The sequence below is a fragment of the Scatophagus argus genome, chromosome 13 (assembly GCF_020382885.2).
Source record: "Scatophagus argus isolate fScaArg1 chromosome 13, fScaArg1.pri, whole genome shotgun sequence".
In the NCBI taxonomy this organism is placed as follows: Eukaryota; Metazoa; Chordata; class Actinopteri; family Scatophagidae; genus Scatophagus; species Scatophagus argus.
The window spans coordinates 21,743,080-21,887,258 of record NC_058505.1 but is presented as its reverse complement, the minus strand read 5'-3'; the positions used below and the strand labels follow the sequence as shown (position 1 = coordinate 21,887,258).

General features: G+C 39.9%; 1 protein-coding gene across 1 annotated transcript; it reads left to right on the top strand.

The window, feature by feature from the left end:
- The first annotated feature begins 70,583 nt into the window (after window positions 1–70,583).
- Window positions 70,584–143,966, top strand: cdh6 (cadherin 6). Its single transcript, XM_046408512.1, has 12 exons — window positions 70,584–70,715; window positions 96,131–96,474; window positions 110,983–111,277; window positions 111,397–111,516; window positions 113,646–113,819; window positions 122,177–122,364; window positions 124,978–125,228; window positions 128,499–128,635; window positions 129,118–129,242; window positions 134,500–134,617; window positions 135,846–136,097; window positions 140,352–143,966. The coding sequence occupies exons 2-12, from the start codon at window positions 96,253–96,255 to the stop codon at window positions 140,897–140,899; spliced, it is 2,430 nt and encodes an 809-aa protein (XP_046264468.1). The 5' UTR covers window positions 70,584–70,715; window positions 96,131–96,252; the 3' UTR covers window positions 140,900–143,966.
- The last annotated feature ends 213 nt before the right edge of the window (window positions 143,967–144,179 follow it).

The following is a 144,179-nucleotide window of genomic DNA, read 5'->3' as shown; positions in this document are numbered from 1 at the left end:
AACAGGTAAAAGTGATGATTGTGATTGTGTCAGTTTCAGATAGTGTCAGTGGCATTATTGATTTTATTGTCTTTCCAGACATTACCTATTTGTTATGCTGTGGTGAACACTTCAGAACACCTGCTGAAGTTGTATTATGATGATGATGTGGATGATCTGAGGACTGATGTCTTACTCTCATGTGTTGCTGTGAACATGCTGATGCCACTAGAATGCACCAACAAGAGTCACTTGAGCAGGAGAATTTCACATAACAACTGGGTGGTGCAGGATTTTATGGCCCTGGTGGCAGAGCCTACATTTGCACCTGTAATAGTAACCCGCAGGCCTCCATGAAATTTTCTTGGGAGTTGGGGACATTGAAGAGGCTATGCTTTATGCATTGAGAGACAAGCCACTTGTGCTGGTGAGCTCAGTGGTGCAAAATCTTGGCATCAAACATTGTCTCTTTTAGCCACTTTTCATTTCTCTAATCAAGAGGAACGTGCCTGCTCTCTCACACACAGGTCAGTGGTGCTGCGAGGAGGGGTAGCTGTGCCTCTGTCCATTGTTATCATACTGACACAGGCGTTATGTTTTCATGTTGCCTATCTGCCCATCCCAGTGTCTTCAACACAATATCTCCGGAGGACCTTGAAAGAATTTCTGCACAAACATCCGCTTAGACTTGAGGAAGAACTAATAACATTTTGATGGTCAAAGGTCACCGTGGCCTTGTTTTTTAATCCATGTGTTCGTGTGTAAATTATGACACAATTAAAAAAAATGATGAAGTGATGACATTTTATATCCAAAAGGTCACTGTGACAGCATGATGTTTTCTGTCCATTACTGAGCAGCAGAATTCAGGAATGATTGCGGAGATCTTCTGTGTGTGAATCCGTAGCCTCTTTGTGCTGTATCAGAAACAGCTTTATTGTCCAAGTGTTGGGAAAAAAACATGACTATCTTCACTCAGTCAACTTAAACACTAATAGACACACAGCAGTAGTCCACCACAAGGTTATTGGTTTTGATGATATTGAGCTTCATGTGACTGTCATTGCACCGTTTAATGAAGCTCTCTATCACTCCTCTGTACTCTTACACTACAGATTATTCATTGGAATCCTAAATGTCAATATAGCAATAACTTCCATTTTGGCAAAACTGCACTTATTACCTTTTATCATGTAACTGTAGTTTTTCACCATAAATTACAATACTAACAGGTCAGTTTTTCCTCTCTGCTTCAAGTCATGAAGCAGATGTTGACATATTGTTCATCACAATTGCTTTTAGAGCTCAAAAAAAACCCCAAAACAAAACAAAGCAGGTGAATCTGCTTGAGGACTTTCCTTTCTTCTCTGCTGCTCGTCTGTCATGGCTGGGTGATGACAGCTGTTCTCAAAGCCAGTCTCTTTCTATCTGCTCTTGTTGTAGACATCATCTCCAGACTCCAACTCAGTGTTGAACAGAAACCTCTTTACAATGAATGAATAAATGAATGAAGTTAGTTTTTACCACCAGTTTCACAACATGATTTCAGACGTCTGGCACACAGAACGTAACGATAAATAATACAACAACAAAAAAATGAAAATATATTTTAAAAGTTTTTTTATTCTGTAATGATTAACAGTCACCTGGACAGGATGTATGCTTCTTTTATTAAACTTTCACAGAAATAATTGAATAGTACCATATATTTTGGGGTGAAGATTGGGGACAGTCGGTGATTCAGATGTGATGCAACCCTCATTTTTTTCTCTCCGGCCTCTATGTATAGCTTCACTGGGCCTCATTAAAGCCTCTATTTGGCATCATGACTCATTCTTTAGATTGGGAAGTGTCAGTCATCCAGATGGTCTCGCTATGAGTCAGGGAACAGAACTTTCATCTCGTGCCTCCTGATCCAAGAGGACTATTACAATTCTTCCATTTTTTTTGTTTTTTTCTTATTTTTATGAGTTGAATATCTTGATGTCAAGATCGGACATCTTGACATCTTCCTGTAGTGGGAGCAAGCCAGCAGATTCAGTCAGAACAGAGTTGGCCAATTATGTTAGCAACACAGAAATAAACATATTACAGCAACATATTCCAATGCATTTCCATATTTAGTTGGCTGTGTGCTTGAAGGAATCAGTATTTACAGGATAATTACAATTTATTTCAACTTGTTTGTGGTGGAATATGCTGAACTCAAGGTTGAACTACTTCTTACATAAGGATTACGACCCTCTCCACTAACAATTCAATTCAATTCAGTTTATTTATATAGCGCCAATTCACAACAAACAAACAAACATTTGATATCACGTGACTAAAGTTTCATGTGCTCGATGAAGCTAAGATTAAGAAATAAGATTAAGAGCTCTAAAAAAAAAAAAAAACAAACAAACAAAAAAAACACCTGAACTTTAAAATATTTTACCACAGATGTGTACAGGTGTGTTCTCAGATTTCATCAGTTACTTGGTGAGTACAAGGTTATTATTAGTAAGAGAGACAATGGCGAAATCCAGAGCTCACTATCACCGATGACAGTGTAATCATGTCTTTTGTATTTTGCTACTTTTTGTGGAAATCGAGTGTTTAAATTTTCTTTCACAGTGATAATGACAAATCAAACTGCATTTTGAAATTTAGCCATCCAATACATCCTGACTGGTTGGCAAAAAGGAAGAAACATAACAGTTTATTTGATGGGTCCGTGATTTCCAAGCTGTTTCCTTGAACAAATGTCATTTGCTACTAATTATGTAGTGCTGTTAATTAATTAATTAATTAATTAATTAACACACAGCATCCAAGTTCAATATAGTTCAATCTAAAGAACGTGCGAAATAAACCTACAGACGAGCATACAGTTCAGCGTAGACCCAGATTAGTTCCACCTAATTACCACTAAACACAAAATACAGCAGAGGCTGATGGGAACTTTGATAGTTTCAAAGGTATTTGGTCACAAACTAAAATATTGGACAAATCCTAATTAACTCCTGTAGGAAACAAGTGTCTATACCATATGACACGGCACTCCATCCCATAATTCTCCAGACATTCACTCTGTATCAAAACTGTGAACCTGCTGATGGAGGAGATCACCAAAGTCTTTAGAATACTTTATCAAGGAACCATGAATGTCCATGAAAATTTGGTGCCAGTACCTCAGGTAGATTTTAAGATGGGTCACTTAAATAAATGAAAAAAATTGACTTAATGGTGGCACTAGATTTATCCTCTGGGGATAAATAAGTGTGCTGACAATGTTTGATGGCATTCTGAAGATACTGCAGTTCAGTCTGATCACAAATGTCAATCTCACTGTTTAACTGAAGGAAAGCTCAGGGGGTCATGTGCGGTTCCACCTCTGAGGACCATGAATGTCTATTCAAAATTACACAACAGTCCTTGAATGGGTTTCAGTCTGAACCAGAGTAGTGGACTGAAGAACTGACTGACTGACCTGGCCATGCTAGAGTCCTGCCAAATGGCTAAAAATCATCTTAGGATGGGCTCTGCTTCTATGTTTTCTTTTGTCTCTTTCTGTTTCCCTTCTCCAATCACCTTTATGTAGTGCCTGTGAGTGTGTGTGTCTGGTCTTACCTGATCCAATCCGGAGCAGCGCTGGGTGGAGTCGCTAGTCCTTCCTCTCATCCTCTAACATGCACACCTGGTGGTCATCTCCTCCAATCAACACCTTCCTGCCTTTAAAAGACCAGCCCTCCTGCTTCAGCATTGCTACATGATACTGTCAGCTCTAGTGGTATTCATGTCAGGACAGCTTTGCAGTTTAACACTTTGCTTGTGCATTTTGCTTGAGTCTAATTCATGTTTTTGTGTTAGGTTTATTACCTTCTGTTGGTGTTTTGTTGGTCTCACCTTTGTTTCAGACCAGACGCACTCACCTGCCATCCAGACTTATCACTGAACTTTCTGTATAGATTAATTCTTTTGAACAGCTTTGTACATAGTTTTAGTGATTCTTGTAGTTAAGATTCTTTTGAACTGTTGCTTTTTCGAGTCTACTTTTTTAGGTCCAGTTTTACTTAACCCTCACAAATCTTGATACCAACCAAAACTACCAAAATAAGGCTGATGTTGTCATCAAAGGACATTATTTCACTGTTAGCATGTTCAGTTTTAGAATTGTTCAAGCAGAAACACAGCCATACACATAGATAAACAAAGTAATCCAGAAATGACATAAAAGAGGTCCAGGGAAGATTAACTCAAATAACTTGAAATGTTTGCAGAATGGTCCATACCTTCAGGGTTGACAAACCAACTGTGTTCAACAAATAGTTTGCTACTGAGATAGGTAAAATAGAGGATATTAAAGCTTTGGCTGAGGTTGAGTGACAGGAAAGGGATCCTATTCCCACTCGTACTCATCTAGCCAGCTATTCACTGTTTTAAACAGTGTTAGAAACCCCAGATGCCACCTCAAATTTTCTGCCAAATCATTCATTTTCACCTTGATGTGTGACAGGTGTTTGGCCAGCAAGTTGGTCTGGCTACTTCGCCTTTAGGGAGAGAGTTAACATAAATCAAACAAAACTTTGTGCAATTAGCTGAACTCACTCAAAGTTAAGAACAATTGGAGTTTAAGCTGTGTATGTGTTTTGCCTGGTTGTAACTTTTCCAGTTAGTACGGCACAGGTATAAAATAATAATAATAATAATAATACAACCAGAAAAGAAAAACTGCGATGGGACAAACCCACAGGACAAACAGCTGATTGACAGGTTTTGCTTTTGGCAGGTAAGCCTGAACAGAACACAGCTTTTCAGAGCAAGGTTACAGTGCAGTTTACACATGATGTAGTATCCCGCAAATAAAGTTAGTTGCACAGCAGATTCAGGTAATCGCTTCCCTCTCAGTCCCTGATGTTGTCACGTTCTCTTTCCTGTCTGTCTCTCTCTCTCTCTCTCTCACTCACACTCACTCACACACACACGCAGGTGATGGTGATATGAACATGATTGATCCAGATGACAGAGCAATACAAATACTGTACAATGTTCTCACAGTATGTTTCTGCAGTTGTTGATTGGAGTGCAGTCAGTCACAGGGCCAACACACAAAGACAGACAGTCACCCTCACTGACACCTAGGGACAATGTAGAGTAGCAAATTAACCCAATGTGAAGAAAACCCAAGCAGGCACAGGGAGAATATGCAACCTCCGTACAGAAAGGCTCTTGCAAACTTATTTCATTGTAGCAGAGCTTTGTCATTATGTATTATAAAGTTTTGAAGAGTGCATGTGTTTTTAAAATATTGATCTATCTGTGCTTCCATGTAAGCTGCATTTGTATGCTTTGACTTTGCTTAATATTTTCTTTTATATACTGTATATTTTATATATATGTAGATAGATAGATATAGATATATATTTGTCTTAATATTTGCTCTCTCAATAGTTGTTTTTTTATGTTGCTCCTGAAATGAGTGCTTAATGGTAATCCCCAGATAGCTGAAGCCTTTTGGTAAAAAGATCAAAGAGTATTTGCTCCTGTATGAGCTGTTTGGCTAAAGAGTTTATCAAGAAAAATACTGTTTTATGAAAATTGATTTTGTAGCCTGAAAAGGCTGCAGAATTTTATTTCTTTTTTGGCACTGCTGAGATGGCCTGTTAAATAATAATAGGTCCTCCATGTGAGACTGAATGCTTCATGTTTTACTTGCAAATGTGATTTCAACACTAAAATGGGTACAGTACTTTAAGGCCAAATAGCTACATAACTAATTTCTATCAGCTTTAGTTGTATTTTGTATTTGTTAGCAGGCTAAACCAAGATGGTGAACTTGGTACACCCAGGTGTATAGTTACACTAAATACCAATCCCAGACATGGTGCCTTTTCAGTTCAGTGAGAATTGTTTGCCTGGTGCATGTGCCAAAAAAAAAGGTTGCTGAGTTTTTCTTCCTGGCTATGCGGCACGTTGAATAAATGCATATAGTGTTTCTCTCAATGTCCTCACCCCTGAGTTCCCGCTCAGATCAAAAACACAATGGATCAAAAATTCATAAAAAGAGTCAAAATTGACCTTGTCTGCAGTTTGAGGTGTCCTATCAATGGTTTCACATACTTCTCTTTTATAATCCTGCTCTATGGGGGGAAAATGCTTTAGGGGTTGCAATACTACAAGTGGCCACCGGGCTGAGAAAACTTTCTACCTGATAAACATCAGCATGTTAGCACTGTCATTGCGTGCACTTAGCGCAAAGGACTATTACTAAATCTAACCACGAACATGCCTGTAGACTGCTCAGCTGGTTATTGTGCAAAACCTCATTGAGTGGGTGCATTCCTCTAAGACACAAAATGAAAAACCCTTTAAATGCCGGTCAGTACTAGTCCGAACTCACCCAGACCATATCGTCAGACATAAACGGAGATATCTGCGCCTCCTCGAAGTCAGTCACCTACTGTGATGAATAGCTAATGAGTGCTTTCCTTCCATTCTCAGCTCACCAACTGGTGTTAAGGTGCCCTTCAGCAACGTACTCGAGCTGCTCAGTGTGTGGTTGGATGCGCTGGGCAGTGATTGTGTTATGTAGAGTGCAAAGCAGGAAATAGTTGGGGTGGACTTGGGAGTTTATTTCATTAAAAATAAAGAAAGCAATAACAAGAGAAGTGTGGTGAAGTGATACAAAACAAGGTGGTCACAAAGAGCCCATAGGAGGCCATGTTTTGAAATATTGTACTGTCATCTATAACTCTGTAAGAGGTGCCATCCAGGGGTTAAATTGTATTTATTTGCTGACTTTATTCATTTACCCTGTGTGTGTGTGTGTGTGTGTGTGTGTGTGTGTGTGTGTGTGTGCGTGTGCAGGCTTCTTATTAACACCATAATCGTGGTCTGTTGTTATTGCTCAGTGAGTAAGTACTGTAGTAATGCACGAATGTTACAGTAATATCAGATTTATTTAGCTGTTGCTGTTCATAACACTTGTCCTAACATGACCTTAGTCCTGGTGGATTAACTAAAAAGAACTTCATCACATTCATTTACACATTTGTTTGGTGAATCTGCTACGCATCAATGACCTCTCTAACAAACATGTTATACAATCCCCAGATGTTATAGATTTTATTTATCATCATGGATGTTGATCAAGGAGAAACTGCAGCAGCAGCTGTCTGAATACAGAGCTACTGTGAAGGTTATAGATTCACTTCTGTTTGTTGTGTAACAAAAAAATAAAATGTACGTTCAGTTTGTACTTGTAAGTTGTTTTCCGAATTGTTTTCCGACTTTTAAAGCCGGAAGTGGCAAATCGAACCCCACCCGAAGTCAGAATTTCAAATCATCAACTCGGTAGACCTCAGAGGACACAGAGCTCGCAAACCAAGATGGCTGCCCACAGCGCTGACTGTAAATAAAAGCTGTGGTTTTGCGTGTTTTTAGTGCTTTTGTCTTTTTTGTGTCCAATTTCGTAAGCCGTGTACTGTCTTACAGCTGCATAAGTTGCAGAATACGCTGCAGAAATATATGTGTGGTCTTGTTAGGCGTGAAACACCGCGCACTGTGTTGTTTATGCTATAGTCAAGCTGTCTCGTGTTGTGGCATACAGAACACGTCACTCCGAGTCTGGAGTTACGACTTGCGAATACAAATCAAATGCAGCATTAGGCCATGCAGCGTTTGTGTTCTTGTTTGTGTATAAATCTCCCTCCAGGTGGATTGACCCTGAGCAGGTGTGCTGGTGGGTTTAAAAGAAAGACATGAAGGGCACGATGACCTAGTTGCACAGAGACCTGGCAATAGCGTGGCTTTTTCTAGATGAGTGGCTGTCTGGTCTCTAGGACTGCTGTACTGCCCTTTTGCCGCTGCTCTCAGATCTGCTGCTGAAGGGAAGAATATATGCATGACTCAGTCCATGTGAGATGGACCTCATGTCTTGCTAGTTGGTTTACTTTCTTGTTGCTTTCTTGTATTCCTCATCTCTTGTGACACTGAGCAGCATGTCTCAGGGACACAGTATGGGGCAATTACCATACTGAAAATATATGGAGGTAATACATCCACCCACATTTTGCTATTATCTTAATAGTGATATTGTTTCAAAGGAAGCTTGAGTATCGAAGGACTGATCTGATCATCCTTACCCCTAGCAGACTGCGGCCTCAAACCACCGCCTGTTTTGATTGTTCACAAGCTTCGATGTCTGAGCAAGAAAAAAATAACATGGACCAGCAGTTGAAATTCATCCACCAAGGCTGCACAGTATCAGCTAGCAGTCATGTTTTGCCCCTGTCCCAAAATAATCAACCTGCCAATCAGCATGCTGGCCCACGCCACATGCCACTGAAATACATAAGGAGGGCAGAGAAACCCTGTGGTCTGCTGATGTGTTTTCATGTTCTTGCTCTCCCCCCAATTTATCCAAACCTTCACACAGAGCTGTGGACCAGATTTCTCCCACCTTTATGGAATGTTATTTCTCTCTTTAATTTTACTTTCTTTTCACTGACAATCAAAGCTAAAAATCACCACTGATGGTTTTTGCAGCAAATTATTATTCCCCATTTTAATTACCATACTGGAAATGTGATATTCTTTGATTTATTACACTGGCTTCCACTGCACCCAATCAATCTAGATCATTGAAGGAGCTGTAGCTCTCCTGGTGGGTGGTGCAGCAATAAATTATGCTTATTGTACAGATTCATAACTTCAAATTAATTCCCTAATAACTTAGGAGGGGTTTCCTGTAAAGAACAGTGTATTTTGGTACTAATTAGAGTAATAAAAGAAGTGTCCTTGAAAGGATATAAACCATAGCCGTAAGTAAATATTCATTCATATTCATTTATCAAGAGATACTTTATTGTCCTTATAATTTATAGGGTATGTTTGCATGTAGGTAAAAAGTTTTTGCATGCTTAGCTGACCTGCTGTGCAGAAATTAAGAGTCTGTTCAGACCTTGTATTACCATCTATCATGAGTGATGCCATGACAACTGGACAGCTTGAAGTCTATTAATTCACTCCTGGCATTATAATGATTCTCTACATGTGTCTGTGGTGATCAGCTGTCACTTCTCCACTATTGCAAATATATGCAAAATAAACATGGATATCACTGAGAAATAACTGAAAGTCTACTAACTCAACAACTCACAAAACTGAACAATTTTTCAGGGAGTCTGGGGACTTTCCACATGAGCCACAAACAAACAGCTTGGTTACCCTTTACTCTATTTGTGACATTTGACATGTTTACAGTCAATAAAATGTTGTCTTGGTTCATAAATATGGTGTAAATGATGAAATCAGTTGAAACAGTGTGTTTGAACAGCTGCTAAATGTTGTCAGGTAAGACATAGACACAGAGCAGCAAGGCTGGTACAGTGATGCTGCAGCACTTTTTACAAAGAAAGAAACAACTTAATGTTTTGCATTTAACAGCAACTTTACAGCTGATATAGACTCTGTTTCTATAAAATCTTCACATTCCCAAAAATATTACCAAAAACATGTCTTCTTTATTGATCCCTGTGGAAAAAATAACAAGCAAGAAGATAAACTAATCTAAAGCTTTAAACCACCTTCATCAACTTCAACAAAAAATAACTTAAAGTGATGAACACATCAATGTAGTAATATGTAATATAATATATGTAATATAGGCCTACGTCACTTTAAAATATACCATTCTGCAGAATTGGTATTTTAAGTATATTTGTATTGTGTTGACTCAATACTTACATGAAAAATTGAAATGTATTTCTTGTACTTGCAGCAGAGTAGGTCTGCATTGTGGTTAATACTTCCACCACTGCTAAAGACAGGCCAGAAGCCAGGGAGAAATGCTCAGGATCATCAGGCACACTGTATAATTAGATAACACTGATTAAATGAACTGTCTTTTACCCAGTGCATGCTGGGATGAGCTCTAGACCCCTGGGACCTCAACTGGATAAGGAGTATTGAAAACGGATGGATGATTGAATTAATAAGTTTAAATGAAGCAAATTAAATTAGTCATTAAAGAAGATTCAGTATGCAGAGCAGCAATCAGAATACTGAGAGGTATGCATATGAATGATAAAATCTGATAAAGTCTGATGTGATGGTAGAGTTTCCTTCACATGAGCCAATCACATTCAAGATAATGGATTGCTTTTTCAGAAAATAATTTCTTTTTCCATCAACCTTGAAAACATAATTGAGTCCTTGAGGCAGTGAACCAGGAGTCCATTCAGAGATTTGGGGCAAATGCTGCTTACCAATTTCATCTGTGAGAGGGTGTGCTGTACTTTGATATTTCAATAACAGGAGTTTACTTTGGGACTATTCATTACATTTGCACTCTTTTAAAAGGTGGAACTTGCATTTTCTTTTCAGTGCTGCTTAGTAGTACTAAATTACTAAATGAAAAAATTATTTAAAGTTGGTACAAACAAAACAGACAAAATATGGCAGACAAAGTCTGCCCTTGGTGTGAACCAAACACTAACAAGCAACCTTGAAAAGGTCAATTTATGTTCTTGAAAAGACAAAAAAGAACATTTTAGGACGTTATTCCCCGTGCAAGTTGTCAAAGTATTTGTATTTAATGGGCAGGCCTTCAGTGTGCTCAACCCAGTAATGTATGCATGTAATTTTAATAGAGCACACATAAGTAAAGGGCTGTTTCACCACTTGTTGAAATACAGTGCAGGTGAACTTTGTAATTCTTACAGTATGATGTGGAATCACATAATATGTTGTATCATCACGCAGAAAAATGTTCTTGACAAAATAACAGAAAGCAAGAAGAAGCTCTTTTGATGCAAAAATGTATCAATTTAGTTCACATCCAAAATGGGACGGTGAAAAAATCCAAAAGAAAGTCCTTAAAGGACCATCATAAAGACCATGAACCTAGAGACATTAGTGGTCAGTCATGTGAATGTTGAAATGTGCCAAAACATACCTCTCCTCAGCCACAATTTTTGGCTCCTCCTGTTAGTTCCCAGGGTGTTCCTGAACCAGATGGGGTATACTGTGTAATGTCAGTTCAGCATCCTTATGTAGCACCTGCATTCAAACTTAAGCTACTTTGCTACTTTATTTGCCTACAGGTTCTGAGGAGTACAGGCCTATCGTAGCAGGGACTTTTCTGGTAGGCTGCATGGTATGATACCCAAATAGCTGGAACACCCTTGGGTCCATCTTGTTTGTCATGCTGAGTTATGGCTGGCATTGTCCATCTGTGCATCCATCCATGTCACTGTTGTTCAGTCCACCATTTGGGTCAAGACTGAAATATCTCAGTAACGACTACCATGATCTCTTGTACAGACATTTGCCGTTTCCAGACGGAGGGGTTAGGGGGGTGGGGCTCACATGACTTTGGTGATCCCTTGAACTCTTTTCTCAGTAGCACCACATGCGGGTAAAAGTTTTCAATTATTTTTCGTATCTCTGTGATGCAATTCTCTGGAATAAACCAGAACAAATTTAACACAGAGCAATAACCCCCAATGTCCATATGTATTATTTAAAGTTAATTAAAGTGTATTACTCATGAGAAAATATATAAATAACTCTTGAGATTGCAAAGCTGGAAATTAACGTTTCTTGAGCCATTGCATTTATTTGAAGAGTTTAATGAATAATAATCATTCACTTAAGATGAAGTTTGTTGTTAATGCTTAGTTTTTATGTTGTTGTTGTTCATTTGACTCATATTCCATCCATCCATCCATTTTCTATACCGCTTATCTGTCAGGGTCGTTGGGGGGACTGGAGCCTATCTCAGCTGACTACGGGCGAGTGGCGGGGTACACCCTGGACTGGTCGCCAGTCAATCACAGGGCCGACACACACAGGTTCAATTAACCTCATTGGTATTGTGGGAGGAAGCCGGAGTACCTGGAGAAAACCCACGCAGGCACAGGGAGAACATGCAAACTCCACATAGAAGGGCCCAGACTGGGATTCAAACCTGGAACCCTCTTGCTATGAGGCGACAGCGCTAACCACTGCACCACCGTGCCGCTCTGACTCATATTCATAAATCAAACTACTTTTGACAACTTGAGACGAGGAATCGATGAACAGACTGTGGTCCCTTAAGCTGCCTATTTAAAATTTCACCTGAACGTAACTTTAACCTTATTAAAATTGTACTGAAGTTACAGTATGAGCAAGAAGTCACAATCCTCTGTATCACTGTCTGAATAATGATGGAGCTGCCAGCAGCAGAGAGAACTAAATCTGGATTTATAGCATCTAATAAACACAGGCGGGATAATAGTATTGATTTATGGCTGGCTTAATGACACAGTGGAACAGAGCCTACAGGCTTGTGGAGGATTTGGCAGTGACCTGTGTTTGTTGCTGTCTTACAATAATTTGTTGTATTTTTCTTCTGTCAGACAGGTCCTCTGCCAGTAACACACTGAGCTGAAGACAACTGTTTAATGAGGGCCGAAACCCGATAAACTCTCAGTGTCTCGAAGAAAAGAGGAAGGGGTGGAGACAGACGGGTCACTTTAATTCTCTGAGCGTGTACATGTATGTGTGTGTTGTCCCGTGTTACCACAAAGAAGTTCATTAACTTGTAATCCACTTTGTGTGTTCTGTGTGTTTGTGTGTGTGTGTGTGAGAGAGAGAGAGAGAGAGAGAGAGATTATTTTTGTGTCACTGCTATTATGGACCTGCAGGAGCTCTAAGACATCAATAGACCCCTTCAATAGACCTAACCCGTCAATAGAATGACTTAACCAGAATGGCTTAGTGAATAGTTATATAAGACTGTGCCTCTATGTGTGTGTGTTTTATGCTGTGTTTATGTGTCCTTTTTTCCATTCAGGAAAAACTAGAGCAACGCTCCCCTTCGACACAGACAGCAGTATCAGGATAGCATGTTATATAAAAACCTTATTCTGACAAAAGCAACTTTTAATAGCCTCAGAAAATCATCAAATCTTCAGACACTTCCTGGTCTTGCTTTCTCACCCTTCAACTGCAGCAGAGCACAGGAACTGAAAGTTATTCTGATAGACTTTGAGTATTTGACGAGTATTTACTCGTACATACATACTAAGAAGTATGTATGTATGTACCTTTCGCAGGGCAACATCACAAAGTTCTTCACAAGAATAAAGACATAAAAACAAGAAGAAAAAATGTCAGGAAAGTCACAAAATGACCAGACAGCATCAGCTGAGACAGAGGACAGCTTAAATAAATGAGTCTTCAGCTACTACTACTACTTTTTGAGGGCATCAACAGAGACCACAGAACAGAAGTCTAAAGGGACAATGTCCCACAGTGACCTACTTGGAACATACAGCATGTCCTCACTCCCAACAATCTTAGGGCCATTGAAAACCTGCTGTATTTGATGAGTTGGGAAAGAGAATGTATTGCCACATAAGGTTGGAGCAAGTCAGATGTGTTTACTGGACTCTGTAGAAAGAAAGAAAGAACCTTGAAATGAATTATGAACTTAATGGGCTGCAAGTGTGGGGAACATAATGATATGGATGTTACCTGAGTCTTCCTGCTGGACTTGTAGCAGCATTCCAGCAAACTAGTGTGATCTATTTCCCACCAATTACTCCCCAAATATGGAATATTTGGAGCCTCCAAAAGTAGGAGTAATTTAAAATAATTATGAATGATACAATTTTATCATAAAGTTCATCACTGAGTAAAACTTATTTTGTACTTGGCACTTTTAAATCTTTGTCAAAGAAATCATTTCAGAAAATTTGAACATTGATGCCTGGTCCTGCTTTGCATTTAACTCAAGTTCTGCCTCTCATTGTGGATATTCTGCATATTATATGGGAAGTGTCATCATTGTCTATTATAAACGCTCACAAAGATGGAAAAGAGTATAGTCAGTGTGACTTTGAACATCCTTTAGGCTGCATTTCAGCAAGTAAGAGCAAGTGGATCGCTTTGGATTGGATTCAGATCTGTCAAACCATTTGGCAGGTGTCTGACCTCACACTGTAGTTAGCACTGCTTGAAAACAACCCAGTCAGCAGGCGCGTCTTCATATACGGTTTTAACTTCTACAGACTGAGGAGGTGCTGTCACTGGAGGTCAAATTTTGATTGACCTCCTTCAAGCACTTACTACTGCAGCTGCTTCACATCAAAAGATGCATTTTCTTTTATCACAGTCTCTTTCAAAAATAGTTCATATAGTAATACATAAATAATGGAACTTCATTTGGATAAAAGGAAACCCAAATTTACCTGTAGTTATGAAGATCATTGGATCATGTAATCCACTCTGCTACCACCTGATTTCAAAGCTCAAATCGGACTGTCAAGTACAGATGAATTTCAACAATTGTAATTGCTAAAAATGCTTTTCTGGAAGTTCCATGAACTTGTTTTCATAAACCCGTTCAGGTTGGTGGTAACTGCAGCATTATTGTGTGGTATTTCTATACTTTATGCTTCACCTAACATCTGTTGTAAATCCCACTTTAACCCTGGACCAAAGACTTAATCTTAAACTATTCCCTTGATAAAAAAAAAATTAGTGCTGTGTAAAATGTCTTCACGCTGAGGGTCTTAAGCTTAAACCAGTTTTCAAAAGAGGTATGAGATCACACATCAGCCACACTTATACGTCCTCTATTCTTTGCCTCTGTCTCAATCCCTTCGATGTAAAGCCCGGAGTTCATTTGTGTCTCTGTCCAGAACGCAGTGGGATTTGGAGCAGCTGGTCAGTAACAGCCATTTGCATTGGTCTCAGGCTGTTAGCAGAATAGAGGGAAGCAGTGGGAGTCTTAGTTTCTCCTCAGTTGCTCATCCAGTACCACCGACCTCTCTCTCCTCTCAACTCCCCCCCATTTACCTCATTCCAATTTTCACCCCCACCTGTCAGACCAACACAGGATGTGAGTTGAATGAGCAGTGGGAATTGGGCGAGGGGAGGGGGATTAAACTTGTGAGTGGGAGGACGGCAGAGAAAGAAAGGCTAAAGGGGGCTGAGAGGGAGACAAGAGTATGAGACACAATCTGTGTTTACTGGCTTTCAGTGTTTTTGCTAACAAGTCGTGTGCAAAGCCAAGTGAGCCAACAATGCTGACCGACTTTAGTTGATGCTAATTAAACTGAATACTTAATATCAAGAGCACATTTTCAAGTCAGCACATTTTCAGAGTTTAAAAAGTGAGTCAAGCTCTGAGACCTAAAATAATGCAGATAGAGTACACAGAAAACTTCTCAGAGTTCATTTTTAAGCAAAGTATAGTGTTGAAATGACACTGTTACAAGTTGATTTAAATCAACTATGTAAAAGAGCTGGTGTCATTGGGCAGTGTTTGGGACTCAACTCCCACAGAGTTATGAAACCACACCTCTCCTAATGCATCCTCATGGGTTTCTATCTCTAGGGTTACAGAGTTCATTTTTAACTCTGGATGGAGTTATTTTAACACTGAATCTGAGTAGTATTAACACGAGAGCTAAACTGCTATATGAACCAACAAGTCCTCCACATTAAACAACAAAATACATCAACACCCACAGTTTCAAACCCCATGAAAATGGCTGCTCTCTCGGGCTACTGCCTGTTTTTGTCCTGTCAGTGATTGCACCAAAGAGCCAATCAAAGGTTATGGTCAGCATTCAGAGTGAGCAATCAAAGGTGAGGCATCAGCCGCTGTCTATTCCATCCCTCAAAAGTCTCAAAAATCAACGTGACAAGTGAGGGTCAAGCTTGTGCTTGCTACAGCTTTTGTGCATGCTGAACAGAAATGCGCCCTCACAACTGTCTCTGCTCACAGATACTGTTCCATGCGCTCATATCACATGCACATTTTATATGCATACGTTCAGAGACAAATTAAATGCCATACACTAAGATCAATTTGTGAATGTAAACAACGACAGTGTTGGCAGCAGAAAACTGAATTTGCAGTGACTGCTGGGTTGATCTTCCCACAGACGCTTTAGTTTTTGCCAACTGAAAGCAAAACACGGACCTCAGACCCATGAAAACACTCTGCCAGCTGCTTAAATCTACAAGCTAATAAATCAGAATCAGAATTCCCTGGGGGGAAATTCGTTCTTTAAATGACACCTGACGGATGAATACATTTCTGAAAATACCCATATATGCAGGATGAGTCATCAAAAATTTAAAAAAGTTAATTCTTGATTTCACTGGATCATTAAATGAGCATTTCACAGCTAGAAACAAGAAGATGAAGTAAAGAATGAAAAATCTCATTTCCACTGGGTGCATGGCTCGGCTCAGCTCAGCTCAGCTTATTAGTACCAGATACTAGTAAATCACTATCATCATGATACAATTTAGATTTTCTGATCTCATAACAATCCATCTTTGATTCAAAATCCAAAATATTTCCAGATTTCTGATTTATTCTCAAGACGGGAGTAAATATTCTCATCGTCTTCCTCTTGGCTCATTGCCAGTGGTTGCCTGGTGCTAGCATTGTTTAAATGTTAAATGGAATGAGACGCATGGACCAAATATTTTAGATGATTTGATGTTTTCACTTTGCTTGATCCCAATAAATGAAATAAAATAACAAATAATAATACCAAATACCAGGAACCAGTACTATCCACAACTTTTGCAAATGGAAAACCGAAAGCAAAAGAGAACAGTTTCAAGCAAGTTGATTCTAGTAGAGTCAAGCCAAGCTGTACACTGCAGTGGAAATAAGGCAAAAGAATAAATTATATGTCTCAGTTTGTATTTCTTAAGGCTTTTCCACTGGTGCACATCACGGTAACATCCGAGTGTGATCATACCTTTATAGTCTCCTGTTTTGTAGACATCGCACCTAATACACATTGTAAACTATGTCCATCCATCCATCCATCCATTTTCTATACCGCTTATCTGTCAGGGTCGCAGGGGAGCTGGAGCCTTGTAAACTATATTTTGCAAATGGGGTCAGGTGGTGGGTGATAACATTCCTTTCTTAAGTATCATCAAGCAATGGAAAGCAAAAACAACCAACAACTTAAATTTTAGGTAAAGATTTGCTTTCAGACATTGTTGGATAGCTGCCAATATTCGGCATTTCTTCCTATAACTTACTCCCCATTGGTGAAATGTATATGGACAACACAAGGCCAGGGAAATTTAAGACTGTGTAACTGCATCAAGTTTTTTTAATGTTCCTTCACTAAACCACCCTGAGGCAGTTATTGGCGAGAGCTGGAGGCATAAACTGAGCTCTTCGCCGAGGAAAGTTTTATGCTGGGACACTACACACCTAATGACAAGAGGACGGGTCAAGGGTTAGGGTGAAGAGAGCAAAATGAACACGGTGCTTGTGGGTGACGAGACTTCTGAACTATTCTACTACCGCCTTAGCAAAGGGCACACGCTGTGCAGCGCTAACTGAGTGCCCCGGTCACTGACAATGACTGCTACAGGCCTTATCTTCCCACCCTGCTGATAAAAGACCTGATTCGATGTGAGTACTTTTTTAGCATGCTAAGATGTGAAACAGACCTGGAGGATAGCAGTGAAAGTAATGGATGCAAGAAGAATTAAAGAGAGAGAGAAAACGAGAAGAAGACAACACACACACACACACAGTCAGTGACACCCAGCATGGTCTAGTTAATGAGACCAGATAAGTTGGTGTGAAGGGACTCTGTAATTACAGCATGGCTCTCTGTCCCTGTCTAACCTGATAACCCAACCCCCTCCCTCATTACACCAGCTTCACCTCAGTGAACTCTGTGTCTCTTCTTCTATCCTGCATGTCAGTTATCTCCCTCTCACTTAATTCATGTTGCTAGCTTCATAATACATATTTTACAAGATACACATGCTGTCACCCACAGTTAAGCGTAATCAGACAGCATGTGGTTTATTTTACCTCACATATCTACAGCATACTTTTAGCCCATATGTCTGTAGCTGCAGACAGCCGAACATACTGTGGCTATGATGTGATTATGACATGTTGCATCCCCACTTCCTTCCTCCTACTCCTCACTTATCACTTCTGTTTTCACATGCTCCAATAACCTTTCCATTGTCATATATTTTATGCAGATAGTAATGGTAAAAAAAGTCTGGTGATATTCCATACCTTTTCCAAAAGATCCAAACCAACGCTGAATATATTAATCTAATAAGTATTGTGTGTGTATCCAAAGTCTGATAGGTCACAATCCCCTGTGTCATAGCTTATTACATTTATTTTGCAGGGACCATGCACAAAAACATCAATTTCACACAAGGAGAAGAGATGCACTATGCCAGATTAAGCTACTGCCTAATGTCTGTCTTCAGTCCCCGGGCAGAGAGACACAAACACTAATACAACTAATAGAGTTTCACTGTTGATCCAAAACTACTGAAAACACATCAGTGAGCCACGCCGTTGCATTGGCTGACATGTTTCTTCAATATAATGAATATAAACTGTAGATTATTTTTATTCAATCCCACATACATCATCCTGTTGCCCCAAATACTTTGTTTTTTTTAAGCTGTCAACATGACACAGAACATAGACAAGTGTGCCCGCTGTGTTAAGGCATACCAAATGCATGAAAAGTCACTATTCATTTTATCAGATAACTGTAACTTCTGTGATCGCATCACTGGTCACCTGACATTTTTTAATGAGTGGTATTTAGATGCATCTGTTTTCCACAGATGAAAATGGTAAGGATTGGATTATCACCTGTATGACAATCTGAACTTTGGACATGCAAGTTGAAATTCTAAAACTGTGTTATTTTGACGCAAATTAGAGTCAGTGGGCTGCAGTATATACACTATATTGCCAAAAGTATTCACTCATCTGCCTTTACACGCATATGAACTTAAATGACATCCCATTCTTAATCCATAAGGTTTAATATGATGTCAGCCCACCCTTTGCAGCTACAACAGCTTCAACTCTTCTGGGAAGGCTTTCTACAAGGCTTAGGAGTGTGTTCATGGGAATTTTTGACCATTCTTCCAGAAGCGCATTTCTGAGGTCAGACACCAATGTTGAACAAGAAGACCTGGCGCGCAGTCTTCGCTCTAATTCGTGGATCAGCGGTTAGGGTGTCGGACCCGTAACCCGTGGATCGCTGGTTCGATTCCCCGTACCGGTGTCCATGGCTGAGGTGCCCTTGAGCAAGGTACCTAACCCCCACTGCTCCCCGGGCGCTGCACGCGGTCGCCCACTGCCCCGGGTTTGCTGTGTGTGTGTGTGCACGTCACTTGGGTGGGTTAAATGAAGTGAGTGAGTTCCCTCCAATGACAAAATATGTCACTTTCATCTTTCATCTAACACCTTTCAAAGGTGTTATATCGGGTTGAGGTCAGGACTTTGTGCAGGCCAGTCAAGTTCTTCCACATCCATGTCTTTATGGACCTTGTTTGCACTGGTGTGCAGTCATGTTGGAACAGGAAGGGGCCATCCCCAAACTGTTGCATGGAATTGTCCAAAATCTCTTGGTATGGTGAAGCATTCAGAGTTCCTTTCACTGGAACTAAGGGGCCAAGTCCAGTTCCTGAAAAACAACCCCACACCATAATCCCCCCCTCCACCAAACTTAAAACTTGGCACAGTGCAGTCAGACAAGTATCGTTCTACTGTCAACTGCCATACCCAGACTCGTTCCATCAGACTGCAAGATGGAGAAGAGTGATTCGTCACTCCAGAGAACACGTTTCCCCTGCTCTAGAGTCCAGTGGTGGCGTGCTTTACACAGCTGCATGCAACGCTTTGCATTGCACTTGGTGATGAATGGGTCGGAATCAGCTGCCCAGCCATGGAAACCCATTCCATGAAGCTCTCTATGCACTGTTATTGAGCTAATCTGAAGAACGCACGAAGTTTGGAGGTCTGTAGTGATTGACTCTGCAGAAAGTTGGCGACTTCTGCGCACTATACGCCTCGGCATCCGCTGACCCCGCTCTGTCATTTTAAGTGACTGTCTTTCCCAATCACTTCCACTTCGTTATAATACCACTGACAGTTCACTGTGGAATATTTAGTAGTGAGGAAATTTCACGACTGGACTTGTTGTACAGTTGGAACCCTTTCACAGTACCACGCTGGAGGAATTCACTGAGCTCCTGAGAGCGGCCCATTCTTTCACAAATATTTGTAGAAGCAATCTGCATGCCTAGGTGCTTGATTTTATACACCTGTGGCCATGGAAGTGATTGGAACACCTGAATTCAATTATTTAGATGGGTGAATGAATATTTTTGGCAATGTAGTGTATATATGAGCTCAGTAATTTTTTAAGTGTTACTTTGACAGGAAGAAATAGTGCAATCCACTTTTGCTGCTTTTGGGCTCTAATTTGATGTCACTGCATGGTGCAAAACACAGGAAACTGGCATTTCCTTGGGGCACACTGAGATTATGTCCTTGTCTGTGCTAGTGCTGTATCTTAGTTACTCACTCTGCAACCTGCTAAGAAAATAGAAGAACATAAGAATAGATGTGGTATAGAGTGTTGAATTGCCAATCAGGTGGGTGCCAGTAATGTAGCCCACTCACTCTAATTTGCATACAAATAACAGTTTTATAATATATGTATGTAGGTATATATATATACAAAGCAATAAATCATACCCTTATTCAATACATTCAGAGGTTTCACTGCTACAGCCTCATTTGATATAACCACTAGCTAATGGTGGTTAATGGTAGCTAATTCTCAATTTCATTGTACCATGTACAGTGACAATAATTCTATTCTATTCTAGTAGTCTGCTACACAGTGTCAGTCAATGTTTTGCCAATTACAACTTTTGCAGAATTGTCTCTTGGAGCTGCATTTAACTAGTGCCAAACCACCAAACCTATCAAGCAAATTCTACACAGACTGTCTGGGTATTGTTTTAAAATGAACAATAAAGAACTGATAAAAATTGCTTCATACAGCTCACCCAGTACAATCCAAGATACAGAAGTCCCACGATCCCAAACTGACTTCATACCTTCTTTAAAACAAAACATTAACTGTGGTTGCTAAGCTAAAAGTGGAAGCACACACCCAAGACTGCTGTGGATGAGATCGTTGCTTACTACTGTAACCCCTGGTTCTATAAATTCTCATTGATCAGCATATTGATTGAGCATATATAAGCACCCACTTCACATGGCATACAGTTTTTTGTTTGTTTGTTTGTTTGTTTTTCCTTTGTCATTAACTGTCTCCTTCCGTCTTTCTCTTTATGTCTCTCATTATTAGTTTCACTAAAGCTCTAAAAGGCATGATGATCTTTAAATTTACTGTAGATAAGTCAGATATAGAAACACATTGCACTTATTTCAAAAATACCGCTGTTTTATCTTGTGACTTATCTCATAACAATGGCTTGCTTTATCTCAAGTACTTCAGATGTTTTTCACCTGAACAAACCAAATGACCTGTGCCATTTTCACATACAGTCAGTGATTGTTGTTCATCTGATCTGATCTGAGTCTACAATTCATCAATGAACCCAGCTCAGCAGATGACTTAAGTGCAAAAGCACTGTTTGAGGAGAGACTACTGGACTGTCCTGCACACACACACACATTACTACACAATATTACACTAGTTTAGTAACCCCAGGTAGCCACTGTCTATATTTAAACACTATTTAATGTCCATTTCACCCGTATTTTTGTATAGCATAACTTATCATCTGTACATTTCCTCTTGTAAATTATGTCTATAGTCCCTGCCTATAGTCAACTACATTTAATGCACATATCCATATGTATAATATCAGAATCAGAATCAGAAGCCTTTATTGTCATTGTACAAGGAATACAATGAAATTGTAATTGGAGTGGTGTTATTCTAAAAGACAAGACAACTTTATTTGTATAGCCCATTTTTACAAGCAGTTTGTCTCAAAGGGCTTTACATAATATCATAGCAACATCCTCTGCCCTTAGACCCTCACATCGACTAAGGAAAAACTCCCACAAGAAACCTTTAACAAGGAAAAAATGGGAGAGACCTCAGGGTGAGCAACAGAGGAGGGATCCCTCACCCAGGACGGGCAGACGTGCAATGGATGTTGTACAGGCAGGAAAGCAGTTAACAATCATGAAAATATGGCAGAGATGGGGAATGTTCAGTCAGGGAAGAGCTGATGTTGAGATAAATAAGAATAAATTAATACTTATAAAAACAGAATAAAAATAAATAAGTAGAAAACATAGTGAAAGAACAGAGTGTTAATATGGATATAAATATTGTCTATGGATGGATGCAGATGTTTATAGTACCCAATCTGTAAATAACTTGTAAATTATTGACATAATATAGCATGTACATACTGTTAATTTATCTATTATATCTGCACTTGCTGCTTTTTGCACTTCTGGTTAGATGCTAAACCGCAATTCGTCATCCTGTACCTGTACATGTGTAATGACAATAAAGTTGAATCTAATCTAACCTAAAAACACATGTCACATGTTGTAATCTACACAAATCTGTATCTGTAATTGTCATCAAAGTTATATCTATATAGCATGCATACATTTTCTGTTCTATTCTGTACACATAACATTTACTGCATGTCTAGAGGTATCCCTTCTCTGTTGCTCTTCCTGAGATTTCTTTTTATTCTAGTTACTTATTTATTTGTGGGGAGGGCTTCCTTACCCAAATCAAGAGCAGAGGGTGTTGTATGTTGTACAGATTGCAAGGTCTCTTGAAGCAGGAAACTGTGATCTGTGATTCTGGGCTGTATAAATAAAACTGACTTGACTATATACATGAAAAGCTCTTAGTGAGAATTGCTTGCCTTTGTTCTTTACAAGGGGCAGTAAAAAGAATCTGATCATCTGGGACCAACTCATCGTGAGTGAAGGCTCCCCTGTGGTTTGATCTAAAACATGTCTGTATCGGCTTTTTCAAGGTGAATTCAGAAAATCACCAATGCTAATAATTTGGCTTTTGAAAAACAAATTCAGTATGAAGATTCTCTGTATACCGAATATCTCACGTTACGAACGTGGTTTGACCAAGCACAAACCCGATGACTGTATTTTGTGAGTGTTCAAGGTCACAATGTTTCAAAAGACAGCACATCAGGACTCTTCACATCACATCTGAAAGACATAAAAACTGATGGATGTTAATAATTCACCTTTGTTATGTGAGGTAAAACTGCAGTACTGTGTATGTGCAGTATTGTGCGTCTGCAGCTGTACAGCAAGCAGATGTCACAATGTACTTTTCTAAGGGGTTGTGTTTTTGTAATTTTTGTTATTCAAGGCAATTTTTCTGGTTTGAATGAAGTGACCCTCCAGATTTTAATTAAATCAACATAGTCATGATGTTCTTCTTAGACCACCAACCACCATACTGGCTAAATTGTTTAATAAAAGCTCCAAACACTGTACAGTAGAGCAGAGGAGATTTTGTACAATACATGGTAGAGCGAGAGTTCTCTCATACAAGAAGAGAAAAGTGCTTATAACGTCCTCTGACCAGTGAGTTCTCCAGTTCAAAATTATGCTCTGCCCCCACCTGAGCCACCAAGACTGCAAGGACAGATTCACTTAAAAAAGAAAATTTTTAATAACTATATTTTCTCAAACGAAAAGAAAGCAGTCAGTTAGCTATGATAATGGAATGGTTATCACTAACAAATAAAAACTGGCCCCCAAATATTGGTTCTGGAAAAAAGAGGGGTGGGTAAACTCTTAGTCATATAATGTACCTACCAATTGTAAATTTCTACCACTTTAATGAAATTAATTCAATAGATAGATATTTTGGCACTTTGTTGTCCTGGAATACTCAGTGACTTTCAGTTATTGCAGGAGTTCGTGCATTCAGGATAATCGTTTTGAACTTTTTATTTTGGATGACTTGGCAAAACACCTCAACTTGAAAAAGAATGTTGTAAGTGAAATATACAATGTCTAACCTTCCTGAAATTGCACATGTTCTGGAGTCCCAGCATGAGGACATGTGCAAACCAATTTGCAGTCATAGTCATTTATCACTGACTGGCCACTGGAAGCAAAGTCTAGTGTGACAGTCACACTTGATTTTCCTTTCACAGGAAGTGATGCTGACCTCCATTCAGTGTCCAAAAACTTTCTGTGCTGTATCAACCAGTAAGTGGTCAATAACAAGGCCTGATCTACGACACGCTGTGTGTGACGCTGTGTGTTTGTTTTATTTGCAGCTAAATCTGATCATTGTTTGATATCTGACTATGCTGCAATTACTGTAGTAATGACTTCAAATTTCTGTAACTGGAGTGTTGGTATCTCAGATTTGTTTTTGTTGTGACAGAATATAATATGGAAAATAATTCTAAAATTAATGGTTCAATGGTGACATTTCATTCTGATCCACTTTGAGTTGTTTACATCAATGTAAACAATGTTTCGCAATAAAAGCCCTGTGAAGAAATGAATGAATGAGCCATTTTTTGCTGGAAAGTTTTTAATTTGAAACAGATACAGAAAGTCTTGAGATCATATTAATGGAGTAACACAGTAACTTTATCAGGGTAAACAGGAGCAGAGGGATTCGTACTAAACTATGACCAGTTATACTCACCAAATAGAGGTTGTTAAGCAGAAATAAAAGCCTGCCTTGAATAGCAGCCTGCTTCATATACAGGCCTGTTCCCTCCTGCAGATGAAGTAAATAAAAGCCCTGGTGGCTACTTGAGCAAATATGGTAGTCAAAAAAACCAACTCACCACACATACCATAAGCTGTACCTTTCATATATCAGAGACATTTTTGGAATTCTGGCTGCAATCAATAAATTTAAATGAACAGAGGATCAACTAACTGCCTTTGTGACTGGGTTGACCCTGATATATCCATATCTGTACTCGCCACGAGCAAGGTTTAACCAGAAGTGGACGGACCATATGTGAAATTAAGCCTAAACTGTTAACTGTTAAAAATAGAAATGATAAAGATTGAGCATATCTTATTTGTTTCTCCAGATGCACTAGAGCAAAGCCTCATACAAAGTGCAAAGAGTAAGAGGCAAAACAGTGGCTATACAGTGTATCATTTAATGCAGTTAGCATAGTCTTCCCCCCTATGGCAAACCCTGACGTTGAATGATTCAGCATTCACTGCCAACTTTATTTAAACTATATCTGCATGTGGCAGCTAAGGTATGATTGTGATGATTGTGGCAACAAGGTTTTGGATAATATATGGTTAGAGGTAAACAAACAAAACATTCAGTAAAATTCAAGGTTAAGGTTAAGTTTTGGTTCGTGAAACACTTGGTTAAGAGTGTACTGTGGATTAAAAAAATGCAAACATTAACTGCATAACAGTCAAATGGACTACACATCCAATAACAATCCCAACTTTAACATCAAACTTAACAGCCTGATTGCTACAGAAAGTGGAACAGCTAGTTTAACTAACTGCCTACAGCCTAGCAAGCTGGGAAAACGATATTTATCTATGGTCACTTCTTTTGTTAGACCTAGACGCCCGTTTTCCCTCAAAGGTTAGGTTTTTGTTTTTTGTTTTGCTAACATTAAAATGAAGTGATTTAGCAATTTCGATGTAATACATTGCAGAAATTGTGATTTTTTCATCTAACCTACTTTCTGCATAACAGTACTACATAATACCTTGTTTGATCATCCAATATGAATGTAACCCAAGAATACTGGAAAGGATATTCTTTATTACGAAACCTTTTTGTGGTTTACAATGAGCAAACAGCTGGATTTTGACCTAAGAGCTTTTGCCCAGATGCCAGCAGTTTCTTTCTAAAGGAAGATTTATAAACTACCTTTAGAAAGAATCATCCATCCATCCATCTATTCATTTTCTATACCGCTTATCCGTCAGGGTTGTGGGGGAGCTGGAGCCTATCCCAGCTGACTACGGTCAATGTCAATGGCAGGGCTGACACACAAAGACAGACAACCATACACTCTCACACTCACACCTAGGGGCAATTTAGAGTAGCCAATTAACCTAATGTGCATGTTTTTGGTATTGTGGGAGGAAGCCGGAGTACCCAGAGAAAACCCACGCAGGCACAGGGAGAACATGCAAACTCCACATAGATGGGGAACCGGGATTCGCACCTGGAACCCTCTTGCTATGAGGCGACAGTGCTAACCACTGCACCACCGTGCTGCCCTAGAAAGAATCAGCTTTAGTTTTATAAACAGTTTTGTAAACTTCTTTTTAAAGTTCATTTTAATTTTAGCCCCCTTAGTGGAAGCTCTTGACTGCATCAGCAGTTTTCCCATTCTTGTCCGAGGCTGAGTCTGAACTAACGCACATCCACACATTTGGAGGGGCTCAGCTTTTTGTTGTTTGCAAAAGAAAATATTAATATAGTGAAGAGGGTTGTGGAGAAGCCAAGGGAGAGCATATTTGCATTATTACCTGTGACTGACTGTATGAGGCCTGGAAAAATTTTATTTGTGAGGGATGGAAGCTCATTCTCACCCCTTTTTCTTTCACTCTACACAACAGTCTCCCACATCTTGACTTCAGCTGTATTTTCAGGATGTGTTTCTGGTAGTACAGCATTTTGTTATTGGAACACGTGATGTAAGCTGTTACTAATACTTAATAGATAATTCCAGCGTCTAACTGAAATGAAAGCAAAGAGTCTATTGTTCCTTTCAAATGTAATGTGTGAGTATGAGTATAAGTCATAATTTTTCACTAGAATCAAAATTGTCTTATAAAATGGCTAAATTTGAACTAGTGGTCTGGGTCCAGACTCTAATCTTTTTTGTGGATGTTCACCACTTCCTTTTCCATTTGCTTATGCAGTCATATACCAGACTGTTTCTCCTGATTATCTTATCTTATCCTGGTAATGATTTTTCATCGCTTAGGGCAGGTATGATTGTTCAAAGTTATATTAGCAAGATGGTTTATAAACTGGAACTGCCTGTGTTTTTGCAGGCGTCCATTGGGTGATGTTGCCACATTACCAGCCGAGGCAGCTGAGATGTTTTGGTGGCTAATGTTTTTAAGAGCCCTTGATGCTGAGCATGCAGTCACAATGTCACTGTCAAGTGCGTCAGTCTATAAATTTAACCTCGACCAATGCAACTTGTGAATTTCAGGATCAGATGAAAGGAAAAGAATGCACCTCATGGATCACAAACACCGACAACCATGACATCCAAAGCACAGAGCACATTCTCAGTGAAGGAAAGAAAAGCAAAAAGAATTTAGACATGGTATTCTTTGAATCTGATCCTTGTGAGACATACTAGATTTAGATTTGGTTGTTCCTCAATAATTGTTGCCTTTTCATAATCGGGTGAATTGTATTCTGCTCTTATTGTTTCACAAACACAGCATCAATATTCTAATTTGCAGTCTCATTTGTTTACTTTGTTAAGTCTATCATTACATGAAAAGAGTTCTTACAAAGTTATTTTCCTGTTTTGCTCTGTAGTGACAGTCTGATGATTGATGATGAAGTAAAAGTGAAGAAGTGTCCGAGACACATGAAATAAGTAAACAAAGAGAGAGGAAGTAAAGGAAATGGCAACGAATGGAACTAAAGGATCACGGGAAAACACTTGTGACTTAAAGGGCATGTGCAAAGAGGTAGTCTTCCTGTAATAACTGAGCTACTATCGCTTACCTCCAAGACTGGAACTGGGACACACTGGGACAGCCAAGTGAACTTGTGAAACATCTGCTTTGCTTTGTTTCAACCTGGGTCACTACTACTTCCACTTTTTCGGTTTGATAACGCAATCTCTCATGTTCTTCCACAGCCTCCGGGACAGAAATCTTTTTCCGTATTCAGGGTGGTGGTCTCTTTCCATGAATTTAAGTGGTCTGTGGTCTCTCAATGAGGGGCTATACAGATGCAGATACCAATCTAACTTCAAACTCGTCCATCTTGAAATGAAGAGCATCTGCTGACTGAAGCACAATAATAAGCTATTGTTGCCTTTATCCACATTATAACCTAAATATATGGCTCAGTTGTTTTTGGTTTCAAATACAGTAAACAAGCTATGTTTTTGATTATGGATGTCTAACATGCAGCTGTCTGATAAAGTATTTAAATATTTGTATCATACAAATGTTTTTGGCAATTTTGATGCTCATTTACAATTCACTTATATATTCATCCAAGCCAACAACATGCCTCTTAGACCCCATCCCTACCAAACTTCTCAAAGAAGCTTTACCCTTACTTAGCACCTGTCTATTAGACATGATCAATCTGTCCCTGATAACAGGCTATGCACCCCAGTCTTTTAAAGTAGCTGTTGTCAAACCTCTCCTTAAAAAACACACACTTGATCCAGAGGTTTTAAGCAACTATAGACCAATATCTAACCTTCCATTTCTTTCCAAAATCCTTGAAGAAACAGTTGCCAATTTAGCTATGTGACTTTCTTCAAAATAATAACTTATTTGAGAATTTTCAATCTGGCTTTAGAGCTCATCATAGCACAGAAACGGCATTGCTCAAGGTGACAAATGACATCCTACTGGCATCAGACAAGGGACTCATCTCTGTCCTTGTACTGTGCAACCTTAGTGCTGCATTTTCTATCTTATTGCACAGATTGGAACACCTAATTAGCATTAAAGGAACTACATTAAGCTGGTTTCAGTCTTGATTATCAGATCAATCTCAATTTGTTCATGTTAATGATACGTTGTCCACACTCACAAAAGTTAGTCATGGAGTTCCCCAAGGTTCTGTCCTCGGCTTAATATTATTGACAATTTATATGCTCCCCATCGGTGATATTATTAGGAAACACTCCATACATTTTCATTCTTATGCAGATGACACACAATTGTACTTGTAAATGAAACCAGAAGAAACAAATCAGCTAGTCAAGCTTCAGGCATGTCTTAAAGACATAAAAACCTGGATGACCAGCAACTTCCTACTTCTAAATTCAGACAAAACTGAAGTTATTGTTCTGGGCCCCGAACACCTTAGAGACAAATTATCCAGTGATATTGCAATGCTAGATGCTCCACTGTAAGGAATTTAGGAGTTATCTTTGACCAAGATATGTCCTTTAACCCTCACATATCAAATATTTCAAAGACTGCATTCTTTCACCTCCGCAATATTGGAAAAATTACGCACATTCTGAGTCAGAAAGATGCACAAAAATTAGTCCATGCATATCTCCAGGCTGGATTACTGTAACTCCCTTCTATCAAGCTGCCCCAATAAATCTATAAAGACTCTCCAGCTAATCCAGAATGCTGCAGCAAGATTACTCACAAAAACCAGCATGAGAGATTATATTTCTCCTGTTCTGGCTTCTCTACATTGGCTACCCGTAAAATTCAGGATAGATTTTAAAATTCTCCTCCTTACATATAAAGCCCTGAACAGTCAGTCACCATCATATCTTAAAGAGTTGATAGTACCCTATTATCCCACCAGAGCTTTGCGTTCCCAAAATGCAGGGCTACTTGTGGTTCCTAGAGTTCTCAAAAGTAGATTGGGAACCAGAGCCTTTAGTTGTCAAGCTCCTCTACTATGGAACCATCTTTTGGTTTCGGTCCGGGAGGCGGACACCCTCTCTATATTTAAGAGTAGACTAAAAACTTTCCTGTTCGAGTTAGTTATGCTGCTATAGGCTTAGACTACCGGGGGCCCTCCCATAACGCACTGAACTCTTTCTTCCTCTCCCTCTCCTTCTGCACACATTTATGTCACATTAATGCATATCACTAACCCAACTTCTTCTCTGCTTTCTCGTCTCGCAGGTTCCCATAGATCGTGGTCAGACCTCCTGCTGCGGTCCTGCTCGAAACTTACTGCGATTACTACTGTTTAGTCATAATCTATTTTAATTCGATTAATACTCTGTTGCAGCTGCTACCATTATTACTGTTACTAATATTGCTATCATAATCACCATATTATCTTCTGTATGCTTCACTGTCATTATCATTATCTACAGTTCCAACACTTCTGGTATTATTACTGTTGCTATGCATCTCTGCTTGTGTGCTCCTTCTCTCACACCCCACCCCCTCTCCCCCTCTCTCTCTTTGTCTGTCTATCTTTCTCTGTCTCTCCCTCTCTTTCTCTCTCTCTCTCTCTCTCTCTCTCTCTCTCTCTCTCCCTCTCTCTCAACCCAACCGGTCAAGGCAGATGGCCGCCCATCTTGAGCCGGGGTCTGCTCCGAGGTTTCTGCCTTCTAAAGGGCAAAAGTTTTTCCTCTCCACTGTCACCAAGTGCTTGCTCAAGGGGGAATGTTGGGTTCTCTATATTACAATTTAATTAAAGAGTTTGGTCTAGACCTGCTCAAATTGGAAAGTGTCATGACGGAGCTTTTGTTGTGAATTGGCGCTATATAAATAAACTGAATTGAAATGAATTGAATCTACTGCATCTACTCTCTAAGTTATTTATCTTATAGGGTACAGTGGGATTAGTCAGTATTGTTACATGGGCCACATTTAAAATATGTCAGAAGCTGTGGAAGCACTCCAGCCTGCACCTGGTGGGCATGCACATGGGTTTAGCTCTTTTCAGCAACCATGAGGCCTTCTTTTTTAACTGCCAGCAGACTGACCTGAAAGGTGCTTGGAAGCTTTCTTACAAATGTGAGGGAGATGGTGATTTAACTGATCTCCACGTGCTGTAAATGTTGAATGAGTTTTGCCACTAGTCTCTGAAGAAGCTGGTAAGGGCAGATTCGAATCTCTGTAACTAATATATTATTCTACTGCCTTGGGCAGATGAACATGAACATCAGTGAACATGATCTATGCCTTTAGGCAAATATTAGGAGCTTCACAAATCCTGAAGGGCAGCATTGACAGTGGATCTCTACAGTGCTGGGTGTCATAATGTTGAAGGTTTGCTGCAGCATTAGGAGAGGACGGAGCACAAAATAATACAATAAAAAATGGTTTACTATAGGCAAGAATATGCATATCCTAAATGTTAAAATCATACCTGCCATATTTATAGCCATGCTGGTGGTGTGGTTTTAGGATGCCAATGTCAGTTGAAGCAGAAATGACAGCAACAACTATGTCAGTTTGTAAGCGGCCATTGTGTTCAAGTAGAAAAGCCCTCCAGTGACCATTGTAATTATGACAGAAGAAAAGGAGGAAGTCAGGTGACATTGTGGTCAAACAACAAAGTCTGCAGTAAGGTGGTGGATGGGTCAACAAAACAATGGACTTTACCACAGGAGACTGCTTTTCATTTCCCATTTCCTACTGAGAGTCAAGGTTGATTTTTTTAATAGCATGACCATGACCATTCCATAATCTTCACCACAGACGAATAATGTCCTGCCAATAGGGGTGTCACATCAGAAAACATTTCTGTGTCCCTTCCAGATAACATGGACAAATTATGTATTTTGTAATTTAATCTGGAGATCTTGGAAATTTAGAAATTATATAGACCTTCATCCCAAGCAGATAAATCCCAAAGACTTTGGCAAACCCTCTGACCTGTTTTTTACAAGTCAGCTGGCAGCTACGGAGTATGTTGTTTCTATTTCTAGCTGTAATCATTGAGGCAAGGGATATAATATACAAAAGGGAATCCCCAAAAACTACAGTTATGCTCTTTTCCTCCACAGATGTCAGTATCTATCACAGCAGGTAAATACCCGATATAATGACCTACCACTGCCTTGCTTCCATCACTAGTCAGTCCCATCTCCCGTGTCTCTGGTGGACACTTGGACTTAGACCTCCAAACGATTACATTAAATCTGTCCCCGCTAACCTGGCAAAGGTTACCTGCTATACCCAAAACCTTTAAAACTCAGAGTGTAAATAATGAAATAAAAATAATGGGAGAGAGGCCGGGGAAGAGCCACAGAGAAACTGCCATTGTGGCTGAGCATTGAGTAGTTTGAAGGTTTTTGTGTGTGTGTGTGTGTGTGTGTGTGTGTGTGTGTGTGTATGTGTGTGTGTGAGACCCTGTTCCACAGTAAATCTGTTATCACCACAGATGGTTCCTGATGAGCAACAGACAACACAGATTTTTCCAACAACAGTCAAAATAAGTCAAGGGCACCCACACACAAAAGGTGGAGCTGAATGGCATTCTCTCTCTCGCACACACACACACACACACACACCCACACACACACATGCAAACATTTGCTTAAAATAATTATTAGTATTACTGAGAGCAACCTGTTTTTTATTAGAATAAATTAAGTTGAAAATTTGGAATGTAAGTTAACAGATGTTGTAAATTTTACCCAATGACTTTATTAAAATATAATTAAACCGTTCTACTGCTTTATCTATCAGTTCTAAGCCATTATTAAAGTTTGAAAAATCTCAAGCTCATCCTAAATAAGACTGATTTTACTTTCCAGAAGGTGAAATGATACCCACATCGACACCTATTCATTGCCACTGACATCACAGTGGTGCCACCACCTGGCTGCAACCCTTGACAAACTGATGTTTCCCGTATCAGTAGCCCAATCCCAATGGCCACTGTACAACTTCGAGGGAAGCAGCCCACATGCAATCTTGCTGTAGTTTATCTCAGTCGAGGCTCATCTGTGCTCTTGTCCCAAAATGCTGGAATGTGACAGATACACTGCCCACCCTGAAAACTGAGGGCTGAGAAAGGCTTCAAACTAGCTTCTAACACTACACCCATCTAACCAAAGTAACAAATGTTTAAAGCGTTAATAAAAACTAATTAGTTTCTCACTTTCTGCAGTTGTAATTTTAATGAGTCATTAAAAGGTGGTAATAAGAGTATCTTTCTCAGTCGAGTCACTAATATTAAATCATTTATTAAGGTACACAAACTTTTCAGTCATCTGCAATTTTAGAGGTCAAAGACTGTGCAACAATCAATCAGTTCTACAGTTATCAATGTTAAGTCATTAATTAAGGGTTCTTGCAATAATTCATGAAGTCTTCAGTTGTAAGTGTTACAAAGACAAAACAAGTGCAATGCTGAAGTCGGATTGACATTAGTACTCTAATACAAACTCCCTTTAACAGCTTTACATTTTTATGTAAGTGAAGAGCTATATTTAATGTAAACTGACTAAAAAAGACCATCATTGATCATTCTTCATTATAAAGCTGAGGTATTTGGTCCAGCTATGTTTAAACTAACAAGAAAGCACAAGTAGTTGCAAGAAAACTGGGTGTTATTTTAGCAGTATACTATTATACCAGACCAAACACACAAGGCTGTGACTGGGCTATTTGTCATCAGTCAAATCTGGTAACAAGTATTTTCTCAGTGCTTTTAACCTCTGACTGATGCAACCCATCTTTATACACACTGTCCTAGCTCCTCTCATAAATGTGTTTTGATGGCTTCCAAGAGCTGCAAATGACAGATGGCTCCTGATATTACTGCACAAACTACAATTTCAGATATATTCTGAAGAGGATCAGCTGCATTTTAGCAGACATAATTTGCTGATTTCCAGATACAGTTGTTTTAATGTTTGGTACAATCCATACAAACTCTTTTAATTTAAGTGATAATTGTAGTTTCTTGACCAGCCCAATGCATATAATGTAGAAATCACTCATAATGACATAAACGTGGCTGTGAACCGGCCACATGATCTGATTTTAGACCAAAGATAGTTACAGTACATTTCTCACCCTGATACTTTTATACATGTACTGACTGAATGACAGACGGGCAGGTAAGTATATGCAGACAAAATGATTGACACTTGCTATGACAATGCCAGACTAATCAGTGTGTGATTGACAGGAGCAGTGGGTGTTGTATTCCTCTGCAGGATGGATGGATAGATGGATGGATGGATGGAGGAGAGACAGTCACACTGACAGGCTGACCTAGATTGTCGAGGGGATGAGGTGAAGAGTAAACTGGAGAGAAAAAGAGAGGAGACAGACAGAGAGAGAAATAGATCACAGTTTCACCTCTGCTCTGTTGTTTCTCTGTGTGAGGGATCATTTGCTGTTGTCATCTCTGCTGACGTTTTCCATCCTGTCAGTAGGCTGCAGCCATCAGCAGCTGGAAACAAGCAGTGCCACACGTACCGCACCAGCCCCACTGTCTGACACAATCATGCTATATCATGTGAATTTCTGCCTCAGCCGTGAATTTAATGAGAACTTGAGGAGCTCCCCAATGCATCTCTCACACCAAGCAAACAAACTTGTTTATCTTTTCTCAAAGCAAAAAAAATGAAACTGTTACATCCATATGGGGTTGATGTGGTTGCTGATTAATTCCTGTACTCAGACCTGATGGAGATGGAGCTGGGAGGACACAATGTGATGGCATCTGATACATGTCTAAAACTGAGACCCAACTTGGCGGCGTTTATGTCTTAAAGTGTGTACCAAAGCGGTGTGTCGTGGTATCTGTTGAGTCCTCATCTCCAGATTGTTTTCCATTTTCAAACTTTTGTCCCAAATTAGTGACATAATTTGAGGTAATATATCAGACATAATACATAATTTCTGTCCTTGGGCCAATATTATTCAGCCTGTATATGCTCCCCATTGGTGATATTATTAGGAAACACACCATACATTTTCATTGTTATGCGGATGACACGCAATTGTACTTATCAATGAAACCAGATGAAACAAATCAGCTAGTCAAGCTTCAGGCATGTCTTAAAGACATAAAAACCTGGATGACCAGCAACTTCCTACTTCTCAATTCAGACAAAACCGAAGTTATTGTTCTGGGCCCCGAACACCTTAGAAATAAATTATGCAGTGATATTGCATTGATAGATGGCTTAGCCGTGGCCTCAAGCTCCACTGTAAGAAATCTAGGAGTTATCTTTGACCAGGACATGTCCTTTAACTCGCACATTGCAAATATTTCAAAGACTGCATTCTTTCACCTCCGAAATATCGCAAAGATTAGGCACATCCTGAGTCAGAAAGATGCAGAAAAATTAGTCCATGCATTCATTACATCTAGACTGGATTACTGTAACTCCCTTCTATCAGGCTGCCCCAGTAAATCCATAAAGACTCTCCAGCTAATCCAGAACGCTGCAGCAAGATTACTCACAAAAACCAGCATGAGAGATTATATTTCTCCTGTTCTGGCTTCTCTACATTGGCTACCTGTAAAATTCAGGATAGATTTTAAAATTCTCCTCCTCACTTATAAAGCCCTGAACGGTCAGGCACCATCCTATCTTAAAGAGTTAATAACCCTATTATCCCACCAGAACTTTGCGTTCCCAAAATGCAGGGCTACTTGTGGTTCCTAGAGTCCTCAAAAGTAGACTGGGAACCAGAGCCTTTAGTTATCAAGCTCCTCTGCTATGGAACCATCTTCCGGTTTCGGTCCGGGAGGCGGACACCCTCTCTATATTTAAGAGTAGACTAAAAACTTTCCTCTTTGATAAAGCTTATAGTTAGGGCTGGCCTAGGCCGGCCCCTAGTTATGCTGCTATAGGCTTAGACTGCCGGGGGCCCTCCCATGACGCACTGAGCTCTTTCTTCCTCTCCCTCTCCTTCTGCACACATTCATGTCCCATTAATGCATATTACTAACTCAACTTCTTCCCTGGAGTCCCTGTGCTTTCTTGTCCCGCAGATTCCTAGCAATCATGACTGGACCTCCTGCTGCGGTCCTGCTGTCGTCCTGCTCAAAACCTACTGCAATTACTACTGTTTAGTCATAATCTGATTTAAATCTGTTAAGACTCAGTACAGCTACTACCATTATTGTCACTACCATTGTTATCAAAATCACCATAATACCTTCTGTATACTTCATTGTCATTATCATTATCTACATTTCGATACTTCTGGTATTATTACTGCTGCTATGCATCTCTGCTTGTGTGCTCCTTCTCTCACACCCCACCCCCTCTGCCTCTCTCCCTTGCTCTCTCTGTCGCTCTCCTGCTCTCTCTCTCTCTCTCTCTCTCTCTCTCTCTCTCTCTCTCTCTCTCTCTCAACCCACCCGGTCAAGGCAGATGGCCGCCCATCTTGAGCCGGGGTCTGCTCCGAGGTTTCTGCCTTCTAAAAGGCAGTTTTTCCTCGCCACTGTCGCCAAGTGCTTGCTCAAGGGGGAATGTTGGGCTCTCTCTATTTTACAATTTAATTAAAGAGTTTGGTCTAGACCTGCTCTAATTGGAAAGTGTCATGAGATAACTTTTGTTGTGAATTGGCGCTATATAAATAAACTGAATTGAAACTGAATTGAATAATACTTATGTTTCCATTTGAAGTTCTCCTTAAACTAACCAAAGGTAGTCTTTACAATTAGGCAAAGGTCAGCAACTGACTTAGCTCCAAGCAATAGAGGGCACCATAAAATGTCTTAAAAAATACAGCTAAGAAAGATGTTTTTTCTTCTTTTCTACATTCTGCTAATTAATTGTGTCTTTTTTTAAAAAGTCAATACACTACTATTGCATGAGAATACTCATTTATGAGTGTCTCAGGAGCCACCACGCAGTCCCAACTACATTGTACTATTTCATGATCTTACTGTGCATCTGCAGAAATAATTCAGGAAGACAAGCAGCCAAGAAATGGCTCTGCATGTCTTACAGACTGTAGAAAAGTGAAGTGAACATAAGCCAGCAGTGCTGAAACAACGGGGAATCCAGAGAAAAGTAAAACATTTTTAGCAAAACTGACAAATGTAACAAACTCATTCACAGCAGCTATTGATGACACTAACATGAACAGCAGCAAGAAGTCACCACTTGCACTAGCACTGGTGTTGCCATCTTTCAGCTCACTTGGGAAAGAAAGTCTGCTAAAAACATCATACCACAATCAAGATTAACTACATTTGCAAACAATCTGGCAGAGTATAATCTTGTATTCTGCAGCCAATCAGATAGGTTGCTTGAGTCTGGTAATGGAAATTTTGAATAAATATGATATCTCAGTTTGAACCTTTGACTCTACTCCAGACCTCACGATAAGCACCTGTCAGTATTGCTTCAAATTAAAGTAAAAAATTAAGTAAATTCAAAAGGTCTCTCCCTTCATGAGCTCTTTGTTGGTTTTGATGTGAGTCATTCTTAGGGCACTTCAGCTTCTTTGGTCTGTTACAGGTCCTCAGTTCACTGTTGGACCATTGTCACAGAACATGTCGTGAACTTTACTCTGTAGTCATTGTCAACAACCAGGTGAGAGCTTTAACAGCTTCAGCCCTACGCTACCATCTGTAATTGTAATTGTGAAGGCATTTACTGCACTATGCCACAGAGAAACACGACTCACAGAGAGAGAGAGTTTCTTTCTATCCTATAAGATACAGTCCTCATCATATCACAGTAGAGATTTTTACCCATGGAAACCTAGCCATATGCATTTCTTTAGTCCACTGACATAATATGAGGAGAGGTGAGCTGAATGAATGTCGCCACAGACAGGAGGACGGAATGGATGATATTCATGTAGATGAAGCGGAAGCTTGAGGTAAAGTGTGCAGCTTCCCGCACGTAGCTCATCACTATTTGAGATATGAGCCAGTTTATAGAGCAAGGATTTGTCCATGGTATAGACATTAGTAGGATCCGAATGAGAACACAGAATTTTTTTAAAATGCACTTCCCATAATTTAAATTTTAAAACCTTTAGTAATGAAAAGCCTAGTCAATAATCACTATAAGTGATGTGTAATTATAGTTAATAAGAATACTTGCCAACCTTCTCTAACATCACTTTAGCTTCCCAGCGCCCAGCCTCATGTCATGATACTTACACAATCTCATGACACCTTCCAATTAGAGAAGGTCTAGACCAAAGTCTTTACTTTAATTTTTAGGACAGAGGGACCCAACAAAACCCCCATAAGAAAACACTTGACAACAGTGGTGAGGAAAAACTTCCTCTTAGAGGGCAGAAACCTTGGAGTAGACCCTGATTCTAGGTGGCCAGCCATTTGCCTTGACCACTTGGGTGAGAGAAAGAAAGAGAAAGAGAGAGATGGAAAGAAACAACTATAATTAAACTAAATAGAAACTCTGGTCTCAGTACTACACAGCAAAAACTGGAGTGTTGGTGTTAACAGAGTTGCTTTTAACACTTTTTCAGGGTTTATATAGCTCCACACTCTACAGAGTTAAATTAACATTTTAAAATAGTTAATTATTTAACACTGTCTCAGAGTTTATTTTTTTGACTCACTAAACTGGGTTAAATTAACACTAAACAACGGAAAAATAATAATAATAACCTGATAATACAATAATAATTAAAATGACACAAGAAAAACAATACATTTTCAAAAACAACATTTATTTTAAGGCTTTTTCCCATGCAGTCAATTAAAACATAATGAATGAAGGTATAATGTACAAATTTTCATCTGCAGCACCATGTGAGCTTTGAATATCAAATGGTTTGTGACATTTAAGTTCAGTTATTTTTATTACACACCTTTCTTCAGTTGGTAATACTTTGAAGGCACGGTGATGTTCATCAAAGTTCTCTGTAAATAGCTTGTGTGTCAATAAAAAAAATGTCATCTTCAACCAGAAGTATATCAAGTATTTGACAAAAGTTTGCCATGTCTCCCTCCGTTAAACTGCAAACAACAAGTCCAGCTTTGTACTCCACACGAACTTCTTTAACCCAACTTGTTGAGAAAACATCTTTTGACAACATTTCAAGCATTTCACTACTGACCACATTTTCATCTCTTAAAGAAAATGATTTAAATGTCACTGTAATGCACACAGAACCCAACAACCCAAAACATGAAAATTATGTAAATTGTAAAGAGCACAATTATAATGACTATATATAGCCTTTCTTGGAGTATGGGTCTTTGAGGGATGGGAAAACTGTCACTATTCCAAGAGCGTACTCTTCTCTAACAGCTTTGGTGGGCAGGTGCCTGAGAAGAGAGATTAAATTAGCATTCTATATTTATGGAACGGCCAAGCAGTTACTCGTAAAAAGAAGAAAAAGAAGAAGAAGAAGAGTATACACAAATGCAACACTCATAAGCTTTGTTTTTACATCACTTCAAGCATGCACAAGATTTGGTAAAAACACCTGGTAAAGTAGGAAGGTTTTGTTACTTCCTCTTTCCGGCTGTACTTCCTTGGCGCCATCAACTGAGCCTTTAATCTTTCTGAGAAAAATGCCAGGTGGAAGACAGTATAACATCGTTTAAGTGAGACTTACAGGGAACCAACATAAACACAGATGTCATTTTTCTATGGCTATCATTACATGCGTGCAATCGATTTGATTGATCATGATAAGCTTAAGGATAAAATCTGTCTATTTCCACTTTAAGCAAACCACTCAGAGCCCATTTTAAGACTTCGCAGCTTTTTATTCAATAATCAAAGTAAAAAGCAGTTAATAATCTCTTTACTGTTTTGCACACTGGTAATGTTACTGAACTGAACTATCATGCTACATGATATTCAATTAATATCCACATTGCGCAACATAAATCATTCACATTTTGTTGTGTTTGAGATCTTTTAATGCTTTTTTTCCCAATGTATTTGTTTTATAACTTGCAGGCAGCCATTGGTTTGCCTTCATTCATTTCATATTAGAATTAACCCATGGAAACTCAAAACATAATCTCGAAATAAAAAACTATCACGATGTGATACCCTGGTTAGTCACATTCAGAGACAAAAAACACTATGGAATGTCTTTGCAATTGGACTGATGCAGAGCAAAAGCTATTTGTCATTATAGTGTATAAATGTGAACAGACACCGGTGTATGGTCCAATGGATTCAGGTCCGGGTCACATTCAAGCTTTGTGTTATGTGTCAATGAATTAATTAAACAGAGAGATAGGATGAACATAATTAATCTTTCATATTATATATATTCATATTTGTGATGAGCGAAATAGTTAATTAAAGATTGAAAGAGTTCCCCCTGCTCCATTTCTAGTACCTTTTCTTTTGTCTGTCTGCTCTCATTTCCTCCCTCCTGTCTGTCTATTTTCTGTGTGACATTTAAGAGTCAAGAAGGAAGAGCTGCTAATGAATCTGTGGGGATTAGCTGGTCAGAGGACGGAGGGTGGAGTTGAGGCGCACAGCCTGCAGATGCAAAACGCCAGTCCTTGCTGCCAAAAGGACTAAACACAAATAGACCAGTTGTTCCCTGAATGAATGACTAAATAATAATATATTGGCACTCCAGTGGCAAAACTTTCATAGCCAAGTGTGACATGTAAATAGCTGGACAATAATGCTGCACTCCCCTCTCTCTTCTACATCTTTCTGTTCATTTCTGCAGCTATCCCTTCCTGATCCTTTCTTGCAGCTTCAGCTGCCACAGAAGCACTGGTTGAAACCTGGAAATATTCAAGACAACTTAATCTGCCCTTTGCCCGTTGCTCCATCATCTTCCTGTTGTTTTGTTGAACATGAGCATATGCGTTAGCAAACTGTTTCAACTGTTTATCCTCGGCTACTTTTAGCTTGATCAATTTTAACTACTTATCTGTCATTTCTGTTTAACTATTTCAGCTGTTAATCTGACTTGGTTACTAATTCAGTAATTAGTAGTCATTAATAATCATTTATTCTTCTAACTACCCATTTTAATTGTTTATCCATGGCTTTTAGTGTTTTGTAAATTGCTTTTAGCCATTTGATCTTTAAAACCAGGGACACTTTTCATTTCATAGCATTTCACCTGAATAAATTACACACCAACAGGCTCTCTTGGTAACATTGGTAAAACTGCCATCAATTTTTTTTTTTTTTTGAGGAGGGAATGAGAGAATGAAGGGAAGAATGAGGGAAGACACAGTCAGGAAATGATATGTATCAAGGTCCCAGGCCAAACCAGGGACATTGCAGCTGGTGGTCAGTACCTTAACACCTCAGCCAATAGGGACACAAGAGAGTTACAAGGTAAGACAGGTTGCAAATAATAAGTAAGTAAGTGAATAAGCTACCAGTGTAGCCAAATTAGGTCAGTAGGTCAAAGATGTTGCAGAAAGTAGATCTGTGCCCTATGATACATATTAGCAGTAGACAGTTTCTGTTTCAGTTTTCCCATTGTTTTCATAGATAGAGAATACATGCAGCGCTGTATGCACTTCATTTGTGACTCTAGATAAATGTGCGGTACATGTGATCAGAAACTTGATTGTTTTTTATTCTTGCTTATTCTTATTTTAACTGCTTTTAGAAGACCGTTTAAAAGACGAGACATGGCAACATTCAAAACAAGTCCTCTTGCCAACAAACCATGAAAGCATCAAAACAAACACTGCACAACCTTTTGCATTCACGGTGCATTCATTTGCACATACTAAACATGACGGTTTAGTTCAAAGTAATGTTAATGACTTTGGTGATCCTTTGACTTTTCCTGTAGTGCCACTAGCAGGTTGACATTTTTGGCTCAGATTGAAATGTCTTGACTACTGTTAGAGGGATTGCAATTAAATTTAAAGACACATTCCCCTCAGGATGAATGGTAATCTCTTTGGTAATCCCCTGACTTTTCCTCCAGAGCAGCCTGATACCTGCAAAACTGATGACATTCCCCACAGCCTCAGCTGGCTTGTTAACGTGCTAAACATGGATGGTGAACACGGTCACTATTTCTTTATTTTCTGATACACATCAACTAGAAACCCACCTTTTTGAAACAGCTTTTTATTGCTTGTTTTCTTCATTAAATTGTGTGTGATTAAACTGATTGTTATTACAGTTTGTTTTGGTTCTTTGTCTTGGCTCTATGTAATTTTGTTCAGAAAAGTTCTTTTCCTATTATTATTTATTGTAAAGATAATATGAGTCGTCCTGTCATTTTTAGCTTAAAATCAATCAAGGTCCATTTGAAAGCAAAATGAACACAATTTACTTCTGTTTTAACAGTATATTGATTAAAAAAAAAGTTTTACCTCAGTCACAACAAAAGAGAGCTGAACAATTCACCTTTTTCCAAACATTTTGTTGCATTTGTGTGTCTTTGTTTGTCTGTTTGTGTGGGTGGTTGGGGTTGAATGAGGTTACAGATAAGAAGTAGAAAAGAAAGTGTGAAAGATGCAATGCTAGACTGCGGTGGGAGGGCAGAGAGAGAGAGAGAGAGATGAAAAGAGAGACAGAAAAGAAGTGAGAAAACATGAAGAGGAAGAAAGAGAGGCTGTTATCTGTAGTTTTCTCCAGGAAAACTCTAAATACTGACACTGTTCTTTCTTCCTCACCTCTACTTCCTCCCAGCTCCTCCACCTTCTCCTTTCTTAACTTCCTGCAGTCACGTCAAACATGTCAGGACCTGATCCTTGATTTGTGAAATGCTGGAGTGCTCTGATTGTGATGCAGCAAAGTGAGATCATTGATTTATTAAATGTATTAATAAATGTGGCTGAAGCATGTCACAACACACAATCAAATACATTAATAGTGTGATTAGTAGCAGCTTTGCTGTGTTTCTGTAGCAGGAAGTGCCCATAATTATTAATTGATGTATACTGGAAAATAGACATAAGATAGAAGGTGATAGAAAGAGAGGACAGAATAGGATAGAAGTAATAGGAGGTGGATATATGTTATGTTGTTGTATGAACATTTATCATTGATGTGATTATAGCCTCAATGTATATTACTTTACACATGAAAGAGTGATACCATCAGTACACAAATCCAAAGATACATAAAAAAAAGGCCAGACAAAGAATATACACATGACACACAAGAAGGGTTCCCACTGATTAAAGTGCTATTACACATTTCCTCCATTTTTTATGTTTAGTTTTGCACATAAAATCTTGAATGCCAGAGTAACAGATACACAAAGTGGTCAAAAAAAATGTTTCATTAGGTAAAAAGCACACAAATTCCCTCTGAAATGTGGTGGAATAGAGGAATACTCAGGAAAGAGTAGGTCCAAATTCTGTGTAAGTGCAGTGCTCAGATTCACAGTTGCACAGTGTCCAGCAGAATATCAGACAGAACATTGTCTAATCAGGTCACTGAGGTCACTTTCTAAGTGTTTAACTTGAAACCCATCAGGTGACAGTGGGACCGTCATGAGATGTGACTATACCTGCCAGAGGCCAGTGACTCCACCAGGTCCTTCAGCAGGACTGTGATAAACAGCTGCAGGTTCACAGTGCAAGACACAGCACCATTGCTCTTAATGTCCACAATTTTGTTTCATTTCTTATATCATATTATAGTTAGTACAAAATTATTACACAAAATTTACACAAAATTCATTTAAGTCCACACAAAGGATGTGTTTCTTTCTGCCGTAAATGAATTCCAGTGCCTCACTGCAAAGCTTTATTGGAGATCATAAGACTTTAAGCAAACTGGCAACTTTGTCTTTAGTCACCAGTCCATGGTTCCTAAAAAAAAAAAAAAAAAATGCTGTGTATGTGTTTTCCATCACCATATTGAAAATCCTTACTTGCACAGGTAATGGGGTTTCTGGTGGACTCCGTTTTCAAAGCTCCTTTCTGTTGATGCCTTCAAGGACACCACAACAGCTGAGCTGTCAGAAGTGGCTGATAAACATCTTTCTGGTACAAAGCTGCTAAACTGAAACAAACTTTTCTTACTGTTTCTTACTTTTCACAACATGTTTGCTAATTGTTTGTTTTATGGGTTGGATTTTTGACTTCATAGATCGTTGAATGTAATTCATTTTTCTGTCTAGCTCTCAAATCTTGGATGTCAGAGCTGGTGGTGCCGGTTTTTCTATTAGTAACTGATCACAGCTTAAGTAAGACGCCCGGTTCCCACAGAGAGCATGGCTAATGAACCTGAGTCTTTCATGGCAACTTCAGAGGTTGTTCAATAAAATGATTTTTTCCTGCAAGACTTGTAGTCAAAGTTGAGCAGAATGCCCACCCAAAGTAAGCCAGTATTTTTCATTTCATAATCAGTTTTACTCGAGTTATGAGAGGCTTCACTTTGCTGACTTTAACTTTTGCCAGCAAGTAAAAAGCTACTCAAAAAAGTTCCCAGAGAACGCATCACTGTCACAAGAAAAAACTTTGATGAACTGCAAAAAATTTGTCAGGGACTTTGGATGAGTGTTAAGAAAAAAATACAATACCAGTACCAGTTCCTAAACCATTACCAATACCAGTACCATGAAAGTGGCATCAGTCCCAGAGTACTTGATTTGATATCTCGATATGCAGAACTGCCAGCTTTATCAAATACACTGTGCACATTAAATAGAAAAACTGTAGATCACCATTGTCTGCTAGCAAAACCATGCAAATACTTGTTTATTTAAAGGTATCGTTTGACCAGAGAAGTTGTGATACGACTTGGTACTATGTTATTTTGGTTGACACCATAAAGGTATTGGGTACCGATGAGTACCGATGACCACTCTGTAGTACACTAAGACAGTTTTTTGCTGAATTTTTTGCTGACAATGAAGATGATTATATTTGTAATCATGTGCAAATTTGTTTTCAAAAATGTATGTTAAGCCCACCATATAAGAGGCACAAGGCTATGCGAGGCAACAGCTACAACTGACCCACCATCTCAACAGCATTTCCATACAGCAGTTAAACTATTGTTGAATGTTATCTTAAACAATAATAATGATAGCGTCATCTGGGTCATGGTTGTCATGGTAATCTTAGAATTTAAGAGGCCTGAGAGGTGAAGCACCTTCAATAACCTAAATATATTTGGTTGCCTTTGTTTCTAGCACTGCAATAATAATGATGGCCTAATGTATAAGAACTTAACAGAAGAAGAAAATGCAACTACTGTATGTTGGACATCCTTGTTAGGATTATGGAAACTTCCATGTGTTTTTCCTCCCCTCCCTTCTGTTCTCTGTGTGTTGTGTGAGTGTGGGTATGTACTACCTGGAGCCAATCCAGAGCAGAGCGGGGCCGTCCTTATCTCCTACCTGTTCTCCACGACCCAACACACCTGTTCCTGATTTGGCCAATCATCTCCACCCTGTTCCTGCTGTATTTAAAGACCGGTCCTGCCTCACTATGTTTGCCAGTTGATCCTCAACAGTTTTGTGGTGTCACTCCAGAGTTTTTAAAGAGCTTCCCTGCCTGATTTAACATTTTATGTGACAGTTTTCCTGACCACATGCACTCACCTGCTGTCCAAGCCTTCTGTAAAAATCCCCAGGTCAGATCTTTTGTGTTATTCAGCCCTCTTGGTTTTTGTGTGAAATGGAAAAGACTTTATTGAGTTCTTCAGTAAACACTTTTTATTCTACTTGCTGCCTCTGAGTGTCTGCTTTTGGATTTTAGTTCTGACCAACCTAATAATTCTCAGCTGATATAAAAAGCAAAAATTAGACCATCTGCGTAAGTATAGCCATGAGGGTGTTGTGTTGTTGATCTTGCGTTCTAAATACACAGACAGCTTTGCAGCCATAACAGCTTCCACTCTTCTGGGAAGGCTTTCCACAAGATTTTGGAGTGTTTCTGTGGTATGAAGAAAAAAAAAAAGTAATATGGAGCTAACTTACACTATATAGACAAAAGTATCCAAACACACCCCTTTACGGGGCTGTTTTTCAGGGGTTGGGCTCAGCTCCTTCCAGTGAAGGGAAATCTTAATGCTTGAGCATATCAAGACATTTTGGACAATACTATGCTTCCAACTTTGTGGCAACAGTTTGTTGAAGGCCCTTTTCTATTCCAGCATGACTGTGCCCCAGTGCACAAAGCAAAGCTCCATAAAGACATGGTTGGATGAGTTTGGTTTGGAACAACTTGACGTTCCCACACAGAGCCCTGACCTCAACCCCATTGAACACCTTTTGGGTGAACTGGAACGGAAATTGTGAGCCAGGCCATTTTGTCAAACATCATTGCCTGACTTCACAAATGCTTTATTGCTTGAATGGGCAGAGAATTCCCATAGAAACATCCCAAAATCTTGTGCCTTTCAGAGCCTTCCCAGAGGAGTGGAAGCTGTTATACCTGCAAAGGAGAGATCAAATTCATATTACTGTCTCTGTATTTGGAATGCATACAGTCAACAAAAAATAATCCAAAAAATTCAATCCACAATCCAAGTAATGAGCAGACATCTTTGGAATCATATCTATTTGGCCATTTTGGGTAGCCTTTGCTCTTTGCTTTCCCTACTCTCTTAATATGAATACATGTACTATATACATATATAGTTATTTACAGGTTTTGCTAACACAAAAATTGCCAGAAAGCAACCCAGATGGAAATACCCCTCACATTCATCTTTATTGTTGAGACAGTCGATGGTTTGTCATTTTATCAGAACAGCGTGTGTTCAGGAAGGATGAGACAGGGAGTGGTAATAAAGACAACCAGACAGGATGTAGGCAACAGGAAAAGGAAGTAGTCATGGTTCAAGGTTACTCAGGGACAAAGGAATGTCCACGTGGTTTGGACTGATAAAAGAGCTTCGTGATTGTGAGTAGCTTCATAGGTGGACAGAGGTTCACGTTAAATAACAACAACAAATGAGAGGTAACTAGCAACAGAAGACACACCATCACAGAAGTTTTATAAAGTGGACGTGCTTAGTTAGTAGTCTGGCAATGTCACAGTGACGACAAGACTGCAGGAAGTCATTGGACCTGTCAAAGAATGGTCTTGCACTTAACCCGTCTGTGAAATCACAAATTGTTTTCAGGATGTAACATGTTAATTAGTAAGGTTTAGAGGTGCTGGTTGGTGATTTGGTTTTTGGTTTTGTAATTTGTCATATCACCCACTCAGACATGAGAGTGGCATCAATTTGAGCATGTAACAAGTAATAGTTTTTAAAATGTTGAGCTGCTTTGAAAATGATCAGATATGATAAAACGTAATTCATTCATTTATTAAGTGCAAAATACTGGGAGGTATCTTTCCAAATGGAGAGGGCATCATCTTTGAAATTGTGATGAGCATTTTTCACTATTTCTTGACATTCGATAGACCAAATGATTAATCAGGAAAAAAAATAATCATCAAGTGAAGCCCTAATTAATCCACATTCATACTATACTAATACAATTCCCTTCTTTGCAGCTGCTGAAACAAATATAATCAAATTTATTCACAAGTTACAGCAGACTTCAGAGCTATACGTGAAGAGACACAAATTCACAAGATAAAAGCAAACAAAATAAAAAGTTGAAAAAATACTTAAGCCTGTACATTAAATTAACAAAATAAATTCAAATAGCATAAGGTTTAAAATGAGCATGATCTGAATACATAAAAACTAATTAATTGAACTGAAAAAAGTGGTGAGGAATTGGGATCCCGCTCTAGGATTCTCAAACTATGGACAAATTAATAAAACTAACCCACTAGTCCCTTATCACTTTGACAAGGGACTTTGTCTGGAGTTAGTTACGTATAGTTTTGGGTGAATCACCCCTGGACACTGACTGCCTTCTCAAAAATATTAGGCCCATGGCTTGATTTTTTGACAAAAAGCAAAGGGTAAATATGCAATATATCTCGCTGCATCCGTACATTGTTGACTGGCTGTGCTGATGCCTTTTGTTGTTTGTCCTAATCTCAACTTTTATATTGAAAAGCTTATAAATAGAATGAATCAAAGGATTCAACCACCTAAAGGGCTGCATTTCCCTTCGGTCACAGTGCTGTCTGTGTGGTACCTATCTGTGGTCTCACAAGCTAACTTCTTTCGTCCTGTGCCTTTGTATTATTACATGGCCTGCTATGATAGTGTTTGCAGGTGTGCTGCAGAGAAGATGCGGTACACGATGGCCATTACACTACAGTTGGTCATGCAGTTGTTTCTGTTGGGATGGCCTTTTCATTACCCATATTTACAATTTTATCCTCAAGTGTTGTGGTATCCTAAATCTAAAACATACGTTTAACCATAGTTAAAGCAAGAATTTTTAAAACATTTGCAATGGACACTAAAACAAATGAAATGAAATCTAGAATTTTTTGCAGAATTGTCCTGTGTAGGTTAAACATTCTCCTGGCAACAGGGTTAACTTTTGAGCCTTGCGTCCGCTAAACATTTTTTTCTGTCAGAAAAGTGCTGGCAGGATGCTGGGGAGCACTGAAAATGCTACATGTTAGTTGACAGTAGCTAGCTAACTTAGTGCCATGTCAACAGAAGGTTGGCTACACAGAACAACAAGCTTGCAACTCACTGGGTGATAAAAGTGCAAGACTCAACTACAATATTCATCGCCCAGCCGATCTGCCCCAACACACGGGCTTTTCTCTCTCACTTATGACAGTTTCTGTGTGATAAAGCATACAGCAGACAGCCATGGCCAGAACAACCTTTTTCTTGGTCTCCAGTATGACCCTATGTAATGTATGAGTAGTTGTCTGTGACAAGCCCAGCAGCCGCAGAAAAATGGTAGATTGCTTTGAAAATAGGTGCTGGGTGCAGAGCTTTTTTTCTCTCTCAGCGGCAACACACTCTCTATTCCTCACTAGGTACAATTTGAAAAAAGATGAGATACTCAGAGGAAAAAAAAGGCTTTATGGACAAAACAACACAAGGTCATCTGCCAAAAAAGGTGAAGCAAGCTCAAGTTTTGCTGCAGAACAGCTGCTATATTGTCCAGCAAGGACATCTACTATACTACACTAGTAGATCAGCCCACCCCAATGAATTTCTTAGTAACAACAACTGAGTGTTTCTACTGTTTACCTTGCAATTGACTATTTTTGGTCTGAATCCCTGCAGGTTAGCATACTGTCATAAACTGAAGGCATAAAGTGCTGCTCTATCTAAATACAGCCCCGCAGAACTGCAGGCATAGTTTTGTGTTGAGCATGATCATATGTTTACATGAGCATTCACAGCGTTTACAGAATTACAGATTTTTACAGAATTAAAACTCCTCAAAACCAGCTCAGAAGTGGCATGGAATTCAGCAAAGCCTTCGGGCTCTCATACCTGAAGTCTCTTTTAGTCTAGTTAATAGAAATTCACAAGTGATTAAACTGGCTGGATTCAAGTGATGATAAATTACTCCTGAAATTAGGAGCGCAGCATGAGTTGGGCATGAACCTCTCTTTCTCATCAGCATGGGTAAACATGTTAGCAAGGCCAGTAGGAGCGAGCTTGTTAGCACAGTGACCAGCAAGTGAATTGAAGAGAATCAGACTCATTTCACATATATTTCTTCAACTTGTTGGTATATCAGGGTTTGATGATGGCTTTTCACTATTTGTACAAAATGTAACAGTTCAGGTCATTTAATAATCTTGTAGGTTGCCTGTATGTCTTCACAACTCTGCCAACTAGCAGTTCTATTAACTTCATTGTTTCTCTTGCCTGCTGAGTTTGCTGAGAAAAACAAAGACGTTTCCTGTCACAAAATTGCTGTCTCTTCTGTCTGTGCATAAAACAGTGGCCAAAGAATGTGAGGACTGGGGTAAAAGGAGGGAAAGAGTCGGTAGGAGGGCAAGGAAATTGGTACGACTTGAGGGTGTCACAGGGGGGTTGAGGGGGACAAGGGGAAGACTCTGTAGGTGGACAGAGGAAGGAAAAAGAAGAATGGAGGAAAAGAGAAAGGAAAGCAGGGGGTTAATAGTGGGGTCGGGAATAGGAGATTAACCCCCCTACAGACCCACAAACACACACATACTGGATTAAAGCTGTACAGCTGAAAAGGCCCACGTTAGACAAAGTATTAACGACACACAGCGGCCACAGTCCTGGTATACATACTCCCATACTTCCCTCTGTAGTTCCCAGGAATTTCAGTGATTCACTTTATATCACACGTCATAAATCCAGTCCCCAGTGTCACGCTTGTCTGAGTGTGAGGATTTTGCAAAGATGGACAAGGAAAACAAAGAGGGAGGATTCTTCTCAGTTGACTGTGAAAATTCCTCATCAACTTGTGAATAATATCACTTGGCACTCATAGAAATGGTGGCAGACAGCCTCGTGTTTCGTGGCAAATCATGACTGGATTTTCATTTTTGTTGGTTTTTGCTGGGCTTATTTATTTATTTATCCTGAGAAATGCCCCATGGGTGGCATGCAGTGCCAGGACCACATTTTTGGCTTCTTTTGGAATAAAAAAATTGTCTGAGGTAATCTGTCTTTGGCAGAGCTAAAGCCCAGATATTGGACAATCTTTCAAGTGCCAAAACTGTTAAATGGCAGATAATGAATTTATTGCAACTGTAATAGCATCAGCGTGTAACAGAATTCCACGATGATGCAATAAAAGACTGGAAACTTGCTGCTATAACTCTACATGTCTTAATTTACTTTCAAAAAAAATTATGTAGAATTCAAAACTACAGGTAATGATTAAAGCTACATTTCCCAAAATATTAGCTAATGGCTACTCAAAGAACACAATCCAACAGTTAAATATCAGCCATTGTAGCTTTTATAATTAGGCCACACAATAATAAAATTTTTGATTAAAATCTGATTACTTTGAATTATTAGAACTGGGACAATTTGTTACTTTGGAAACCAGAACTAACACAATATCTATCCTACAAATAAAAAATTTTATTGACTTAATGACTCTGTTTCACATCAACATTTTCCCATTACTTAATGGCCACTGTCCTGAAAAGGTTGCATAAGCACATGTAGATTATACATAGATACATTAAAATAGTAAAATGCTTCAGCAGTCTGAACAACCCAAATGGAGTATAAATTTTCCTTTTTGTTACCAAGGGCAGTGTTTCATCCCTGAGAGACAATGGAGGGATTTGTTCTGACATTAGCATATAGACTTTTTGCCTGGACTAAACACCACCAATAAACCTACATGTGACTGCTAAAGCCTCATATTATCTTCAGCTTTCCTTACAAAGTATAACACTATGGTTTTTGTCTCGCTTTCCTACAGTTTATTTGCTCTACAAAGGTAGATCTATGATCTATGTCTACAGGAACAGTTAAAAAAAGACATAGTGTGACTTTCTGTAACCAGTGTTTCCCATACATTGACTGATTTGTGGCAGTCCACCACAATGGCAACACTGGCTGCCACATATTGCGCTTCATTTTTTTAATGCTAGGGTATTTAAAAACGCAGCATGCATGCTCTATCTCCCCACGTGCAGACTCACACACACACACACACACACACACACAGACTGCCAAACGATTAGCCTGTGAAGAGTTCATCTCCACACACACCGCATCTGTCTGTTTGGCATGGAGAAGACGAGAAGATGGCTGGAGAGATCTGGTGTTCACAAATGGTTGCTATCCCATGAAAGTGCATGTACCCCAGAGAGCTTATTCTATGTTCTGAACACAGTACTGTTAGTGTTAATATCAGAGACTTCCTAAGCAAGCTAAGCAAATAAACAATTGGAAATGCAGTTTAACTCAAGACCAACTTTAATTGTTCCATTGAAAAGGCCAAAGATCACAGAATTTGACAGACATAAAATCATAAATTCTACTCAAGATGTGGTATTTAAGCTGTTCTAAAGAAATTTGAAGAATCAGGAGAGATCAAGGACAAAAAAGAACTGGGAGGCTGAGAGAACTTTCAAAATCTGATGAGAAGTTCCTCAGAGTTCCTTCTTTGAGAGACCGGAGGAAGTCCAGCAAGGACCTGGCTCAGCATCTGGCAGCTTCATCAGGATGCCAAGATGACCCTTCTACAGCCCGAAGAGGCTTGATCAGGAGTGGTCGTTGTAGTAACCAAGAGACCACTTTTGGAATGGGAACAGAGTGAAAAGGCTAAGATCTGCTAAAGCTCACGAAGATTGGAATGAAGATCAGTGGAAAAAAGTATCATGGCAAAACCAAGTTTGAAATTTGGAAAGAGTTGGAGAAAGATGGGTGAGTGCCTGAGTGCTTGCTGCCTTCAGTGAAACATGGTGGAGGGTCTGTCCTAGTTTGGGGCTGCATTTCTGCCAGTGGTGTTGGTGATATTGTCCAAATTGATGAGATCATGAATGCTGATAAATACAGACAGGTTTTAATATCTTCTGGAAGGCGCCTGATTGAGAGTGGTTTTCTTTTTCAGCATGTGAGCGATCATTGTACATGTGTTTTTGTAGACTGAGAGAAGGCTTACTACCATGTCCCCTGGCTACTGTCTCACTGTGGAGTCAAAGGGCCGCTGCTATGAGCCTCCTGGCCCAGATAAAAATGGATGGAAGAAATAGATGGATGTTTTGTTCATGTTGATATGGAGGTTTGATATGGATTAGATAGATACCAGAAAATGCTCTAGAATAGTCAGGCAGTCTGTGCTAAATATAAAACCAACAGTTCAGCAAATGAATGAGTTCTTAACACTAAAGTCCACTTTGGGATCTCAGGAAGTAAACAAAATACTAGTTTAAGACTCAGTACAACAGCTGGCCAAAAATAAAGCTAAATGAGGCCTCTTGCATTGAATAGACAATCTTGGTGATTCTCCAACAAATCTGCAGTTACCTCCTGTAGTCCAGCCAGTGCACCGCCATCAGCTCGAGGTAATGGCCAGCCTGGGTGCCACAGCCAAATGACACGAAATCTCAAATTGTTTACAATTATATTACAATTTATGTTTATATCAAATATGTCACAATACTAATTTAAAAACATTTATCTTTAATAACAGGAACCTAGTTAATTGTACCTGCAACCCATGAATGGTTTATTATGGATTTCAAAGTATTGCCTCTGAATTTTGAACTTAATATTCTACAACAATAGGTCTTGTACTCGTCATAAATGTTTTAACTTCTGTTTAGAGTCAGTGTCCAAACTCCTTTTCTCAGTGGAATGTAATTTTTCCCAACATGAAGATTAATGTTTAATGATTCAGATTCCATTAAAAAATCATATAAAGAAATAAATTTAAATTTCATGAATTTAAATAATACATTTAAATGGAAATAAATATTACATTTTACATATCCCTGCAATGAATTACACAATGGCACTTGAGTGAAATTGTCATAATTGGGAGATATTTTGGTGTTTATTAAAGTATGCTTTCATTTTTAAAATGGAGAATATATTGAGCAAAATAACATCCAGAGAGCCAGAGTTTTTATATTTCTATCAAACACTTTTGTGTTGAATGTTGAAACTCAGACTTCTGTATATTCTGTCCATATATGAAATATTGTGACCAACGTTTGTGATTGATTTGATGAATTTGTGTGTATGTATGCTCCTTTTTAATTTTGTTAACTGATTTTTTTCTACATTTAATTATTTTTATGTTTACCATGATTTTTTTTTCCTTTTCTGCTTTTTGTCTGCTTTGTCTCTCTGTACTATTGTTTTGCTGGGAATGTCATTGATCATTTAAGAGAAATTAATGAACGAATTGCCTGTGGTCATTCTAGCACACAAACAAACACTGTAATTTGAGTGGTGTTAAGTGAAAGCTCTTTGCCAATACTTAGAGTAAGTGTTTGATAAAAAGTATCACTGTTGCTCAGGACAGAGTATGCTAAAATGTTGGCTGAAGCAGCAGAGATTATGAAGTACACAGAATGTGACTGACCTAAAGTTTGTAAAGAATGTGATGGGATCTAAGAATACCAATGCCAGTGTGTTTTTAAGAAGTCCAACAAGACTTTCTATCCTCTATCACAAGAAAATTAAATTAACATTTATTTAAGAAGCAGGTGTTTTATTACAAATACCACACTACAAACCTGATTCCAAAAAGTATGGCCACTGTGTAAATGAAAAATTAAAACAAAATGCAATCATTTGCAGACAGCATTTACAGACCATAGTTTTACGAAGTGTTCCTGAGCCCATGCAGTAATATTGTTTACACAGTCATGTGTTTGACAAAGTGGTGAACCTCGGCCCATCCCTGCTCATGAACGACTGAGACTTTTGAGTATTCCCCTTTCATACTCACTTATGATACTGACACCTGTTACTAATGGCCCTGTTTACCTGTGGAATGTTTTCGTTGAGCACTACACAACTTTGCCGGTCCCAACTCTCAACGCCCAATTCAGTATAAGCATTTATTTACTAAAATCAGTGGAGTTGATGATGTCAAATATTTAATATATTACTTTTGTTCTCAATTGAGTACATGTCAAAAAGGAAGCAGCTAGGAAGAAGCTCTACTTCATGGACAAAATTAGTAGTGTGTGATCTGAGTGGAATTTCATTGTAGGGGGATGGCAGTGTCCATCTGTGGAAACAGAGGGGGGTCTCTAATCTCTGTCTCTGAAACCCCCCTCCCCCCCGGCACCCACGCACACACACACACCCCGCCCCCCACACACACAGGCACCGCAGCAGAGAAGTGCAGAAGAAATAGGGTAAAATGGGAAGAAGAAAGGGGGCTATTACACTCCAGCAGTGAGCCTGTTTTGATGGCTGGAGTTTCTACCAGGGCTTAAGGATCAGGGTGGGTGTATTTCAGAGTCTTTGCGGATTTAAAAGGGGAAAATGCACATGAGGAGCAGCAACTGCAGAATATCTTGTGAAAATTAAAAGCAACAACTTTTTTTTTATTATTATTTTATAATAAAATTAAGGTGTCATTGCCAAAAAATGTGAGACATTAAAAATGAAAACTACAGAATGAAGTCAAATTGCATTTCCCCTTATGTCTGAGTCAGTTGATTTGTCTGACTCTTAAGCCAGTTCAGGGCATAGTGAATTGAGCGAAGATGCATTTCATTGCTGGGTTTGTTTTGTGTTACTTCTTCTTTAAAAGTTATCCCGCTCATGCTTTGATTAAAATGTGGCTTAGAAGGCTTCAGGTCTGCACAAATATCTGTCATTTTTACAATAATTCTACATCTCTTAGATGAGCTTACAGTCACTTTAGAAGCATGTGTTTGCCCTTCGATACCACAGCAGTGTCAGAGCCTCATTAAACCTGGGTCAGGTGCAGGGTCACAAAGCCGACAGCAAACACGGGTTCATCATGGGTCACTGGAATGCAGACTGAGAGGGATGTTAACTAGATGGAATAACCAGTGACACTTACTACCCTGAAACCAGAGTCCTCTATGTCCGAGAGGTGTCTGTTAATCTCTCTGGTTATTTGTGAGACCATGCATGCATAGGGACGTGAAGTTCTAATGTAAAGTGAAAGCTGAGAAGAAATCATCTTCCTTCAAACTGCAAACTGTTGTGCATTTCCTTTGAGAAAAGCAGTTTAAAGGGTAAGACACTGATTTGATCCCGTTGTGTCGTTCAGACTTCTGCTTGTAAACAGTCCTGTATTTAAACTGCTTTCTCTCAGGAGAAACAGAGATGGGAGTTTAAAGTGCACAAAGAAGTTTCTTATTTCTTCCTCTCCCATGGCTTCAGGCAGCGCAGCTCCTGTGTGTGTGTGTGTGTGTGTGTGTGTTTGTTTGCTGGGAATCTCGCAGGACATCAGAGGGCTCCAAGATGCTCCACTCAGTGATTAGCTGCGCTCAGCAAACTCCACAGAGAGCTGCTCAGACACACTCAGCTCAACCCCCACCACAACCCTCCACCCCTGCATGCACACACACACACACAGACACAGTTGACAGGAAGACTGGCAGGCCTACTTGTCACTGGCTAAGCTGATGAACTGACAGGCGTTAATGTGTGTGTGTGTGTGAGAGAGAGAATGAGTGGATGCATTTTCTCCTTCTTCATACTGCATGTTTTTCTATGTGTACACATTTATTTTCTGTGTGTGCATCTGACTGCAAAAAGAATGGCATGTATGCATACTTGTGAGTGTGGACATGAACAGCGGGGGTCTGGTTGCGCCTGTTTAGAAACTAAGCGAAAGCCTGAGCAGGATCCCAGTGTGGTGAATGATGCTGACAGATAGACTGAGGACGTGAAGAAAGTCTCTGAATCACAGGCCGACATTCTCGGCATAAATATACTGTCACGGGGCCAACATGTGGTTTTTTGGTGCCCTATGCAGAATTTTATTTGAGTAGTCCCATCCCCCATTCCCCATAAATACATATGAGTAACACATTTTCAAAGTGTGCTGAATCCTATCCTTGTTGTTGTACTTTCAGCATCTGGGCAACATCAAAGGAATTCAGGTTGCCTGTATTTGACATAAAATCAGTCTTTATGTTGACAACGTCTTACTTTCCTTGCTAGGCCCTCATAAATCCCTGCAACAGGATCTTAAACTTTCCAAGACATTTTCAGCTATTTCATGAATTAGGCCAAATCACCAGCTACACACAGCTCACACACTACTTCATCCACAGGAACCTCTAGGTATTTAAAACACTACCACCAAGCTCTCTTCAAGCTATTATTCACAATGACACAAGCAGGCTTCAACTTACTCCTTCTTTTCTAATATGCTTTACTTGTCAGATTCTAACAAAGCTATCTTGTCGTTTGGTGACCGTTTGCTCTGGAGGGGACATCCCTCTGACTTACTTGGTCTGTTTGAAGAAACGTGGTTTCTGTCTGTCAGTCTGTTATTCAGTTTGTCCACCACTGTGATCCAGACAGAAATATTCCAGTAACTATTGCAGGGCTTGTCACGTAAAACATTCACCTGCTACGTGCAGGTGAAGCATGTAAAGGTTTGTAACAATAATAATAGGTGAATAATAGGTGAAATAGCTCAAAATTTCCTAGATATATTGGATTATACACTGTTTCCATGTGGTTTTACTGTTGTACAGCCATGTCACAAACACAGCCTGACTGCTTTTATAGGACAACATAGGACATATTATATTTGTTTCCAAATTTCCATGAAGAATTGATCAGCATCATTTAGAGAAGAAGGACGTATGAAATTAGTATAACTTTATGTGGAGTATTAATACTTTGATAGCTGTTGGAGTCTTGCTTCATGGAAGTAACTACAGGGGTTGTCGTTGGGCTGGAACAAAAAAGAAAACATTAGCAATATGTTTAAGCACTCATTTAGTGTATAAATGAGACATGAAAGCAGCTGAGTTGTACCGTAAATCAAGCCTATGGACCCAAAAGCAGACAGAATTGCATAGTGAAAGTGGGAAAATGAGCCAGTCTAAATTCAGATGGTGTCAATTTTCCATAGCCATTGCATGGTAAATGGTAAAGGTTTATAAACTTGATCTTTCCAAGTCTAACAACTCGCCAAAGCACTTCACATCCTTGGCCACATTCACCCATTCACACTGACACCAGAGGCTACCAAGGCAAGGTGCCAATCTGGTCTTTAGGAGCAGTACAGTGCTTTCTGAGCTCAGCCATTCACACACACACACACACACACACACACACTCACACACTCTCACACACAGATGAAACAGTCAACAGGGTTGCCACTTTAGTATTTCAGTGTTGAGACTTTTCCTCTAGTCGCTCATCCGAAGAGAATTAGAGTGTGTTCGATGTTTTTGTTCATGAACAACCTGCACAATGACATCACATGAACTGCACCTTTAGTGTTCAGTGCTGTTTAGCACTAATGAGCAAATGTTAACATGGTAATCTAATCTAAGATGGCGGTGAACATGGTAACCTACACTGTCGTTGTGAGGATGTTGTCGTGGTTAATATTCACCTCAAAGCAAAGTGCTAAATGTTACAATGAGTAGATTTACATCATTAGTCTCAATAATGACCAAGTTATCCTGAAAACTTAATTATGATGTGGACTTCCAGCACAACATGTCTGTGCTTTAAGCAAGCTATTACCATTTTATCTTGTGCTGGACTCATTCTGAATCGAATAGGAAGGACTTCCAAATTACTGGCCTACCCTTTCCTCCAACCCTGGAAGGTGGCAATTTGTTACAACTTCAAAACTAAATTTCTTCAGTAATCAAGAAACACAAACCCAAGAATACTACCAGAAGTAACTATCACCATAAAGTTTTGTCAAATCTTTTAAAACAGTTAAGTGTCCTGTCTGGTTATATATCCTTTACTTGTCTGGTTATTTGCAGTGTTTGACCTTGTCTGCATGATTGCCTGTCATATAACCCCTGGGTTATATGAGTATTGTTTTTCTGCTCCTCTTTGAAATCGATTCGTATTTGTTTTTGATAGGTACCGTGCCTGAATGACTCCATGAAACAAACCCATCCTTGTGTTGGAGTTAAGCTCCCAGTCCCCTGACCAACAGCGAAGCCAACGCTGGGATGGGAAGTCAGTGTATGTGTGTGAAGTATGAGCATACAAGCTGCTGTGCAATCAATGCTTAAGTAAGCAAGGTAGTCTGTGAAGACATTTTGATTTTTTGGATTATTGTTAAGGACTTTGGAGCAGTCCCTGAACACATCAAACTCTGTGAAAACAAAGATCACTGACTGTGAAGTGACTCCTGCCCCAAAACAGCATGAGCAGGGAAGATGAGAAAGGACGATTTCAATTACATGTACAACAGCGTTTCACAGTCAGAGCAGTAGAAGAAAACTTTGTGTAGTTACACATAATTAAGTCTTCGTTTATTAAATATGTCAATAATTTGAACAGAGCTGCAAATTAGCATAACATTTGCATTTGACATTTTGTGAGCAAGACATAAATAGACTAGAACGGAAAAAAAAAAAAACCCAAACATGTTGGTCGTGTGCTTGCTGTGAGCCCACTGCCAAATGACTGGCTCGTTGAGTCTGAGTCTGCCTTGAACATCACAATGAAAAGCCCCACAGACCAGGCAACAGATGGATTTAAATGTCAGAGACTATGGCTTCATGTCTACCTGGTATTAACATGTGGTCTGTGTCTGGGTGTTTTACAAGGATAAGCAAAAACACATTTTTCTTTCACATTATTCATTGACAGCATAAAAATGAAATGCTAAGCTAACCCTAATTTGTTACTTACTATTATTCGACATTGTTAACCAATATCAATCAAAAATTAAAGTTTATAGAAAATAAATTAAAAAAGTAATCAATTAAATTGTGCAACAACATTCTAGAAGACACTTCCTTAAATGAAATTGTGCAGTCATTAAATGTATCACTCGCAATGATGAACTCACAGTAAATGCCTTGCTTCCAGCATTGAGCAGTTTTTAATTGAACACATTGTACAACATTTCCTCCTTAACAACTTTTCAATCTCAGAAATATTTCTTGCTTTAAACTTTGTTATCAACAACTTTGCAGTCGCTCTCAGTTCACTGATGCATTTTAGTATGTTTTAGCTCAATTCCAGCCAAAATAAGAAGCTATTTTTGTTGAAAAACTAGACTGTACTGGGCTGAAAAACAACATGCAAGACAAAACGGGATCACGTGACTGACAGGGGTAATCACGCTAGCACACATCTCCACTGATTTCGGTTTGTTAGGTCTTATTTCCAATTTCTAATACACATCAGATCTTAAGGGGTAGAATGTTAAAGTCCTGTACTTGTTTCCGTTGTGGTCTGTGGTGTTTCACCCTGCGTGGCAAAGAGTTTCCTGCACTGCAGTGATGCACATATTTGCTCTGAAATCCCTTGGGATCAATAAAGTATCTATCTATCTATCTATCTATCTATCTATCTATCTATCTATCTATCATTTATGTTGATTTTTAAACTATGTAGAGCAGTGCAAGCTATCCAGGTGATTTCCCTATTGTGTGTTGTATGATGTGTGTATTTTGGTCCAGGTACAGATAGCAAGTTAAAGCGAGGTAAGTTATTTCACAACAGTTTTTTGACATATATCTTAACTAGCTCCTTTTCTAAAATTCAACAGTTATTGGCTTACAAATGTCTCTTTACTCAGTTGTTCCTACAGAGGAGAATGTATTCAGCAACGTTCCTCATTAAACCAGGTGAATAAATTAATATATAGCCTGTGTTTATATAGCCACAAAATGAGCCTGAATTAAAACCTCATTTTTCTGTTTCCATCCCAGTATCCTTATACAGTCAGAGCTCCAGTTTTTTTACTTTGTCTTGGCAAGGCGCAGTAAACAGCACTGCCAGCACCAGTCAGCCAATATGGTGTAACTGATTTAAGGCGGATTAGAGATTCCTGTGCTAAGCCTCAGAGAATCCTCTCAAATATTCACAGACGGACTGAATTAGTGAAAGAAACAATAGACATTTTCAATGCATCTTATGTAAAATATTTGCATCCTGTGATATTTGCAGCCATTGTAGGTGGCTGGCTTTAAGTCTCAAGAACATGTGATATGATTATGTTTCAAAGCCACTCAAAGCCTGACATTTCTTTATGATATCTGAACATGAACATGATTTAAAAATACATAGCACTGTCTTTACAAAACAGATTTCCTCAAGCCTGAAGTTCTTGTTGTTTAGGTTTTGCTTTTGTTGCCCTGCAATATAACTTTATTTATTATTGGAAAAGCTTTGGGCTTCATGGAAGTGAAATTGCTCCTAGTTTCCGAGTGTTGAGACATGCTCTGCAGTGTCCTCTTTTTCTCATGTTAGGTACCCCTGAAAGCAATAGAGCTAGTAATGTGGCTCAAATAAAGAAATATCACATATTTGTATCTGTAAATACTATATCAATTGTATTTCAATCCAGATAAGCCTTTCAGGTGTCAAAATAGTGAATTCATGAAAACACGAGTTATGAGAAATACTCTGAAGGGTAAACATATCACAGGAAACAGCCTTTCATTATGATGATCTCAAAGATATACACAGAGTATTGAACAAATCTCTAATCAGCCATTCTCGTTTTGTCCATGGAAAGATATTAACTTAGCCAAGTGTTAAACTAAGTGTCTCTGGAAAAAAACAAAAAACAAAACAAAAAACCTGCTGGTGCTTACATCACATGCATTCTGCAACTCCTAACCCTCACATTTATGTCAAACTAAAGTCATCATGGCCTTGGGGATTTTTTAAACTTTGTGCACCGTGTTTTAGAAATTAATGAAAGGAGGAAATGACCACCAGAACAAGTAAGTAGCTCGAAGGACAATACTACAGTTCCATCAGAAGAAAGAGGTACAGGAAAAACAAAGCCCACTGCATGATATTATATCTTTTGGTTTATATTTATGTCTTACAGAAAACTGCATTGAATATTCTAAATCAGTAAAACTGTAACAAGAACGATACAGTTCACTCCACTGCTCTTACCTTTGGTGTTTTCTTTTTAAATTCATCTGGATTGTCTTAGTGTGAGTTGCAGAGCGTTGGAGATACCAGCTGGAGAGATGTCTGCCACTATTTTCCTTCTGCTGAACTACCCGGCATCACAGCTTAGAAGTAAACATTAATGTTGACCTCCTCGGCATTAGCTTCGCATCCATGACTTGTTTGTTTTTGATACGGGAAAAAAAAAAAAAAAGTTCCTCCATCAAACTGCTCACAAAAACAGCCTGTGGATTATCTTGAGTAACCGGGTAATGATTTCTGGACAGAAACATTGCTACTGAGTTTTTTCAAAACTACATATATTTATAGATTTTTAGTTCTTTGAACACCCAAGAGAAGTGTCATCTCTACTGAGAGAACTAGATGGCATCTCTACAGCTAATACCTACAAAACTCAGCAATTCACACCATCACAATCTAGGTGGATAAATAGTCCTGTAGGTAGCCTGTGCAATAATTTGGTGAGTTGAAGTATTTGAAGTATTAAGTACAATAATTAACCTGCCAGTCAGTCACAAACCACTGTGGGCGTGGTACGTTTCTTGTCACACATTTAAAGTTAATTTAAGCATAAATAGGAGAAGGAAAATTCTATCTGGTGTCTTACAGGAAGCTTACCATCCTTTCAGGTTATAATGACTTTACTGATCTATCCTCAGGTTCTCAGTACACACAAATACAGGGAAAGGGGTACATTTTTGTCCCTAAAGTCCAATTTTCACAGATGTACCATAACAGGCACATAATGGTCCTCATGAGAGCAGACACGTACCTTGTGATCCAGCATACGGGTGCAATATAATTTCAGATAAAGCACTGGCAGGCACACTGTTCGCACTGTCCTGGTGAAATAGCTGTCTACACTTCCAGGCTGACAGTGGGAGTTAGGTTTTGTTTAGAGGTACATTTTCTTCACTTTATGTGGTACTTTTAAAGGTGGAAGTCTTGAAACTTGCAGAGCAATTTAAATGTAGATACAATTCAACTGCATAGATAACTATCTGAGCTCAAAAGTCCACACACTGGCTTTTGGACAATGCCGCAACTTACAACTGTGAAAGGAAGCTGAATGAGATATTGAAATCTCTTAAAGCTAGTAAGTGGACTTCTGGAAATTCTTTTCTCAAAATTCAAGAAAGAATCTTCCACATTCAAATTCTGCAAGGCTTTTCCTACAAACATTCTTTTATTCTCACCAGTTCTCACATGTTAAGTTACTACATTGATATTTTCAAAGATCCTGTTCATCCATTTCTCAACAGAATTTTAAAAGGTTACCTTTTTTCCCCCCCATTGTCTTTGTTTTGTGTTGATTTGTTTGCCATGTTTATGTGCTATTGCTTCCATCTCAGTTGCCCTTTTGGATTTGATTAATGCTTTGCTGAACAATTGGCCTAATTCACAAATGTTGTTAAATTTGAAATTTGTTAATCACCTCTGATTAATTCAAGCCTGAAGAGATAAACTCCTATATGTGAATCAGGATTGGCATAAAATTAAAAGATTTGAGTTTAACTGTCACTAACATAATCATTTTCAAGGGCAGCAACACCTCAGCAGTGTGTGGACATTGTTGTGGTCTGTGGAAGGCCAAACACCCTCACGAGGACATCGAGGACATAGAAGCTAACAATATAAATCATGTCACCAGTTCACTTAATACAATATCGACATCAAACTTCTAGTGTGATCTGAGGGCCAATGGGAGTGTTAGTGGCCACATGAGGACACCGAGTCCCTGAGGAGCTGAAATGGATGAGAGCGGTGGAGAGGCTGTGCAGTCTCAAGTAGCTCTACACAGTGAGTAGGATAACAAAGCCACCAGCCACTCAGAATAATAAGGATCAGGGTCTTGATTGTTGTGGCGATTAAATCATTTCTGTCACTTTCTGTGACGTTTGTGAGAGTGTTGAGCGAAACACAGTGGCTGTTCCACACCATGAGATATCTATTAGACAAATAATGTGGTCTGTGAGTATTGATCTCAAGTAGGCAATTTCAGTTTGAACTTCAAGAATAAGAGACATCTAAGTGTAGTGGGATTACTTTTCCTGGTCCTCTGATGTAGGAAAACGTTCTTAACCCTTCCCTTTCACTCATTTAGTTCAGTATATCAGAATGTTTACTGTCAACACAAAAGTTCATTTGTTAAGTTGACACTGACTGGCTAATGGACCTTATTTAAAGTAATTACTGTAGTTCTTGAAGTAAAACTGAAGTAAAACTTAACACAGATCAAAAAAGTATTAAGTTCCCCACAGTATGAAAGAGATCCAGCAACCTAATATGACACATGTAGTCTACACACACACACACACTGGAAAACTCTGGAAGAAAACACTGTCACTGTTATCCTGTTGACCATTTTATGTCCTTGTTCACTGCAGAAGCTTATACTGTAAGCATTAAGTCTCAAGGGGGCCCATCATGTGCACTGTAATACAAAAAAGCACAGGTCAGAAACATAATTATACTCACCAGGAATGATGTGTGTAAAGAAGCTGCATCCGATAAACCTTATAGTTTATTTGTTCTTTATGTTTGTCAGTGACAAGCGTTGTACTCCATGGAAATATTGTTAAAAGATGACACCAATGATTTAAGTGCTGCACTTGGATAAAGGTCAGAAACACAGTAGCTGAGGTACAGATGTTCTGATTTGAAACTGTGATGTAACTCACTTTTATCAGTTATCAGTTACTTTGAGTGACAGCTAGCCACTAGCTATCTTCACTTCAGCTAATTTGAGTCACTGAACTTGTCTTGACTTGATGTGGTTGCCCTTAGGAGAATTTTTCAGACAAATATCAAACAATTGTAGTCCAGGAAGTCTGCGCTCCATCTCTTTGTCTTCCATCTTGTTGACTTGACAAAGGTCTTCCCAAGACACAGAAGACATTACAGAACTGCTTTCACAGGCTGAATAGTATTAACCATGAATAGTAAAGAATGTTTTTTACTATTTCACTTAAAGTATTGTATTATATTTCCAATGTCATACATATTTTCCTACAGGTGCAGGTCCTGTATCTGTTAACACATAGTGAGTATACAGTCACCTGAACCGACTGGTTGCCAGACTGATGTGTAGAGGGTAGACAGACCTTTTGAACAGCAAAGATTTGAACTTGGGACAGGTGTAATTAATAACAAGAGACATCTCTGAATCTTGTTTTATTGGTGGGGGAGGGGAAATGGTAAAACTGTTGTGATTAGTAATGATGAAAAGGGGGAATAAGCTTCGTTTGTGTGCTCTCTTCCCCAGTCACTAATAATATAATCACGATGTTAGTGCTAATATAACTAACTTAAACAACATATCAGCTACAAAACAAATACATACAATACATAATCTTCAGAACTGCAATTATAACAACCTGTCATGTTTGTAATTTATGATGTTTATTGCATGTATGTTCCTTTCTCTCTCTCTCTCTTTCATCCTCTCTGTCCTGTCTACCTCTTCTTCTCCTCCTTCACCCAGCCGACTATCAGCAGGATGGTTCTCCCTTGTGAACTGGGTCCTGCTCAAGGTTTCTTCCTGTTAAAAGGGAGTTTTTCCTTGCCACTGTCTGCTTGCTCGGGGGTTCAGGCTCTGGGTCTCTGTAAAGCATCTAGAGACAATTTTGATTGTATAAGGTGCTATATAAATAAATAAACTGAAAATGAAATTGATGTAAAAGTATAATATATGATAGGGATGTCAGTCTGCATCCTCTCCAATGTCTCTCCAGAGCCCAGAGGAGAGATCGGTTTGCCAGTCTCAGCTGCTGGATTGGGAAAGGAGTCACATCATCTATTTTTATGGGTTTATCCACTAAAAACAACAAAAACCTGTATGTACATGTCACTTTATTTAGTTTTGTGTCTTTATTATGTACTAAAAGAGAATAGACTTGAGAACTAAACTTAACACGCTGCAATCACTTGTGTGGAAATCTAAACTTTTTGATTGCAGATCCAGAGGTTTTTGCTTGTGAATCTGAAAGTTTTGATTAGAATGCAAAAAAATGATTGAATTCCAACAATTTCGATCAAAACTTGTTGAGCTGAATCTCATGGGCGGTACCTATGCTGAAGGATGTAAGACACATCTCTATCAGCCAGTCTCCATCAGAGTGACAGCTTGACAATCCATTTCAGTAACACCAAGGGCAGGGAGAACTGTTAAAACTGTATAAAGAGTAATAAGTCAGCCTACAGCCACACACACATAATTGTCAGCTGACAAAACAAACTTGGCTAGTAATGGTCACAATATGATTTTATGTAAGCCTGAACATCCATCAGTTATCTGTTTCAGTTCTCAGCCATGTGGTTGAGAACTGAAACAGAGGCAGTAGGTATAAATGGCGCTTTCGCTTCTTGAATTCAGCATTTCATCCAGTGTATGTGCTGGCTGAGATGCCTTTTAAATGGTGTGCAGATTCCGCCTACTCAGAGCACCACAGGCAAACAACGGCATGGTAATTGTCGGAGCCAAGGAGTTAGGGTTTTAAAGTCCATACAGAAGACAGAACAAGAGTGGAGAAGGCAGAAAATCAATGAGCAGGTAAGTTTACACGTAACTTCTGTCTTAGTAATTGAACTCGTGCATGTAGAGTGCTCTTGTTTCACAGTCTGTGATACTAGAATGAGTTTAAAAAAATGCATTTTGTCAGCATGTAGCTGCTAGCTTAGCTCAATTAGCTCACTCACTCAACATTGATATGCTAATACATACCCATAGGAATGTTAATCTTATATTTGTGATGTGAGGCTTTTTAAATTTTAATGGTAGCAGCAGATTAAAACATCAGATCCATGTGGAGGGATGAAGAGACTCTAACCTATATTATTACAAGATACCGAACATAAATGGTATATTTCCATTAGGTGTCCTACATTCCCTTTCATTGCTTGAGATTTGTTTGGTGCTCACTCAGTTATGACATCTGGTTGTGCCCTTTTATTCTGCAGTTGAAAAATAGCACCCAGCTGGACCACTGGTGCCTCCCACTGCTTATCTGGGCTCCTAATAATAACACCATGGTAGTGGATGAAATATCATTTCACATTATTTTTGTTTCTTTCTTTACTTTGTTGCGTGAACCCATGTGATGGAAGCTTCTATAGAGAGTCAGGACAGAGTTAGAGAGAAGTTATCTCTTCAATCCACATGCTATTTATGATTTTGTGTCAAATATTGGGCAGTTTGTTAATTTAACCTTCGAATGCCAGTTTTGATCAATTTAATTGCACTGAATTTTGTGAAAGGTTACTCAACATGAGAAACCTATAGGCCAGGGCTCGGGAACCTTTTTGGCTGAGAGAGCCATGAAAGGAAAAGGAAAGGAAAGTGACATATCTTGTCATTGGAGGGAACTCACTCCAACGAAATTTGTTCTCTGCATTTAACCCACCCAAGTGACGTGCACACACACACAGCAAACCTGGGGCAGTGGGCGACCGCGTGCAGCGCCCGGGGAGCAGTGGGGGTTAGGTACCTTGCTCAAGGGTACCTCAGCCATGGACACCGGGACGGGGAATCGAACCAGCGATCCACCGGTTACGGGTCCGACACCCTAACCGCTGATCCACGACTGCCATGAACGCCACAAATTTTAAAATGTAATTCCGTGAGAGGCATGCAATATGTTTAAAACTAAATACAAGTAAAGGTGTGCATTTTATGTAAGACCAACACTTTTAAAGTACAATAAGTCTCTGAATTCTTTTTAATAACATTGTTATGCTGTTGCTAACCAGTGATGAATAAAGTACTTCTTACCATTAATGCGACTTCTGGTGCTGCATGGTTTTGCTGATGGCTTTGTAGTCTGGTTGATACGTGGTGAGGTTAAGCTTCACGCAGGCGTTGAGGCTTCCATCCGTTAAACGTGATCGTAGGTTGGTCTTAATGTTCTTTAGATGTGAGAAAGACTGCTCACATGCATACGTAGCAATTAGCTAGCTGACTACTAGATTAAAAGAAGGGAATTTTACTGCTTGATGACGACCCGTTTTTTTGCGCATGCGCACGTCGACTGCCACCTTGGACAGAAAAGTAGAAAGATAGATAGAAAGACTCGGACCGGACTGTAGATCCACCGTAGCGAGCGACGGTGACTGTTTACCGTTGCCATGGTGACTAGAAAGCCGGTTCGCTATGAGGGCTATCTACGAGCCAGATGCAGCCATCAAAAGAGCCATATCTGGCTCGCGAGCCACGGGTTCCCAACCCCTGCTATAGGCTATACGTACTGATCAGTGTTTTCATATGTTAATATGAACACTGCTTTACTAATCTGTATGTCACACCTCTGAAACATCTGGAGCTAGAGCTGGAGCCTATCTCAGCTGACTACGGGCGAGAGGCGGGGTTCACCCTGGACTGGTCAGTCAATCACAGGGCCAACACACAAAGACAGACAACCACACACTCTCACACTCACACCTAGGGGCAATTTAGAGTAGCCAATTAACCTAATGTGCATGTTTTTGGTATTGTGGGAGGAAGCCGGAGTACCCGGAGGAAACCCACGCAGGCACAGGGAGAACATGCAAACTCCACATAGAAGGACCTCTGAAACACTACAATAATTTAAGAAACATCACATATACCTCTGAAAAAAGATGGCTGTTCTCTCTTTTATCACTTAAATCAAATCACTGTCTCTTTATATGCACTGAATCAGCGTATCGCACACCACAATGTCACAACACAGCATCCCTTAATGAGTAACTGGCTGCACCTGCCCGCAGTATTCATGCTGTTGCTTTAACTCCACTTTGGTTCAGTTCAATTTATTTATATAGCGCCAATTTACAACAGTTAGTTATCTCATGACACTTTCCAATTAGAGCAGCTCTAGACCAAACTCTTTAATTAAACTTTGTAATACAGAGATTAAATGTGGGCAATCAACTTAACTGTTCACGTTAGGACATTTGATTTCAAAAAGCCATGGAGCATCAGGGTGAAGTTGACCCTCTCGATCTGTCAGTACTCCTGAATGACACCTGCTTTCATTTCAAGGCCCCTTTTTATTCCTGCTGTCTCATCCCTGGGAAAATCCTATCAGGCAGCCCAGAGCTCTGTTTCAGCATGGCTCCCCAGAGTGTGAGGCGGTTCGTTGTGCCCTCCTTAGTCGATGTCAATCTGCAGAAGAACTTTGCCCCCTAGTTGCACCCTCTACTTTGTGTGCCATGTCTTGACTTTAAATGCAGCTGTTCGCTACAGACATGCAGATGGAGGTAGTCTGTAGCCAGCCATTGGTAGATTTGGACATGGTGGAGTATCATGGCAGGCAGCAAAGTGATTTCTAGCCCTCAGGGGATTGTCAGCTTGGACTTTATAGAACAGGCTCCTCAAGTGGCACCTTGCCGGTAGCACCCATGGTGCAGCTTATTGGTGCAGAAACAGGGGTGAAAACTTTGTAGATCTCTGATACTTTGAGAACAGCCAGATCCAGAAACTCACCACTGCATGTGTATAGTACAGTCTTACTTGAAGACATAAATACATAAGCTATCCCATGAACATAGCTCACTTTCACTTACTCTGTCTATCATTGTTCTCCAGACTGAATTTAAGCAACATATGGAGATGATAACAAGAGTTTATGAAACATGACGTGTGTGTGTAGTTGTATTACATGAATTGCAATTACATTATTTTCCGATTCGACTCAAAGTTCTTGGCTTGTACCACAGCTGCTTGTCCTCTGTGCAGCTGAGTACTGGGAGGAACCACTGGGATTTTGTGCTGGGATTAATGTGCTGACTGGAACAGGAGAGCAGCACAGTGGTGCACAACACCGATCCAGCCAGACATGCATCTGTGATGCACCAGCTCACTGAAGGTCGAGTGCTTAAGCTGCATCTGGAAGCAAATGAAAACAAAAGACTGTTCTTTTCTGTTAGTTTGCCTTCGTGTGATAATGCGGAGCTACGCTATACAGACAAAAGTACTGGGACACACCCCTTTATTACTGGATTCAGGTGTGGTATGGGACTGTTTTTCAGGGGTTGGGCTCGGCCCCTTACTTCCAGTGAAGGGAAATCTTAATGCTTCAGCATACCAAGACATTTTTTGTCATGCTCAGGTCATTATAAAATTAAACTTTTTTCACTCAAATAAGCAAAGAATAACAAGAGTCATGGGCCTTCAAGTGGTACAGTGGTACCCTAACCCTAACCCTAACCCCCAGTGGAGGGATGGCCCACAGCATCATCGTAACTTTTTTAATTGCCAGTATTTTCTATCTTATTGAACACAGTAAAAACAGTCAAATAAAATTCATGATAAGGAAAGGAAAAAAAAAAGTTTATGTCAACCTAGTTTTGTCTGTGATGCTCAAAAGAAATGACTAACAAGATTTAAGTAAGAAAGATTTATTCAGGAAGCAACACATGTAAAGCACAAGATGGGCAGATCTTTGACAGTGGAAAAGCAAAAAGTGATGACGCTCATCATCCAAACATGTCAGTCAAATCCAAAACAGCTACCTTCTTCTGAAGTCCACCGAAATATATGTGAAGAAAAAACATCCAGCTGTCTATTGTGTCTGAAAATGAGATTTAAGAAAGTGATGAGGCTGAACCAAAACAATAAAATTATATACACAGTATAGACAAAGGTATTGGTACACCAACAGGGACTTTAATGCCATTGCATCTCAACCAGACAGCTTTGCAGCTATAACAGCTTCCACTTGTCTGGGAAAGCTTTCTACAAGATTTTGAAATGTTTCTGTGGGAAATTTGGCCCATTCATGCAGCAGAGCATTTGTGAGGTCAGACACTGATGATGGACAGAAGGGCCTGACTCACAGTCGCATCCCAAAGGTGTTCAGTAGGGTTGAGGTCAGGACTCTGTGTGGGCCAGTCAAGTTCTTCCACACCAAACTCATCCAACCATGTCTTTATGGACTTTGCTTTGTGCACTGCAGTCATGCTGGAATAGAAAAGGGCCTTCACCAAACTGTTGTCACAAAGTAGGAAGCATAGCATTGTCCAAAATGTCTTGGTGTGCTGAAGCATTAAGATTTCCCTTCACTGGAAGTAAGAGGCCGAGCCCAACTCCTGAGAAACAGCCCTATAAAGAGGTGTGTCTGGATACTTTTGTCTATGTAGTGCAAGTTGTTAAATCAATACAATTATTTTACAAATGCTACAGAGAGCTTAGTATAATGAATGGGAAGTGCGGAGTAAAACGGTGGGTTTATGTAGCTACGCTTTTATGGATCCTCATTTGATCCATTGTTGATATAAAAACACTGACTGGTGCAGCTTTAGGTTTTAAAAAAAAAAAAATAAAAATAAAATTTGGAGATTTGAGGGTTCTTTAATCAAATAGTAGTCTTTAAAATCATGTACAGCATTTTAATCATCTGGAATGCTGTGCCACGGTGCCATTGTGCCCAGCAGATATTTACACAGGCTCGAACGGCAGCCTTCAGGTGTGACACCTGCATGGCACTGGCTTCAGCCTGCCAGCTGCAGCTCATTAAAGTCTGTCGGAAACAACACCTCAGTTCACATGCTCTTCATGCTGAGCTGTCTTCAAATAACCCAAAGTTCTCCTTTAAGAAAGCAATCATCTGGCTTGTAAAAAAAAAAAAGAAATAAATAAATAACGGCTGATTGAAATGTGTCGGTCGGTTGGAGTTGGGGTTGAAGACTGGTGTGTGTGTGTGTGTGTGTGTGTGTGCCTGAGCACGTGAGCGCGCGTGTGTCCCTTTAATCACCGACAGGACCATAATGACCAATCAGCAGGCATTTCAACTACTCAATTTGTTGATTTGGTGAGGTGGGGGAGTGCGCGGGTAGGCGGGGGGGGAGAGATGGGGGGAGCGCGGCAGAGAGAGAGAGAGAGAGAGAGAGAGAGGGAGGGAGGTAGAGGCAGAGAGGAGAGAGGGTACAGGCGGAGGGAGCAGCAGTCCGTCTCCGGTGGTTGTTCTGGTTAAAGCTCCAGCCTCGGGCACACAGCGGTAAGTGGCACTGGCTTTACGCTGCTTTTTGTTTTGTTTTGTTTTGTTTTTTCATGTTTGTTTGTTTTTTGTTGTTCTTCTTCTTCTTGTTTTTACTGTCTGTGGCTGTACAGACACTCATGTACATCTTTCACCTTTTTGTTTTCATGCTGTTGATGTAGCGGTCGAAGTCTTGATGATTTCGGAGCTCTTGTATGAGATGTGATTCGCTGTGGTCCTTCGCGAGCACCGCCGCTGGCACGGTGACGACGGAGGGCACGCGGACACCGTGCGTGGCTACTTCATTGACAAAGTGGGAAAAGGGGGAAAATGATGGCAACTGAGCTAGTTAACAACTTTAATTCATGTATGGCTTTCTTCGGTTGCCTTTTTGGGACGGGTTTAGAAACGCTAATTAAAATAAATTCATTTATATGTTTTAAAAAATATATATTCCTAATTTCCCCATTTCTCTTTATTCCATGTTTTATAGGAAATCTAACATCGCCGCAAAAGGGCAACTTTAATGGAAGCTATCGTATTAACAGCGTCGTTTTTATAAATCACTCACTCGTACTTTTCTAAATGTGAAATAGTGATTAAAAGGAACATATGTGGATAGGTTCATAGGCTAACAAGTCGTATCAAAACAACTTTACTTTCAAAATCCATCTGGCAAAGTTTTAGATTTTGTCAGGTGTGGTGAATCTTCTTCACGCGCAAATCTAATTATTGCGCAGTAAAATACCGCGGCAAATTCGCTGCTGTGTGACTGGAGGCATAGAGCAAAAATGTTTCAGACACTGGAAAAGGTTGAAACATGAATGCAGTGGTGTTCGCTTTCTTTTTCACTCGCTGTGTTTTGAACCCACAGCGAGACAGGGAGGCTCACTGAACTACACAGGGGCTGGAGAAAGAATGGACTGATGCTCATCCTTTGCGACTGATTTTCTTGTCTGGTTGTCTTCTCTCTCTCTCTCTCTCTCTCTCTCTCTCACACACACACACACACACACACACACACACACACACACACACCCATGCCCTCACATCTCATGCAGCATCAGTCAGATAAAATACCCAACCTATTTTTTGTCTTAACCCACGTCACATTTACATGATAAACAGCAATGTGTGTGACTTACCATTCCCTGATGTCTGCCTGCTTTGGTGACTTGCTGTATGTGGTGGCTGGTAATGAGAGTTTCTGTCGGATTGAGTTAGAGCCAGCGGTTCCATATGTGTGTCGTCTCAGGCGGCTTGAGTGGACATGGCAGCAGGTTTGGGTCAAACGGCGACGGCGAATCAGGCTGTTCAGTGGGGGATTTGACCTGCTGGGAGTGCTGGAGGGGTGGGGTGTGCAACATCTGGCCAGCTATGTGACAACATTGTTGATTATAATGTTAATCACCAAAAAAAAAATCCAAGTTGGCAGATAGATCTTTCGGAGGTTAGCAATTTTCTGTATATTTCTTGTTTGATGACCATTTTTACAGCTAAATGTCTATCCAGAAATGTAGAGCCGACTTTGAATCGACTGCATTAATTCCGGCCTACTTCTCCGATGGCGTAAAAGCCTCTGAAAGCAGCATTTAGTCATCATAAAACGCTCCACTGAAAGAGCAATTTCACTCCTAATGAAATAAGTTTGAGTTTTTAAAGCACGACGAAGCTTTGTTCGTTAATTTTACAGACTGATACACCTGAAGGTGCCCAGACAAAACACTAGGAATGCTTTTTGTGATTTGACTGACACCAAAAACTGGCCCAGTACAGCAACAGTCATTTAGCTGTTAACATCGTAGCTGTTGAATCAGGGCTTATTCACTCTGTGGAATAAGAAAGAATTTTACTGCGGTGAACTCTTAGAATTAAATGATGGTGGAAACCTTCAGTGGACTCATTCTCAGTGTTGCCTTGTAATTCAGACCCCTTGTTGAGATGCATTGATTTATGCTTTGTAGGATTGTGGGGTTTCCCAGCATGCATGGAAACGCCTTAGAAATGTACTTTGCGCTGGCATCCATCATCCCTATTACGTGGCCTGAGTCAGTCCTCACAGACATTCCTCACTGACTCAGATGTGACCTCGGTGCAGCTTAACAGTCTGACACTTGCATCTTTGAGAGAGAGGGAAACTAAAAGTTGCCCGTAATGAGTTTATTGTAACTATTAGCCTGACTAAAGACTCAGAAATTTGGTAGGCATCCAGTCCATCGAGCTGTTTTATTCTCTTCAGCTGTGAGAATTTGCTACTGCCATAATCCCGTCTCACCGGTACACTTCTCTAGGCAGCAGTGACCAGGGGGAATTTGTTCGATAAATTATATTTTAACAATTTTTGTGGTGGATAGCAAACATATAGTAAATTTACCAGAAGACGCTGCCAATTTGTTAAAAGGTATTAAGTCCTGTTCTTCTGGATGCTTTTGCCAAAAAGTGGGAACATTAATAGATTATTTTTCTACTTAGATGGACATCCAATCTGTGCTGGTGGACTGTGCAATCTATTAAAAGTACAGTCACTTGGCTAATATTGACACTGATGGAGAAAGTGAGTGGGAAAGCTTTACAGTGCCTGCATGTACCAGGATGTATTGTTTGTGACCACTGTGGTCAACTCTCAGAACAATAGGCGACTTTGTGTCCCTCAGCTTAGTCTGTAAGGCAACACTGCTTTTAAAGCAGGATTCAAATCCCAAGGTGGTCCTGTCATAAACCACGACCGTCTTTAATCTAAAAAAATAATAATGATGCGACAGCAGTGGGCCTTACATGGCGACCAACAGCTGACTGAAGTGTAGTGCGCTTACTGTAGGCTATTTTAATGTGGCAAAATTAATAATCAGCTCCCACAAACTCCCAAGTTCTGGAGGATTTTGATTGATCGCACTTGCATGTTTTACAGATGCCTACAGTATTGTTAGAGCACAATACAAAAACAGCAGAATAGATGTAAAAGCCAAAAGCATAGAAGCATGTTTTTGAAAACATTTCGAGTTGTGCTTCTGCTTTTTCTCCATGTTCTTGAGCAAATTCATCAGTTCAAATATTCCACTTTTTAAGTGAGCATGAAGATGATTTCCTTTGGCTTTAGAAACAGTTTGACAAAAGGGACGCTTGTATTTTTCCAGTTCTTTCAAGCGCATCAGTATTTGGTTTGGAAGATTGCGAGATGCAGAACTGGTCACTGAGTTACCTTTTTTTTTTTTAATCAGAAAACATATTTATTCCTTCACAAAGCTCGACAGGATGAATGAAGGATGAAGAGCAGTGGTAAAAATAGCACAAGATAGTATAGAAATATTTCGCTTTAAACTTTAAATGAAAGAAGAAAGAAACTCAAATAACAAATAAGTTAAGAAAAAAAATACTGATTATTTGAAGGGCTTAAGGAAGCATGAGAAAGAGGTTTATGGAGGAAGATCAACTCTGCCGGCTTCGGATATCCGGGCAGGTCACTCCAAAGCCACAGAGCCATGATGGCAAAAAGCTCAGTCACCTTTAGTCTTAGCCTGGACACTGTCATAGGTCAGCTCAGTGATGCAGTCAAAAGTTCAGTGTGATAACCTGGAGCCAGGCCAGGAAAACATTTGCACATAATCAGTGCAAAAATAAGTGAAGCCCTCAGTGAGGAACAGGGAGATATCTGGCCCTCCTTCTTTTGTTGTAGGTGAATGCCTTGCTTCAGCACTCTCACCGCACTGGAGGCGTTCTCTTTTTGGTTAAGGCGAACAAACAGGGCACCGCAGCGGTTAAAGGCAAGAAGAGATAAAAGCATGTAATCCTCTGTATCGCTGAAAAACTCAGGATGGATCTAAGTATAGCAATGCTCCTGAGATGACCAGAAAAGCCTGAATGAACAAGTATTTTAGTGTGTCTTTTCAAATTAGGGCCCGGAAAAGTGCCCGGTGTGTTTATTAAGCTGACTGAGGGCGAGCTCAATCTGTCTGATATTTTTTAATCTTCTTTTTTTTTGAGGACGGCTTAAGTCAGTTTTGTCTTTTTTTTGTCAACGGCAAACAAAAGAGATGCCACTTGGTTAGCAGTAATGCCATTCTGTTTGTAGTGGAGCAGCAGGATTAGATTGAGGATTGAGGAGCTGTTATTGAGACTGTGGCAGGAGATCCTGGTTGGTGACTAAAATACAGTTTCATTAAGTTGCTTAAATGCTTTGGTTTTGGGACACATAAAATGAAAAACAAATGACTCTAAACTGAATGTCTTTGAGTTTGCACTTAGTTCAACAAAACAGGAAGCCCCCTTGAAGTTTTCATGCTCATTTGTTTTCATTCATGAATTTAATATTTCATAGAAAGTAATGATTATTTGAAAAAAAAAAACCAAAACGATTCTGCAGATCAAGTAGAATTTAAATAACTGTTATCTGCAAAATGGAAATAATTGTTATCCTACATATTAACGTAGCTTCTTACAGTACTGTAGCCTGTTTAATGTGAGAGATCACAGGCAGCATTAAGGCTGGTTTACCAACCGGGCAAAGGGCTCCAGTGGCCAACAATGTGGCAAGTTCATGTATATCAAATGGATTTGCTCATTTGGTTAGCTACAAGTAAAGGATTTTATTTTATTTATTTGCTTTTTTGCTTTTCAAGTCCATTATGAACAAAGGAACACCAGTCATTATTGTGGCCCAGTTGTGTAGAGGGGCCCCTTTATGACACTGTGCATACAGTCGAATTGAGATTGTTTTTTTTTTAATAAATTGCCACACATTAATGAATAAATAAATTGACAAACAGAAAAACTAGATCCAGGTTCTACTGTTTTGATCAAAGGTCAGAAGGGACCAACAAAGCGAATTTAGAATGACTAGTGAACCTTTCACTTCTGTTGAACAAACATATGATTCAACTTTTGACTGTGAGAACTTTGTCCTACAAGTGGGTAATTTATAAAAATATAATAGTCTGTCTCAACGCTGTCGGTCTATGATGGTGATGAGTTGGGGGGGGGGGGGAATCATTGGACAGAGTTAAGTGTATCAACCACAAAGAGAGAAATGCTGTTGATGCAAATGCTGTTCTGAGGTATCAGTTGTAATGGATAGTCTCATTAAAGCAATGACTGTGAAAGCACTTAATACATGATGTCATCTGACAGAGCAGCCACTCACACACATTTAATTATAGAAGCTCTTGATGCTAATGAAGCCCAGAATCTGCTCTGTGTGCTAATTTACGTTGACGTCCGACAACTGCCTTGACAATAGTCTTTGTGTTCTGTATGCATGTGTGTGAGGAGGGCTGTGAGCATGTGTGTGTGTGTGTGTGTGTAGAGTGTGATAACATTGAATCGGTCCAGGTGCATCAGCAGGTACATTAAGTGGATTAAGTGTGGCTGGATCCCTTTGATCATTCTTTTTTTTTTTTTTTTTCTCATGGAAGCACATTTCCTGTCCACATCTTCCTGGATAATTTGCTGATTCCAACTTGGGCCAGGTCTGTTTTTAACCTGCAGACCTCTATCACCACGACTGCTTGCACAGCACAGGCTGTTTTAATACAGCATGTTCATGGCTGTGATATAAGGCAGCAATGAATGTCAGCTGTCACCTCCCTGTTCATAACTCCAGGCAACAGCAGATACCAAATTGGTGTGCTTGTGAATAGCAGCATTTTTAACACCCTGCAGAAAAACACTCATCAGATGTACAGTTTTCCTCTGACAGGTGTTCAGCTGTGTCCTTCTGGAAGTGAGCCACTAAATTGTTGTTTGAAGACAACTTCAGCCTTTCCCTCCTCTGGCTTGACAGCTCATCCAATTACAGCTCACTGTGTCGTGTTTGCAAATACAGTAGATCGCCGTTCATCAGAGCAGGGTCGGAAAGAATGAAGGGAAATGGCTACATGTCAAAATGAAATTGCTTTTCTTTGTCTGTTACAGCATGTACATCTATGGTCACTAGAAACAGTGTGTTTGAAAATACAACTGTTAACTGTACAATAAAAGTCAGGAGTCGTAAATATAAAACAGACATTTGCAATTAAAATGTGTGAAAAGTAGATTCTAAAATGAACAGCTGGAAAGTGTTTGAAATGGAGAGAATTGACTGGAATTTACTATTTTTGCTAAAGAATGTTCAAATGTTCACAGTCTAAAGAAAAATATGTAAAATGTGCACAAAAAAAAAACTTTCAAAAACATGCATTTGTCGAAAAGGCCAAGTTAGAAATGGAAACTTTATGTTAGTGGTGGGCGATCTGACAGTTTTAGACCGTTTCAAGTAGTAGGGCATTTCAAAGTTGGAAAAAAATGCCATTTAGAGTGTGGATTGTCATTGTGATTAAATAAGCAGTGAAGCAAATTTCACAAATGCTCACTGATGACCCAACCAGTCAAGGCAGATGGCCGCCCATCTTGAGCTGGGGTCTGCTCCGAGGTTTCTGCCTTCTAAAAGGCAGTTTTTCCTCACCGCTGTCTCCAAGTGCTCTTAATTAAAGAGTTTGGTCTAGACCTGCTCACATTGGAAAGTGTCATGAGATAATTTTTGTTGTGAATTGGCGCTATATAAATAAAACTGAACTGAATTGAATGACCCGACATTGGGCCGCAAAGAGCTGCAAAACTGTTCTTATAGTGTAAAGTTTTGTTCTGCAGCCTGTTGCCAAAGTGAAGCGTCTCAAAGAATTCATGTCTGTCCTGCTCACCTCAGAATCCTGGAGGTGTGCAGGTTCTGGAGGGTCAGCAGGTTGCGGCCAATCACTGTCCAAGCAGGGTCAATGATAAGCTGCAGTCTTCTCTGTTTTCTTTGCCACTCACTGCAGCATAGCAGATGGTGAAAGAGAAGGTGAGGATAGTCTGACACAACCTGTGACGTATTACCACCTTTTAAAGTCGCTAAGTGAAGCATGTGAGCGAACAGTTTTGGCATATTTTACACATCAAGTAAACACAAAAACACTCAACATCCTGTTTTTGTCCTAAGTTCAACAACTTTTCTTTATTCAGCTTTGGTTGAACTTAAAGTTTGTAAATCCGTGGAAGATATTTAACTGTACTTCACCTCTGATTAACATGAGTTCATGGAGTCCATTGTAGCCATTGTGAAAGGACCTTTTACAGGCACCTTTCAAGCCAGCAGGTGTGAATTTATTACTCGGATGATTCATTTTCTGTGGTGTATTACTATAAAGCCTTATGTTAAATGCCTTGTTGTGTTAAATCTGTGAAATCTCTGAAAACCCTCAAATTTTAAATTCACACTGCAGGTGTTGGAGAAATAAGATCGCGTCCTTTTGGAAAAATTTGCGGCAGAATCACAGAACATTACCAAAACCAGGACAACATAAGGCAAGAATTTAAAGAAATCTATTATTTCTGTTGGGGTGGGGGGTTTAGAGCATTTTGTCGGGCTTTGAAGAGGTCTGGATGACAACGGCTCCCCTAAAATCTTACTCATACGCACTTGGAAAATGTTTTTCAGGTGTAAAACTGTAGGCGTGAGAACTCGACAGCACACTGGTGATAACTTTCAGCGTGTATGAAGCTCGAAAAGACAGGCCAGGCATTCACAGTAACAGCCCACAACACGCAGCTGAATAGAAACAGTGCTTAGCTTCTTAACCCACATAGTTAGCTACGTCTTGTTTCACGGCGTGTAAAGCGCACAGACAAACACACTCACGAGGAAACGGTCGTTTCCCTGTGTGGCCGTCCTGTTTGTTCGGTGTGAAGTGCACCTCATCATCGGGCTTTGTCTGCTTTAAGTGGAGGTGAAAGGAGAAGCAGGACAAAGCGTACATGTTGGGGAGAAAAGTACTTTGAAACAGAACAGCGAATAGACTCCCAGACAAACTAACCACAGCTGCCGTTAATTGTCTGTCTTTAGGGGCTGTGGAGAACAGTTGGATTATACAACAGTGTAAAGACAAAAAGGTTAAGTTAATCAATTTCATTTGTTTTTTGATTGTGGTTCACTTTCATCGCATCGGGTTGGACAGCACATGCTGAGATGATAAAACAGTATAATAACAAAGAGAGCTTTTATTACTGTGCTCTACATGGGTTGTCTGTTTTGGGTTTTTTTTACATGTTTTCCTGGCCCAGTTTTTATCCTCACTGTGTTTCCTGTGTGCAGTGCTATCAGTAGAAAATAATACATATTTTACTGGCAACCTTTGAAATTGAAGTCCTGTTTATATATCAGTAATAATGTTAATAACCACTTGTTTTACAGAAGACAGATATTATTAATAGTTTTGGTCAAGTCTGAGTCACATTTGAGTTCATATTTTTATGCATGTTTTAGTGTTGTTGGAGAGCTTTAACCTCACTTGGCAAGATCTTGCTTTGTGGTTTTCTGAGGCCACTGAGCCAGGCTGTGTTAATAACAAGGCTTTAATCTGTGAGGACAGCAGATGAGCACAAAAAGCCAAGTGCTCTCCACTTGGACAGAGTATGTGCTATCCTGTTAGATAATACACTGTATTCCTCTTTTATCCACCGCCAAGGTTATGAGGTTCTCTCTATCTCGCTTGTCTACAGTCCATCAGTTCTATACCCATTGATCGTGTTCAGAGACAAAGATGGCTGGGGGCTATCCCAGCATGCATCAGGTGACAGGTGGGGTGCACCTTGGACCACTAGCCAGCAGGGCTGGGCAATCTGTCGGCTTCAGGTCAAAATCAATGGATTTCGAAAGGCATCCACAATCTGCTTTTCTTGTGGACTGTAGAATTGGCAATATTGAATGTCTTCGTATCTCTGCTTCCAAAACTTCACATAACTGCACTGACTAGCAGATCTATGCTGCATGAACAAACCGTCAGAGTGATGAAGCCAACCAGATGGCTGTGCTGATGGGACCAACTAATTCACAAAGCTCTTCCATGGGTGACGTATTGTACACAGCGTAGCATTTGTGATCACTAGCAATATGGAAGATGAGGCGTTATGTCAGATAAGATGTAATATTGTGTTTTAATGGTGCACATGGAGAAAAATTAATCAGCTGTGTCTGTAGTATACTGGGCATTCCTGAATTGAGATAAAATACTTACACTTAGATCGTAAATCATGATGCGGATTGAATAGACTGTGGTATTATTTTCTGGCATGATCATCTGCCCTTAGCACCCATTCATTGCTCAGGGAGATAAAAAGTGAGTCTCCCTTAACAAGTAATTTATTGTGTTTTTCTCTGCTTATTATCGCTGCAAATTCGAGTCAGTTATTAAAGAAGGTTGATGAAAGTAGCAACAGGATGTGCCATTTAAAACATGGATTCACAGGTGCTGGTGGTGTGAAAATGCAAAATAGGGGCAATACACACTGCCGGTGTTTCATGAACATCATAACACTTTGTAAATTGTTTCAGTGTGGGCAAGTGTAAGTTTAACTCAGTCAGCAAGGTGTTATTTGTAAAAGTGTGTCCATAAGAAGAAGAAGAAGAATCAGCTTTATTGACAGTAGATATATTTTTACATACACACACTGAATTCGTCTTCTGCATTTGACCCATCCTTAGTTGAACACACACGTTACATTACATGCAGTGAAACACACACAGGAGCAGTGGGCAGCATCAAGCACCCGGGGAACATATTGGGGGGTTAAGTGCCTTGCTCAAGGGCACATCAGCTGGCTAATGGGGGGCAATTTTTTCACGTTAATCACTCCACCACACCCAAATTTTTCCTGCCCGTCCGGTGGGGGAATCGAACCGGTGACCCTCCGATCACAAGCCGCTTCTCCAACCTCTAGACCATAAAATGACCCAATGACTGTACTTAATAGACTTTTAACCTCTGATCAGCCACAACATTAATACCACTGATAGGTGAAGTGAATAACGTTAATCATCTGTTTATAATACAATGCAATGTTCTGTGGGGAAACCTTGGGTTCTTTGACACACACCACAGCAACAGCCTGCAGACTCCCCAGATCCAAACCTGATCGGGAATCCCCCCCCCGGGGGAGGTCCTGTGTCCCTTCTCCTGACAGGTTAGAGCTGTTTAGGCAGCACAAAGGGAACCTACAAAATATTAAGGAAGTGGTTGTAATGTTGTGGCTGATTGGTGTATGTATTTGTGGTGACCCGTCAAGATCAGAAGGGCAATTGGTGGTCAAAGATGTTGGTTGCATAGTGGGTTAGTTTGTGATTAGAGTCCTCTGTCTTTATCAGCTAGTTTCGAGTCAGACTGGTCACCAGAGTGCTTAATAGTGGTCACTTTTGGATATGACACAGAAACAAGTGGCCTGGAATCTGGAGCTGGCTGAATATAAATATTTCATTGAGGTTTCTGGAACAAGTAGATTTTTCTCACTTGACTATTAAACTGCTTCCAACATTAATTGGTATCTTGTAGAAGAGATTAAGATAAAACTACACTGATCCCCACAATGAGAAGGAGGGTGTAATGTATGGGAAAAGACTGGCATGAGACAACTGCATGGTCCCTCCAATGTAATGAAGTGGATTACTGGAATGCATCTTAGATTTTCATCTTGACTGGGATCTTTCTTTAAACCAGGCCATGGTCCTGTCTTTATGTGTTTTACACTCTCTTAACCATATCCTCTCTCCTTAAACCCTCATGTTAACACACACACACACACACACACACACAATGGTTTACAAGGCTACATGTTTACTCATTTGCATGGTAATGACCTGCTACATTCCAAAGGAGAGTGACAAAAGCATTGTCTCCGTATGTGCTCCTGCTGTTTCTCGGCTCTGTGGCCGCCATAAAACGGGAGTTCTCATGAAAAACATGTCCTTGTGAATGAAAGAACTGCAAACAACGTTACTACAGACCTTCATAAACAAAGTGGCACACACTAACAAAACACAGTCCTTTAAAAGACACTTGTACACTGGGTGAATAAAGTCTTTTAGCAAAGGGTTGAGTGCAGTGTTGCAATATTACTTGTGCGTTTGCTTTCTTAAAAATTTTCTTTGTGCTAATTTTAGTACAATGCACGACAAGTTTTTGTTATTGTATCTAACCACCCACCCACCCCCACATCTCCACTTCAGAGTTCAGTTTCTGAACTTTATTTTGGGAAGCTGTAATAAATCACCAAGTGTGTCTTTTGGAACCCTGCAACAGATTGTTGTAGCAGATATTAGCAGACTAGAGCAAGGAAACACAAGATAAAAATAAGAATAGTGGTTATATAAACATTATGTAAACAACAAGCAGCAGTTGCAACAACAGAGCATGAAAAGGCATAACTGGAAATTAACAATGAGTGAGTGGCATGCAGAAAATGTAACCCACATCATTCATGACGGACAGATGCGTAGCTGATGAATCCACAGGTAGATGTTAGCGTAGCACACACGTGTCGATCGATAAGAAATGTGCAGAAATTACAGTTACAGTCAGTGTCTACACAGATTGTACACCAGAAAGCAGCGACAAGTCATCCATCATGGCCACGGATGTCTAATAAAACGGATAGTTCAGTCTAAGGACTAACATTTAGGATTCAAAAAGCCAAGTTCAAAATTCTGAGATCTGAGGAACACCATTGCACAATTTTTTGGCAACTGTGATTGAGGAGATTTCACTGAAATGAAATTTCTTCAGGATTCTTGTGTCTATTTTCTGTTTTTCTGTTTTTCTTCGAATGTAAATGACCTACATACTGCCCTTTTCCCTGGTTTCACTTTGCTGTTTGTCTGGCCACTAGTTTCAGGCCAACTAGACTTTGAGTGAAATGTGTGGTTGAAATGATTAGTTGATCATTTGCTCCAGTTGATGAGCGATCAAGCACAATACAGAATATTTCCCTGCTTCCTCCTTCTTGCCCCCAGTCTCTTTTATCTTGCCCTAAATTGAACGTCACTTTGTTTTGAACCGCGGTCGGGTAAAACAAGCAACCTGAGGATGACACTCAGGGCCATAGGACACAAACCTTGTTACACAGGAAATAGAGAATAAGAGTGTTTATTATTGATTAGATCAATCAATAATAAAGCAGATAAATTGATGATGAAAATAATCATTAGTTCCAGACCTGTGACCCCGCCCCCTCCCGTCAGCAGAAAAAGACTCTGTGACGTCTCCTTACAGGATTTCAGGTCAATGATTTTCCAAACTGTCTCCCGCTGTGTTTGGGGTCTGCTGCTGTGTGATAAAAGCTGCTCGTGATGTGTCAGGTCTCTCATCTTCCGCAGTTCTACCGGACTGAGGACCCCCCCACCCCACCCCCACCCTCCATGCCCTCTCTCTGGTTACATAACATTGTAAATCCTAAAGGACCATCTGGTACCGACAACACTATCCATCACTAATTGTTAGTGATGCACATGGCAACAATCATCAGAGCTCTCGCAAATACACAAGCACACACACACACACATTGAAACGTATCCTTATGAGGACCATCCTGCTTACCGTTACATGTCTAACCCAAAATGGATAGCAAACACACCTCTTTGTCTGCCTGTCTCTCTCTCCTTCTCTCAAACATACACACACACACATTTCAACATCTATTATCTCCCCTTTGTTAAGATTAAAGCAGCTCAGGTTGCATGGGGGATTATACTGGTTGGGACTTTGTAATTGCTGGGAATGGGTCACCCAATGAGTGCATGTGTGTGTCTGTGTGTGTTGGGGGTCAAGCATGGAGGGCAGGGATTACATGACCCACGATATGCATGTCCTGTTGTGTGCTTTGTCAGTTCCTGTGAACCATTCACTCCACTAAAAGCTTTCTTGTAAATGTCCCCAGTTTAATGCACAGAGCTTTAGATCAAATCTTTACATCCCTTTCATGCCAAAGCTTTTAGTTTATATGCTGTAAAGATTTTAATGTCCATTTACTACTGTCCAAATTACTACACCAGATACCTTATATGTAAGTCATTTTATAAACACATACAAGGTTGAAAGTTGTTGCCTGTAGTCCTGTGGCCCCAGCCCCATGCTCACCCCACACGACAAGCGGGAATTTGAGGGTTTGCAGGGTTTTAAGATGATGCTAATAAGTGTGCATCTATGTGCTTCCAGTATAGACAGATCTATATCTATATATCAGATCTATACATGTCCTAACGACCATCCCAATAGCTGCTGTGAAATAAAGCGTTAGTGCCGGTTGACTGATTCCGGTCACTAACTCCGCTGTCACACTGAGTAAGCCCATCAGCAAATGCATTGATTTTCTGAAACACTGAGTGACCCCAAAACCCGACATGAACTCCTCATGGAGATGTGGTTTAGTTGGTTTTACTGAGCAGGAGCTCCATGCATAAGATGGTTATTAAAGCCATTCAAAGCCACCACATATCTTAGATACTTATTGGTATGGTGTTGGAAAGTAATAAAATACATTTACTCAGATAGTGAACTTAAGTATAGTTTTGATAGTGGTATTTTACTTTTTTCATTCATTTGAAAAATGTGTAATGTGTAATGTCTTGCACATTTAGTCATCAGTAGAGAACAGTGAATGAGACTGTAATTGACAACTGAACTTCCATCCATCCATTCTCTATACCGCTTATCCGTCAGAGTCTGGAGCCTATCCCAGCTGACTACAGGCGAGAGGCGGGGTTCACCCTGGACTGATCGCCAGTCCGTCACAGGGCTGACACACAAAGACAGACAACCACATATACAAACACCTAGGGGGCAATGTAGAGCAGCCAATTAACCTAATGTGCATGTTTTTGGTATTGTGGGAGGAAGCCGGAGTACCCGGAGAAAACCCACGCAGGCACAGGGAGAACATGCAAACTCCACATAGAAGAGCCCAGACTGGAATTTGAACCTCTTGCTGTGAGGCGACAGTGCTAACCACTGCACCACCCACAACTGAACTTTCCTGACAATATTGGAAAGGTCACAGTAAAATAAGACACTATTATTTCCCATCATGCATTCTAATTCCATTTAAAGGGTCCACATATTATTTTGATTCCCATCATATGTTTTAGTAGTAAACAATATAGTTCACTCTAAATTAACAGTTTTTCAGTAACCTTGGACAGTGAAAACTGACATCTGAATCAGTACATTGTTAGCATAATTATTAATTATTGTTACAACACTTTTTTTTCACAACTTTTGCTGAATGTCTTCTGTGTTAACCTGTTATTTTGTACAACAGGTTGCACAGCTGCTTTTGAAGTGTCTAGGCTTTAGAACAGGCCACTCAGCTGAATTCAATAAAATTAAGTCCTCGTTGTAAAAGTATACTGGTTGTGGTCTGGAGTAGAAAAAGCTGAGGTATAATTTTCCAGCCAGTAGTCTCAAAAGTCCAGAACACCTGCAGCCATAGTTTGTATCTTTAAAATTTGGTTTACATTTGGTGCTGGTAGCCATTTGTATTTTTAAAGGAAGGAACTTGCTTTGAGTTCGGTTCCCATTTTTGATTTTTTTCAACAAGATAGCTGGTGAATACAGTGATGTTTGGCAGCACATCGTGTTTGTAAAAGTTTTGTCGTGGACTGTGAACCTTGGACACAGGAAGTTCAGAATTTGTCCTGTTTTTGCCTCAATTATTCTTCATGCGCATATAGAAACATGGAAAATTAGAAAAGTTTTTCATGATTACAGTGGTGTTTCGCTGTAACGATTTCCTTGCATTAAAGTCAAGGCACATGCCCATAATTATCAACACAGTGTGTGGAAATGAGTCACAAGGTTCAGTTTAAGCGGTTAACATAAATTCAGTTACACATATCTACCAGCTCCAACTTTCTTGCTGTGCCTCTTTGGCAAAATGGTGTCAAATCAGAATCAGAATCAGAATTCCTTTATTAATCCCTGGAGGGAAATTCTTGTTTCTACAGACAATTGCACATGCAGTATTCCCGACCAAGAAAGGAGAAAAGTGCAGAGTATATAAATAGGATAAACAAAAACTAAAATCTCAAGTACAGTAGTATTTACAAAAACTGTATTCAAAAATTTTTTAAGAAAATTTAAAAATACAGGTATGTGCAATGTGTAAAAGTAGCCAATATGTACATTGTATAAACAGTGAGTGTGTCCGTCACAGTGCTGAGTTTAACAGTTTGATGGCGACAGGCAGGAATGATTTCCTGTGTCGCTCTGTGGTGCATCGTGGCAGTATGAGCCTGTTGCTGAACGAGCTCCTGTAGCCGATCAGCACATTGTGGAGAGGGTGAGAGGGAAAGTCCAGTATAGTTCTTATTTTGGACAACATCCTCCTCTCAGACACCACTGTCAGAGAGTCCAGTTCCTCTCCCACAACATGGTTGGCCTTCTTGATGATTCTATTGAGTCTGTTAGTGTCCCTCACCCTCAGGCAGCTGCCCCAGCAGGCAACAGCTTATGTGATGGCACTGGACACCACCGACTCATAGAACATCCTCAGCATCGTCCTGCAGATGTTGAAGGACCTCAGCCGCCTCAGAAAGTAGAGGCGGCTCTGGCCCTTTCTGTAGACCATGTCCACGTTCTTGCACCAGTCCAGTTTGTGGTCTAAGTACACCCCCAGGTATTTGTACTCCTCCAAGGACACACATTCTGTGGAAAATATATTTCTGTCATTTTCATGGACCCATTATGTTATTTTCTTGTGAAACGTCTTTACCCTCCTCCAAAATGTCCTGAGATCATGTGACTCTTGCTAATGTGGACACAGAAGAGTTGCAGGCCTTTGCTTTAGCACTTTTGCACTGTCCTCCATAGATTATTGAAAGCGGTACAGAAAAAAGAACACACTTGTTCATTTTGAACCGTTGTATTTTGAAGGATCAGAGAGCTGGGTGGTGATAGTAAGAATCCTGATCACAGCAGGAGTGTTGAGAACAGAGTCAGGATGCTGTGTGATGGCCACACACTGTCGACACACACTTCATGTTGATGATGAACTGACTACCTGGACACAGTGAATCCATTGCTGGTGTTGTGCTCACAAAACAGTGGCTCACCTAATATGTACCTCATTAAATTGTATTCATCAGGATTAGCATTTATTTTCTTCAAAAATCTATTTTTTACCTGATGTCATAAAAGACACCCTTGCTGAGTACTGTGAGGCTGACTTCACCTTACCCCACAAAGTGGTTTCCTGGTAACCATCAGAAATGAATCACTTAGAGTTTTTCAGTGTTTGCATGAAACTGACCATTTGCGTGTTGTGAATCACATGCTGTTTCTTCTTCTTCTCATTCTTTTCTTGTGTTAGCTGTAGCAATAAGCAGGTAAACTAGGGCATATGCCCAAATTTACCCTCAGCATCCAGTATACAGAGACAGCTTTACCCTTGCACTGTGACTATATGCCCATGTGAGATACACGATCAATAACAGTATTTCCATCTCCCTTTTAAATTGCCTGGGCAGTAGTGACTCACTTCTAATGGGGCTTTAATGTGATGTAATGCGCCCTTTGGCAGTTACAGTGGAGGTCAGTGGTTCATGTTCAATGATAAATGTCACCAGCTGACAGCATTTCAACATTTGACTTTGCTGTCTCAACCAAAACGACCAAATTAAACATCCTGTTTTTACTGGGATGCGATCTTTAGCAGTGATTACCAATAAGTTTTGTCGTTTGATCGCTTTGCGTATTGCCTGAGCTTGAGCTAGAACAGTGCGCTCCGGTGTATATGCATGAGAGACGTGAGATGAAGGGGAGACATGCGGGTTCCAAAACGCCTTTGATTTCAAATGTCATTCTCAAAGCGAAAATGCCAGCACAAATATGACCATCACATTCATCGTCCCTAGTAGAAGGAAACAAGAGAAACAACGAGGTATTGAGACACCTTTTGATTCAGTCCCATTTTCCTGGTCCCATAAATACTCAGTGAAACACCAAAAGTGTCCTTAATAAATGCACTACTTTCTCTGAGCGAGTAAACTTTGCTAAAATCTACAGTCTCCAGCTGTTTTAAAACACACTATGAGCAATTTCCAAAGATTTATGTTTTCAGTAGAAAGCAATGGGCTTAGGCCTGAGAGCCACGGGTGGATTAGAGAGGTCAGACAGAGTTCATTTCGACACATTGAGGGTTTTGGTCTTTTTATTCATGTTCCTAATTAGATGATAGAATTTTGTAAGACATCTTAGAGATGTTGAAGTCTTAGAGTTGAAGCGCCATAGACTATGAAGATGAATCACGTGTCTCTACTTCCTCCCACTGTACAAAAATGGTCCAAAATATACACTGTTGCGCCATGCTAGTGTGACTTTAAACCCCTCAGGGCGGCTTGTCAGATCATTGAAGAGTGTCTGAAAACACCTCCCACGAACCTTTTATGTCAGAACTGGAGAAATGGGGAGGCCGAAATGCGATTTCCATGTATGTGACGACGTGACTACCATGCACATTTGGCCAGGTGTGCAGAGGTGTCAGAGTGTGCAGGGCTTAAACCACGAAAGGTTTTTTTTTAAAACTCTTTTAAATTCTTTCACCACACCTTTGAGCGTGAGCGTTCAGAAAAGCTAAACGTGTCTGGGGGGCACCACTGGAGGACACTGCAGATAAATTATTGTAAACACAGGAAAGATGGAAAATTTATTTTGTCTTTACTAAGATTGGGTGTTATGGTGATATGTGGTATCATATACTGTGGACTATATGAGACAATGTAGATTTGTCAACCTTCAGCGTTCGCTCTACACCAAGGCAGCTATCCTTTCATTGGGGGCAAAGCTGCTAATCACTGAGCAGGAATACTTTAGGGCAAAATAGAATTTTTTAAATGACTTTTCCATCAACGTGATACAGTACTTTGATTCATGACATTCACTATATAGACAAACATATTGGGACACACCTCTTCAGCTATATCATGTATACTGCATATTGTGCATTCCTACCCTCTACACAAGTGTTCCTCTCAATGGTAACAGTAGAAGCATCAAAATGCACAAACTGAAAACAGAAAACTGTTTCCTTTCCTCAATGCTAATTATCTGGGTTTGTCATAACCCAGTTATGATGTTTACATACACCAAGCCTAAAACTGGGTTATTGACTGGCTGGACTTTCCCTGCATTTTCCTTCAGACTGAATATTTAAAAGGATACATGCATGTAGTGACCCTGACCAACTGAGCGCCTGAGTTACTAAATGACATTGTGTCAGCACCGTGTGGTCTGTATTAAAGAGAATGATTCATGACGATGTCATGCGGATCACAAAAAAAGTTGCTGAAAAAGTTCAGTCTTTAAAACTTAGTAGTCGAGTGTCTAAAGTCAAGGTGCAGCTTCTGCTCTTCGTTTATGGTTTATTCATAATGAGACTTCACACTCCCAAGGACTGGGGACTGGACTATCTGACGGCTCTGTGTGTGTCAGCGTGCGTGAGTGTGTTTGTGTGTGTCTGAGGGAGAGACAGTGGACGCGTGTGAGTTAAAACTGGACAGGCGGTGTGGATGCTGTTGGCTGCCTTCAGATGGCTGTGGTCTTTTCTGATGGAAAGGGGTGGCTGGGTTTGTACTTGCCTCTCTCTCTCTCTCTCTTGCACACACACACACACACACACACACACACAAGCTGCTCGGTGGCTGACATTCTCCTTTTTTCACCTCTAATTGGTCCTCTGGGAGTTGTCAGAGGTCTCAGTGGCTGTCTGCAAGGTGGCAACACATACACACACATGCACACGTACACACACTCACACGTGCGCGGGCACACACAGACATACATACACAGCCATGTATCAGGAGAAGCAGGAGATGGAGGCCACGGGAGGAGATGAGGCGCTGTGATTGTCACCTGAAGGTCATGGACATTTATCACTGTTTGCAAAGACAAAGGAGGAGGGGGGCAACAGGAAATATCACGCTGGCCTGTGCTGCTGGCATTGCTTACATTGTTCTAAATCTCATCTGATGCTCATCATTCAGTCGTGTGCTACAAATCAGATATTTTGTCTTATGTTTGTGAAGGCGTGACCTGCCCTGGTCAGCCCTGGTTGGGTTGGGGGGGGGGGGGTTTAGGCATGAGGAATGATGATTCGTTCAGGTTTGGGTAGAATATCAGTGAAGACCAACCAGAGGCGGAGTAGGGCGAGACATGTCTGGAGTATCCAGGGGAAAAAATGTGAACCATGGTCAGTAGCAGGACCTCATAAACAACGTCATGTGTCAGAGCTTGACATTACTGTTCGCCTGTTACTGTATGTCATAACAGTCGCTCACCCATTGAGAGGGAACCGTTCAGCAGTAGGGGGTTTGGTTTGGCTGGACACTCTCCTGCTCAAAAGATAAAGATCTTTGGGACCATAAACGCGTGTGTTTGTACAGTACAGTTTGCTGATAATACTTATACTTGTGTGTACTTGCTTGACTGGCTAAAACAAATTTGCTGCATAAATTAAGAGTATACCACTTCTCCAGGCACCATTACACCACTGCCTATATCAAGACTTGCATATGATGTGTGATGAGCACTCTCGCAGCTGTGAAAGGGTGATTGCATTTCTAATTGTACAGCTGGAGTCTCAACAGAACATAATTGAAAAGACTTAGTAGTTCATTATGCTGTGCTGTACTCGAACTGGAACTCATTTCATCATAAGGGCACTGTGTTTTGTGGTAGCTCCATTTTTGCGTCCCTTGCTCCTGTGGAAAATCTAAATAGCTGTTTGTTTTGGACAGGTGTCATTTAAAGTTGGGAATGTTGGGCTCTAACTATTTACAATTTAATTAAAGAGTTTGGTCTAGACCTGCTCAAATTGGAAAGTGTCATGGGATAAATTTTGTTGTGAATTGGCGCTATATAAATAAACTGAATTGAATTGATTTGAATTGAATAAAGTAGGTTGAAAAATGATGATGGACAGGCCCTGCCTACTGCACTGATAGAGGTGCTGGATCCAGAACCCTCTCCATGGCCCTGTCTGGATCCTGCTGCTCCTGCTCTGCACTGTTCTCTCTATCCTCCCTGTCTCTCCTCTCTCCCTCCCAGGCGGTCTCAGCAGAAGACCGTCTACACTGAGTCTGGTTCTGCTCGAGGTTTCTGCTTGTTAAAAGGAAGTTTTTCCTCGCCACTGTCGCCAAATGCTTACTCAGTGTGGGGTTTTGCCCTGGGACCTGTTTCTCTCTGATTCCCTTCTTTCTTTTTCTTTAATGTGTTGTTTAAACACCTGTAAAGTGTCTTGAGATAACTCTGTTATGAATTAGCACTTTAAATAAAATTGAATCGAACTGAATTGAATTGACAGTTTCTCTTCTGCTCACACATCTCCATGAAAACTTTCTAAGCGAGCTGAGAAATCTATATGGCTTGCTTGGTAGCTTCGGCTTGAAAAATTTGCTTCACTGGTTTTGATTGAGGCAAACAACTGCAAGGCAATAATTCTGGTTTGGATATGGAGCTCAGTTTTTATGTCTAAAATTTTTGCACCCCTGCTTGCTTTGTATTTAGAAAATAGATGTTTGTTTGCATGGAAGATTTTAATGAAGACTTCTGAAAGAACATTTTAACCTCAGACATTTATTTGAATGAGCCCAGGCAGGCGGCGGAGCAGCACGCCAGCAAAGAGAGCTCTTTTATCTTTTCTTATAGAATTGAAACTGTTTGAAATAAACTTGATTTAAATGAACCTCGCATTATTAAACACAGTGTAACCCAAGTCCACGATCAGAATGTTGGCCTAAACATTCCTCCACTAGCCTGTCTCCCTGTAATCTTAGTTTACTTGTTCGCTTTGTTTACATTCATTTACTGCAATGGCTGCATTTGTACAGTTCAGCAAATGGTGCTTAAGATTAAGTGCTGATAGAATTAAAAAACTCAGATGTTCCATTGATGTTTTTACAGAAACTGCCTGTCAATATTTCAGAATATATGAATAGAATATATGAATAGAACAACCAGTCTGATGATCAAAAACAGTGACCCCTATGGTGTTGCAGCAGTGTTGCAGCATATAATACAGTTTTGGTTCAATTTACTTATTTACCAAATGAAAACAAAAGTTGACACTTGACACTTTCAAATTAGAGCAGGCCTAGACCAAACTCTTTATATATTTATGTATATTTATATAGTCAGCTCTTTCGGTGGAGCTACTCCCATAACCAGCATACCACAACATCACTTTAATATTTTCTACTAATTGTAAAAGCATTTCACGTTTCTGAAGGTGCCTTATGTCAAGGTCAGGCATGCCAGTTTATTCAGTGTAGTCACAGTGATGTAAAAAGACACAGGAAAGAGTGTGTGATGGATTACCTAAGTCGCCACCATGTTGGTTTTCATACCAGACTGAAAAGAAATCCTTGGGTGCCTGGAAAGACAGATTCAGAATGATAAAACATGGTATATACAGTATGTGATTTTTAGAAACTTGGCCTAGATGTGCAAACAAGTAGTAAGGTCTTTTACAAGGGTCAGCTGTTGAAATTTTTATTTATTTAAAGCCCACAATTGCTTTATGATGGAAAGTATCATAATAAAAGCCTTTCACTGCAGTTGTATATGAAGGCCGTCCTTTCAGGCCCTGCATATGCTGGCATATGTTGTCGGTCCCTGGAAGATTTAATACACAAACAAATAAGATAACAGAAACATGCCTGGCTGTTTGTGTCATCTGTGAGTTATCCTGCTGAAAAAGTCCCAAAAGGACTGAAAATTGAAGATCAATTATCAGGAGATGTGAGAGTTCATCTCATGTGACTTTGGTGCCAGCTTCTGAAGGTTTGGACGTAGGCCGGTACGGCAGTGCTTTAAGAGCATTTTGGGTGACTTGACACACTCTCAGATACACACTAGAATAACTAGGCGATGGGGGAAATCCCTTTGAACTGGAAAACTTGAAGGCAGAGCCTCTTTCACGGCACGATAATAGAGTGGTGAGGCTCGTTAAAAACTGAGTGAAGGCATCCAGTCAGAATCAATCAGTCTCCTGTGTGTTCTTCACCTGATTCAATTAAAGCCTTTTCATAAAGCACTGGCATAATGGGACTAATGCAGCACAGGCCGAACGAAGCAGAGGAAACATGAGACAGAGACGGAGATCAGCATGAGTGAGAATGTTCTGTGATTCGTCAGTTTGAGGCTGCGGCAACAAAAATAATTTACTTAAAACATATGAACATGGTTCTGTTCAGTCTAATCAAGATTCTTGTGTGTTTACAATGCACAAGATGAGAATATTTTGTTGATTTCTTCCATCGATAAGAATAATAATGATGTGGTTTTGTTGTGATGGAGGAATTGCACTGCTTCAGCCATGCTATTGAAGCTGTCATATAGTGACAGCTGATGGTTGAAAATCACTGTGGCATGTCAGGGCTGCACCCTAGTGCTGAAAACGTGAACTGTTGATTATCCTTCAGATCAAGCTCTGTAAGACCAGTATGCAGTGAGCATAATTAATTGATTAGTCACAGATACCTCTTTCACACTGGACACTAAGATCTGGCTTCTGTCTTCAGTGGGTGCAGTTTTTCCATGACTTCACCAGTAGCACAGTTAGGTATGTGGAAGCAACTAGCGCTCAGAGAACAAAGTGACATGAAGCAGGGCTCGGTGCAGTAAGTTTAACAAAGTAAACCCCCGCCCCGACCAATGGAATGAAGTTCCAGACGTCGCCATGCTAATAGTTTTTCCTTCATGTTCATTCAAGCAGTGCGCCATCATTCAGTCATAAGTAAAAGATGCAAAAATGTAACACCATAACACTGACGCTGCCATTCATGTTGCTTGCAACTGTTCCCTGGTTTCTGGCACGTTTGTGACTTGAACGTCACACATGAGGAAAAAAAAATCAGAGGCAGTCACTTATTCTTAGTGAGTTTACTAGCGCTGAGAAACCCAAATATACGCACAAATTTTAGTGTGGTATTAATTGTTGCTGGTTAGTAATCACATATTCTTTTTCTTGATGTGCATCCTCAGTGATGCACTTCCCCACAAAGTCTTTCTGATTCCTAAAAATGCGACGCTGATCCGGTGTGAACAGAGTACTGGCATGCCGTGTCAACAGAATGTAATGGGTTACATTTATATGGAAAGTAGCTCACATAAAAAAGAACATTATTTTTGCTTGTTGCAGCAAGACACTGACAGAGCTCTGTGTGGGAAGATAAAAGCACATTTCCTTTCAGCGTCGTAATTGCTGTGTAAGCGTTCCTTCCAGACCCTTCACTGAGAATGCGTATGGATTTATTGATCCTGCGCAGTTTTTAAGTGCATAAAGACAGGTTTTAGGAAGTGTTTTTTCAGGGGCTATACGACCACTAAGTCAGTGTACAATCTGATTTTATTTTTTTTTTAGGGGAACATTTAAAGCCACGACAGTTTGTCCCCCCCTTGAAGTGCTGCATACTGAGAGAGAAGGGAGGGATATGTGCCCTTTCTGTGTGTAATGGAAGAGCTGTACTGTTAAATATTTACATGTGTCTTAACCACAAGTGTAAAGCCATTCTGCAACTTGTCCAGCTACAGACTACAGACAAGCAGTGCACAGCAGTACTAAAATGACATCTTATTTCCCTGTGAAGAGGTTGTAACTCTGTATGGCTGCTTCCTGGTGAAAGCTCCGTCGTCTTGGTGTTACACTTACATCTACCGCAGTGGTGAACAAGAGGCAGAAGTGAGGAACAGATTTAAAGGACAGATAAAAGAGAACTGGATTGAATCCAAATCAAATGTATCAACTGATAGATATAATGTAAATTCTACACTTGCTACACTGGTCACAGGTATTCTTGGTATATCTCAATGTCAGTGTGAATGTTGTCTGATATGTGTCAGTATAAAACCTTTTTATTTTAAAGATTAAAGATGTGATTTATGATTAGCAGAATTTCTTTATTCCCTAATATTGGTATGAATAACTGCCCCAGAAGTCCAGTATCAGTCTCCTGCTCATCAAGTATTTATCAGTCCCTCTAGTAGTCGCAAATTAAAGTAAATTTAATAGTATTCGCAAGAGAATTCCAGCCAGTTTCTTCTGAGAGCTAATATTAAATATTAGCTTGCTAAGCATGCAGGGTTTTTTTAAAGGTTCAGTTCAGTGTCGGACTCAGTTCTGTGACATGTTAACGGAGAATGGAGTTTCATTCCATGCACAGAAAACAGAGTGAGCAGAAAAGAGGTATTTAGTATTACCTTCATCACTACATGTAACATCAGCATCAGAAAGCGCATTCATTTGCGAATAAATCACTCCTCTCATTGTGGAAACACATATCTCGTTAAAAAGGGTTTTTCAGGCTTTAGCCTTCAGCAGCGTAGATAGTGACGATTCCATGCCACTTATCTTTCATATTTCTTAACCTTGTCAGTATTTTCTCATTGGTTTGAGTACTGCTTTGTGTCTCTGCTGTTACTACAGCCTCTCTGTGGTCTTTTCACTGGATTTCTGTCTTTGTTGTGTTAATGTGAATTGATAGTCTGACTCTATTGCTTTTGTTAAACATCTTTCTCCGTGTTTTGCTAATGACTGTTTGGCTCGGTGGTGGGAGCACTGAGTGCATTTATGTGTCATCTGCTTTATGCCAGGCACAAATAAATCTTTGTTTATGGAGAGACAACCGTGGTAAGTGGGAATATTCAACCTTGTCAGGGAAAAAAGAAGAAGATGCAGCTCGCTTATGTGAATGCGTACAAATTGCAGGGTTCGTTTATGAGAATCTCACTCTGTAGAATTTTGGGGATGGCACTTTTCACTTTTTATAGGATTGTTCATCCGAGGTGCCTCTCCCGTTTGATTTACTATAGCTGTTGGAGAGCTGGAATCATGAAGCGTATAACATGTACCACAGCCACGTCTAATGTAATGAGCAGGCACCATATCAGTGAAATGACAAAATCTTTGAAAATTTGATATTCATTATGCTGTTCAACTACATATACTGTAGTACAGTGAATGCAAAGTTGTCTCCTAGGGCTGGTCATAAAATAACTATTGGTCATGTGCATCCCATCACAGCACTTATGTTTTCTTAGAAACCATGACGTAAGAACCTATCAGGACCTCTGTAATGCTTAAATGTCAAAAAAAGTGGACAAGGACTTTATTTTCCCCTGCTGCACGCACACCCAGGCTTTTATTTCAAACATCCGTACTATTAATTTTGCCTGTTGTACGAATGTTTGTTATCACATCTTCCCATCCCTGTTTTCTGATCTGCTCATGTTAACCATGTCCTATACCTCAGGATGACCCACTGAATGAGAAAGCTATTGAATTCATTTGATTTATTGATTTAATTGTACATATGCACATCTCGCATGTGAAAGGAACACTGTGTTTTCAGGCTGATGGACCTCTTTGGTGCTTTTTAACAGATCTTCTCAAAATGCATTAGACTTGTGTTGTGAAGGTTTAATAAAGCCACTGACCACGATGATACCTGCTGCACCTGTAGATCATTATTAATAAGCTGTGTGTTTCTGTCAAACACAGCTTGATTTGTATACATCCTCAAATCATTAAAATGAAAATGCTGAATTCCACTGCAGTGTTTAGCCCAGTCATGTACTCATTGCTATTTCTCTGTTTCTCTTTTACAGCTCCTTTACTCAGTCAGCCAAAACCTGAAGGACTATGAGTAATAGACTTATCTCCCAATTCAAGGTGTTCCAGCTGGGAAGATAAAACATTTGTGACCTGTACATTCCACACCTCCAGAACAATGAGGACTATCTTACTGGGCGTTGTGTGTGTCCTCTGTCTTGGCCTGTCCCTGGGTGCTTTGTCTTTGAATGGACGGAGGATAAAGACAGTAGATGGGGAGGGATCTGAGACAACTGTGAGAGGAGTGAAGCTGCTCAAAAGAGTGAGACGAGGTTGGATGTGGAATCAGTTTTTCCTGCAGGAGGAGTATACAGGCAGCGACTATCAGTATATTGGCAAGGTAAGAACTGTTTCACTGCATCCCAATTTGTGGTTTCATTGAATGTTGCAATAGTCCCATATGGCATCGCATAAAAATCCCTTGATTAGATGGAAAGACTATCGTCAGTCATGCTTGGTCTTCTTTCCTAAGTTGCAGGCTTTATTAACACAAATTTATGCTAAAGTTAATCACTCTTTGCCCATTTCGTCCATGACTCCCGTGAACTGTGAGCAGAATTAATTCAGTCACTGCTGATCATCGCAAAGCAAATGTGTTCAAAAACAGTGACTCATTTAATAGTTTACAGTGTTTCACCTATAATTGTCTGTTGGGAACTGCCAAAAAATCTTTTTCTTCCTTTCAAAAGCAATCTCAAATATCCATTCATTATCGTATTGAAAATATGGGTTTGTTTTCACATCCTTCTCTTCTCACTGATCCTCTGCAATGTGGTGCAGAGGTCACTAACAGTGTAAATTCTAATATGGCTGTCTGCTAGGTCCATACAGCACAATAACTTCATGATGTTTTGCTGTCTGGTCACTGTTAAGTGTATTCATTATGCCACTGTAATGTCAGTAAAGACACATTTCAGCAATTACAAAAATACATGGTTTTTTTTCTGTTATCTACAGTATTTTTTTCCATGTCGATTGCTGATGTGAGCTGTTGAGTTTTGGAGGTTTTAGCTGTAGAGATGTCTGCCTTCTCTGTAATATAATGGAACTAGATGGCACTTCACTTGTGATGTTCGAAGTAGGCTTATGTAGAAACTAGGGACAAGGGAGAATCATCCTGCTCATAGTCGGCTGGATGAAGGAGGAGAAGAAGAGGTAGACAGAGAGGATGAAAGAGAGAGAGAGAGAAACATACATGCAATAAACATCATAAATTACAAAGGACAAACATTGTTATAATTGGAATTCTGAAGACTATGTATTGTATGTATTTGTTTTATAGCTGATATGTTGTTTAAGTTAGTTATATTAGCACTACATAGAAGAACGACATGGGCAGGTGTTGATAGTAGACGTTACGTACATCTACTGATGGACGTGAGGCTCATGTTTGTTACAGGGCGGGATGTAAAGATTAATGGCTTTCCGCTAGACTGAGCTATAATTTTAATTAGCTTAGTTAGTTTAGTTAGCTAGCCTCTCATCCTTAAGTAGCGACGTGCTTCCTTCTTCACAATGATATGAAAGGAAAATTTTTGTTGCTGAAGGCCTGTGGATTATCTTGAATGACCATTTCATGATTTCTGGAAAGAGACATTTCTATATTACTGTACAGATACAGTGAGCAGAGAAGAGGACATATATGAAGTTAAGATAATGGTAAAAGCTTCCCAGCAGGAGTGAATTAATAGGAAACACTCGTTTACATGTGAAAATTTACACACAAAAAACAAATTGCTAGTTTTTGAGATTAAGATACTTTTGACAGAAGAAATAATGAAGTCTCTATTTCACAAATTATATATCTTCTATTCAGAAGCCATTTGTGTTTCACAAACCACTTGTGTTTGCTATAGCCTCACCTGTACTGTACTTGTTTTGCTAGTACATCATGCTTGGCATTAGCATTAGCATTAGCATTATCTTGTAATTACCACTTGCGGCTGCAGTGGCTGCTGTTCAACAAACGTAGACTCACCGTGAAGCTGTACTAATCAGTATTTTTATATTGACAATAGGTAAATGTTTTTATTCATAGTGATGAGCCCAGAGTGAAACTTAACTCTTTAGAAGCTTTTTATTTGTCGTTTTGGTTTCATGGCCCACAACATGGCCGTTACGTCAATTTTCAGTGCTGCCATCAACCTTGTTTCAGATAGTTTGCTAGCTGCCAAATGGAAGAACACAAAGATGGCTGTTAGCTCTTGAAAATAGTGTAGCATTTAGTAGCTAAATGCTCAGACTAAACCAGTGCTAAACACAGTGGAAGCTTAGACTTATTTGGTATATGGAAACATAGGTGGTGAATAAAGGTGTGAATAAAAAAAATACAATAATACAACTTTAAAGCCACGTGTAGACTTTTAACTTTGCCACCCCCCCAGTGGTCCCATTAAAAAAACTATAAGTTATAGCAACTATAACTTTGCTCACTTAGGTTGACAACAGTAGCCCAGAGCACACAGAACACACAGTAGAGCTGAGCTGCAGAACATGTATTTTAGGCAAGTTTGGATGTGTGTCATATTTCTGTAGGAGCATTGAAAGCACCGCCGCTGCATCTCCTCATGTTTCCTCAGACTGTCACAATAATGGAATATCTAAAATTGTTAGGGTGGGATATTTCTGCTTCCAAACTGTTAAGACTTGTGTTGATGATGATGGTGTGTCTGTGGCCCAGCAACTGCACATTCAGGACGAAGAGGCAGAGATGCTGACAGGAAGAAACTGGCAGAATAGGCACAAAGACAATGTGCAATGTGAAGTAGATATATCAGGAAGAATTTTCTCACCTCCCATACTGAGATGTCTGTACACAAGACTCTTGTGGTGGATGTGTTAATGTCTGTACCATCCTGTTTTGTGCTCTCTCTCTCTCTCTTAATTCTTTCATCTTTATTTACAGTGTTATATGCTACATATTCATATCATTATTCAAGGTGTTACATATTTCAGTACTTTTTTTTTTACCTTTTATAATATCCACACACACACTTTGAAAGCCCGAGACACATTTTGATTTATAAATTTTGTTTCAAAGTTTCATTCTTTTGTTTTAAAATATAAAATTTAATATATAGTCACGCTGATATCAGTTAAAACCATGGTGACATTTTCAGTGTTCACACCAATGTAGTTGTTCCAGTGTGAGAGCTTAACAACTTGTGACCTGAAGTTTGACCCGCGGTGAAATTGTAAATTTTTGGTACAGTCTTGACTGTGCTTTTTCTGACTTTTTCTGCATTGTTTGGTAAGCATGTGAGGGGGGGGTCCACTGCAGGGCACATAACACTGCAGGGAAAGGCAGCTGCTGGCATTCAACATGCGATGTCACTTAGTAATTTTGCAGTTTGCTCCACTGCACACAATGTGATCCTTCATTTTTTTATAATTTTTTTTTAACTTTTACTTAATGTTATTTCTGAAACTGCCTCATTTATTAATGTAGGACAGGCACAAAAGAAGGCATACAGCACTTTCTAAGAACACTGGCATTTTTAAAAAACAAACTTGCTTGACAGGAGAGTGTAAACTTCTCCAATAGAAACTCTGACCCGTGTGTACAAACAGATCGGAGAAATGAAAAACTGTGATTCCAGCAGCAGAATGATGAAACATGAGAAACAGCTTCAAAATGATACCATTGTTTAAAATGAGTCCAAATATTACCTCTTATACATATTGTACACCAGGGGTCTCCAACCTTTTTCCTCAGAGAGCTACTTTTACAATATAAAAATGGCCGAGAGCTACTCCTGTTTTGTAACATTTATTCTCATCGCTCATTTCGAACAAACAAACTCAATAAGCTTTCTTTTCCTGAAACATCACAAAAATGTTATATTATTATTACTACAAATACATAAAATAAAAAAAAATAGTATTTAAATAATAAATAATACATTTTAAAAATAAATAATAAAATTGTTCTAGGTCTGATAATTCCAGTGAAGGGAAATTTTAATGCTTAAAAGAGTTTGATGTGGAAGAATTCGATTGGCCTGCACAGAGACCTGACCTCAACCACACCCAACACCTTTAGGATGAACTGGAATGGAAATCACAAGCCAGGCCTTTTCATCCAACATCAGTGCCTGCATGAATGGGCAAAAATTCCCACAGAAACACTCCCAAATCTGTTATAGTTGCAAATTGTGTATTTAGAATGTGATGTCACTGAAGCCCCTTTTGGTGTGATGGTCAGGTTTCCCAATACTTTTGTCCATATTTTGTATGTGAGGTATTTTGCCATTCTTTCAATGTATAAACATCTGTTTGATTGCCCTTCCCTCAGGTGCATAGACAACAAAACATGATCTTGTACACTTCATTTGTTAACAATATTTAATTTTAATCTGCAATTATTTAATCATTTATAAAACTTATTCCCATAAATAATAAGGGAAACATGAGATCAAATTATGTCTAAACTGATGCAAGTTTTCAGTCAGATACAAGTGCATGGTATCTGACTAAAAATAGTCTGTATGAAACCATTATTTTACTCTCTTTTTACATTAGACAATGGAAAGTGTATAATTCGATTCATCTTGCATATCCGTGTATATGTCAGCCTCCATCTCTGCACTCAGGAGGAATTCTGCTATTATTAAGTGGCTCATGTGGATACTGAGTGGGCCTGTGTCCTTGGCACAAACACTCTGTGTAGCTTATGTGCCTTTTAGTTTTAACTTTTATATTGGACCACTCCTTTTTTTATGTCTGGACCAGCAGCATGCACTGCGTCCACCTTATGCCCGTATGCTGTCACTGCAGCTCCTTTTTATATTTGTAAAGCCTTCAGCGTGTCCACCAAACAGCTTCTTTTTTCACATCTCAACGTCTCCAACAAGAACTAAGATTTCACACTTTTTCTAGCCTTCCTCTCAGTGTTTGCCATCATCTTCATGCAATCAGTATTAATCAATATTAATGAGGGGTGTTTCGCTCACTTTTTATGGGCAACTGTGGGCATAGCAGTTTGCTAAGGTGCTCCACATTTGGGGTGATAGGGATTTATCAAGGGAAAGCATTGAGCGTGTTATAAATCAGAATATTTTTCTGTGTTGGCACTATTTATATTTCATCCAAGCTCATCCTTTTGACATGAATCCTTTGCACACTTCACACTCTAAACGAGGCCCCTGGACCTGGAATGAGGATCTCTCTTCAGCAAGGGCTCTCTGTATTTTGTCTGTTTTAAAGTATCTGTTGTTGTCCATGTTGTGTTGAGGTGCTGTAGTAAAATGGTGATTACTGTTGCTGTTTCTGTTGCTGCTGGACCAGTCACGACCATGTACCCACATCCTCTCCTCAGCAGCGCCCAGATTTATTTCCAGCAGTGTGATAATGGCTTCGCATTATGTTTTTCTATTCCTGAAGCTGAAAAATGCTAAAAGTGGGTGATGTCACACAGCTCCTGCATCTGTGGTTGAGACCAAGTGATCATACAAGTTTTTGAAAGGCACTAGTCAAACTAGTCAAACTGGAGGTGTTCTAAAACCCAAACATACATACACTATTTAGACAAAAGTACTGGGACACCTGACTGTTACACCAACAGTAAGTGCATGGACACTGGTGTGGAGCTGATCCTCTATATGCAGCCATGGGCGCATATGGCCAGCCCAGCCCAGCCCCATACCACCCCTGAATTCAATAATAAAGAGGTGTGTCCGAACACTTTTGTCTATAAAGTGTATATGTGGTTGATTAAATAATTTCATCTCAAGTTTCATTTAGGAGCTGTTCTGGCACTCTGAAAATATGAGAGGAGAACCATAACGAGGAGATGTTTTAAAGAAAATTACTTTTTTTTTTTATGTGTCATCCAAAACTAAGCTGTGGAATGAGATGTCTAGGCTTGCTTTTTTCAGTGTCAGCTTTTGCTTGGCAGATAATAAATGAGGATGCTCTTCTTTGTTGAATGTGAAGTTCCAGAGCCAGTGGTCCATTTAATTATTTCATTTATGGCTGTTATGAATGAATGACTGGAAACAATGCACACAGTAAACAAAAACATGTTATACATCTAGCAAATCTATAATACAAATCTGTTTAAAACTGTCAGGGCCAAGAAAGATTCCATTCATTCAAAAGTGTACCCTTGGACCTATACAAAACATACTGTTTCCTGATGTATCTTTTCTTCATGTTTCAATTCAATTTCAGTTTCAATTTATTTATTTATATAGCACCTTTTACAATCAAAATCGTCTCTAGATGCTTTACAGAGACCCAGACCCTGAACCCCAGAGCAAGCAGACAGTGGCAAGGAAAAACTCCCTTTTAACAGGAAGAAACCTTGAGCAGGACCCGGCTCACAAGGGAGAACCATCCTGCTGATAGTCGGCTGGGTGAAGGAGGAGAAGAAGAGGTAGACAGGACAGAGAGGATGAAAGAGAGAGAGAAAGAAACATACATGCAATAAACATCATTTCAGAACCAAGATGTGGTTCTTTGCTATGCTCCTCAAAGAACATCTCACCTAGTCTATTTTTTTATGGACCCTGTGTCAAACTGCACTGTGCAGATCAACTAGAGCAGGAAGCCAGAAAGAGGAAAAGCTTTGAATCTGGTCAATTTTCAAAATAAAACACCCTGTGCAGAATCCTGTTAATATATCACATTTAAAAAGCCCTTTATCTCCATAACCAACTTACCCTTTGTAGAAGCTAAAAAAAAAAAAAATCGAGGAAAAATGACCAAATCAACAAAATCTTTGCAAGCCCACAAAACTTGGCAGGCAAGATTTTCTGCAATTGAAATCATGTCGAACCTGGAACATGACGCAACCGTGCCCAGTGGAACCAAGCAGTAATTTCTCTCATAGCAACGTATACTGTTCACTTTTTGTATTGTTGAAAGGTTATGTGGGGATTTTCCATCTAACTGGATGTTCTGTTTAATATCAAGAGTTTCTCGCTCATAGTCCTATTAGTGAAGTTAGCACACAGTGCAGTGTGATGATAGCTGGAGCAGTGTGTTTGATCAGTAGCCAAATGCCGGGAGGTATTGTGCTGCTCTGTATGAAGCCTGCTGTCAGACAGCACAAAACAAAGTAAGCTTTGAAACAAACAAGACTTTGCCGTGGTTGAGGTAAACACAGAGAGGAGCAAGACAGACTCAGCACATTTTCCCTCCGCACTCGGGTGTTGCCTTCACTGCAGGGGGTCTGCTGGGTGCTTCAGATATGCTCTAGTGACAACATTATGGTTTATAGTCAGATTAGCAGGGATAGGGATGTGCGCATCTGCGCGGGCAACCATTAATACCCACATTTTTACTCCTGATGCCATGGAGTGCAGACATTTAAGAGTCATCTAATACATATTTATCCACTTCATCCACTTTATTAATATTCAGTCACACGGTTACACGGCGAGCATCACCTTCAAATGCACTCTGCTTGACATCGTCCTTTTCCATATAATAGTAGTAAACAACAAATAACTCCGGGCCTAAACTGAGTTCATCTACTCCAATCCAGCTCTGTGTATTGGAGCCAAGCTCCAGGGGTATTCAGAAAAGACATGAAAAGCAGAACAGAAGCAGCTTTGTGCTTGTATGTGGTGCGTTCATGTGCAGGGTCAGCTGGTCATTCAAAACTTCAAAGATAATTATGGTTTATTGCAGCTAGAATCTTGTTCTAGCTGCAATGAATCTTTAAATGTTTCATTAAAATGTCATTTTTTAAGTGAAAATGTCAAACATTAACTGGTTTCAGCATCTTAAATGTAGTGATCTGCTGCTTCTCCTTGTCATTTATGACATTAAAATGAAGAGTCTTTGGGTTTTGGACTGCTGGTTGGACCAAAGAAGCAATTTGAGGTTCGTACTTGAGGCTTTGAGAAATTCTGATTTGGGATCATTTTAAACTTTTTTTTTTTTTTTTCAAAACAAAAAAAACCAAAAACAATTAAACAGTTAATCAGCCCAGTGTGATCATGTCCAATGTAAGTACCCATGGATATTTTTGCTTTCCGAACAGCCCAGAAGGCCCCCCTTGTGTTTATTGTCAACTATGATAATGATGGCAAAGACTGTGGAGCGCCTTAACGTGTATAAATTATTTAGTTATATTAGTTATAGTCCAATCTCTAAGACTCACCAGGGCAAATTGTGCTTTAAAATCACTTATGCAAACATTAACACAAAAATAACAACACAAAGTAAGTGTGACCCTGGTGTTCTGAATCCAACTGCCACAGTAAGGCTACCGCTGCAGAGGTTTTCAGTAAAAGTTAGCAATGAACAGAAAGTGTTTCTTGTGGTACCTAATAAATGTGCTACCGCTGTCAGCGTGAAGCTGATTGTAAAAAACTCTAAGAGACAGCAGTATGGTGGAGATATGGTAGCAGAGACAGTGATCTAGGACACAGAAGGACTCCGGAAAGCAGACTCTGCTCTGGAAGTCCGCTGTAGTGAAATGTCTGCAGGCTTCGTCAGCTCATGTTAGGTGAAAGCACGGAGGTGTTGCAGCCCTGCAGACTGACAGATCAAATCAGACTGAACACTGCTGGAGAGAAAAGGCAGCAAGGATCAAAAGGAGAGAGGGAGGGAACGAAGGGCAGAGAGTGGTGGGAGGGTGTGGGGTGGAGGGTGAAAGGAGTGACGGAGGAAAGGACAAAGGAAAGGAAGGGAAGCAAAGGCAATGTAGGTTTCTCTCTTGTGAGGAAAATACACAGAAAAGGTGTTGTTAAAAGAAAACTTGAGAGGAGGAGGACAGGTAGAACAAAAGAAAAACTGAAAAGAAACAAGAGAGCAAGAAGTCAGCTATAAGAAGAGAAGCGGTGACGCGCAGTGAAAAGAGAAAGAATACTGACAAGCGGAGAGTGAAAAGGTGAAACACTGCTGGTCGACTCACGGAAGAAAAGTGAAGACATGAAGCTGAGTTTCCACTCACAGCCAGACAGAAACAACAGTATTTAGTAGAGCTTCCTCTCTGCCGGACACTTGGTTGAAGGAGAATATTTGATACAGAAATGATGCTGCTGATGTGATCTGATGTTTCAGGTGTTAAATAATAAATGAAAAAGACTTGGTGTGATGTGCTGAATGAATTGTTTAGTACAATAGTTGAAGAGTGGTTATGTGAATTATATATATCCGTCTGTGATATACCAGATATATCAGCATTTATCATGATATGGTGCATTTGTCCATGAAGAAACTTTTATTTTGTGGATAAAATGACCATAATTAAATTAAATTGTAAATATCCAACAGCAACACTGATGCCAAAGTTAAAAAAAAAAAATGAATCCAAGGTAGTAATTGTGGTATGTACTGGGGGGGCCACGTCCCCTCTAGTATTCAGATATCAGAATCAGAATTCCTTTATTTATCCGCAAAATTCTTCTTGCTCAAAATGTCCCCCTCTGATGTACTAATATTATAAATAAAGATAAAAGCTGTGCTGGCAGGCAACCACTGCCCAAAATAATCATTAGCAAATGCAGTCATAACCATAACAAAATCTCAGGAATTGGCCTTATTGTGACTACCAGCTCTAGTATTCCGGTGTACTACAGCTGGACCTGTGGTTTGTCCAAGTGATTTTTACAATACCACATGATAATCTTTTGCTTGACTGCTGTTGGACAAATACAGTCATGATAAATACTGTACGCTACAGTCTCTCTTCTACCTTCTGATACTGCGTATCGAAGCCCAGAATCACCAAACACCCTCAGCATGTTAGAATACATAAAAGTGAGTACTCTGTTGTCCGGCATGTTACTAGCGTTAGCTGGTACTAATCAGTCTAACCTACGTTGGCTAATCTAAGCTAGTTTTGACAAGTAGCTAACAGTGTGTCTGTGTGTCTTAATGTTACTTTACGACTGGTTTGTGGTTAAGGTTGTTGGGTCAGAGTGGGGTGGTTAATAGACCTGGCAACTTAAAACTGACATTAAACATTAAAGTATGTGCTTTAAAGATATTGAGTGTCTCACCGTGGCGTGCCCAACCGTGTGTACTTGACTTGAGTGAGATTGGCGACTAGTGATTACTGTCCTCGAAAATGATGCGATAAATTCTCATACGCTTTTCATGTGACACTCACCCTGCATTTGTGCTGCGCTATCACTGCATCTGTTCAGCAGTTCCTTTGGCTCACTGGCTCAGGGAAAAAAAAAATAATAATAACTTCTGAATTTTCAAAATAATCCCTCTCAAAGCTGGCGAGCTGCACCAGTAGAAGAAATAGGGACTGTGTGGAAATATAGTTGCTCAAAATGTTTTCATTGCACTTGACTGGCTTGTGAAGACCCCAGAGATTGTCTATATGTTAGACAGACCACACAGCATGTGTTTTTTTGTCGCTGTGTGGCCTCAGTGACACATCTCTTCATTTTCATTCACCAGAACCAGGCATATGAAGTGTGACCCATTCCTCCTCACTGCAGCTTCGCTATGTTGTCTTTTATGTGCATGTGTGGTTAAGTGTGGGGGGTTATCAGCAGCAAGCCAGGAAGACCCTGAGGAAAAAAAAAATAGCTTTTTGCTGTCTTTGAAAAGTGGTGTGGAAGTGTGGAAAAGTCTAATTATCCCTCCAGTCTCATCTGAGTTGTGCAAAACTTTGTGGTTTAGTTGTTCCCAGAATCATCCATCAGCCACTGCAGCAGCATGTTCAGCCTAACCAGAGACCAAAGTTTTATTAAAATCATTACTCTCCACTATAGGAATCATTTTAATTCAGTTTACGGCAGCATTCCAGTGTTTGTTTCAAACATGCAATTATCATATTCCGTTCACATTGTATTTTTATCCTTCCTTTGAAGGGGAGCTACCCAGATTGTACAGATCACAGTCAGTTATCTACTACAAATTTAGAAAAGAAAAGCGTACAAACTGTAGATGTTGGTTTGACAGACGTGGCAACAGTAGCACGCCAAGCCGACGTAACCTGAACCTCAGACAATATGCTGCTAACACCTGGCTATTGCATGCTAGCAGCTAAACCTTGGCTTATGGTCAAAAGCAGATGAGTCGACAACATTGGCAGACATCCAGCAAGTGCAACAGCACAACACAAGCAAGCCCTCTAATATTACTTAATAGTCCAATAGGAAGTCCAGATCGGCCTCTGTCTCGCAGCCTTTTATTTCACAAAGTGCTCACCAGTGACTAAAAGAAGATACAGCATTTACTCGTGTGCCGTCATTCCCTTTTTTTGGCACTAAATTCCTCCACACTTGCCTAAGTTACATAGTGCAGAGTCAGGTGGCTGGAGATGGAGACGTTAACCCTATTACAAGTCAGAGTACCATACAAATGATTTTGAAGCTTTTATTTTTAGCTGAAATAATTACCTAATGTTGATTTAAGTATAAGGAACCGGCTGTTCTCCTGAGCAGAGATGAATTTATTTCCAATAACTTGAAGCAGAACTTGGCTTTTTTTTTTTTCTTTTTTCATTCAGAGGAACATGACTTCTGTGGGAACAGAGATATTAAGTTGAAAGGAAAATCCTCTCATTGACATCCCAGCAAAACAGGCCAAGTCTGCAGATTTCGATTTTTTTTGTTGTTGTTGTTTTTCTTAAAGGAAGGAGTGAGTCGGCACTCTTGTTTCCTGTCTGGACAGGAATGTGACTTTTGAGGCTGACCCAGTCACTGAGTTACTGGTTATGACACCAGTCCATGTTTTTTTCCCACATAATTATCTTATTGGAAAAATGACTTTTTTGATTATCAGTAAAGCAATTTCTCAGTACAACAGTTACTGTGGTACTACAGCTACAGTATTTGCCGAGGGCTGTAGGACTGTAGTGTTATTACCTTCAACATGCTGCACAATGATTATTCTCAGTAATGTTATAGTAGTGACAAATGATAATTAGTCTTTCTTAGAAACTACAGTAAGTTATCAATAACTTAGAGAAACTTAGTGACAGTCCACATTCCCCCGCCTCTTCCTCTATCTCTCTCTCTCAAACACACAAAGCATCTGTTTGAGAGACACAGACAAAGGCTGATACAGAGAGTTCACATCTTTAACGAACTGTGACTTATTCTGGTATGATTTAACAAGAAAGAACACAGTCTGGAACAGTTTGTCCATTTATATTAATGACCGGGACACACAGGCTGTGTGAGCAGAGTGAAATCAGAAACTGCCTTTCACCTGATCACTTTACATGTCTCTGGAACACTTTGCAAATGTAGACATGGTAAGATGTCGATATGACTATCAACAGATCTTTTCTTGCTCTGTTCATCCTCACTAAAAGGCTGCTCTGGCCTGTTAACATGGGCTCTGGAGTGAAAATGAAGAGGTTTTGCGATGCACATGGGCGGCTCACACAGCCAGGGTGTTCCATCTGTAGCCTAGATGTTTCCAATTCTGTGGTGGGTGGGTGGGGTGGGGGAGAAAGAGAAAAAGACACATCCAGCAGGATCAGCACCTTGGACAGCGCCTGTCTCTGTCCCTTCCTCAGTCACCATAGCTGACAGTGTGCTGATATAATGCAGAAGGCTGATGGTTTGCAGAGCAGGTTTGGCTGGTTGACAAGTGCATATTTTTGTGGGCTGTGTGGTGCAGGTTGGTACTCACAACAAGTCAGGTAGGTGCAGTGATTAAAAAACCCCTGACCAGTTCATCACTACACTGTAGGGTTATGTTACGAAGGGCGGACTGAGGTGTTCAACAAAGAGCAACAAAATGACTCCTTGGTATCAATATTCTGTCACAGTCAAGACCAGGGATGTTAGTACAAGAAAAGAACCCGAAAACATGCAGTATGTATCATGGTGTGTTAAGGGCTTCCTGTGGGAAACCAGTGCAGTTTTTAGTTACAGGTAGAAAATGCTGTATGAATCAGGTTTGGATCAGGTGTTTTAAAAAAAAGAAAAAAGATTAGACCCTACAATAAATCTGTCTTTAAAGTCAGTGCTTGTAAGAAACTCTTTCTACAGGTAGTGGGGAAAAGTAGCAGCGATAATAGCTCTCTCTCTCTCTCTCTCCCTCTCTCTCTCTCACACACACACACACACACACACACACACAGATATATAATCAAAGGCTTCACCCTAACACCTGGCCTGAAGGAGTAAAGCAGGGCTGACGGGATGAAAGGTGAACAGCAAGCCACTTGAGGTCAAGAGATACAGACAAAGACAAGAGGCGAGAGAGAGAGTGAGTCGGGTTATTGCTGCAGGTATCAGAGTAAAAGCAGCAGATCTCACAGCAGATCCAATGGATGTTTACTCCTTCAGGCACAACACAAACTCTGGCTTTCTGCAGCTCTCTCCTCATTTTCAGCTGGGCTTTTTGCCTTCAGAAGATTCTTGTTTTGTTTCTTGAGTCTGGAGTTGACTCTTGGTCTTTCTTTTGTGTTTCTGTCTTTGCTCTGCTTTGCTTCTGTCTTATATAAAACTGTCATCATCATCTATTGACCCGTCCATCCTCTTTTCCCTACATCCATGTACCATCAGTAAGCTCTTTTCATACACTGGATAGAAGGAATCTATACTGGGGAGGATTTAAAATGCCATGTTTTTTGGCCCTTTTACTGTAATAGAGATGTAGAATCAAATGGGCTACACTGCTGCAAGAAATTGAAAATGTTCAGAGGTACATGCACTAGCATTGTTGCCTTGATTAAATTCTGTCCACTGAGGAAGAGAAGGATATCAAACTGCTCAGGGTGGCAGTGGTTGTATAAGGCGTATGATCAATTAGGACACAACAAACAGCGCAGGGCAAGGCTTAAGACACGCATGCTTAAACATTCGCTAAGTCTTTCAAACTAAAAAATTCAACTATTTAGAGTGTATCCACACCTGGCTCGTTTGGACCAGATGTTTTGATACTGGGAGCGTTTCCCCTAAAGGTCATTTCAGTTGGGCTTATGTGGACGCAGCAGTCACACTCAGATCTGGGACAAAACAAGCAGACTAAGAAGGCAAGGAAGGAAGGAAGGAGCGGGAGGGGGGTCTCAGCTTGCCTCCAGTCAAACCCTGGAGCAGTTTGTTGTGGTGTGAAAGCAAACAAACCAAGCACAGGCTTATAGCAGATATGCATAATTTAAGCATAATTTCAAAAGCTAAACTACTAATAAAACCATCTGCTGATTGGGACATCTGCTCAGGAAGTGATCTTGTCATTGATCTGTGTATTTATGCAAATCATTTGGTAACCATAGCAGCGCATACGCACATCCTGATGTATAGGTCAAATTGCTGTTAAAACTGCTGTGCTTGTACCCTACCCCATGGTCATGTCAGTTCATATTCATTAAAACAATGTATGATGGGGACCAGACAGTAATAAATCCTGAATCATTGCTGTAAAAGACGCATCCTTGCGTCTACTTGCTGTGTCTACTTATTATACTACTATTTTTCCTAAATGTGGTGATAGTAATGATGTATGAGGAATATGGGAAAATGAATACATTTGCAATAAATTAGTAAGTATGTATAATAATTTGATAGCAAATAAATAATCAATTGGCACAGTTAATTCCAAATGAATAAAGAACATTATAGTTTTCATTATTAACATTTGGCGATGCGGTAACAATTACATTTGAATATTTGGATCATGTTTAGCTGTGGAAATACAAGCAACACTAACATGTGGATCTGTGTCAATAGTAAAAGGCACTGCCATCACACTTAAGACCATTCAAGCAATTATTTGTAGTAGAAAAAGTGTGCTGTTTGTCTTTAAATTGACTTTACATTTTCTGTAAGACAAAAGCTACAACTAAAAAACAAAAAATGAGAAACAAAAAACAAATGTATGTTTTAATTTTGTAGGTATTTTGTGGTATGTTGAAACTGTGGGTGTAACTCTCATTCAGAGGATGATAATTTCATATGTGTGTGTCCATCTGCAGCTCCAGTCAGACCAGGACCGTGGCGATGGCTTGGTCAAGTATGTTCTGTCTGGTGAGGGGGCTGGCGCCATCTTTGTAATTGATGAGAATAACGGTGACCTGCATGCCACTCGCCGCCTGGACCGTGAGGAGAAAGCCTTTTATGTCCTCAAAGCCACAGTGGTCAACAAACAAACAGGTCAAAAGCTGGAGCCGGAGACAGAGTTCACTGTCAAACTCCACGACATCAACGACAACGAGCCTCAGTTCAGCAAAGAGGTTTACACAGGCAGCGTACCTGAGAGGTCTGATATCGGTAAGGACAGCTCTCACTGGACTTTGCCGTGGCAGGAAGACACCTTTGATCGTTCTTTCCGTGTAACTTTAATCTTACGATACTCGTCAGTGATAGTCATGTCAATGTGCATCTTTCAGGTACATCAGTCATCCAGGTGACAGCTACAGATGCTGATGACAGTATGTATGGGAATAGTGCCAAACTGGTCTACAGCATCAGCCAGGGACACCCATACTTCTCTGTGGACCCAAACACAGGTACGTTTGACGAAATCATCCTTTAATCCCATTCCCTGGTTGTGGAGGTAATGATTATCACCTCCAGTAAGAACATTTAGAAAATGAAAGGCATTCAGACACACCACCACAAGACGCAAGAAGCTACATTCAAATGATGTATTTCATTTACACTTAGATTCCACTTTGCTGTTAGCAGTGCTGCTTCTGGAACTCACTTTATATTCATTTTATCTGATTAAATTTATCAGATTGTCTGCTGAGGAAATTTTCACCTTTTCACAACACCAGAATTTAAACAGAGTGAATCAACAGTGTCTCGGGTAGTTTTGTTGTTGTAGCTCCAAATCTCATTTTAAACCAATGCATTTCTTTTTCTTCCACATAAAAATGCGGAGAACTAGTAATGGAAAGTAAATATAAGCTACACTTTGTGTGTGTGGGGGGGGGGAAGAAAAGGACTTTGTTCCAAAAAGGGCTGTTGTGACATCAAAACACCGACTCTTTCCTGTTCTTTCTCTGTAATAAAAAGGTAATGAATTTAGATTTGCTCATCTTTGCACCATGCTCTCAGGATTCTAACAGGAAGTGGGACGTGAACAACAACAATATTGAAGCAAATAGATAGACAATCAATGTATTTGTTGAACAATTTGGGAAACATGTTTAGCTTCCACGAGTGAAATGAGAAGGCTGATAACAATCTCATATTGGTGCAGTGAAGTACTAAATGCTTTTAATGTGAAGCAGCAGCAGTAGGATGTTCTGTCTGCGTTTACATTAACCTGCTGGTAACGTTAAGAGTCACGCTGTCAGTCCACTGTTAAGGTGGTCTGAATCCAGTGTAGGGACGGCGGACTCTCCCAATACAAGTAAAAACTACTGTAATTAATGTAATGATTTCCTGTAAAGGTAATCAAATGTGGACTTAAACTTGATTAAATAATACCAGTTCTAATATTTTTACTGATAATCTAATTCCTCATTATAAGAATTTGTATGCTATTGCGTGCAATTTATTACATTTGTCAAGTTATCACATTTTTGGAGTTTTAGTACATTTTACATTAACTTAAATGGGAATTTTACCACATTTTTAGGAAATTACTATATCACAGTATATCACATAAAACATAATTACTGGAAGAAATACCAACCATAAATAATTATAATTATAATTCTAAAATCATTGAATTGAGGTTGGCCCAGTGTATTATGTTTTAAACCAGTTTGATATAACCAATTATATTATAACTAATTTTACTTATCGCACCTGCTTTGGCAGCTGTTCCTTTAGAGCAGATGATTGGGAGTGAAGCAGCACCTTGTGCACAGCTCTCGACTAGGCAAAACGGAAGCATCACCCTGTGCCACTGAACTAATTAGCTATGCCGGGACTCCTGCTAACATACCGCATGCTGCTAGCTCTCTCCACCTAAACCTGAAGGTTCAGTTGGTTTGAAGCAACTTATACCAATCTAGGCTACACCAGACTGACAAAACTGGAAACCTACCCAACCCTAATTTGTACAGTTAAAAAGGCCACTCATTTCCCTGAGAGTTTCAGTTGGCGAGGAGGCGCCAACAGCATAGGGTTTCATTAAGGAAACCACCTAAATGCTACAATAAGTAGCCCAAATTATCACTAAAAACAATCAAATAGAGCAATAAGCTTGCTATTATTTACGAAGAAATTGTTCCAGTTTCTCCTGATGAAACCACAGGTTTTCTGCTCATGTCTGTGTTAAACTCTTGAAATACAGAGTGTTGATCAGTGAGCTTTAGAGGTGTTTTCAAACTTTTGGATTGAACCAGTTCTTACACTAAGCTACACTGAACACATCCTGAATCCAGCTATGTATTTGGACATCTTCACAAGACCAATTTCAGTACAACAGATGGCAGGTTCTTATATCAAACATCCACTTAAAAAACAACAGCCAAAACGCACGTGTTTAGAAAATCTTAGTCTCGCTTCAAAAATACATTTTAATTGGAAGCATCCAGTCCTCTGATTTTTCTATTAGTCGACTTAAGTGCAGCACAATTGAGGATACTGGTAAAGGGAGGCAGACCATGAAGTCAAATCAGTGAGAAAAGAGAAAGTGAAGAGCAGAACTGAAACAAAATCGTGTGTTATTTTTGTCCAGGTGTTATTCGAACTGCGTTGGGCCCCGGCGACATGGACCGCGAGCAGCGAGAGCACTACCAGGTGGTGATTGAAGCTAAAGATATGGCTGGACAGAGAGGAGGGCTCACCGGAACCACCGTGGTCAACATTACCCTCACTGATGTCAATGACAACCCTCCTCGCTTCACTCAGAGTAAGATAATTGCACTGAAGCAGGACAGACTGCATACAAATGATGAAACCCTGTGTCATACATTCACATAAATTATAGAGTTCAGAAGCAGAAAAAAAAGCAGTGTAGCTGTTTCGTTCTATACCTTTTTGAATATGAACAATTTGCTTGTAATATAAGGTAAAGAATTTTTCTGTTATGATTGCTGTTAACTTTAACAGCAGTTTACTAAATTGAGTGCAAAGAAACAGACGGGATGTGGAAACAGAAGTCATACAATTACTAAAAATGTCACAGAGTTTATACCCACAAATCAAATGTCCCCTCAGGAATCAATAAGATGTTACATTTAAATGGCAGCACACAATGATTGCTCCATTATATTAAAAATGACCCCAAAAGGGAAAGCTACAAAATATCTTTAACACATAATAGACTACTTCTGAAAATGTTTGATGTCTCACCAAAAAAAATTGCTTTTTTTTTTTATTTTACAAGTGTGACATAATGTGCAGACACTAAAAGAAGTCTTGGTTTGTGAGTGAAGAGCAGCTGCTGGGTTTCATTACATATAGTTACTACTTATATAAATGAAGCAAATATTGCTAAGGTAAACAGAAAAATTTTCAGTCTTTGAGATTGTTGAGTGTCTGCCATGCCTCTATTGCTTTCAACGTCAAGATGACAGTCGGCGGTTGCAACAAGTAGCAAGAACACCTTCTTGCTTGCCGTTCTCTTGAACAAGCGCAGCTATTTGCCACTGCCTACAAAGTTGATGACTTTTTCACCCTGCCATTGTAGCTTGCTGTGTGACCATGGCAACAACAGAGACCACATTCATGAAAACTGTGCAGAAGCTGATTTCAGCTAGCAAACCTGACTTTGGTCTGCAGGAGCGTGACTCCATGCTGAACGTTGAATCTCACTCGGTGTGGCTTGAGTGGTTTAGAGGTCAGTTTAATCCCATGGACCGCAATTTGATTGGTTTGGATGGAGTTAAACAAAATAGTCAGTTCATGAAATGAAAAGAACCTACTAGTATAGATAGTAGGTCCTAGCTAACAACAATGTCATGAGGAGAACTTCTCCAACACTTTACATTAGATTTTCTTTATAGATCTTTGTTAGTCAAAACCTGTGAAACACTAACAGCCCAGCTAACTAATGCGTGACAAGTTTAAAATTGTACGTAATAGCCTATATTTACCCTTAGATTGGGGAAAATCTCAATATAAAAGTCACTACACCAAAATAGCATGTTACATTCAACACCAGCAGCTTATATCCAGTCACGGTCGACTGGTTACACAGCCCGAATTCGATGGTTCAAACAATCAAACCATGTTTGAAGTTGAACCCCGGTGGTATTTGAGTTCCCGGAGTTATACAACTTGTCAACAACAGTGAAGAATCACTTGACCGAAGACAATCAGTAATGGAGCAATATTTTCAAAGTTTCATCTTCCTGTCTGCACCAATAAACAACATTTTAGTTGCTTGCAAAACTTGCTGCAATAAACACGTGATATTGCTGACCAACCCGCTCTGTTTACCTACATCATGACATTTTAGCAGGTAGACAGCAGCAGTCTGTGGTGTGCGGTACAGACCATTAAAGGCAGCTAGAGATTCTCTGTGGCTTTTTTCCTCATTCATGGCCACTATATAGATAGTTTTGAATAGGGAGCCAAAGACAAGGTACATGTCCCTCGTGACTCCATGCACAGGTAAAGCAGCAAGTCAGTCTCGGTGTGGTTAGGCTTCCAAGCCAAGATGGCTGCGGTTACGATAGAGTGCCGATCGAGGAATCAAAAGCCAGTCTCAGAAAAAGACTCAGTGGATCAAAAGATGAAGAGATGTTTCTAAATTATAATGGTGTCAGGGCAAAATAATTCAGAGATTCTTAGCAGTGAGAACGTCAAAGTGGTCAGTGGTTAGGGACGGTTTCATCTGTGTTGGTTGGTCATTGTGAAGCAGAAGCAATGGATAGTACAGGTCACTCAAAAAGCAAACCTCTTGGGTAGAGGCTACCTCAGTGTCACCTGAAAGTTGACACCAACTGCTGACTTTTCTCTGCTCACAACTATTCCTCACATCACCGCACGGATCAGTGAATGCTTGTGCTTAGCTGACACATCGGAGGGCAGAATGTGCTGCATTACAGCCATAGCAGTAGATTTAATGAAGTTTCTAACAAACTTCATAACTCCTCCTGTCCATCACAGCAGGAGCACTGCTCCCTCCCAACATGCTGATCTATTCAAAGTCCAGTCAGTTCCGCTGGAGAAATGAAACACTGCAAAAATGATTTCAACAGCTGTGTGTGTCCAGGGGGAATTAGTCCAAGTAACATCAATTCTTCCCGGAAGCCTTCTTAATTAATTAAACTTAATTAATCCTTAATCACAAGAACACTCTAGCTGTAAACATTTGGGCTTTGTATCAAAAAAGTACAAACTCTGAAGACCCCTGCTGTAGTGTGTTAGTTAGGGAGAGACTGTGCTGTGGATTCAGCAGCAGCATTGTCTACTTATAATATGTTCTTCAAATCTGCCTTCAAATAAGAGTTTGGAGCAGCACTGGTTTAAGGCTGAAACTTATGTATGTTTTAATTATCTTTCTGGCTATTTTCTGATTAATCCCTTCATCATTTAGTCTATAAGATGTCTGGAATTAGAGGAAAGCAGTATTCTCAATGTTTTGTCTGACAAACAGTCCGAAATCCAAAGCTATTCAGTATACAGTGATTTAAAACAGAGAAGAGAAGCACATACTCAAATTTGAGAAGCTGGAGCCGGACAATATTTTGACATTTTTGATTTAGAAATGATTACTTTAGATTAATTGATTAATATTCTAGCGATTAACAGAACAATTGATGAGCTAACTGTTTCAGCACTGCGCTGAAAATAACTCAGAACATTCTGGTAGCTTCTTTATTCTTTATTAGAAGTTCCTTGACTCTTCTGGTGTGTCTTAACAAGTCTTTCACTTTTATGTTAATTAAAATGACTTCTGGCTTCTCTTCACCTTTGTGACAGTGGCTTTTCCTGTGGCGACTGAAAAGGTTTCGAGTCACTAATTGTGGCACTGATTCTGGTGGAAGCAGAACCACAGACATCAAAAATTGTGATGAGAGTGGAGAGTAGATCAGCCTGTCCAATTTTGTCATTTGACATTCATTACTATTATTAAATGAGCTACAGTTATTTCTGCAGATATGCTGCTGCACAGGGTCAACTGTTAACAATACAGTCTGTTATGTTGTACAATTTGACAGTGTTTTCTATAGGTAGTCTTGGAAGAAAATAAAACATGCAGATTGTTTTGGTTTTTAATAGTTTGGTTACTCTGAACTGTGACATTTCGTAAATACTTTTATCTGACAGCATACTCTTTGGGTTGTGCACTGTGAAAAGGACACTGTCTCTGGGCCAAAAAGTTGGTGCTGTATGTTTTAAATGTCACTGAGAGTGAAGACATCATCAGGGCAAAGCAGGCACGTATCCCAGGGGCCACAGACTCTCTGTGACTTACTGTGAGGCAGTCAGTTTATGGTATTTTGATTAAATGAAAATGTATTTGGAAATAAGCTCTACCAATGCACAATATAAAGGACTTTGACGTTTGCACTTCTGGCATTGATGAAACCCCTAAAATCTCATCTCTGTTCATCATAATTACAAATTAAAAGGTTTTTTCCATGTCCTGTGAAATGGCTCAGATGTACTCTTATACCTTTGTCTTCAGGTAGCATGTGTGTCCCCCAAATAGTCCCCATATCAGTCTCCACCCACCCCTTCGCCACTTTCCTGCAGCTCGAGTCAACCTTCATTGGGGGCAGTCGTGGATCAGCGGTTAGGGTGTCGGACCCGTAATCGGTGGATTGCTGGTTCGATTCCCCGTCCCGGTGTCCATGGCTGAGGTACCCTTGAGCAAGGTACCTAACCCCCACTGCTCCCCGGGCGCTGCACGCGGTCGCCCACTGCCCCGGGTTTGCTGTGTGTGTGTGTGTGTGTGCACGTCACTTGGGTGGGTTAAATGCAGAGCACGAATTTCGTTGGAGTGAGTTCCCTCCAATGACAAAATATGTCACTTTACTTTATTGCTCCCATCAAACACAAACCCCTGCATGTTTTCTGTTTTGCTAGCTGCTGTATGCTACTCAATGGGGAGTGGTAATAAAGAAGTAATTCAGTCAAACATTTCCAAAACTGAAGAGCAACAACCCCAAAGTCGTGTGAAGTCTTATGTCAGAGTCATCATAATAAAAAATACCATGGTAGGCTAACACTGGCTAACTCTGTTCGACTGCAGACTTTTTGGGGCACAGTCAGCAAATAAATTACAAGACAGCTGATCGACATGATGGCTCATGCTAGGGGTGGGTGATCTACCCAGAAAATAATATCACAAATTATTTGGTTGCACTCACCATCCATAATCTTGATTACATGTTATTGTTTTCATTCATCCTATGTATATCAATATTTTATTGATGATTTATTTATTTATTTATTTATTTATTTTTTGGCACAAGCTGTTCCCAAGATCAAGAATTAACTTTGAACTTGCAAAAAAAAAAAACATTAAGAACATTATAACAAACACAAAACAAAAAGAACATTAGTATGTTGCATGTCACTGTTCTTAGTTGTCAAGAAGTAAACGTCTCATTTCCATCACTGTGACTCAGCAGCACAGAACTAATCTGTGTGGTGCAGCCCGGTATAATTCGGTGCTAATCTCAGTTTAGCAGATGCATTGTAACAGTTGAAGTTCGAATGTGGCAACAGCTGGTGCAGATGTAGCAGCTGCTAATCAAGAGGCTGCATTAGCACATGGTAACATTTGTGTGTCCAGCCACAGTGTTTCAGTGCCTGTAGCAGCATAAAAGAAGGGAGTAAACTGCTGCTCTGTTGGAATCGATCACATCAGTCATTCTCTTAGCTAATCCTTGTGAATTGACATGAAGGCAGAACTTCGTCCCGGTCATTTCCCAGCTTTCTGGCTTGCTGCATGTAGCTAATTGTTTTTCGCTCTCCCTCTCCATCCCTGCCTCATTTAATCATATTCACCGTATGGGTGAGTGCCAGTTCTTTCCTTCTCCTCTCCACCGAGCATTAACACCCATTCACCCACAGTTTCCTCCTCCAGTGTAGGGTGCAAAACAGGATCACCTTAGGATCCGCAGAGCAGATTGCATGTGGCATCATCATTCAGTGTAAATCATCACACGTAACGCACACATGCTTGTATTTCTACCAATAGGAGGACCAGTCATCAAACCATGTCCTCACTCTGAAGGTCAGAATCTGGTTTTCGTAAAAGCACACACCCACACACACACACACACCTTAGTCCGCACATGTCAATTCATTTCATTTCACACCAGAACTCCAATCAGTGCTGTCAGTGTTAGAGCCAAGAGGCAACTGAATCTCCAACCAGCCAGAAAGAAAACTGAGTGAAGATGAAATGTGCTTCTCCTCTCTTTACCTCTGGGCTCCTCAGGGTTTCACTACTTGTTTGTTTTAGTATTTTTGCTAAGAGATAGGTACATGAATAGACTACCAAAATCATAGGAAGTAAGTAATGACATACTTGGCATTATATAATCATCTAGGAAAGCATTCCGATCACAAAGGCCAACTGATATGGACATTGTATACTTGCTTCACTTCTAGCACTTACTTATATATTAATTTATTAGCAATTTTTTTTATTTAGTTTTAATAAGTTATTGAGTTGTGATTAAGCGGAATTTAGTTTTAGCCTGTTTGATTTATATTGGTTTTATTTGGTTTGTTTTGGTAAAGCTTGGTTGGTCGGAGTTGGTTTTTGTTTTGTTAACTTCATTGGTGTGGTTTGGTCGGTTTACGAGCGTGTTAAGATCTGATTTGTTGGCTTGGTTTGGCTTTATTTGGCAAAATGCTATGTCAGTGGTTGTTCGTTGATTTAGTTTGGTTTCAGATCTGAATAACAGCTTTTAGGAGTTCATTATACGAGTTCTTTAGGGTCACACCTCTTTATTATTGAATTCAGGTTTAGTATGGGGCTGGTTTTCAGGGTTTGGGCTCAGCCCCTTACTTCCAGTGAAGGGAAATCATTTGCACAATGCTATGCTTCCAACTTTGCGGCAGCAGTTTGGGGAAGACCCTTTTTCTATTCCAGCGTGACTGTGTCCCAGTGCACAAAGCAAAGTCTATAAAGTGTCTGACCTCACAAATGCTCTACTGCATCCAAGGGCAGAAATTCCCACAGAAACACAGAAACAAAATCTTGTGGAAAGTATTTAGAATGAGATGTCATTTAAGTCCCTGTTGTTGAAATGGTCCACTGTCCCAGTAGTTTTGTCCATATAGTGTATGTAGGTAATGAAAATGACTCTTTGTTAAATAAGTTAGTGGATGATGGAAGCTGCAGCTGTTGCAGTGTGTTTTCCCTGTCCTGATAATATGTGAGCTGTGTATACACATGAGCACATGCTTTATCTCACACTCTCTCTCTCTCTCTCTCTCTGTGGCTACACACACAAACACGCATAAATATACCAAAACAGTGGCAGGTTGAGTACTGTCTAGCTGCCAGGGTCTATGATGCCCGCTGTGTCACAGCAGCACATAATTACTCACTCAAGTGCTTTATGCACACCACTTGAAATCAGAGATAGAGTCTATGTACACACACACACACACACGCACGCACACACACACACACAAACATACGCACTTCCTGAGTAAAGGTAAGTATCCTGATGTGAAACTGCCTCAGGTTCATATAGCAGAGTGACATCTCATTTGCATCCATTTGTGTTGGGGTTCCATTCAGTCACTCAAACCAGCTGCTTTTTGCATACACGCCGAGGCTATGATTGCTTCTCAATGAAGAGGAAAACTCTTAGCAACGTCCATCTCATCTCTGCAACAAACTGATGGCAAAGCACGGTGTTAAGCTCCAATTTCAGAGAACAAAAGGATACATCACATTCACAAGAAAAAAATGCCTTTTTTAATGATAGTCAGCAGTCTGACAGAGAGACATTGTTCCAGCGCCTAGCTTCCATCAGCATTTCACTTCGTTTTTTTGCACCTGGAATGTCTCCTTTGTTCTTGCCGTCTACCTGTCTCGGCTTCTTTATGAAGTTCTAAGACAATAGAAATATGTTGTCTCTTCATTTAGCATTTATGCTGTCATTTTTGTTTTGTTTTGTTTTTCTTAGAGCCAAACTTGCTCATTGTCTTTGTTCGAGTTGTTGTTGTGCATCCGTTTGTTCTGACTGGTATTATTCACATTAACAGAGTCAAACTGTACCTTCTCTATCACTGACTCACACCATGTCAAAGGTTGGACTGATGTTCTTGCTCAATGCCAGCCAGTAAGTCTCTGCTTACTGACTCAGGTGGTGATGTCCTGGGTTTATGTTAAGTCAGGTTTATTTGTTCAGCTCCCAATCCCAATAACAGTCTCAAACGGCCTCACTGGGCCACATTAGACACAAAACACAAACAGCTACCTAAGTCGACAGCACAATAAATCCGCTCCTTGAGGGGGATAAAAAGAAAGAAACCTTGAGAGGGATTACATGAGACAAAACCTCCTTCCAGGGTTAAAAGGGAACACTGAGCAAATGACAGCTGAAACCATTAGACATTGTAATGTAGCAAAATATAAAAAGGCAAGACTGTGAGTCTAAAATGGGGATTAAGTCAAACGAAAAAAGGATGGCAAAGCCAGTCAAAGTGCAAAAATGCCGAACAGTGCTCAAGTACATTTCTCAGTAAAGAAATGTACTTTTTGGATGTTTATATCTATACTTTTTTACCCATAGCTTTTAGCTTTTTTCCCCCTTTCAATGGATTTAATCATCAGAATACATCTTAATGTACATTTATCAGATGAGCTGTTTATAAATAAAGATTTCCATTACAGCAGTTACCAGGTGAACAATACAAAGTAATTTACTAGGAACGTGTATGAGCAACAAAGCCAGATGACGTCACATTGCAGCAAAAAGCTGAAACAGATTTAATTTTTTGTTTTGTCACAGTCCTCTACATATGATACCCCTACTACACAGACCAACTGGCATCAGGCAAACAAATGAGTTTTCACACTAGTCAGTCTGAATGTGGTCTTATACCTGAAGAGTTAACACAAGCCTTAAAAATACTGCAAACTAGGAGGTGGCCTGTTAAAGTTGAACTGGCACACAACTGAGTCAGGCGGTGTCTTTTGATACTACCACTGGGGACTGCTGGAGTCGGAAATTTACAGTTCTGCACAGTGACTAATAAAGGCAACCTCTTGAACTCAGCATTACTTGCATAAAAGATGCTTTGCATCATAATCAGACAGTCTTTTTTTCTTTTCTTTAGGTATTTACCAGTTCAGAGTTCCCGAATCATCCAAGTCTGGTACTCCAGTTGGGAGAATTAAAGCCACTGACAGAGACATTGGGACGAATGCCGAGATGTATTTCACAATTGTCAGTGGAGACGGCATGGACATGTTCGATATCTCCACCAACAAAGACACCCAGGAGGGAGTCATCACTGTCACCAAGGTAAGGAGGGAGAGCGAGAGCGGGCTCAGAGTACTAATCACATTCATCAACTGTCTGTATAGCACTTATGTGAAAGGCAGGTTTGCAAACAAGAATAATTAGAAGGAAACACAATAAAATCAAGCCCGAAAGATCCATTATACAGCCAAGTAAAATGAATAGCAGCAGTCAGTTCCAATAGTTGTGCACTGAATAGCACAGAAATGCAAAAGTCAAAATGCATCTATAGTAAATAATGTGAAATGTGTTGCTTTCATGATTTCGAGTTCGAATGAAGCCGGATTTTAATTATCTTGAGATTTTTCTCACGGCATTGGTTAAATTAATTCCAAAGCAGTGATTCAGCAGATCCCACACTTTCAACTCATGAGGACCCTGCCCACGTAGTCTGTTTTACACGTACTGTTAAATATGCAAAGCCTGGGCATGCTTGACAGATGAAAGAAACCAAATTAAAGTTATTCATCTTTACCTTCGCAACCCCCAGTCCTTGCCTTTGCAGCAGCCACTAATACACAGGGCTGGAGCTTTTTGTGCTGTTGGATTTTAGAAATGAATCACAGTGTCCTTGCGGAGTACGTGTTTACTGATGTACAATCACAATTGTTTTTTTGTAAAAATTCTTTTGTTCCTCTTGCTGACACAACTTAAGAAAGTCTGCAAGCTTCAACAAAGAAGTAATGATATTTTGTCAGCAGTATACTAGATAAGGACAATATCCAGGATCCCTTCAAGGAAGCAAAGGCAGCGCATGTCAAGCTATTCAAGCTTTGTTCTTGTTTGAAACAGCGACCACACAGCGTTGTCACAGCTGATGTCAAGAAACAGATTTCATCACCATTATTTGTACTTTTGAAAAACTATTATCATTTGTCATCAGATTGTATCTGTCAGCTGCTTTATATCACATTTTTAGTAGAACAGCATATTCTGTTCTTTTCATTTTTTATCATTCCCGCAGTCAGTAGCCCAGATACAATAAAAGAGATTTGTTCTTACTTTCCATAAATCCCCCCTCAAGTTGATGCTCAACTGCTCAGATATCAAATTAAATTATACATTAGATCAAATAATTCTCTTGTTGTACTGCATGAGAATTTGGTGTTCTGCATACGATTATCATGACTATGTATGCTGTAAAAATGACTTGCGTTTATGTTGGGGTTGTTAGACCAGTCTTTGCCCTACATATGAAAAGTAAAATAAGATATTATAGCAATTCAGTCTGGATTTTAGGGTAGTCTGACTGCCTATTTAACATGGTTTTGGTTTTTTTTGTTTTTTTCATAAAACTACTAAAATTCTTGTATCAGTATTTGAAACGCAAACCCAACCAGTCAAGGCAGATGGCCGCCCATCTTGAGCCAGGGTCTGCTCCCAGATTTCTGCCTTATAAAAGGCAGTTTTTCCTTGCTACTGTCGCCAAGTGCTTGCTCAAGGGGGAATGTTGGGCACCATATATAAATAAACTGAATTGAATTGTGTATCCCTTCAACCTGGTCCAAAATGAATGCTTGTCATAGCGTTGGTTGAACTCATCAGCTCTGACCCATTGTACACTAACTGCCAAGTACCAAAACCAGCCAAACAAAGTTAGTGATTTGCTGGTGGACATTTAGTTCTGAAATAACCAGAGTTTTCTCAGGAGTTGGTGCATAAGCAACAAGGACAGACAACACAGCTATATAGATTAACTCGTGGCCGACCCATTTATTGGTCTACTGATATATTATTATATTAGCTGATATGAAGACTTTATTGAAGACTTTATTATTATATCACAATGATGTTTGGGATCATTTAGAAATAATGTCAAGAATATCGGCTGATATATGAATATCGGTATAGAGAATATAGGCCAATTTATCTGAATTTTTAACTCCCCAGTAGTAGTATCAGTATCTGGCTAGGCAGTCTCAGTCAGGCTCTATTATTAATTTAAGTTGTGATTATGATTAGATTTGCTAATGATAATTTCAGACAGTGTGTGGTTGTCTTTCATAGCATTTAAGTTTGCTCTATTGAACACTTTCCAAATATTTAGAGGAACTGAATGGAAATGAACAGAGCTGAATTGAACTGAAAATAAAATGCTAAGATAGGAAGCCATGCACTGCTGTCCGAAATATGATTAGCAAATACAATCCTAATAATGACTAAACTTGATAATAGACCATGCTGCACTGGGTTTTTGGAGTCATTCCTAATCACAATATTAGGGAAAAATTCTAACTTAGATAAATTGGCCGTACTTGGTAATTTTGTAAATTTGTCTGAGTGCTGTTGCCTTACCTAGCTGTCAAAGATGACAAACACGTTTGCATATGCATTTCTCAGATTGAGCAGCTAATGAGATCAGGTAGGGACAAACATGTCAACATGATGTGCTCAGCCCATTCTGCTGCCCGTAAAAGTGGCCAATAGGTCAGTCACTGCAGCTTTAACTAACAGATGTTTCTGTCTCTGCTAGTCACCACACACTCTGGAACACACCATACCAGCCTCTGGAACTTTAGTCGGTCAATACACTCGACTGAGATATCATCACTGCACCAACAGGAACAGTAACCCTCTTAAATCTTGTGTGTGTTTCTTGTTTGTTTCTCTTTGCAGCCTTTGGATTATGAGAAGAAGCCCTCTTACACAGTAGAGATTCAGGTCCAGAACACCAAAATGGATCCCCGCTTCATGCCTGTAGCCTCAAAAGACATGGCCACCGTTCGGATTGCTGTGGAGGACGTGGATGAGCCGCCGCTGTTTGACAAAGCCAGCTATCTGATGGAGGTGAAGGAAGATGCTGCAGTGGGCGCGGCCGTGGGCTCGGTCAGTGCCATGGACCCTGATGGGACCCGCAACATAGTCAAGTAAGGCGGAAGTTTAGTCTCATTTCTTTCATTTTGAAATTAAATGAAAAGAAAATTAGGGCTCAGTTCATCACAGCTGTGGTATCAACCTCTAATTTGAGCCAAGATAAACCTTGAGAGTAGACATTGTCTGCCAGTGTCCGACTGACATCAAATAAATGTGACTCCGTAGGGTGTAACTGTGAATGGGTCTCTTCTGTTTTGGCCCCACTGCAAATCTGATCAGTCATTTATTTTGTGTATTTACTGCTTTTGAAATCCAAATGAAAATCCTACACTTAAGCTTGTTGAATGAGCTGCTAAACAGTCACCTGAAAAGTGCCCTTCTAACACCAGTGTGCAGGCTTGGCAGCTAAGCTAATCAGCTGTAGCACATCAGACAGTTTACAATCCGGAACGTGTCAGCATTGAGCAGAAATGCTAAAACATCGTCATTTTTCAGTAACGCTGCGAACAGAATGCAGTTTGCCAATGGCTTGCAAGCAGTTACAGTCAGCACACGTGTATGCTATACTAGGCTGCCAGTTCAGCCTGCTGGCTCTGCTGCAAATCAAACATAAACACTGACACACCTGCTCAGATTTACACTATATAGACAAAAGTACTGGGACATACCTCTTTGTTTTTGAATTCAGGTGCGGTATGGGGCCGTTTATCATTTGTTGGGCTCGGCCCCTTACTTCCAGTGAAGGGAAATCCTAATGCTTCAGCATACCAACACATTTTGGTCAATTCTGTGCTTCCAACTTTGTGGCGGCAGTTTGGGAAGGCTCTTTTCTATTCCAGAAATGTAGAGAAGTCTCAGCAAAACTACACAGAAGTTTGGTGCAGATTGACTTCAAATGGCTCATGATTTGTGAGGAGCCCTGATAAGAGTCTGAAAAGGGGAAACGGGAGAAATACAAAGTAGGTTAAAAGATAGGTGGTACAGTGGTCACTGTTAAGATTATAAACCAAGCATATACTGTGTATGAAAACTGCTGAGTACATACACCACAGAATCCTGCACCCACAGGCTATATTTAAACCCCATTGCCTCACTGCAGTACTGTTCATTATTAATGCTTGGCATTAGGATAGTTTGAGCTCTGCTGCTCTCCTGTTAGTTACTGTCCATTACTCAAATGGCATCAATACATCTTGGGAATTTTCTGATGTCTACATAATAAAATGCCTCAAGCCTTCTGTAATTTGCTCTGTTGTGGAGGGTATTGATGAGGATGTACAAGACCGTTAAGATAAAGTTGAAACTTCCCTGAACTTGGAGGGCAATTTGAGTCACTGCCAAAAAATAAATAAATAAAAAAATAAAAACAAATGGGATACTGTAAAGAACGCTATACAAATTATAGAAAAAAAGTGTAATGTAAGCACAGAGAAGCTAAAAAGCAATGGTGTGTGAGTATGAGGGTGTTGAAGACAGGAGGTGAACTGTGGCAGGCAGGACAGAGCACAGCTGGAGACTGGAACTGAGCCCTGATTTCTCTACATTTAAAACAGGCGAACTGATGAGGAACTTATTCCAATTAAAACAAGCATGGAACCATGGAGTGCTCTTAAAATGATGTGTCACAAGGGGGTACACACACACACAATTCCAATTTGTCCTGTGTTTGCGCCTTTGCGTATGTGACTGTATCATCTATTCACATTGTGTCAGTGACCTATTATTTTACTGTTGAGTGCTTTCTAATTATGATGGAGCCTGGATTTAACAAGGCAATGTTTTCTTTTATATTCATATATCTCTTTATGGAAAACTGTAATTAAGTTTGAATGGTACATAATTAACAGCTGATAGCAGTTCGATGTTACACATTTTGAAGTGGATTGCAAAAGCAGCCTTGATCCCGGCACTGAAGATGTTCATATGCACTGCAGTACAATATGCAGTTCCTGTTCACAAAGCAGTTTGCCTCCACTTTGACAGGCAGGCAAAAAAAAAGACAGAAGCAGAAGCATCTCAGTTCTATTATCTATGGAGTGCTGTGAAGCTGTGAATAGCTGCATTCAGCAACTAGTTCAAAAATAGAGAATGCTCTGTGAGCAGTCCGCGGACAGTGGGAAGAGATTTTCAAGTAGCTGTGATGTTTTGAACAGGCTTGAACAAGACTGAATAGGAGGAGAGGACAGAATGCCATTCCAGCACAATCACTCCAGTTGTTGGAATATCAAGGTTGGCTGTTGTACAGAGCTTATTACAGATCAAAGTTTATCTGTCATTTTGTAGTTTCAGAATTCATTTCAGGGTTATAAAAATGATCAGTGTATAATTTTCAGTGTGTTCAGGTTGAAGGAGGATGTATGCATCAACACATTGACTATTTGCAATGAATGAATACTGCAAGAGCACTCCAACTGTGAAATTCCAACAGACAATGGGAGGACTGCATCCTCCTTCAAAAACTCGCAATCAAGGGGGTATAAACAGCCCTTCTTTAAAAAAATAAAAAAATACAAGGTCCTGAGTGGAAGGAGGTACGTTTTTTCAAGCACCAGTTAAACCAGGAGGTCCAGTTTGAGTAACATATCCATCTGTAGGATTATCACACTGCAGCTTTGCTGAGCTGTTTTGGTACTCCAGTTCTTTCCTTCCAGTTTCTCTCCTTTTCATTCCCTGGAGAAGCCACTGCAGCTGATACACGCGTCTTTAACTCAGCTTGTACCACCAACAGCCATTCAATCGATCAGGCCGCACCTTAAAGGAATTATTCAACATTTTAGAAAACACACTCAGTCACGATCTTTCGTGGACTGAGATGAAGAGAACAATGGCAAGCACATATCATATATGCTGCTATAAAATCAAATCAAGTCGTTTTAAGTTACTGTTAATAGGTTGAAAAACTCACCACATTATATATTAAGTTCACAGGCCTCCAATGGATCATTTCTGTAACAAGTAGAGTTTTATTTGGATGATTAAAACCACATGCTTAAGTTTTATCTGGCTAATGGCACATTTTACACCCCATAATCCTGTGGGAAGCAACAAAACAGCTGCACGCAGCAGTTCAGGCACAGAGTACTGCAGAGTTTATGAGCTCACATTGTAGCCTCATCAGCTTTAAAGACTTAAAGGTGTGTAGAATATCTCCACAGTGCAGCACATCACTGTGGAGACTGACTTTCCTCCATCACAGTATATGAGAAATCAGTTATTTCCCCTGTTCTGGTGACTCCCCGGTGACTGATACTGTAATCTCACCCACTGGCTTAAGTTTAACTTAACTTTAACTTAGCCCGTTATGACATTCTTGCTTGTTACAGGTACTCTATCGACCGTCGTACTGACATGGACCGCCTGTTCAATGTCCATCCAGGGAACGGGTCTGTGTTCCTGCTCAAAAGCCTGGACAGAGAAGAGACTGCCTGGCATAATATTTCAGTCATCGCCACCGAGATCCGTAAGTCCAGCAGGGATTGAGACTGTTTGCAGAGATGATATGTAGTATTGATGTAGCCAAGAAATGTCAGTGACAAGTGGAGTTGATTATATGACAAAACTGTGATGAAACCTTACAAAATCAGCCCTCAGCCAAATATCACCAGCCATAATATTTTGACTTTTTTATCCTTAATTATTCACTGCTTCTCATTCCTAACAGCAGGCATCACTTATCCCTGATGAAGTTATAAAATCAAAACATACAGAGATCTACTAAAATGTTAAAACTGCCAATCTATGCTCAACCATCCATCCATTTTCCGTTTTCTATGCTGCATATCCGTCAGGGTCGCGGGGTGGGGGGGCTGGAGCCTGTCCCAGCTGACCAGGTTCACAATGGACTGGTCGCCAGTCAATCACAGGGCTGACACACAAAGACAGACAACTACACTCGGTCATGCTTTCCCCAGCATGAAGTCTTTTTCTGTATTTGCCTTCCAGATAATTCCCGCCAGCAGAGCAGCCATGTTCCGGTCTACATCCGCCTGCTGGACATCAATGACAACGCTCCCACCTTCGCCACTGTGTATGAAACCTTTGTCTGTGAGAGAACTAAGGCTGGTCAGGTACCACATGCTTTATTACTTCACAAATATTGTACTGTGTAGCTTTGATAGACAGGCAGGAGGTGTGAAAGGCATTGCTTGACAGCAAAGTAACCAGACTTAATCAGGCTTGTGCAGCATCAGGTCGACTGTCCCACCAATCAGAGACTGGGACTGGTGTTCAATAATATTTTTTTTCTCCTCTGAATCCATCAGATCCACATATTGAGTCCATGTATCAAATCCCTTTTAAAATTCATCCAGATTCATCTTTTAAAATGAGTGTAACTACAGTTAAAAAAAAGGAACGAAATGACATCTAGACATTGTTAACTGAAAAGGTGTTGATTAGATATGTCTCTGACACATTGAAATAACACCTGGAGCTAACTAACTTTAGCATATCTTACTTTTCATGAGATACTTGTTCCAAATCTGGTGGTCCTGGATCAAAACTATGCAGCTTATGAACTTAAATTAACATTGCATTAATATGCGTTCACAGAGGTTTAATTAGAAGATTCCAACTCCTGAGAGTGGGGTGACAAATATCATGTATCATATTTCACCAGAAATGTCTCACTGCTTTGTCAGTTTTTCTAGACTGAAGAATGAATGCGGTACACTCATCATCATAGAGAGCTGTTAGAGAGTGGTGCTTCTTCTCTTGCAAATAATCTTTGGCTGAGTGCTGTTGGGCGCAGTTTGTTTTATAAAGGTATTCATAGAATTAAATCAGTGAAAGCTCTTATAATCTGCTGTCTAGTACCGAGAATCCTGTCTCATGAAGGTGCTGTATATTTCTCTTTGCAAATATAAAAGGGCAAAGAGAGAGAAAAGATTCAGTAGAAATGTGTTACATTCATAGCTTAGCAAATTCAAGTATTCTACCTGGAACAAGATCCAAAACTCAAATCAGTACTACACAGCAGGCCCTGCGGCAAAAAAAAGAAAAAAAACAGAAATGACAAGAAAGCAGTAATTTCATTACATCCCGCGGCAATCGTCAGTAATTTTCCTGTTGCTGCTGTGGATGTGTGGAGAAGCTACTAATTATTACTTCACCTGAGCCAGCAGGGGCTCTCTGTGCAGAGAAATGACAGACCCACCACAGAGTGGGACAGGGCTGCACTGTCAGGCAAAACCTATATTAGATTTTAAATTAAGGTAATAATCACATTCACAAAACGCTAACATTGTCTTAAAGACACTAACAATAGGCTCTGTCTCCGTGAGCGCTTGGCTGCTGTAGCTGTGGACATATGGCTGCTGTTGGAGGTATTGATCGAACACACTGCTGTCTTTTCAGAGCGTTTCTGCTACAAAAAGTAGTCAATCATAGCAACCGGCACTATGTCAAATGCTGCATCATGCACATAGTGCCCTATTATGTGTACCTGCACGTGTTCAGTAACACTTTTGTGCTTGAGTAGAGATCATCAAATGGAGCTGCGCATATGTTTTGTCTTCTTACAGTTTATAGGCCAAAAGTGTGGAAGGTTAGGGGGGCAAAATTAAAGGGCCATCCTGATTTATTACAACTCCTTTTCAGGGTCGAGGCCATCACTTTTATCAGTCATAAGAACATTCCCTTAAGCGAGGTAACTCCTGAAGTCTGAGAACGCTGCACCAAACACAAGCATCAGACAGATAGACATGTTGTGAACTGTGGGTTAGCCAGTACATACACCATATAGACAGAAGTACTGGGACACACTTCTTTATTGTTGTACCTGTGTGATGTTGGCATGTTTGCAGTGAATGCAGTGTTATGTGATGTTCCTCAACATATCCACAGCCACCTTTGAAAAGAAATAGACTCACTCACATAGTTTGACAAATAAAACACACACGCGCATGATGGCAAACTTCTGCTAACTAATGATCCATAAAGAGGCTGCACTCTGACATTATTTCAGTGTGCAGCACTGAATCTGAATGAGCTCCAACAGAGAGTGAATGAACAGGCTCCAAAGGCCACCCGGAGCAGGTGGTGCTGTAGTTATTGTGCAGTGATGTGCTTTTGTGAATCTCTTATGGGATGAGGGCAAGAGGTTGCAGTGAGTTGCTAAGCCCCTTTTATGAACAGAAGCACAGCGTTTACGTGGAGTCAGCTGTTGTTGTCACACTGACCCTTGTACCTGGTTTGAGGAATGTAGGCCAATATGGCTCCTGTCTTTATTTTAAAGAATTTTTTTGGCCCATCAAAAACATAAAAGTGCATTGATACAAATCTGAAAAACAAATTTTACATGAGTGATATTTGGAGCCAATGAAACAATCAGAGTATTGATATACAGTAGCAATACTAACACAATTTTGACTTTGTTAAATCTCTGTAATACTGAATATTTTATCAGTCAAAACTCTGAATTTGAATGTTCTCAATAGTGCTTAGTGTAATTGTACTCTGCTGTAATACCACTTGATATGATTCATCATGCACTGTATGAGATGCGACTAATGTGATTAAAGCGCAGAAGCTTATACATGCGCATGCACTGTACACACACACACACACACACACAGTCCTGGAGCTGTGATTGACTGTGCTCTTGGAGACCACTTGGTTTCATTCTGTTGTGGTGACTGACGAGCTAATCTGTCATGGACAGCAGCTTTCACACATGAAGAATAGCAAATAGGGTTTTATACAAACACACACACACGTATTCACGCACACTTACACAAATATATCATGCATGTAATATTATGCAGTGAGTAATAGAATTAAAAACACTAATCTGTATCTGTAATCACACACAAACACACACACACGCGCGCCTAACACAACATGCTGATGCCAGTCACATGCACACACATCATCATCTTGACATTCTTCAGTATGGTGGCTCGCTGCCTTTCTCACGTCCCTGTCATCCTCCCATCCTTTCATCCTTTAATTCCTCTGCCCTTTCATCTGTCCATCAGTGTTAATCATCGGTGTTTGTTCTCTGGATATCCTCTACTGCCTCCCTCATGCCCTGGATTTGTTTGGGGTGGGGTGTGTGTGTGTGTGTGTGTGTGAGTGTGCGCATGCATGTACATGTATGTGTTATTGGCACAAATCTTTGATAAAGCCTTTAATCTCTCAGCTAGTGTCTCCCATTCAATTAAATAAGGCTGTGTTTATAAAGTAAAACATAAATACTTTGAGTCACCACCAGCTGAAAAATGACAGGAAGATACAACTTCCCGGGGTTCAACAGCAGTGCTGCAGAGCCCCTGCTGTGCAGTGAGATTTATTTTATTTGTACATTAAAGCTTCTTTAATTGATTTTTCTTGTTTTTGGCCAAACCCAACAAGAACATACAGTATCACCACCTATTTGCACATCGAGCAGACTTAAAGCCACATTGTCATCCTTTTTGGAGTTGTGTTTGTGTCCACCTGATGCATGTAAGTCCAATATGCGGTCTCATTTCATGTCTGTTTGGTCTCCATCAACCCCTGAGAAAAATCACTGCCTTTAGCAGCTGGCAGCTAAATGTTTCACTATGTTTTCCAGCTAGTTGCTAACTGTGTATGTTGGCTTTTTAGTGTTGGGAAGGGAGTGGACAGTGGGTTTATCAGAGCTTTCTAAGTGAAAAGGCTGGAGTTCGTGGGCCAGAAAACCAAAGAGATTAGCTAAAGACACTAAAGTGCTCCATATCACTGAGGGGAGTCAAGCTTGGCACCAGGAGCAAGCGCTTTCACATTACATGCAGTCATTTTTTCCATCGTATTTAAACAAATATTGATTAGTGTAATTTAAATTCAATTCAATTCAATTTATTTATATAGCACCTTATACAATCAAAATTGTCTCTAGATGCTTTACAGAGACCCAGAGCCTGAACCCCTGAGCAAGCAGACAGTGGCAAGGAAAAACTCCCTTTTAACAGGAAGAAACCTTGAGCAGGACCCTGCTCACAAGGGAGAACCATCCTGCTGATAGTTTAACTGCTCATAGCCAAACTATTTGCAGATAGATAGATAGACAGACTTGAGATAAAAGGGAATGCAACGAATACTAAAAAAAAGCATGGCAAATTCTATTGACTGAATATTGAATGAATGAAAAGGCTAAAACATGAACCTCAGCTCAGGTGTTGTATTTGCATTGATATCGTTTCCCGTCCCTAATGCAGCCTTTTCTGATCTCATGCTTCCACTCTAAACTCTAAATTTGAATCTGTCCAACAACCTGAAGCCCATTGAGATTCCTTTACAGGTTCAGTTTTTTTGTTGCCTTAAAGTGATTCCCCAGGCAATTTCTATCTTTGGAGGGTGAAGCTCTCACCCCCTGTAGATTTGAAAGCTAGAAAAGTTCAGTGCATGCTTCTTCACAGAGAACAGCAGCTGTGCTCAGCTTGAATTCAGTCAGCTACAATGGATCCCAATGGTGACAAGTTTACACTGTGGGGGGAATAAAATACTGTATCAAAACACCAAAACCCAACAAAACCTCTGGAATCTCTGTTGCAGCACAATCCATTTCATTGTCTATCCGTACAAGAGTGTAACTGTGGTATAGACATTGGAGGGTCTAAACGAGAGCTTTTAAGTGCATTTCCCACAGTTCTATGTTACTTATGTTTGACAGTCCACACATTTAGGGCATTGTTTTGAAGACTCAATTGACCATTTGAATTTGCATTTAAAATACTGATCCAGACATAAATTCGCTGTTTTAATGTCTTGCTGTCAAACTCCTCAAAGCTCCACTGGAAACAGCACAGAGTGTTTCAGCACATTTAGAATAAAAGAGAATTAATCAAGGATGGCAAAGAGAGAGAGAGAAAATAACAGCTATTACATGATTACATAGCCTTCTGCTGTTGATAATTGTGTGAAACCATGATATCTCAAATATAACAACAGGATGTGTTATATACATGGTTATGACATGAAAGCAGAAGCACACTGAGTTTGGATAAACAAAAAGGTAATAACGCATACATCTGATCCCTGTCACATATAAAGTCAGTAAAATGAACATGAACAGTACAGTAAACCCATCTGCAGTGTCTACTGTCCTACTTCAGTGTGTTATTTTATGAGTTGCGTTGTTGACAGAGATATTAATGGCTTATTTATCACAGACACCAGTGATCCTGATAATATCCAAGCTGTTCTGTTGGCAGCTTTACCGCACAGACAGTGGTGACAGCAGTGTGTGCCATCCATGTGAACAGAGCTTCCGTCCCTGCCAGTCCTTTTCCATTCAGTGACTCCTCTTAATTCACTTTAATCTATTGGGATGTTTATTTTAATGGATGTTGGTGTCTCTGACAGCGGATTCAGACGGTGAGTGCGGTCGATGCCGATGAGCCATCAGCGGGCCACAAGTTTTTCTTCAGCCTGGCTCCTGAGGGAACCCATCGCAGCAACTTCACTGTCCGAGACAATGGAGGTAGGCAACAGTTGACCAGGCACAACGCCTTAAATGAAGTATGTTCGTTATATAGAAAAGACATTAATTAAACAAATACATTTACCTAATATGTTCAGCTGTTTACTGATGGATGGAAACAAGAAAATAAAAAGTCATTTTAAAAACAAAAAAAGAAGAAGACGACTCTGTCAGTCATTCCAACAAGTGTATTAGCTGCAGCGCTGAGCAACAGACCTGGTCAGGGTACCCCACTTCTAGCTCAGCGTCAGGTGGGCTGACACTGACTGGCTCCAGCCTCCCACAACCCTTCAGTGGTTATAGATGATAGACTGACAGATGAAGGGATGCTATCGGTACCAGCATGATCACACACACTGTATGTTCAAAGCCTGGGAGCTAGACCCTGTTTACACAAAGTATTATCAGGACTGTGATTTGTACAGATTTAGTGACTGTGATCCAGAGCCTTTGACTTTGACATTTGTCATATTGGTTGCTATGGATGTGGTTAATCACAAGATAAATCAAGTCAATGTTTCAGTTGAGGTTGAATTAAAGGTATAGGCATTTTTGGAAATATGGCCAAGAATTAGTTAGTTAGTTTTTGGTTATCAGTTGAATGCAAAGCTACAGCCAGCAACCTTAACCACAAAACTAATGTGGGCCACATCTTTCTATCAAGCCATATAAAAACAGAGATCCATTACTGAGGATGTGCTGTCTCAAGTCTTCCTCATCACCACAGATGTTGGAAATCCAGGTACTGCATAACATCTGTGGCAGTATTCGTAGAACCATAGTTATATTCGTGATTGATTGGGGTTGTAATTTGAAAATAGAACTGAAATGATTTGATCTGAAATTTCAAAGTGACTATTTCATATATTATTGGATAAATATTGGTACAATTGCTTTTTTTGGCAACATGAATGTGTTCTTGAGCAATGCACACTTTATACTTTTTTACTACTTTTTTTTTACATTTTTGTTTCTGTGGCAACTGCTTAATTCAACAGTTCATTAGCCCCAAGTTGTAAAGTAGCTTCATCATCATCATCATTCTTTGTCCCCTCACTGAGATAGAAGGAATGACTGTCACCTTGTTGAACCTACATTTTTCTTTCCAACATAAAGAGATTAATAAAGTGATTTTAATTCCCATTTATGCTGTGTGAAAGATTAGGTGACAGAGCGTGCACTGCAGGTGAGCCGTTCTGGTATTCTAACTGAACTTTCTTATGCTCAGATAACACTGCTGGCATCCTGACACGCCGAGCCAGTTACAGCCGCCTTCACCAAAGCATCTACCTGGTTCCCGTAGTGATTACCGACGGCGACTACCCCATGCAAAGCAGCACTGGCACCCTCACCGTGAGGGTGTGCACGTGCGACCGTGAAGGCAACATGGAACTGTGTAATGCAGAGGCTCTGAGCAGCTCTCCTGGTCTCAGTACTGGAGCTCTCATCGCCATTCTCCTGTGTGCCATCATACTGCTGAGTGAGTATGGCGATATCTGTATCAGCATCCACCACGGCGTTCTGCTCAAACAGTACAGAGTTACATTCATTTGAAAAACAATTAGACTAAAATAGGACAACAAGGTGAGCTAAAACACATCATACAGATGTTTAGGTTTAGACAAAACGAGACATTTGAAGACGTGATCTCTGTCTTGGATATTTTCTCAATATTTCTTGGTCATGTGTGTTTTGAATCTACACTTGTAATACTGTGCAGATTTCTGTGTTGAACTGAAGTGCTATTTCTGATCTGCAGCCCAAATACAAGAGTAGTCAGGTCACATGTTGCATTAGAATTAAAGCTATGTTTTGGTGACTCTAGTACCAGCAGTATTTTTTTTTCTATTCAATCTCAGAAGTCAGGTAAACAAAAGTAACTTTTTTTTTTTTTTTTTTTTTTTTTAACTCAAGAATGTCCTGGGCTTCTCTTACCCAAAGCATGCTGGTTTGTACACAAGCCACAGAACAAGACAAGACAAGTCAACTTTATTTGTATAGCCCATTTTTACAAGCAGTTTGTTTAAAAGGGCTTAACATAACATCAGCAACATCCTCTGCCCTTCAACCCTCACATCGACTAAGGAAAAACTCCCAGAAAAACCTTTAACAGGAAAAAATGGAAGAAACCTCACGGTGAGCAACAGAGGAGGGATCCCTCACCCAGGACGGGCAGACGTGCAATGGATGTTGTACAGGCAGGAAAGCAGTTAACAACATGAGAACAACATTACTAAAAAGACAAGTAAAACAAAATCTCAACTCATAAGAATTTTAAATTTTTCATGCCATTCATCCGTTCAGTTTCACTTTCCATACCACCTCAATATGATTTTAACATTTCACAAGAATGAAATTCTAATAATGAAATTATAATGAAATGCTGTATGGTGAAATGCTGAGGAAACTCGGAGCGGGACCCGGCCCGCAAGGGAGAACCTCCCCGCCGATAGCCGGTGCACAGAAGAGAACATGCTTAATATATGCAATGTCATTCAGTTGACTTTTAGTTGCTTCTTTCAAAGTTTTTAACATGAATAATGAAGTTTAATAAAAACAATTAATTTCTAAAGAAACCTAACTGGTAAAAAGATATAGAAAAAAAATACATTTAGCTTTTAAAATTAAAATAACAGGAAAATAATTATAACCTAAATGACGTGTTTGCACGCAACACGAAGAATGTATGATAACACTTGAGTTTGCCCAGTGAGTTGCTTCCATTACACGGCATCGTAAACACAAGCAGCCACTGTGCTTTCTCGTTTGCTGTAATGGAAAACAGTGGTGGTTCAGAGCTCCCGTCTGATGCTGCTCATCAGAATCAAACTTGTATGGAAATGAATGCATCTCATCTGCCGCCACATCCCCACTTATCCTCTTATTCACACAGTGGTCACAGTCCAGTGGGCTGTTGGGAAAATGAATACATATTTATGCTTCTGAAAGTGCAGTCATTGCAGACTTAGTGGACACACACCAGGGACATTGGAAGTCGGTCAGAGTGGGGGGGGGGGCTGCTGAGAGAAAGTCAGTCTGTAATGTCATTGTGCAAAATGTTGCACAACATTCATAGTTTTTCCTTTAATTTGAGGGGGCAAGGTTCATAACAGCGTGAGAACATTTTACATAAAGCAAACTTGAACTCCGACATCTTCTAAGTCAGAGCAGCCACAGCAACTGCACAATAAAAAACATTGAAGTCAAGCCTGAAAGCTGCCAGCAGAGGACTGGCCTATGACCCCTAGTATTTTATTATAACTTATTATGATGCTCATTCGGTCAGCGTCGAATCTGCTACTATGAGACACCCATCATTCTGTTTGTCACTCCAGTCTGCAGATTAGTTCATCCACTTCACCGATGAATTTTTTTTGACATTTTATAGACTTAAGTATTAATTGAGTAATTGTGAAAATAGTCTGGAGATTAATCAGCGACGAAAATAATCACTAGTGGCAACCTGACATGGTACGATACCATACAATATCACATGAAGCAATGGATACCATGAATTGGTTTGTCAGGCTCACTGGGTAAAATATTCCACTTCCACTTCTAATTGTCAAACACAAAAGCATTTGTGCATTTTCACCAAAGATTTTTAGATAATTTTTTCATAAGGGTAGGTCACTCGTAACATGAGAGTAGCACTGACATCACTGTACTGACATGTGAGTATCAGTCATCACCCAGGAGGTGGGCTTTATTAGCATCAACATAATTCCCACCAACAGCCTTAAAGTTGAATTTGTAATGAAATAGACGTTGATATAACAGCCTGGGGACGAAGTACAGTGCAGACTGCAGCTACAGTAGTTCTTCTCAACTGGAATGAATGCCAGAGAAGAGACACTACAGTTAAGAGATCAGACAGATCCACCACACTCATCTAGCTGTGATCACTTAGACCTATTGGGACTGTAACCACGCAGGTTGGACTTGAACCATTTCCTATTCACACCAAAGAAAAAAAGTTTAGGTGTGATCACACCCTAAGAACGTAACCTTTCAGAAAATGTGGGATAACACATGTAGAACTTATACGAAGGCAGAGAATATATTCAGACGTCTATTTATACCAGAACCAAGAAGCCAGTTCTCAGTTTGTATCCTGATAGAACCCTCATTGTGTATGCTTAAAATGGTAATCATAACACAGCCTTGAGCCTGTAGTAGGGCTGATATGCATATGAATGTATTCATCATCACCCCAATCATCACATTACTATTTTCTTTTTTTCCTTCTCTCCCTCTGTTCATTTCTCTTTCAGCAGACATCACTGACTCTCTCTCTGCCCTGTACACACTATACAATAACCGCCTTTTTATCAATACAGATCTTTCTCATTCTGTATTTCTGTATCCACCTCCATGTTTAGCTTTACTTTTCCCTTTCAATATCTGGTGTTCTCGCATTCGCAGCACAGCTCACGCTTTCCTGCTCCTTTGCAGACCTTTCATGCCGTGATTTGCGGTGTTACTGTGTATGCATTATTGGTTATCTCAGCTCTCTGACCTTAACTCCGCCTCTGCTCTTTCTTGTTGCTGCTGTGCTCCTACTTGATTTAAATTCAAAACGGCCTGCATGAACTCAGCCAATCAAATGTTCTGCATGATTACTTATGGCTGAGCCCTCTCTGAAATCAAAGGCTGCCGTCCTTTCTGTCTGCCTGTGACCGGCCTGTGCAGCCTTTATGTTTTTACACTTATTTTATTACACCGTGTTTAAATATCCATGGCTTGGTTTGAATCAAGAAGTATGATACACATCTTCAAAAACAAGTCTGCTTTTCCTGTTCATATTTCCATTGTTGAATACTGTGATACTGTGCTTTTTATCACCAGCTGGAGGTTTGATTTAGTTTCATTTGTTTTCATTATGAAATGAAAATGAAGGTCCAGTCTGTTGCTATTCTCACATACAGTAGCTTACTGCAACATTTATCCCACACACCCTTTTGATGTACTTGAATGCTGTCAGTGCTCTGCTATCTCTTTTGCTGCCAGACCTCAATGTCATGTTGTCACATGCTGTAGTATTTCAAAAGCCCCACCTCCATCCCCACATGCACCTGTAGGCTTTAAATCTATAGTGCCCTTAGGGGGAAGTTATTATCGTCACTCCCCACTCCCCAACGAGTTAGGTTTGGCGCTACCATGTGGGGAGTGATGAGGTCAGAGCCTGGACATCAAATATCAACATTGTATATACTCTACAGTGGCAGACTCAGGCTGTTTGTTTTGGAACAGAGGTGAAGAAAAATAAAAATGGCACCAGATGTATGTCGTGAGGCGCTGGCGTGCAGAAAGTTGCTACAACTCAATAATAACACTTGTCAAGCACACACAGTTGTTTTTACACCACTCACTTCAAACAAAATGAAGGGAAAAGCTGACTTTTCGTATGTATGAACAAGGCCGTCCTTAGTACAGTTGTGAATGCACATCACTTTTTGGTGTCGTTTGGTTTTAAGTGGTTTAGATAATCTGGCTAAACCGTTAACTTCTTGCCCTCACTTCATTGTAGTGTTGTCACCATGGTCCCAAACCTAAGCAGTTAACTTAAATATAGAGTTGCATAACCAATATAAACAAAGCTACTCGAATGAGACCATTGAAATAAACAGAAATATTCCTTTGAATTACCATCTGTTCTCATTTGGTTGTATATTCAGTGCTGTTTACTTTAAAATTGTCTAATTCCATATCTTCTGGCTGTTGTTTGTTGCAGTGATCGTCGTTCTATTCACAGCGTTGAAACGCCAGAGAAAGCAGGAGCCTCTCATCATCTCCAAGGAAGATGTCCGGGACAACGTGGTGAGCTACAATGATGAGGGCGGAGGTGAGGAGGACACCCAGGCTTTTGACATTGGAGCACTGCGACACCCAGACGCTGCCGCCGCATTGGAGGAGTCCACCAAACAGAGGCGTGACATCATCCCCACTGACACCCTGCTGTACCCGCCGCACCGCCGTCCTGCCCCCGCTCCCTCTGGCCTCATCATGCCGCCAGTAGGCATGGCGTCACGGGATAATGGGGACGTTCGTGAGTTCATCAATCAGAGAGTGTTAGAGAACGACTGTAACCCAACAGCGCCCCCATACGATTCGCTGGCCACCTACGCCTACGAGGGTGCAGGATCAGTGGCCGAGTCACTTAGCTCGCTGGGCTCAGCGTCGTCTGAGGCTGAACAGGACTACCACTACCTGAGTGACTGGGGGCCAAGATTTAGGAAACTAGCTGACCTGTATGGTGCTGAGGACAGTGACTTCTCCTAACAAAAACACCAAATTACACACTCACTCCCACATGAGGACAAGGATAGGAAAGATTTTGACCACTGCAGGACCAGATACAGCAGCATCTATTTACCACAAACTCAGTATCAGAGATTGTGACCGTTGCTGATGAGCTTTAAGAAAACGTGAGTACATTTAAAAATAGAGACAACACACACTCCACATGATGAACCAACAGATGTGCTGGCAGATGTTAATTCCATTTAATGGGATATTTAAAAATGCTCCCTGATTCTTGAGCTGCCTTCACTGCACATGGATCCAAAAACGCTTAGCAAGTCATTTTCAGAAGGAGACAAGAAGTCCTAAATATCTGATCTTGGGAACGGAAACTAATGGATGTAGAAATGTAAATCAACCAGCACAATTGGAAAGCCCAACAATCTTCACCCATCAGTGTAAACCTCTTCAAAGAGTCATTTCAGGCCTGAATGGAGTTCTGAATCAAATTTGGACTGTATTTTGTATTGAGAATTGGACTTTAAACACTTTCAGGCTTTGCTTTAATCTCTCCTTGGTTACCAAATAACCATTTTGCAGAGTGTTTCTTGTGGCTTTTGACAGAATGGGGGAAAGTATTCTGAACCAGATGAGTCAACAAAACACCACTTACCTCTGCAGATATGAAGTGAAGAGTGTGGGGAAGAACACCTTTGTTTTTTGTTTGTTTTGACTAAGTGCCCTTCTGCTGCCCTTCGAGCTTAACTGTGAACGCCTGTAGGTTGGCTGACATCGGAGAGGGCGAATGACTCTTACATGATTGCTTGTTGTTTTTTTTTTTTTTTGCTGTCTTGTACAAACGGACCATTCCAGAGGACCTGTTGATAAGGATCCGTGCTTGAATCTCGCCTTCTTCGGGACACAGAGTAAAAAGAGGATAACTCACATGACTAAATGCACTGATTTCTTTATGTTTATGCAGGTTTTTAGATTATTTTAGCTGTTTTTTTTGTGCTGCTCACACAAAGAATATATATGTTCACAGCATCATTTCTAGATTTTTAGCGCTTGATTAAGTGTATATTGTGTCTGAAATGTGGTTGAACTGAGTTTTATTGGACATATGCTGAGTTCTATAAATCTCTCATTTTACTGTCTTTTTTTCTCTAATATACAACTTAAGATATCACAGACAGTTGTTGAACAGTGTTGAAGTATTTTCATTGAGAATATTCTTCATATTTACATAAGGGACAAGTGGAAGCCTTGTCATAACAGTTGAGCTGTCACTTTTTATTCATAAATTCAGACTGAACTTGCTGGAACACGCCCCTCCTTTTTTTTTTTTTTTTTTAAATAATAAGTAATTAAAACCAAACTTATCAACAAAATGAACACTTGAACATACATGAGTATGATAAAAACTGCCTAAAATGACAGAAACCATCTTTGGAGAAATTTATTTGACATGTAGTTTGACTTTTTAGTTTAGCTGATGTCCCTTTTTGAACGTGTTTTGGCTTTAATTTTGGGGAGGTATCATGTCGTCCATCTTTATTTACGCGGCACCAGAAGAGAGGCAACAGTTAGCGACTAGCTGTTGAAAGTATGAGCATTTAAGAGCTGAAAAGCAGTGTTGATTGAGCCAAACTAACTGAATACTACATGTGGAGATTGCTCATGTATACATAAACATCACTCCAAAGGGATGCTAATATTGCTCCCTCTCTGCTAACACATTAGCCATAACAGGTTAATAAAAAGTTAATGTTTTGTTAAATCAATAGTTCAATATTTTGGGAATTGGGCTTATTTCTGTTATTCTTTTACATAGTTTGATGTCAATATTGATACCACTCTCATGTCTGTACTGCAAATATGAAGCTATTGTAACCGCCTATTATCTTAGCTTAGCTTCACTTAGCTTAGAGAAGCAGCCAGCTGTGTCCAAAGGTAACAAAATACATTTACCTCCAAAGCTCACTGATTAACACCTTATATATAATTTTTGAATACATGATCCAAAGGATAAACTATCTCATGTTGATGCCAAAAAAAAAAACAATATATTCAGGAGCAACACATGCTAAGCAGATAATCATGACACTAAACCATCTGAGAAGTGAGGTATTTTGGATTCAGCACTAAATGGGAAAACAGTAACGTTACCTGACAACAAATGCAAGTCAGGACGCACCGTGGATGAATGGAACCACATCGGTTTTACAACATAGCACTGGCTCAGGATTTGGTTTTGTGGTTTTGCATTCAGAGTAATTTGAACAAATTACTTCTTAGGACACATTTGTTTCAACTTGACCTCTAAAAAGTGACAGCCCTACTTCATAGATTGAATGTCTTTTATTGACTGGAAACCTCATTTTCAGCTTAATATGTTTTCCTGTTCGTACCTGTTTACTCTGACGTGCTCACATCGTTTGAAGATATGATCCAAATGTTTTTGCCCAAAGCAATCCTGCCACACTTTGTCAGAGATGAGGAAAAAAAATAAGAGCTTTTTTTATTTAGTGGTTTATTGCTTAGTTTTCTTCATCCCATCATTGTGTTTTATTCAGACATGGGCTTTTCTGATTAAATGTTGTAATTAAATGACACTGGAAAGAAGTGTATTCACTTTTTGCTTTGACATCACAGTAATGAAGCAAAATATTGAAATCACGACAGTCCGCTTCAATGCTATGTAAAAAATAACATGAGGGATGAATGTTTGAAGTCAAAATCATTCACTGATTCAGATTCTTTGTTCTTCTCATTTGCTATCAGGAGTTTGTATTGTGTATTTTGGCAGTTTCAGTAAAAGCAGCAGTTTGTTCCAGTTGTGTTTTGTGACTGTGGTCTGCTCTGAAGGCTTAAAACAAAAATGTCTGCATATTTTTCTTTATATTGTTACTCATTCTTTTTGTATCAAATATTTATAGGACACATGATATTCTTGGAGAGAAAAAAAAAAATCAAAATACCGTCCAGCTTCACTGTTTTCTAATGTAATTTTGGAGGTGTGAATCTCGCTGTGGGCAGTCTACCGTTCATATACGATGTGCTATCAAGTTGTTTAATTTTATCAAAATAAACTTTTACAATGAAAGTGTTCTTGGTTTTTTGTTTGTTTGTTTTCGGGGTTATTTGGTTTGTTCTTTTTTTAATTCAGTGACTCATTAAAAGTTGCCTGTAGTATCTTAGAGATAAAATAACATAATAACACATTCTGCTTATTTCTGAAGCTCATTAATAACACTATTGCCCCTGCTTCTTCTATAGGTTCAAATGGATGTGTCTCAGGTGTAAATAATCAAATGAA

Bases quoted from the DNA above. Each gene is read 5' to 3' on its own strand.
- cdh6 (XM_046408512.1), top strand. From the start codon at position 96,253: ATGAGGACTATCTTACTGGGCGTTGTGTGTGTCCTCTGTCTTGGCCTG. The intron at 111,278-111,396 runs GTAAGGACAGCT...TGCATCTTTCAG, and splicing joins ACCTGAGAGGTCTGATATCG to GTACATCAGTCATCCAGGTG. The intron at 122,365-124,977 runs GTAAGGAGGGAG...TTCTCTTTGCAG, and splicing joins GAGTCATCACTGTCACCAAG to CCTTTGGATTATGAGAAGAA.